Source organism: Solea solea, chromosome 19, assembly GCF_958295425.1.
Source record: "Solea solea chromosome 19, fSolSol10.1, whole genome shotgun sequence".
In the NCBI taxonomy this organism is placed as follows: Eukaryota; Metazoa; Chordata; class Actinopteri; order Pleuronectiformes; family Soleidae; genus Solea; species Solea solea.
The window spans coordinates 7,157,174-7,284,467 of NC_081152.1; the positions used below are offsets into that span (position 1 = coordinate 7,157,174).

The 127,294-nt window shown below is 40.2% G+C and overlaps 1 protein-coding gene across 1 annotated transcript; it reads left to right on the forward strand.

Annotated features, from left to right (window-relative positions):
- Window positions 1-365: 365 nt before the first annotated feature.
- lamc3 (laminin, gamma 3) lies at window positions 366-102,353 on the forward strand. Its single transcript, XM_058617410.1, has 28 exons — window positions 366-936; window positions 9,184-9,488; window positions 21,706-21,836; window positions 24,381-24,547; window positions 36,837-37,025; window positions 37,942-38,059; window positions 42,865-42,963; window positions 44,086-44,222; window positions 44,416-44,535; window positions 55,607-55,805; window positions 66,506-66,615; window positions 69,752-69,979; window positions 84,449-84,637; window positions 84,891-85,136; window positions 86,348-86,501; window positions 86,617-86,759; window positions 86,874-87,052; window positions 89,542-89,722; window positions 90,548-90,792; window positions 91,804-91,880; window positions 92,233-92,367; window positions 95,953-96,163; window positions 96,670-96,819; window positions 97,892-97,994; window positions 98,258-98,460; window positions 99,549-99,689; window positions 99,803-99,902; window positions 100,433-102,353. The coding sequence occupies exons 1-28, from the start codon at window positions 549-551 to the stop codon at window positions 100,693-100,695; spliced, it is 4,911 nt and encodes a 1,636-aa protein (XP_058473393.1). The 5' UTR covers window positions 366-548; the 3' UTR covers window positions 100,696-102,353.
- Window positions 102,354-127,294: the final 24,941 nt, after the last annotated feature.

Consider the following 127,294-nt stretch of genomic DNA (forward strand, 5'->3'; position numbering starts at 1 on the left):
CTGCCAAGTACATTCACCACCATATCATTGATATTCTATGTTATATAAGTGGTGAATGCAAGTGCTTTGGCACTCACCACCTGAAAGCCCAGAGGTGTAATAATCCCACTACTGCATTGTTTAAATAATGTTATTGGATGTATTTTCCTGGTCAAATTGGATTGTGGTGGCCAAATCATCTAAACACCCGGAGGGAATAGTTATGTGGTGCTCATGTTGACCAGCAGAGGGAGAAAGGATGGGTTTTTTTTGTTCCCCTGTTTGATCCTCAAACCCCCACTCCTCCCTGTCCCGCCTCTGTCTGCTGCATGCCCCTGGTGAAAGCAGTTCCTGCACAAACTTCATTCCACTCCACATAGGGAGAACACATGTTGGAGACTAAACAGAGGCAGAACTGAGAGAGAGAGCAAAGACACAAAGCTCTCATACTGGATTCCTGTCACTGGATTATTTGACTAAAATCTGGGTCTTTATGTGTTCACATCTCTGTATCAAAGTATTTGAGTGAGAGAGTATCTGTGTGATGTGTGAATGATATCGTTGTAGACATGGATACATCCTCTGCTGTGAGTGCTCCTCTCCTGGTCCTTCTAATCTCTCTTCATCTCCACTGCCAACCTCTTGTCTGGGCTGCAATGGACTCCTGCTATGATAAGGATGGTGTCCCAAACCGTTGCATGCCCAAGTTTGAAAACGTTGCCTTCAATCGCACTGTGGAGGTGTCCAACGTGTGTGGCTCTCCATCCGAGGAATACTGCATGCAGACCGGCTCAACGCGCTCATGCCACTACTGTGATGCATTAGACCCACAACTGAACCACAACTCCAGCCTCTTGACAGACTTCCACAGGAATGATGAGCTTACATGGTGGCAGAGCCAGTCCATGTTCTATGGCGTCCAGCATCCCAATTCTGTCAACCTCACCCTCCACCTTGGTAAGCAGCATAGCAGAACATCTCTGACCTACACAGTGACAATTTACAGATGCCGTTTGATGCTAAGGTAAATGCTCTTGGTCACATAAATGTGTGCTCAGGGTCCAGTTATGGCCCCTGTTCTTGTTATGCTACGTATTCTATTTCTTATATCATCTTAAAGTGCTCGGAATTGCTTTATATGAACTGTGTCCAGGAATAGATTATGGATATCAGTTTAGTGCTCATACTGAAGGCAAATGGTTTCCAGGGCAGTTTAACTCAAGTGCCATCGGTTTTTCACTTTTATTTTCTGTTTGTCCGACTGCTGTGTTTCATGTGCTGCAAGGCGACTGATGGGGAAACGCTAAATACAAAACAGATGTTCCTAACAACACGTGGTGTGCACTGTTTAGTCACAGCACTGAGCTGTCTTCATGAAAAAAGACAACAGACAAGGCTTATGTTTGAGCACATAGCCACAAGGGGATGTCTGAGAATTTGCATGTTTGTTTTTTTTTAAACAGGATATCAAAGTTATATCTATGTCCAAAAAGCAACTCAGTGATGCTTACTTTCATTTAGGCCACTGCTGGAGACAAACCTATTAAAACGTCTCTCCTTAACAATACAGTCACAAGTCAGACTGACTTAAGCCAGAAATAAAAACTTGACCACAACCAGAAATCAGTCAATAATCTTTTAGTGTGAATTCAACATTCAAATTAAAACAAATAAACTAATCAGCAGTCATTTGCAAAGCTCAATTCAATGTTCTTTTTCAGCAACTAATATGTTATTACACCATACACTGCACATCTGACTCAGACGGAAACAATAGCCACTAATAAATATTCCTGGTAAAAAGCTGCAGCAGACGTCCTTGATAAAAGTGAACTGAAGTTAGTTGTACATTTGCATAAAATGCATCTGGAATTCAAAAGATACAAATTCCATTCACCCCACTAGTTATTCTTGCATCTCAGGGAACTTGGTCAGACAATTTAGTGTCACCTAAAATTATGTTAATTCTCCATTCATTCCAATGAAAGTTTGCAAATGAATATTGAAGCCCATAACCTTTAAAGAAACTTCAACAAAAAGGAAATGTAGTCAACCACGTGGTGGGGGGGTGGTACAGCTATGTTTTGTAAAAGAAAAAAAAGAAATAGCACTTGTAAAGCTTGGCTCTTACACAGTATTACTCGAGAAGAATGTCTGAGTCAATTAGCTTATGGTAAAGACAAGGATGTGTTTAGGCTGTTGCTGTCACATAAGTTAAATGATATGAGTGTCTTGTTAAAATGAGAGAATTGCCGGCTTATTTACCTTCATTCACACGTGACTAAAAACAGAAAGTTCCAACCAGTTGCAAGCAAATCATTTGATTGCAAGAGAAACATTCCACAAGTGCTGATATTGAGGAGAACAACAATGGGTATTTCAACTGTAGTATCAATCCACTTCACAAGTGTCATAATAATAATTGTTAATTACACTCGCGCTCTCTCTCTGTCTTTCATCCATCCATCAAGTTTATCCTCCACATGAAGGTCGCGGGGGTGCTGAGCCAATCTCCCTATGCAGTGTCCAATTAACCTAATCCTCAATCTACATTCATTCTCATTCATTCATAGTGTACTGCTTTATCCTGCTGGTGCTAATCCCAGCTGACATGTGGGGTACACTGTGGACAGTTTGTCAGTCCATTGCAGGGCACTGCAATGGACTAAAGTCATAAACGTATTGGTGGTGGGGGGGGCGACACGAGAAGCAGTGTGATCCAGGCATTACAAAGAGAAGACATTTTTCCAGATATTACATTTGAAGTAAATTATGAATGGTTGTCAGGATAGGACAAGGAGAATGAACAGGATACTTCACTGTTGTAGCATAAAACAATGTTTGTACTTATTGTACTTTCTTGAGGCAGTGCTGTTGCAGTGAGTATCAGCACGGCTGTGATGTGGTCGTAGGGCATCACAGCCGTGCGGATACTCAGGACAACAGAACTCCCTCTTGTGTGATATTGCTTGATTGCATTTATGCATCACTTTAATCACACTCCCTCATTTCAGGCCTGAAGAGCAACCATAAGGATTTCCTCCTTCCTTCACCCACTCTTTTCCCTTGAAAAAATGCATTTGCCTCACTTTTTATGCATCGCATACATATTTGCATTTGCAGACATTCCTCATTTTACTAAATTTTATGAGACCAGCCTGAGCTATTAGCATCATTATCCCATTACCATGCTGTGTAAAAAATCCTGCCGAAATAAGTCACACATTTCTCACTTTAAATGAATTAAATTGTGGCGATTAATGTTACAAAGAAGTAAAACAAATCCCTCTGTGAAATTACCTTCCTCGCTTCCATTTATTTGCCGAACTGTGTTTTGGTGTGTGTGTTTGGTAACAGATGGTTTAATATAGACTAGAACGTTCACACCAATTTGTGGGCCCCCTGAAAAACTATTGCTCAGGCTGCTCCTTCATTATTGAACTATATTTAATATTTTTAGGAAAAGTACATTTAATAAATTGAGTTCATTCACAGTTTGTGTACAGAGGCTGAAAAACAGCAATATCGTTGCAGTTTGTTTTGTCTTTGTTTATGTCCACAGCGTTCCTCTCTGGCTGTGCGAGCAACAAATAGCATATTACATGAATAACAAGCACAGACTTTCCCGACTGAAAGCAGATTGCTCCTATACCAGCAAAATTACCAAAAAAATAATAATTATCCACCAAAAACGATAATACTTTAAGAAATAGGCTTATTGTTTATAGGCAATGTTCAAATATATAATATAATATAGATAGATAGATAGATAGATAGATAGACAGACAGACAGAAATATCTCAATGGGTCTTTAATCTGGTTAAATCATTTCCTCTTAAATATCACAGTGTAGTCATATGGTTAAGAGAGGGTTGTTCAAGAAAAAACTTAAATAGTGAAATAAAAGTGTACACAGCCATTAATCAACAACTCAACATACAGTATTCTAAGTAAGAACAGTACTGTGACTATTGACCTTATTCTGGAAAATATATTATTTTGACTATGATATTTGAGTATTCAAAGAATATTTCATTCATCTTACCATTTTTTTGTTCGATCATTCATTAATCACGTTTATGTACATTACATCTACTGCTCTAAAAACTCCAATATGATATGATACACTGACACTATTGACCTTGTGATGTATACATGGGTTACTAATGCTACTGCCAACATCTGTGTATCAGTAGTAGTGGCAGAGGGGGTTGTCTTCAACATCTGCCTACCAAAGATTTCCTGAACAAGACATTTCAGCCCAGTTTGCCCCTGGCAGTGTATAAATGGGTATAATACATGTGAATAGGTGAATGGGATAATTGTGTACAAAGAAAAGCACTATAATCCTATTTATATGTCACCGTGTCTAGTCTAATTATGAATGGAATCTGTATTAAGTCCACTGCTGCAAAAAACTCATGACAGGATGTTCAACTGATTTAACACGTATCAGGAAAATATCCCACATGTTTTAATATGAGTAAAGCTTGTCAAGAATACCACCATATTCTGGTTAAGTTAACCGCAGTTTGAGCATGATATATGGATTAATGTGGGTTGATAAATTAATCATCTTGTCAAGCTCTCTTCAGCAGTACACATAGGTCATAGTATTAGATGAAAAACTGGCATCCAATCTGCGACGGATCATTTGCGCAGCAGCCATTTTGACATGTTTAAGCAGAAACAACACAGGTGTTAGCAATCTCATTAACCATGTCTCAGTTCACTCCAGGTCAAGTCGGGACACTGTGTGACAGTGAGCATGCACCAGAAGCTAAGTGGAACTCATTTATTAATAATTTCATTATTTACACCTGGGATTTTCACACATTGACCCGTCGAAACGGCGGTTGTGCAAAAGGGTCCGTTTGTTGCAGAAAGATTTATCAAAAGTGCCGTTTCAACGTTTACCCTGCAGTACTCACTTTTGGCCACTTGGGGCGAGCGACAGCGGGAACGTTGAAAACACAACACCGGCATTGTTATCAGCCTAAATAAGTCAACGAGGTGAAGTAATTAGTAGCTTGTGTTTGTACCTACGTGACCCAGAAGACACAGATCAGCGGCAGTTTCCATTTGGAGTCAAAACCCTCGTCTGTCGACACCTGGCAGATGTAAGTCCCATCTCCTCCTCCTCCTAGTTCTGGTTTGTCTCCAAACAAATGCTAATGCTAACACATGCTAATGCTGCCAAATGCTAACGCAGTTAGTGAGTGCGTGAACACAGTGACACTGACCTCTCTGTTGCCGGGTTTGTCACTGTTATATATATTTGAGCTGTGGATAGATTCACATACTGTATATGCTAAATACAGCAAATAAACAAAGTGAGGCTGCATTCCAAATAGTTTTATTCCTCTTGTCATTGTGTTACTTTATTAATATATATATATATATATAATTAAAGAAAACTTGTGAAGTTTTGTGGCCTTGTAAGGTTTTGTCTTTCAGAATCTAGCACAATTTTGAAGTGAATCCATCACACTGAGATTGATCTATTTTAGCAATTACTAATGACCAGTGATTATAGCGATCTCTATATTGATCAGAATAATCACCATGTTGTGTTATCTTATTAAAACACAATATTTATCATCAAAATGACCATAACAGAATGACACAAAACTTTTTATTAGGCATATTTTACTGTATGTTAATCTTTTTCCAGAACAAATCATTTTTGTTTTGATTTTTTTGTTAAAAGAAAGGAATATATATCACAGACCCACCTGCGTATAAGGTCTCTGTGGGACCTGGCCATCTTTCTTCATGTCACTGGAGATAGTTATTTAATTTTCCTATTATATGCTTCTTTTTTTGTTTGTTTCTTCTCTAGTCTTTGCTCACAGTCACACATTTTTTAATTTTTTATTTGGAATATTATAAGGTCTTCCCCTTACTCTGCAAAGCACATTGTCCACACAAAATAGTTGGACATGATCATAGAGTTATTACAGATGCCAACTGCCATAAACATTACAGAATTTGGGAAATAAATCAGATGATTCCCTCATGGTATTGCAACCATCTCAACATCAGTCAAAGTTTTCCTCCGTACTCCTGTGTTGACTTCCAGCAGGGGATGTCAGCTCCTTCTCCAAACTATACATTTTCCTGACAGGTCAGATCTCCGTCTTTTGTATAGGTGAAGATGGGGCACTCCCCATCACAAAAGTCTGCTTCAAAAGAACAAGAGATGTGGACAAAATGATGACAGAAGTTGGAAATGTCAGGGCTTTGAACGGAAACTGATTGTTACATCACATGTTCTGGAAGCAGTAAGTGTCTCTGTCAAATGTAAAATATTGATTTAGCAAGCAGGTGTCCTACAGGGTTTTGGGCTTTTTTTATCTACTCTGGCTAGTTCTTCTACTGAAGAAAGGTGTAAGTTGTGCTGTGTTGTGCACTGTCTGGAAAGGTTGGTTTTCTTTAAAAATTCCAAACATCCAAAAGCCAGTCTCACTCAGTCTAAGTTGACCTTTGCCCCTCTCTGCACTCCACCAACACATGTGTTTCTCTATTCCTTTTAGATTATTCTACCAGCATTCTTTTATCACAAAAAAAGAAGCTTGTTTTTTCTTGAAACACAGTTGTATGTAACTGAATACCCTTTAAATCTTCTATATGTGGTGTTTTTCTTTGTCCACATGTGAAAGCTCTGTGATCCATCTGGATTGCTGGTGGGGGTGCCTTTGCCTCTCCAAACACAACAAGGTCTCAGAAGGGAAGACAGACAAATGCTGGGCTGATAAACACAGCACCAGGATGCAGAGGCACATATTGCAGCCAGGTCAGAGTTGGTCCGTGGATGAACGCAAAGAAGACGGGGCGTCGGGGCTTCTTCAAGGGGAGTAAACAAAACATAATGAGGAAGAAGGGGTGGAGAGGGGGGGAAAAAGAAAATGCTGGGTGGTTTGCTGGTGAGGAATTGGGGTCAGGGTTTTTCCCACAAAGACTTCAGTGAGACATACACACCACACACATAAACACACATTGATGCCTACAGCTGGTTCTCATTGAACTCAGTCAAAGAAAATCAACATCCTGTCTCAGATGTAAAACAGTGATTAAAGTCTGCCACAGTTGGTCTGACGCTCTCACAGCTAGAATATTGGCACATGTATGAGACGTGACATTTTATAAGAGGACAAAAATAAATTTGCCTAGTCCCATGTTGACATGTGATTAGATAAACCCACTTGTTGTTTGTGTGTGTTTTTACTGATGACAACAATCCCAGCTTGATGTAAACTGATAAATATTGAGTCTAGAGTATGCACTTGTGGTTAGTTTAGTCTACATCTGACCCAGAATGGGCAGACAAGAGGAGCTGGGTTAAGTTGAAAGGAAGAATCAGAGATGGTCACAAGCTGTACTTCTCCATCTCCCAGCCTCCTTACTCTTAAGTCTGTATCCAAACATTCTTTTTATTACCATGTCTGTGCACAGTGTGAACAGCTTTGGTTTGATTTGTGGAGGCACGACGTTCTGGCTCAGCCCTATGAAGCTGCACAAGGCTGTTTTACTGTGTTTTTCCAGACTTGTCTTTGATTCTCAGTGCTCAAAGATGTGTCACTTGTTGGACAAAAAGAGGCTTTTGCTACAAAGTGACATCCAAACTGTGGAGGTAATACACCATATGTAAATTAATGCTAAACCACATTTTGACTAGTTTTTATTTTTTGCTACTTTAGTTGTTTTTTTAACTAATGGCTTGAACCCCATTTGTGCTGTGTTGCCCACATCACTCCTGAAAGAGGATGAGTCATGAGTCAATAGGCATTATTGTATTGTATTATACCACTTTTATATATTGTTTGGAAGGATACAATTAGAGTTTTCTGCAGATACACGTGACAGTTGCCTGCCTCTGACTTGGAATATAAAGCAGTCGAGTGACTGAGACTTAGTTTCTCATGATGTAGAGAAAATTCCCCTGTGAGTGCAATGTAGACGCAACCTGTTGAAGAGCGCTTCCGCGTGTTACTGCTGACTCTGGTCTCAATATGGCTTCACTTTTGTGTCTGCTCAGTTAATCCCTTCTCAGGTTGCACAACATTTGGTACAATCCAAATGTGTGTTCATACTCAGGAAGTATAACTCTGCAAGTGCACAACACAAGATTATTGATTCTGCAGTGAGTAAACAATGAGAGGAAATGACATCAATCAGTCACACTATTCCATTAAAATGTTCTTTGCTGTTGGCAGTAAATAAATGGTGCAAGTTATTCGTTCATTAATTACGAACATACAGTGTGTTGCCTCTAAACATAATCCAGCCAAAATTATGTTTCCTACAAAGCATTTCTGTTGCCAGCTGTCGAGGAATATACTGTAATTCATTGGAGCCATGGTCGACCTGGGAGACCTTTTACTCATTATCTGCCTTGAAAATTACAGACATTCCTTCTGTTAAAGTGCAACACCAATTACAATACAAGTTAGTCTGATCTGTTAAATCCTTAAGCACCAACCTAAAAGAAAATCCATCTTCTATCTCTAGATCCTCCAAAAGCACCCGTTTTAAAACCAATTTTACCTTTTCACATATTGCAGTCAAATTACAGTCTTAGTAGAATACAAATCTATGAAAGGTCTCTCTGTGCTCCCTAATGGCCATTGTACTACTAAAATTTTAACTACAGCATATAATGTAGTCAGTGCTATACTAAGCCCCCTATGGTACTCAGTGTTGTGATGTGATTTCCTGTTGATCAGACTGTTTGCTCTCACATCACCCATCAAATATTCCACCAGACCTGTTTGCGTTGGCAGTTTGACACTTTTCCCTTTTGTCATATTGCACTCATCTCTCGTCTCTTCTTTGTTACAGTTCATATAAGACAAAAGATGTTTTTGCCTCTTTCACGTTGACCTATGTTTCACTTCTTAGGTCCATTATAGTATGGATAATAAGAAAATAATCCTGGATGTTGTGCAACTCCTGGAGGAATGACATTCATTTACCCTGCACAGAGGCATGGGAAATTAAGCCTGTCCCCCATTGTTTTCCTTCTCTCTCTAATGCAATTATGTCAGGGTTTTTTTATCTTTGCTCGAGGGTCTTAAACTATCGCCCTCACAGTATTTGTCTCTCACATACCCAGTCATGATCTACATGCAGACTACAATGGCTGTATTTCGAGCAGTTCTTCCGACTCCATTCAAAGCTAATCATTTGTATTTTGTCCCACAGGCAAGGCCTTTGATTTAACCTATGTGCGATTGAAATTCCACACCAGTCGGCCGGAGAGCTTCGCCATCTACAAGCGCACAGAGGAGGCTGGGCCCTGGTCGCCGTACCAATATTACAGTGCGTCCTGCAAAGAGACCTATGGGAAGGACACAAAGGGCTACATTCGACCAGGAGATGATGAGAGGACTGCTCTGTGTACAGACGAGTTCAGTGACATCTCCCCACTCAGCGGAGGAAACGTAGCTTTCTCCACCCTGGAGGGACGGCCCAGTGCGTACAAATTTGACCGAAGCATAGTGTTGCAGGTGAGACCACATTTTGTTGTGTATGTTTTTTTTGTGTGTGTGTGTGTGTGTGGGGGGACTAACTAAAACACTCAGATTTTGACTTGAGCAAATGGGGGAAAAAAACAATGAACAAAACGTCTTTAGAAGAGACAATTATAGATTAAACATGAAACACATTCAATTTTCATTTTTTAAGGGATGTTTGCCTTTTTTTTTTAACGTGCTGTACTTCAAACCCTTCATGATAATCCATTATGGATGATTAATCCTCATTCAACTCTGTTCAACTTTTTTAAGTTTTTCTCAGCATCTTTTATAAACCAAATTTGTCTCGGATTGACAGTGTCAACAACTTCAGAAAACAAAGACGGAGACAAAATTAGTGTTTACCTGCCTGGAGACATATTGTACAGTGTTGTGCTTTGTAACACTGCTGGATAACTTAAAGTTACTTTAACATATATTGATCCTTGCTGATGTTACTAGTGGGGCTCACTGGACCTATTCCACTGTCCACAACATAAACAAAAACAAACATACGGTTGCCATACAAATAGGCTTCAAGCCTTTTTTAAAGCAGCTGGATCTAAAGGGTTGTGCCAAATTAATGGCAGCCTCTTGAAGGTGAATCTGGGAGGGGATAGGCATTAAAAAGCATTTAATGCAACCACTCCCTCTTTTCATACTTGCATTTGTCCAGGCATGTGCTCTGTATTGCGACTGAAGTTAAAGATTCTCAAAGCTCTCTTAGTAATTACTGAGAATTGGTCTATACTGTGTCTGCCATAAGGGAAACGCCAGGTTGCTGACAGCATCTTGCAATGGACTAAATATACACTACATGGAATCTTGTCAGAACAAATTAAGTTAGTTAGGTTATTAGAGCAGAGACCACACTAAGTCATCATCTGATGGAAGCTATATCATGACCTTGAATTGATAAATAATAAAGCATATGTTAAATTCTCAGAAGATAAAATATGCGCGTATTTCCAAAGATGTCGACAGTTGTTGGGTATTATGCGATGATTATTCGTACAGGAAGATTTACCCTCTACCTACAAAGTCCAGAATCTTGACAGAATATGGTCTTATAATCTTTGACCCTAACTTAAATTTAATGCCTGTAAATAATGATTTCAGCAATAATTCAGCCTGTGTTTGCTCACTAACATAAAGAGCAATAATTCGACCCCAGCAGCAGTGACAAGCACTCTTTTTCTTAGTTGAAGTCACATCCACCCCCGTGATCTGGTCTACAGGATGTGGGCCAACATCTTTGCCTGCGACAACAAAATCTACCAATATTGTGGGTGTACATCTTAACAACTCCAAAGTTCAATCTGCAATGATCACTGCTCCACTCTTGCCTTGAAAAAAATGCTCCTTTTAAACAATGATAATGATAACGCAATCTTCTGTCTAACTTTTCCCCTTCAAATATAGTGGGGAAGTCAGCCTCGAAATGCAAGAGCAACACCTTTGTGAAGGAAGCTGTCCTCCTCCACATCATTAAATGAGAAGAGTAAGGGTGTCTTTTAGAGGATATGTGGAGGATATGCAAGGCAACCCCACAAAGCCATAACCAACTCCCTCCTCTATGACATAAGATCTTACGCAACTTAAAGGATGAGGGCTTTTTTTTTTTTTAGAGAGAGAATATGCAATACTCAACCTCCCTGTGCATTAGCCGTTTATTGAATGTGACTGCCAGATATAATTTTCAAGGCAATTTAAGCCCAAATATTCCTCCCCAACTATTTTGTTATGTTTTAAAACTCATATGAAACATTCCTGATACTACGTTCACTGAATAACTGCTGATGCCTCACGTAGACAGAGAAATGGCTTTTTGTTCACCAATGTTACCTTTCCATCCAAAATAACAATGTTGTATTCATCAACAGTATACAGTATAGAGTAATGTAGAGTCAAATTGCTGAAACCAAATACTTGGTATCTTTTTATGAAATATTGCACTATTTCAGTTTATCAATATTTGCATACACCCCTAGAATATAATAAAAGTAGTTTAAATCTTCCATATACCATATAATAAGCGAATTATGTTAATAGTTATAATCTGTTAATTATGAGGATTTATTGTAGCAGCATTGTTGTTTTATTTGCGGCCTTTGAAACGGTGAGATGCAGCTGACAAGCCCTGAGGGCTACATATGGTATCTGTCTGCACAAATGTCTTAACCCCACCCTCCTCCTTCCCCAACACACACATGCTTTGTGTAGAAAAGGTTGAGTTTGAGCAAGGCAGTCCCCCTTAAGGGCAATCTCATTTAGAACAGGGAAAGGAATGGAGGGAAGTCAGAGGTAGTGAAGCCACACTGGCTCTGAAGCATATGCCGAGCTGCACTGAGCAGCAGGATAAAGACATTTTTTTCCTTGTCTCTGCCCTGTGAGGTCCCCGTGCATCTCCAGCAAGTGAAAATAAAAATAAAGTGCACTACCGGATTAGCTTCAGTGTTGCTATATGGGCTGCTCACACTGTGTGGCAGGCGGCTGTCAGTAAGACGACATACAGCCGCATAATAAAAGCAATCCGCGCGCTGAACTGGATTTGCCACCCGAGCTTCAAGTCCAAAGATTCTGTTCTGTCTTGCAAGGACAACAAAGAGAAGTGGGGGGAGAATCAGATGAGAGCCACACATTGAAAAAGACATATCTGGAAGCACAAGGATCTTCTCTCTCCACCCAATTATTCCCTGATTCATCCCTTCTCTTCTTGCTAAGTGTGTATTACTTGGCCTCCTGTGCTGGTAGCTCCATATTTCTTTTGTGCTTGAGAGCAGTTTTTAAAGTACTTACATGAAAAGTTATAGCTGCAGCCCACTTTCCTAGTTTAGAGATTACTGAGCTGTTCTTCTCTGATTAATCCCTTCATACTCGCCCTCTGTGTTACTCCATCCTCTCTATATCTCTGTAATACAAAATGGATCTGACAGGCTGGGACAATAGCAAATTAGAGTGTAGTTTTGTAGGACATACGGGATCGAGCCTCGTCAGCTGAGATTTGTGAGAAATACATGCTCCATGCATGAACAGAGAGTGTTTTTGTCGAGATAAAAAAAAAAGTAATGAGATTAAGGATTGAAGGGTCAACACTCACATGAGAGCAAGACATGTATCGATTCCCCAATAGTGTGATGGGAACAAAGAGCATTGTGGTAGTTAACAGAGATTAAGTCAAGTGCCCACCACCCATGGAAAGTGGTGGCCACTTGACTTAATCTCTGTTGTTCCGGGTTCTGTTCCAAGTCATGAAAGGTAATGAAAAGAAAAAAAACAATAACCCGTCAGCAATTTTAGTTTAATTTTGCCACTTAACGCGACTTAAAACTCAAAACAAAACCACTTTTAACCAAAAATCTGCATATATTTATATAATATTATACAAAGCTTGATTGTCTGACCGATTTTATTCCTTTCAATTTGCGAATGTTCTAATATCTTCTAACCACCAAGGAACTGGATATTTAGATGTTTTAATTTTTCACAGTAAGGCCGTATAAAGGCGGGTAACTGGCCTTGGTTACATTAAAAGCTGACTACTAATAGTATTGCTGGCTGCATTTCACTATGCTTTGGATGACATCGACCCACTGATTATAAAGCTGCGGGGGATCAATATAAGCCAAGAATACATAGATTGGGTGGCAAATCTCTCAGTAGACCTGCCAAACCCCATCTTTCCTTCACTCCACTGCTCCCTCCTGGCCTTCCTCTTAAACAACAGGATGAGAAGACCCATAATTGACTGTGATCTGTTCTCCCATTAGAATAAAAATACGGATCAATTCCACCGTTTCTTTCTTTAAACCTTTCATTCCCGCCTCTATTTTAAGTGTGATGGCACAGAAGGTTGTCATGAATAGAAATAAAATCACACCACCCGTCCTCAAGATGCAAAAACAGTACAAAAGGACGGCACCCCCCCCCCCCCATTTTTGTGATTCCCCCCCTCACAAAAATAAAGTTGAGGCATACTACCCACTTGAGCTACAAAAACAACAAGAAGACAAAGAAAGTCAATACAATGGGGAGGGGGGGTGAGAATAGTCAAAAATGTAATCCGCACCAGCACTACCTATTGACTATAAGATGAATGGTGTTAAAGGCAGAAGAGGTAAAGAAGAGGTAGAGGAGTACATGGCAAGCAATTTAAAGTATATAAATGCATCTCCTTGCACAAAATACAAATAACACTTTCTCCATTTTCTGTAAATGGCGAAAGGTTCACTGTTATTTAATCATCTCAGTAGAGTCCTAGGTAGTATTACTTTTTAAAAACAAAGAATGAATAATAAGACACTGAAAACATGTCAAACAAATGTGTGTGTATTAAGTGTACTGGTGGTCATAGTTTACATTTGAAAACCACCTAGGCACGTTTGTTCTCTTTTAGCCTCTTTTACTCTTTCTCACAGAAAACACTTTTTGTGTTGTTGTGATCATTATGGACTGGTGGTGGAGTGCACCCGATCAGTTCTGCCGGAAGGACATTGTACGGTGATGATGATGATGATGATGATGATGCGAAGGACTTAACTCTTTACAAGTACCTTTTCCTCTGCTTATTGCATCCAAAACAACCACTAAAATGTTGATGACCACCGGCTTATATTGCCTCTACTGTCAGATCTTAAGTATTACATTACATTACATTACATGTCATTTAGCAGAAGCTTTTATCCAAAGCGACTTACAATAAGTGCATTTAAACATTTGGGTACAAAGTATGTAAACAATAGACTCGGGGATGTTGATCCCATGACAAACTGTCAAGGTCTTCACAGTGCTTTTAACATTTTGAAAATCCCAGTTTTTGAAGTTTAGATAAAGTTTATATATCTATATACTGTAACTTTTTTCCACATCCCCCATGAGCACTTCTGTTTTATTGTCTGTACTGCTGTAGCAGCATGCATATGAATTCTAACACGGCTGTGTTGGAAGGTCATTTAGTACACAGTACATAGGGATTTTTGTTGGCCATATTTGAGCTAATGGAAGTGCGCTACTCAAAAATATGTCACCATTTTTAGATATTTTTATGCAGAAATGTTACATAAATCTCTCAAGATTCAAATTCCTGTGTCTGAAATTAGTTTTTTGAGTAAGGCAACAATAAAAAAGACATAATACTAAAAATAATGCTTGTCATTCCTCCTCGATCACAATGCAGCTTTGAGTGTGATTTTATATTAGCCCTTTTATCAAGTGCACATCTGTTGTCATATATATATGTAGATGAGTGCGGCATTTTTGCTAAACAGCACTTTGGCAGCAATCGCATTCCCTGAAGGAGTCCATCATCACACACCTCCTTAATTAAGTCAAAGCTTGACTTTATGGATATGATTATATTGCAATATGCAGGTGATATTGGCAGACGGAGAGCTTTTGTTTGACTGATGGAAAAGGCTAATTAATGGAGAACGAGCGTCACATTTTGTAACACCTCGATGACTCTCCCCTACTTCCAATGCACCACATGCGTCACAATAGCCACATGCCACACGATCTCACGTTGTCATTGTTACGAGCTGACCTTTTCTGACGTCGAACTAAGGAAAAAGGACTGGAGAACACTAATACCCTGCAGGTAGTTGCCTCGGATTGACCTCTTTTATCCTTGAGATGGCACAACTTCAAGAGCTCTTACTCAAGTGCAGCAGAAGCAGGAAAAATGTCAGTGTTGTGTCTGTAATCAGGGATCGGCTTCTATGATAACATACTGTATCTATAAATAAGCCTTAGTCTCTGATTTTGTTAAATGCCGCTGTTCAGGCAAAACGCCTTTTCCATAAAGTAGATGTAATCAGAGTAAATGCCTCGAGCAGTTTTTATACACGTTTTTTTTTCTTTTTCCCAGAATTATTTCTTACAGTATTATGCAGTGATCCAGCAAACACTGTACAATCACGCCTGGAGGGGTATATAAGAGGCCATAGCCTACTATTTTTTTTTTGTCTGTTTCACTGTTAATGTTTTTATTTCATCAACACCAATGTACAGTATATTCCTGAACAACTCTTGATCTAGCTGCATAAACAGCACATAGTGAAAGAAAGAAAACACATGTTTCCAGAATCCTCCAGTGAAGGATAAAAGTGTGGACAGATCACTGAAGAACTTTTTATTCGGAGAATTCACATTCCGCTTGGCCTTTGCTGCCAGGAGGAAAAGATTGGGCATTTATGTCAGGGGTTAAAGCCCCACTCTTTACATACAGATTGTCAACAGAGCATACTCTGATCCCTGTTTCTTTTTGTGCCATTTCCTCTGCATATGGCTCATACAGAGCCATGCATATTGCATGAGGCTTAAAACAGGAATTGTATTTGGCCCGTTTTATTAGCATTTTAATCCTTTTGCAGATTTGCCACTTGAGCCTCAGTCGGAGGAGTGCATAGTTTCAATATAGAGCCTTTACGAGCGTCATCTGCTGCTTTTAAAATATATCTTCTTGTCATTCTGAGGAGTCAAAGTAAAATTGAATAAAAACAACAACTGGTGACACTTAAATCTGCAGGTGTTTCTGTCTCGTATGTATAAAGTCATAGCATGAATATACCTGTGTTGCACTAGTGATCTAATGCGTTGTGTTTTCCTTGCTGAGTAATTTGGTTTGGAATAAATAACAGTCACTCCGTAACGTGGCATTTAGATGTTTTCTCCAAAGTAATGGCTTCCTTCAAAGGGGGGTGGGCGGGGGGGATATGTTGTAAAGTTTGTAAAGCTCTCATTTTTCAATGATCAGGAAGAAGATGAAAGCTGCTGTATGAATTTAAATTTAATTTGTTCGCTCATCCATTAAAACAGTTTGTCTGTCTCCCCTGCCACCGGTCTGTCCTCTCACGCCGTCTCTCTCACACACTCTCTCTAGAAATCTGTGTGGCAAATTGGATTTCCTGCATTGAATGACAATGAGTAAAAGGGGAGAAAATATATATTGAGGGCACAGTGAACTTAAGCAATTATATTAAAAAGTTATTAACTTTGGAATGAGGCACATAGCTCTCTTTCCCGTCACTGCCTGCAGCCAGCGGCTTCCCAGTTCAGGAAAACACACTGAAAAAGAGAAGGTAGAAGGGAAGGAGCCAGACAACGGGAAGGAGACAAGATAGATTTTACATGTGAGGGTGAGGGTTTATAAGCCCCGGACCGGAGATGACCTCTAAAACACGTTTGATATTTCCAAAAAGGTATACCCACACGAGTGTGCGAACCTGGCCCATTTTTACCATTAGGTTATTTATGTCTGTGGGCAAAGAACTGGCTCATTGCCACTCCCAATGCTGCTGCCTATCCTAAGTCAGCATCATTGTAGCATTGTGAGCCCAAATTCCAAGGGAGTAAGAATCAAAGTTAATTAAGCTTTTGCTGTGGTTTGCACAATTGATAAGTAATGCGATGACTACTAATTAACCAAAAGAAAATGCTTCCTTTCACTTCAGTAAGTGATATTTGGAACTATGTCTGCTTTTCTTTACACAATTAGCACTGTTCTGCCAAGCATAACTAATAACTCTTCCATATGATAATGGTCTCGCACTCTTATGATAAATGGAAGAGAGTATTTGCCTTTATGGCGTGTAAGAATTTTGAAATGCGTACGATGAATTTCAAACATTTCATCATCTATTAATGTGTTAAAACTTGAGCGCTGAGATGTTGGAAACAATAGCAATGTCGTGCCAAGGTGTTGAATGTCTACTCATTAGCAGAGGTGTGAATCTCATGAATTTACACCGTAATGATCCCCTTTCATGTGCACATTTATTTAAATATTAAACAAAAGGCCAAGTTATGCCCTCATGCCATATTTTTGTTAGGAACATAGTTTTATATGAGATTTAATGACATTAAAAAAGCAAAACAATTGTGTCACCAGAGAATAGTAAGACAATTCTACTTTATTATGTTTTCCTTGTCAAAACAAGCAAGATACTATAACATAACACATTTAAAATTCAGTTGTTATAGGACCAATATAATTTAATGGACATACAGGAGCATTTACACTAAGTAATTATTGTATCAGTGTCTTGTCCTCATGTAATGCTATGTGAATAAGTTGGCCTCGCACATCTAGTCAGCGAGTCTAGATGCTATAGGGGCAAAGCTTAGCCATGATATAAAGTATATGACATTGGGTTCTCTCCACCAGAGTAAAGGTTGGGTGTAACATCAGTTTAGCTCACTGACCTCTGCCTCTCTGTGTTCCAGTAACATTGTTCTGTGTCAGGATGCTGTGTAATACTGTCTCTGAGTGAGCACCTCACCTTATTGTGGATGGGGAATGCACTGCAAGTCATGAGGCCAATGGACTCAGGACGGTAGACTCGGCGCCTAAGTCGCAGGAACTCCACTGATGCAACAGCAACTTGGATGTCACAGGGGTTAATGAAGGAAACATTAAGGCATGATGTCGTTAGACGACAAACTCTATCAGCATATGACTGAATTTATAAAAACGGACCATCCAACAAAAACTCCTCCATTTCTGTACCTCCATACAACTTGTTGGGTCATTAAGGGAGCAATTCATCTTATTGCACTGTATTTCTGGAGAGCTGAATAAGGCAACATTAGATTATGAAGTTGGTACAGCATGAATAATAAGGAACAAATGATATGTTTAAAAAAAAAAAATGAGGATAGATGTGACATTCAGTGAGCATGTAGCCCATGATGAGAGTCATTCCTTATCCACTGTGCCTCGTCTTCTCACAATTTTTCTACTGGAAAGGCAAAGCATTGTTTTAATATCCCTAACCTCACTGGCACAACTTTTACACAAAGTGCCCTAGCCCAATTTTCACAGCCTTTCTCATAAACCATGGTGGAAAATCATTTCATGTCCAGGTACTGAAACACAAAATGAAGAATGAGCATCTGTTTTCCCTGGCAACTGTAGAGCATCATGATTCTTCACCGTTGTCCAAACCCCATTAGCCAGTAGAGCCATGTCAAGCAGGGGCAAAGTCGATACGCAAGAGCTGGAACAATAGTGTTCCAGCCAACTGCACTCAATTCTGCAACACTGTAGTTACGGTTACCACAAAACAGCAGCTCTATAGCCTTCAAGGCACAGAACTGTCTGGAAATTCTGAAGTGCTCTCCAGCAAGAGGGTGAGAGCAGGCTATAGATATAACGCTGGCAAAGAAAGCAAGGGAAATAAATAAATATATTTATATATATATATATGTATGATAAAGTATATAAGGTAAAGCGAAAGAGCCATTTCAGGAAAGAAATCTAAAGGTGGGATGAGTTTCAGCTGCAGGAGTGTTAGATTTTTTGCTGAAAGCGAGTCGCTAGTTGGCAGATTTGAAATGAAAGAGCTCCTCTTTTTTTTTTTTTTTTACAAAAAACCTGTCATTTTATTTTTCCCACTAAAAACTGTTTTATCAATGTAGGTAAACTGCACCATAGTTTAGTATTCATGCTGGCGTCATCTGCATAAAGTTTGAACCAATTAAAATACACACGAGTAACATAATCACACCAGATGTTCCAATAAAGGACTATGAACTCTCGATGGCCCATGCAGCAGTGTGTCTCTTGAAACTGCAAACTCGGATCACACAGGTGGTCTGAATCCCTGAAGACCCTCTCCTTTGAAAAAAAAAAAAAAAGCCTGAAAGAAAGATCTTTTAAATATTTCCCAGTTCTAAACTTTTACTGCAGAGCTGCTCAGGCTATTGTAAGTTTAGAGAGATCATGTTAGGTATCTGTGAACAGATCCTCAGGGCGCTCACTCGTGTCATCTTCTCACAAGTAAGGCCTTTCTCCCTTACTTGCAAGATTGTTTTGTTTCACATTGGTTTCAATAATGTATAATTAAATTTAAGCAGCTCTCACTTGGCAGTTGATAAATTAAAAGACTATACTAGTTGTTTCTATTCTTTTTTGTCTATTAGCACCACATCCTGTAAATGGGACTGCTTTTAGATGAGTTTCATACCTTCACCTGTTCCTCTGTATAATAATACAGTTGACAGTAGAAACATGTACTTCTTCTGAGTTCTGTGACCTCACTGGAGAGCACAAACTGCAAAACAGTTTTTATTTTATTGTTTTTTATTTTTATTTTTAAATCCACCTTAGTCCTGGAGACCCTACTGGAGAAATGATTATGGATGAAACGTCCACAACAAAGGCAGAAGCAGCAGCAGTAGTAGTCTTTCTGTCCAGTGGTGGTGCCAGCGGCGGCAGCTGTGTGGCTTTAGGATGGCACTGTTCTTGCAATGCATGAGCAACCTGCAGGTTGTAAAGGCTCTTTGTCTGCTTTAAATAGATAAGACTGTCTCCCACCTCCTAGAAAATTCATAATTGACCTTTTTGCTGTGTCAATACCTCAGGTTTTTTTCAGGCTGTTCATAGCATCCCCATCAAACCATAGCAAAGTTTACATTTATTTTTATTCAGGAAATACAGACACTGTTGCATCGCATTGTTCTAGTGTGATATTTACACATAGTCAAGCAGTGTTTAAGTAACTCTGAGAGATTTCATTTAACTCCTTATGTTTAACTTTTAGTGTAATGAGAAGACTCAATGAGTTAAATTTAACACAAATCTCGATTGTGTCTTGTCCTAATCAGAATTTGTGTTAATTTTACACATTCAGTGCAACTTTCATACTGCAAAATGTACGGTGCAGAAAAAGGGCATGCAGTGAATCATCACATTATCTCTTTTGAGGTGTAACAGATGATGTTCCCAAATTTTGAATTTCACAATTGCGCTCTGTGATTAGTGTCCAATTACCATGGAAAACTCCGCTTCTGCTTCAACAGTGGGACAGGACTCGTGCAAGGTGGATTTGTTTTTCTGTGCCCCTCTGTATCCTTGGTTGGTTATTGCTTAGAAATTAAGCAGTTGCAACCTGGCTGCTAATGTTGGAATATCCCATAATGTTTTATTTATTTTTCGAAATGATCCCTGGATCTTTATATTGTCTTTATATTATGTAAAGCTAAGTGGCATTGGTCAATCCTATTTTATTAATTGAACAATGTATTACTTATTTATATACTTATGTAATGTGGCACATTTTTGTGCTTAGAAACTTTATAAATGCTGCCGAATGTATTTTTTCATCCAAAAATCTGACCTATTTCTTGCATTCATTATTTAGTCAAGTTTGGCATCATCATCGGTCAGAATGTCCAAAAAGACCATCATCTACAGCCACACCATTACAATGACCAAGACGGGGGGGTATTATATATGGTACAAGATTTTCATTACAAGATACTGTGACATGTACGATGCGGATAGCCAGTCGATAGGTTTATAAAAGACAAACTGCAGCGCCTGGGGGAAAAACATGAATGAATGAACTCATCACCCACGTTTTTAGTCTGAGGCCCCTCTGCTCCAATCTCTCCCATTGCCACACTTCAAAAAACACCTCTGGGGAGATTCTTCAAAATGTACAGCATTACAGGCTTTTCCTGGACTGCCACAGAGTCCCAAGCCAGCCAAGAAACTGACAGAAAGTTTCTCCCCAGCTATTTGTTTTAAAGTTGGTTCGCAGGTAAGAGATTCCTCATGTCATTTTCCTCCTGTACCTGGCCTCACTTTTATCTTCCACCCACTACTGCACTTCCCGTTTGCGTTTCCCCCCCGTTTGTATTATCCCTCTTTGCTTTCGTCTCCCTCTCTTCATCCTGTCTTTACCTTTGCAGTGGGCTCAAACAGAGGAGCTTAAATCATATCAGGGAAGTGAGCTTCGCCAAGTGCCATCCATTATACAGAGATGATGCTGCAGTGTTTCATATTTTGGCTTTTGTCTCCATTAATCCTCGTCATTCTTTACCCCTCTGGCTGACATTAACTCAATTTACTACACTTTAGTCATCCCACCATTACATCTGCTCCATCCCCTGCCGTTACACCTTTCCTTGATCCACAGACACCTTCCTTCTCTTTGCTCTGTCAATATTTGCAGTCTTACAAATCATTGCTTCTCTGCTCTCTCTTCTCTAAAGCCCAGCTTCTCTTCTTATTATTACTTGTTGCTGCTTTTTTGTGTTTCCAAGAGTGACAGCAGCCAACACACTCCCCCCCCCCCCCTCCTTTTGGTCTTCTTTCATTCTATTTTTTTTTTTTTTTTTTTAAGTGGACATCAAACAATGTTTTCTAACAACTCTCTCACTGGGTTGGTCCTCTTTTCTTCTGGTCCTTTCTTTTTTTCTCTTCCAGGAATGGGTGACGGCCACTGACCTGCTCATCACCTTGAACAGGATTAACACGTTTGGGGACGAGGTCTTCAAGGATGTTAACGTGTTGCGCTCCTACTTCTACGCCATCTCTGATTTCTCTGTAGGTGGGAGGTAAGAGATGACGAACAATGTGCCCTTTGTGGCAATGTCACAGCACACCATCAACAACCTTCCTCCCTTTCTGTGAAATGTTGAAATTGTCATTTTTAGATCTTAACCCTGAGACTTATTCAATGAAGACTTTGCTGAATAGATTTTTGAAAGAAACACAACTCCTGCCTGCTGGGAAATTATATGTTGTGTTTGGTTGTACAAACGTAGGTACTGCACCAGTGTCCAGCAACTTGCATGTTAGGCATACAAATGTAGCCAAATTAACCTACAATCTGAAGGTAAAGGTTAGGGATGGATCATTCCCTTAAAGTAAAAACTGTACAGGGAGCAGCGTGACCTATTTAGAATTTAAAATCAATATATTTGACTCAAGCAGCAAAACAACATAAGCTGACCTGACTGTGGCCTGCAGTTTTGTTTTTTTTCACTTCCTGTATATGTCTCAGAGAATTAAGTCAATCAGATTAGTGTAAGCCAATACATGACGTGTTTTAATACATGTACAAGGAAATTCTAAAGCCAGTGAAGAGCCAGCAAGTATAGATGTGAGATGTTGTTTTGCTTTATGAGAGAGCTTAAAAACTTCTGTACATATCACACCTGTGTAAATGTATAAAGTTTGAACATTTACAGAAACTAGAAATGTTCTTTTTACTCGGATCAAAGAGAAGGAAAAAACAACTTCACAATGTATCCGATAGTGTCTTTTGCAGGTAACATAATCTACCGACTGAAGGACAGGTGTTTGTGAAACTGATAAAAACAGCACCTCAGTGCCTGCCAGGTTTACATAAGATGGAGTAAACCACGATAGTCCTCTAACCTCTTGGTTTATTACTCAAAGTAATGAGAGAGGACGTGGCGCCAAGGACCAGGCTGCACCTTGGTGCTGCGGAAAGAAGTGAACGATTAAGTAGTCGAGATGAAGCCTTCAGAAAGAATATAAACCTGATCTGACACCTGTCATAAACACTCAGGATCACTGCAGCAGCATGACAAATTACCCATCAATGTCACAACACCTGGGGGAGAGACCCACATGACATGTTAGCTTTGTGCCAGTGCTTTCCTTGCAACTACATGTGCCTTTCACACCTTCGTGCCACATGCTGTCCAAACAAAACAGCCCTAGATTTATTCAGAATATCAACGCAATCGCAGCCCAAAATGGACTACTATAAAAAAAAAAATACATTCTGTGGTGATCCACATGTAAGGGAACATGCCGTTAACGCATCTTATCACAAGAGTGTAATATGAAGACTCTGCACATATGCTGCCTGTACCGTTAAGGTCACCCCCCCTGTCTCATAACCATAGTATTCAGTTAGAATTATCCCCGAGCGGCTCAAGTCTACTACAGCAGAGAGATAAGATTTATGGATTCAGAGGCACTAGGTTGTTGTCATCTCGGCGACCACAAAAATAACTGGGCCTGAGCCTCGGGCAGGCACTCGCCTGGATCCAGGACAGCTGGCTGAATTTGACAGAATCTGCCACTCAGCGTCTGTGTCCCCCATCACAACCACTTGACAGAGCCAGCAACACTGTTATGAAAAGGTACACGCACAGTGAGGTACAGCTGCCACAGTGCTTCATAAGAAATGCGGGCACAACACCCCGCGCAACCCTCATGTGGAGGATAAAAATGGTAGAAGACGGACGGACGGATGGATGGATAGCGGAAAGCAGAGAAATAGAACTTTGCGCTTATATACTTATCATTAACATTTTTTAACACTTATCATTATCCCTACCGCGGAACGACCTGATGACAACATTCACCAGTGTGTCACACGTTTGTGACGTCAGCTTTGTCCTAAACGTTTGAATAACTGCCAGATATTGAAAGTGAAAGTTATTTTGGACAACGGAGCAGAAAGGGGCAGAAGCACTCACTCATTGAACATTTTTTGACAACACAACAGCCATAAAATCAATATAAATCCAGACAGCCTCATTATCTAGATAATGTCTAGATAATGTAATAATGTAATCTATTTTTTCTATAATAGGAAACGGATGATTTCATATTTGTCTCCACTTTACCCATTTCTGCTATAAATTTCCGGACAAACCCCGAATGAAACAAAAGATTGATAAAGGAAATGTACAATACGACCAGTTAGCCACTGCGTTGTCGTTTTATAGGGATCACCACTACCCTACTATAAGATATGCACCCCATTAAAGTATATTTTTAGAATAAATGTTAATGCATTAATTATATACACATTATTTCTCAGAGATAGGCTACTGTACATGCATGTTGGGTTTTTTTCCAATAGTGCAGTTGTAAAAGACGAGTGAAAACGCCTCCTCATCTCAGGCCATTTTTCTTGCCCATTAAAGATAATGGGGAGTGACAAGTAGATTTAGTGGAAATACCTTCTTACTTTACCCTCTCCTCTGCCTCCTACTTCATTCCCTGTGTCCATAAGTGGGTCTACTGATAAATCAGCAAAGAGTGTGTGCATGTGTGTGAATAGGAACTGTTGTACTTACAGTCTTTACATAACTGTCCATCCACATTTCCCTTAGATGTAAGTGCAACGGTCACGCCAGCGAGTGCGTTGAGGGGGAACATGGTGCCCTGCTCTGTTCCTGCCAACATCACACCGTAGGAGATGACTGCCAGAGATGTCACCCGTTTTACCAGGACCGACCCTGGGCCAGGGCCACTGGGGACTCTGCCAACGAGTGTCTGAGTGAGTAGCACATTTCTGGGCCGCTGTCAGAAAACCCATCGGGTGCAGCCTTCTGCAAAATCCGTGGGGCTGTGTTAAATTCAAATGTCAAGCTCATGCTGTCCAGGGTTTCAAAAAGAATCAGTGAAACACCTACAATATAAATTTTGATTTCCTCATGTGAGGCTTTATTTGCTGCATGAGTAGATAGTACACTACATCACTTTGGTAAAAAAAGAAAAGAAAGAAAGATTACAGCCTGACAGTCAGTGCAGCAGTCAATTGTTTATAGAAGCAGTACTTTATAGTTTCTCGTTATTCTTTGCTATTTTATAATGTTGATGTCGGCTTCGCACGGCGTTTAACTATTTGTCTGCCTCCACATTTTTTAGTAATTGCCATTTAAACAAAAACAGGCAGCAGTGAAAATAGGTGTGTGGCTTCATAATGATTTCTTAATGCCTGTATGAATACGCTCACAAGTTGACTGGTAATAACCCTCCATCCCTGTATTTACAAAAATGAGCTTGAGCATTATCAGGTTCGGCTCGTCACACTTTGCACTTTTACTTAATGCTGTTGAGAGTGAATCGTAATTGGCTGTGGGATAAACACCTTAAAGGAGAGTGGCTCACAAATTGTTTTTTTTTTTTTTTTCCTTTCTGAACTCTAAGTAGCAGGCATGTTTTAATTACTCGTACTCTTGGTTCCGAGCAGATGGCGTTTTTAAACAGAGTTCTGCACCCAACTCAATTAATGTAGCATATTAATAAATAAACACACACACACACACACACACACTCACACACACATTATATAAAAGACTCACAGAATGTGGATGCATAAAAACAAAGGCACTGTTTAATTACCTGGCACAAAACACTTTCAGCCAAATAATCTTAACTTTTATATTCTGACATAGGCAACGGAATGAAGTAGTTTTGCATTTTAAAGTAAAATAAGATAATGGTGGGCCACGCAGTGGAGTACTTGGCTAGCACTGTTGCCTTACAGCAAAGAGGATGCTGGTTCGTGTCCCGGTCCGGACCTTTCTGTGTGGAGTTTGCATGTTCTCCCAGTGTGTGCGTGGTTTCCCTCCCAAATGTCCAAAAACTGTGTTTGAGTGAACGGTTGTTCGTCTCTATGTGTTGGCCCTGCTATGGACTGGTAACCTGTCCAGGGTGTACTCTGCCTTTTACCCAATGTCAGGTGGAATTGGCACCAGCAACCTTCACATGGAGGGTAAAGTGGTAGAAGATGAATGAATGAATGAATGAATGAATGAATGAATGAATGAATGAATAAGATAATGACCTACATCAGCGACGTGCGGTGAGGTTCATGACTGGGGAGGCACTCGTCGGATTTACACGCGTAAACATTTTTTATTATTATTTATATGTTTATTTCAGTCATGACATTTAAGATCACTCATCACACAACAGTGCAGTTCACACAATACACATAACCGAAAGGGAAAGCAGGAGAAGCAAAAGTTTATCTAGTCCCACCCCCATTATCATCATATATTTCATAGTTATTATTTATTTTATTTTTTTATGACATTTGACAAAGAAAATATGTTTCAGCATCAGGTAGCACTCAGAGATATAGTCTAGCTCTAGACAGTCAACTCAGACTCCATGTGTGTCTGTACATGTGTCCATGATATTCCGTCGCGAGTGACAGTCTCGACTTGTTGTCTGGCATATTCAACTTCCCAAAAGTCACAAAATAATCCAATCAATAGAGGTCAATGCATCTTTTTTTTTTTCTTTCCCTTTAGTCATCCATCTCATCCGTAGGAATCGCCTTGCTTTGCTTCTCCATTCTTTTCACGTACTCGAGGGTTGTGGAGACGTCGGAGCGCAGCCCAACCATTTAGTTGTTTTAAAAGCTTTTCATTATGTTTTAATCAATTCCATACTGTTCAAGAATACAATAGCAAGAAAAACAAAATATTATTTATTAATATAAGGTCAAATTATTTAATTTTTCTGGCTGATCTCTCTTTTTTTATTATAAAAATTGAAAATTGTGTATGGTCTTACCTTTATATGTATATATAGTAAGTCCATGCCCCGTCCTTAAAATTAAAATTCATCTTCACTCTGTTGTAAAAACCGCTTCTGTGTAGAAGAGCACACAGCTGTTACCCATTGCACCTATGGGGCTCAGCACTGCCCCCTATCAATGCGGCACAGTACTTTCTGCCTCACCCTGTGCATTTTCACTGCACATTAATGGCCGATCAGAAAGACTAAATAGGTCACACACATTCATTAAATATATTAGACAGACTGTGCAACGTCAGCATGTGTAGTTCATGTGTAATCAAACATACACATATACATCAAACACGTATATTGGTGATATAAAGAGAGGCAACAATGGCCATGTGCCAACGGCCTGCTTCAGTCAGGGTGTGCAGCACAGCTCTTTGCTGCCTCACCTCACTGTTCTCCCGCGTACTTGAACAGGAAATGTGTAAATTCAGCGATTTTAACTATAGATATGTTGAAATACATACAGAAAACTACCTTATCCAAACAGAAAGTCATTCATCCATCCATCATCTCATCTACACTACTCATCCTCTCAAGGGACAGCTGACATTTTTAGAAGGACAGGGTAGAGGACAGGTCCATCTCTAGGACACAACACAAACAACCACACAGGGACTCATAATGATTTTTAAAATAGTTGAACCTTTTAAAGCGCAACCCCTTTTTATATTATGATGTTAAAACTGATGACACAGTGTCATGGCAATAGAAGAATGACCCTATCCACATCCGACACCTCAAAACAAATCCACCTCACAGGACAAATGGTGACTTTAATTTCAGCACGACAAAACTGCTTTATTCCATATCCAAAACAGTAAATATTTTCAAGAAAATTCACCCTGTATTTATAGTGTTTTTCACACACAAGTTGTTATTGTGACACAGCCGGCTCTGAGTACTTATTTACTTACCAACCGTCTTGCTACTGCTGTGCTTTTACAACAGTAACACCTAACACTGGGAATATGAAAAGTCATATGGTGCCTCATTATTAACCATTATTTATTTAAAATAGGGAGAGTGCATACTGATAAACATCAATGTGTAAGCGTGCCAGAATTTAGCCAGTAGCTAAATGTTGTTCCTAGGCAGACACAGACGACAATAATACGCAATGTGTGATGCACATCTCCCCAGTTAAATTTAGCATATTGACTCTTTCATATCTTTTTTTTTTTTATCACTTTTAAAGTGTTTTGCTGTTTTGTCACTGCTGTTCAATTAAAAAAAAAATAAAAACTGTACAGAGCATAATACACTATAATTTTGTTGCTGCAGAAATGTGAAACAAGGTCAAGAGGATTCGGCCTCTCTACTCGCTAGTTATGGAGGAGATGTCTTCATGCTAATGAATACAGCCTGAGCTGTCAAAGTGTTGAAAGGTTTGTGGGCTTTAGGGGCCCGAGACATTAGTTGCACCAGAAATCAAAGTTGGAAAAGCAGCTGCGAAAACGCTCTCCACAGTCGGTGCGAGACTACTTTCATTCCATGAAATGTTTGACTCCACTGAAGTAACAAAAGGTGAATAAGGTACATTTTTTCGTAACTTATTAAATAGACTTATTGGAATAGAAAGAACAGAATCTCTGGCTTTTCTAGGAACAAACAGGAAATGTTTATGCTTAAGCAGTAAGCACGGTATCCGTAACTGCATGGATACCATGCACAGTAGTGTGTTATCAGAATGTTTTGTTATGATGAGGTTTTTTGGGGGTTTTTTTAACTGGAAAAGACCTTAAGCCAGAGACAACGTACAGGTCTATTGGTTTGCAACATTTTTATGTATTTAATTACACTGCTTTGTAGCCCAGGGGCTGTCGAAAATTACAGAGAGGTGCTCAATACTGCAGTTTTATTTTCTCCATGCATTTAAGGTGCAAAATAAATCAACACTGAAATTAACAATACACACCTTTCCTTGATTTCTTGTTCATTTCTTGTTTTATTCAGACGTACTGTTTAAGTCATTCACACAAGACGGGTTTCACTCTTTGGCTAAATTAGTTTTTCCAACTGTGCCTGTGTTCACTGTGGAACCTTCCAGCTGTCATGAGTAATATGCTTTTCTTTAGTCACACTGGCAGCAAGGTAATTCCTCCTCCTGTTGTTGTTTTTTTTTACATATACTCATCCCCCTTGTAATCACAAAGATCAAAAGGTGTGTGATTAGTTTTTTGGTAAAGTGTGGAGTTATTAAATATATTCATTCCTTCTCTTGTAGCATGGTTTGTCCATAAAGCTTTGTATAAACAAAAAAGACGTGTGGAACAGCAATATGATTAGTGAAACTTACCCTTCAAAAGATAAAAAACGTATGTGTGACTAGTGTGTATACTTTGGATATGGAAAAAAAAAGCAAGAAACCTATTCTGTTATTCGCAAAATATCTTTTTTTTTTATCTACTGCATTTGCTCTCTCCCATCTCCTTTTTGTTTGTTGTAGAGCTGTAAAAATCGAAGCAATCAACAAAAATCAAGCCGCACTGCCACTTGACTGCCATAGCGCTACCCTCCATTTCCATCAACCCGATTTCAGCTTCTTAAATGACTTTTTTGATTCATTTTCCACTCTGGGGTGGTAAACTGAATATTTTTAGTGCATGAACAAAACAAAACATGTGAGCGTGGAGTCCATGAACATTTTTCACCATCTTATAGACCAAACAAGTCATCGATTAATCAAGACAATAGTCGACTGATTCATCTATAATTCAAATCATTATTAGTTGTAGCTGTAAAAGATTGTGATGTAAGATATAATATTATATGCTTGTGCAGGAACTACAGATGTTATAGTTGTGTGCACTCAAACACAAATGAGAGACCTCACCTCATTCACAAACCCATGGCCCTCAAATATTGAAGCACAAAGGAGACATTTTGAGAGAGGATGTTAAAATAAACCATGTGCATTGCAATTATATTGTTTATTTATGATGACTGTTGTCACTGCTGAAGGAAGCCGGAAATTTACAGCAAATTTGGCAAAAAATGTCAAGTGTCTTTTTCAAGCAAATGAAGTATTTATTTAGCGGGGAGAATAAAGCCTCACAGACTCGTGACCTTTTGAGGGTTAGAACACCATGAAATCCAACAATAAGGAAATGATTCTGACAAAACCTGAGCTTTGCAAACTCAAAACAAAGTGACACATATTTAATTAACTACTCATGGGGGGGGGGGGGTGCAGCTGGCTCAGGGGGTAGAGCGGGTGATCCACTAATTGGAATGCCGGTTGTTCAATTCGCTGCTCCTTGGGTCCAAATTGCCCCTGATAAGGCACCATCTGTGTGAGCCTATGTGTGTTTGTTATTGTGAGCCCTTCACGGTGCTCATCTGGCACCGTTTTAAGTAAATGAATCTAAATGTTTTCAAGTTTCTCTGTAATCAACTTGTATCATATCACTTTTCGGTACTGTACATGTGGGGTCTTACAACATATGCATATATCTGTGGAACATTTTACACGTCAAGACAGGATAAAATAGTGCAGTATTAGGTGAACGACAACCTTCATCAAGCAGAGTGTCTGAAATTGCAGCGAGAAAAACAAAATAACCACGCTGAAGTTACTATTGATGGGTTATGTCAGTTAGGTTTTCTCTCCATCGCTGCAATAGTGGTCCTTTTCCACTATGGTCTCAGCTCGCCTCGACTCGCCTTGACGTGGCATGGCATGGCACGGTTTAGGTTGGTTTTCCAGTACAAAAAAGTACCTACTCTAACATGGGCGGAGTCATCACTCCACGGCTGCATGAAACTGCGGTGACTTCGTTTTCCACGCAACACGCCCAAACGAGTGACTTGCGGCTTGTAAAGCAGTTGTTTTCAGTGTAACTGAATCATTAGAATCAATGAATTAAAAATTTTAGTTCGTCTTGATTCTTGCGTCGGAGCTTACTATGCGTACTATGCTAGTGGAAATGCAACTTACCCGTGCCGTGCCGTGCCGAGGCAAGGTGAGTTGAGCCGGTGGAAACACGCCACAATACATTACCGACCCACCTTAGCTATACAGAGTAGTTCCAGCATACTCTTTTACTAACTGCTGTTTGACAGTCACACTTTTTCTACCATTAATGTAGAATGCAGTGGTTGCCTGGTTTCCCGGAAGTAAAAGAAAAAAAAAAGTCATTTAAAATTGATTTCACAGACAGAGTCGATTTTCACACTTTCTTATAGAAAACAATATGTAGCAAAGAAGTGATAACCATGTGTGATTGCTATAGTTATTTCATCTATTGGTATTGTGTGAATAACAGAAGCAGGTGCTAAATGGAAGCTTTGGGGGGGACGCTTTTATGACTTTTCATAAAAGTTTCGCTTTTTTGTAGTACCTTTACTCACAATCTATTAGTTACTGTTGTAAGTCATTTGCTTTTGCATGTGAGTGTCCTCTGCTGCCGTGTTGTGGCTGTCTATGTGTGTTTTATTAGATGTCATTCTTTCAAGACTGAAATCATTTTTATCCTAAGCAGGTTCCCCTCAGGTGTGTGTTTGGCATTGTCATCGGCTTAGCCCAAGGCTTTTCCTGTAAGCAGACACTTCACATCCTTTCTTGCCACTGATTTAAGATTGAAGGCTACAACTGGAAGACTGTAATAATTTCTTTTTTCCCCCCCAAATATCAGTAGTATGGTTTATAACACTGTCGATAAATCTGATGTCCATGATCTAAACTTCCTATCATCACTCCTACTGTGAAAATATGATAGATGTGGAGGTAGATTTAAGTCTGTATTGTGGTAAATCTTCTCCTGGATGCTTTATTACCTTTACAGAAGGCATCCAGTGTGGGTGCATTAGCATCTTCAACAGTCTTAAGTACGGAAATAAGCAAACCTGTCCAGGAACAGCGGCTGTATTGTCTAGCAACCATCTGTTTTGTTTTGTTTTTTTGTTTAAGAAAATCGAAAATATATAAAATACCATACTGTAGACAATACTGTATATTACTACAGACACTTTTCTTTGGCGGAGAGGAGCGATCATAAATAATAGAGTAGAGCGTTACAGTCTTGAACACTCCTATTGTGTTGTGATGGCTGATTTATGTGTGAGGAAGGTGGAGGTCTGATTTGTCTGTAACACTGCAGCAAAGGTTGTAAAGATGTTGCGTTCAGCGTGGTCCCTCATAGCATGGTTCTTATCGCTCCTGATGTTCTACTCGCTTAGCTGGCCTGACATCTCATTTGTCCAGCAAATTAGATGTAAAAATGAGAAATGATTGTGCCTGCAGGGGTTGTGGTCCCTGTTTGCAAAGTGTTCTGCAACAGCCCTGAAAAAGAATATTCATACAAAGGGCAAAAGACATTAAGATGTTGGATTCCTTCACCTCCACCGGGCAGAGAAAGAGAGCTAATGCCATGCCGAGGTCCTCCTGCCAGCTGAGATTTGCGAGGCCCTTGTGGAAACGCACACAGCTAAAAGAGAATCTACAGATCCTGTGTCAAGTTCTTGCTGCCAAGGATGGTAAAAACTTAATGGATTTTTTTTTTTGATGGTCCACCAGCTCACTGATGCAGCAAGGTTTCTCCCAGTGCTCCCAATCGTCAGTCCGCCTATGACAAATGAGACCATTGTCAGTGCTTTTTGTAAAGAAAGTGAAAGAGTGAGTGAGAAAAAGGGAAATAGAGGATCAAACAGTGGGTGTGTTTATGCAACGTTTCACAATACCGTCACTGAGCGTCATCATTATCAAATGGATGACACCACAGTCCTTTCTGCGGCTTTTAAACTTCATTCTGTGTGCTTTTCAAAGTACTAGTGATAAGAAAAGTATAGTTTTCACAGACCTGTTCTGTTCACACATCTTGAGCAATCTGATCACAAGTGGACAGCTCTGAGAACAAAATTTGTGAAAGCACTAGAGAATGAATGGGGGATGAATTTAAAGTCTGATCACTGAGGCTAGATTTCAGGGCGTTCGGGGGATGCACATCCTTTTGGCTTTGTGATTGCAAAAATGTGTCCTCAGCCATGTTTAGGGACCTCCTACTCGGCCTGCTGACATCCACTGGTAGCTTCATAATGGACCAAAACTATTTTTACACTTCTCAGTGTTTCCCACATTGATTTATTTGTGTCGGCCCTGCTGCAATATCACCATAGAGCGCCACATATTGATTTTCTTACCCCCAGCCCAAGTGGGTAAAATCTTATTTCACTGTAGAGCTGTGCACAGCACATTGTTTGTTCATTGTATCTCTCTCCCTGTCTCCCTCTGTCTCTCCCACACACAAACACATTGACAATGGACTCGCTTGTCATTGTCGCACTGGCTAAACACGACACATTTGGCCTCTGCAAACACACAGTGATGTATGTATTTATTTAAATGTAGATCGGGGCAGATGAAATTACAAGTGGTCACCATAGATGCATGTGGAGGGACATATATATTGCCTCTTGTGATTGTATCACCCAAGATCCATATTAAAGGTATAAACATCCATTAAAGGAATAGCTTTGTATTACTAGAATAGGGGTAGCATTTTTGAAAAATTGGGCTTCCCAACCTCAGTTTTCCCTGAGTAGAGAAATATCTAAGAGAAATATACACTGTATAATATACAGTGTTGGCGGACACTGTTTACATTCTGGATATGAGGTCCCGCCTCCCTACGAGTGGGTCTAAAAAGTGCAGAATTTGTGTTGCCGTTTTGTGTCACTGGTGGGCACGTAACAAAAAGTGAATATATGAATATATTTCTCGACTCAGGAGAAACTGAGGTTGGGAAGCATCATTTTTCAAAAATACTACCCTTATTCTAGTAATACAAAACTGAATGCAAATTGGTGAAGTACTCCTTTCAGTCAAAGCTGGACATGACAATCAAATTAAATGTAATTTAAAACACCCTCAACAAGAGTCCTTGGCCTTTCGAGAGACGTTCATGCCACCGGCTGATAGTGCCTCCCTGTTTCTGCAGGACGTTTTGCATACAACATACCTGAATCTTTAGTTTGACCTATTGTCACCAAATAAAACACAAGACTATTTGTCTGTGACTGACTGGTTGTCATGTTTAACTCTAACCTAGGAATTACATTAATGATATCACTAATTTGGTTTGCTCAGTGCTGAAAGTTGCAACAATTACCTTTTTTGTGATTTTTACCTTTGTTGGTGTTATTATTCTACCTGTTTTTATTCTTTAGTGAACAGAAACAATGTCATGCTAATTATAAGCTGCATCCTACATCTGAAAATGGGCTCTGTTGAAAAAGAAGGAAAAGAAGCACTTATGTCATTAAACTGCTAAATGACCAAAGTTTTTTTAAGCAGGAGAATTCACTTCTGAAACTTTTGTGGGCTCTCCTCTGTATTTTTATTCATATTCCAACCTGTTTGCAGCTATCGCTGTCTGTCTTGACAATAAAGAAATCACTTCCAGCAATTTAATGTTGCTGAGAAACTGAAAATGAGCTGACATCAAAATTGTTTGAATCTGCAGGCTTCTTTTATATTAAATGTTAAATATCACAGTTTTATCCACTACTCAGTACCATTCTGACTTCGTTATTGCAGTCCGGTCTGTTGCCATAAGCAATTCTCCACCTGTGCTATTATACCAACCGGGAAAGAAACTGTGGGTTAAACAGTTATAGTAAAGTTGGAAGTGCTGGGTTTTTCAGTGGGAGCTGGGGGGGTCACGAACTAAGGGTTTAAATGGGTTCAGCGGCTTCTTCCTACTCTACAGTCAACCTTTGAGTCTGAAGCAAAGTCTGCCTCCTTACGAGTGTGGAGCTTCGTCAGTGGCAGTGTTGCACATGTGGTGTGGTCCCCAGGATAGGATTGATGGAAGCAGCATGTGGAAGTGGTGGTTGTGTGTGTGGGCAGACCCTTAAATGTGGTCAAGATGGGCAAACAGTGACTATACAAGGTCATGCAACTGTGTAGCTGTGGAGTGGTCTTTGTGTGCAGCCTATTGAAAAATGTGATTTGTTCGGTCTGGCTTCCCTTTACACTGTGCATGCACTGTTTGGTTATCCCACCTTTAAACTTTTGCCTCAGCTGAAAACAAGCTGCAGCACTGTCTTTTAATGTCTGAAGTAAGGAGGTGGACACAGCCAATGTGGGATTTTAAATGTACAGTACATTTAAATGAATAGTGTCAGAGGGAAAGTGGATCTGTGAGGAGACCCTGGGGCAGACCCAGGACCCGCTGGAGAGATTACATCTCTCGGCTGGCTTGGGAACACCTCGGATCCCCCCAATAGAGCTGGTAGAAGTGGCCGGGGAGAGGAGTGTCTGGGCTTCTCTGCTTAGACTGCTGCCTCCCCAACCTGGACCCTAGGAGCTTTATAAATCTAAGTTATTATTATTATTATTATTATTGTTATTAGGTCAGATATCCGGCAGGAGATGATGACGATGAAGAGGGAAAGTGTTTGCCCACCTCTCTCTCCCTTATCAGACAATGAACTTGGAAGAATAATTTTATTATTGGGACATTTTGGTGCTCACCCTTCAAATGGGTTCCTTAGTTTTTCCTATTTGCACAGTAGAGATAAAAAAAATATTATTGTTAGCTTCTATTATACATATTCCATAGAATGACCACATACATCGTGGACTGTATCACTCTTTATGAAGTCTTTTCAGAGTCGACATGAATTTGTGCCACTGAAGAAAATCTTGTAGCGAATCAGGCAACTGTTGACAGTGCAGTACTACCTGGCTAACAGCTTAGCCTGACCTCCAGTGGCAGCACAACTAGCTGGGATGATGGAGATATGAGTGGATGGGGGCTGAAAAGTAGAGTTGCTGAGATGTGTTTGTGCACTAGTTGTCTGCCAGTGCCAATCAGGCCTAAATCATGCCGTCTCACATTTCAGCATTAGATCATTATGTTGTCTCATGGGCAGAAGGACCGCAGATGTAATAACAAGGGACTCAACATGTTGTCAAATAATGCATGTTGTGATCAAAATACTATTTTAAGCAGTGCACATGCAGGTCTGATGAATAAACCGAGATGACACTGGAATGCACAGTGTCATCTCGGTTTATTCATCAGACCTGCATAAATAATGAAATCTGCATCAGTTAATATTTCTGTCTTCACAGTGGCTCAAATGACCATGTGTAATGGTAAAGAGTCACTCATTGTGAAAAATCCTCTCCTTAGATCATGTAAGCTGCATCTTTCTGCTCATTACTTTAGTTTTAGGGCTCAAAACCTCTCTGTTGTCAGTACAGATGATATAGTGAAAACCAAAGAGTAGAAGGTTAACAAGTTAATTAGAAAAAAAATACTTTAAAAGTTACCCAGCAGGCAAAACAAATGTATTGCTCAAATTATTATTATTTCTTTAACTTAAGTGTTTTATTTACTTATGTAAACTTTTATTTTTTTTATTTTTTATTTAAAAACTCAGCAATCACTTTTTTTAATGATGCCAAATATGAAAAAAGACATCAAGCAAACATCCAACATCATAAAAAGCAACAAAAACAACAGAGTGAGACAAGAGTCAGTGTACATCCTCATGCCGCATGTGTAAATAGGCATCGTTCGCTAACATATTTTGGGAGTCCAATTACAAAATACACAAGCTTTGCAAACCTTATTTACTTCATTTCATTTCAGCATAATTAGTTTAAGCCACATACAACAAAGAACTGTGTGTTACAGTAGGTTGCGTTTACCTCTCCCTCTCCCCCTCCCACACACTAATTCCAAGTTTCTACATTTGGGTTCAAAGCAACTTGAACATTTTTCTCTCTTTCAAATAAAATGAACCTTATTAACAAGAAGCAATAAACATATACTTATTACCAGCACAACAGACATCTTGATTCATAATAAAATGGGCAATTTTACCTAAATCCCTCCTCAGGGTAACCGGTAAACTATGGAGGGATTTGATGTGAGGGGTATGAGAGCTGTGATGGTGTGTTATCAGCTGAGTAATTTGCTCTTGTATAAACATGAATTACTGTTATCTAAGTGCCCCCTGACAGCCGATTGGCTCCTCATTAGGCCTGTGTGAAATGAGATTAGCAACGAGCCTCTAAATTATGATTCAATCCCAGAACACATAATCTCTCTCACACATCCACCCTCCCTCTGCCTCTCCTCTTTGTCTATTTCTGTCTTCCTCCTTCTAATTCTTTTTTTTTTTACCTCGTTGCCTCCTCTGCCGGCTTCTTCCCCTGTGGCTGCTCTTTCCTCGTTCTTCAAGTCTACGCTCACTTGACCTCTTGCTCTCTCTCTTCTTTTCCTCGCATGCAGAGTGTAATTGCAGTGGGAGATCAGAGGAGTGTGTGTTTGACACGGAGCAGTACCGCAGCACGGGCAGTGGGGGGCGCTGTGTCAGCTGCCGAGACAACACCGACGGGCCCCATTGCGAGCGCTGCAGAGAGAATCACCACAGGGAATCGTCACAAGAGCCCTGCCTTCCCTGCAACTGCGATATCAATGGTAAGATGCAGATACATTTTGATAATAATGCAAGAGCCATAATCCCTTCCTATGCTATTAATCACTACACTTCTTTTTTCCCTGGTATGAGCAAATTTAATTATGTTTCAAATGGAATGCTGTATTGGCACAATAACACCATAAGCAAGATTTAGCTACAGGCAAAAACGACTGAAAGGATTAATTGATGCAACTTTTATAGCTAAAGTTTATAAATCATTAACAGCATTCCTTTAATATTTAGTCCAACCCGTACACTGTACTCCTGTCAAACCTCGCCTCAGAGCAGAATCTCTCCTAATCCATAATTTATAAACTCTTGTTCCTCTCATGTCTCGCACATCTCATCAGATTAATCACCTTGGCTTCCCCAATGACTGTTAAAGAAATCAATGACTTTACTAAGCCCTGCTGCTGTAAATTGATCTTGTTGACTCCCTGAATGTTATCAGTGAAGAGACTCGGTGCTCATTAAACACTGAGTCTAATTTTAGGTGACTGGACATGCAATGTTTGGGACATAATGACACACTATCCTGTGTGTAAAGAGAGAAAAACCAGAGGGAGAAATGAGTAGTGCATTAGCTATCTTTTCCTCCGTTTCCTAAATAGTGTCAGGTGATTGCACAGAGCTGCTGGAGTGCATTATATTGATCAAAGGTTAAAGCACACTCCATCAGGCTTCCTTTTCTTTCATGTTCACAATGCCCCAATGGAGCTTTTTCCTCCATTAACTAACTATTCAGTATGTCAGCTACTGTGTTTGCAAGGTTATCTTGAGTTTTTCCAGCATGAGCACGTACTGGAACAGACTATTAATTAGTATTGACTTATTTCATGTCATTTGAATTTTCTTTCTTTCTTGAAAATGTTCTCCTTCCCCCTTCTTACACCGTCCATCTCCTGTCCCTTTCAGGCTCAGTGAGTCTGCAGTGTGATGACGAAGGAAGGTGCGTGTGCCGCGTCGGCGTAGCAGGGGAGAAGTGTGACAAGTGTCAGGCCGGCTTTCACTCGCTGGGTCCTGGTGGCTGCAGGTGAGAAACACTCATAGCCAGACATGCCCATGAACATATCATGTCACACAAAAACAAAGGTGAATGGAGATGGAAGTGAACCAGAGATGTGGCAGAGGACCAGGTTTTTAAAAGAGAGGACAAAAAGATAAGGGATCTAACAAGACCAACGAAGCAGAGGGACTTTCTTTAAATAAATCTCCCCTGGTTGGCAGTAATCATCAACTTCTCCAACCCTAAATATATCAAAGTACAAAGCAGCTGTACACGGGAGGAATTCTCATGAATTATCAACCTGCCAAATACAGTATCAGACTCTAATGAATCTTTTCCACTGTACACTTGTGGCACGGCACGGCACAGCGCGGCTTGACTCTACGCAGTTTGAGTCTTTTTCCGTTACTATAGTACCACCTCAACATGGGTGGAGCCATCATACCACGGCTACACGATAATGCCGTGACGTCATTTTATACACGATACAAACTTATTTTTTGTCGGTGGACTGAATCATTAGAAGTTCATTAAAAAGATTACTATTCTAACTGCCCACACCTAACCTAATTTGTTTTACATAATATTTACATTTCAATGTGATCATAAAGACTTAAGCAAACATGTAAGTGGAACTCAGAATACGGTGTTTGTTTTCTGCTGCGCCGTCTCTAAATTCAGCTACATGTTTTTCTCTTTTCATCTCTTCACTTCATTTTGTTTTTTATTTTATTCATCTCATCTGACGAGGTTCTTTGGTTGATGTTCATTCCTACTTTACTTTCAGTCACTGCGCAACCGTTCTTTCAGTTCTTTTTGTCTGCATTTTACGAGGCAAATTAGTAAATCTCCCGCCCTTGATCCCAAGAACAAAAGAAGTCCTCAGTGATGTTCTAGTTCACTGATGCTAAAGTAAAAAAAAAAAACAAAAACAAAAAAAAACACGGGACATATATTTTTTTGTTTCAGATCCCACTAATCTACTGACGTGTCTGATTCTTGGGAGCGAGACTGAGGTCAATGACTGAGGCCTTCCTCTGTGTCACGCCATTTTCATCAAGGCTCACCATCTATGGGGGCGCACATTGACAAACTAAATATCTATAAACCATTTCACATATAATTAAAGTAAAATAAGATGCTTTCTTGCATTACTTCAAGGGAAATCCATAAGTTGACCATAGTATTTAGTTCGATATGTGAAATCCAAACAAACTATGAAGTTAAATGTGAATCTCATCATATCTTAATGGTTACAACCCGCTGAGAATTATCATCTGACTCAGCAGTCGCCCTCAACCAGACAGAGTTTCTCCGTGTCTTTCATCAGTTTGTGTTTTTATCACCACAGCTTTATTGTTTTGGTTCAGTCTTGCAGCTCTCATTACACCCTGCAGGCATCAAGACACAATGATGAAGTTCGCCGCAAGCTGGCGAACATCGTGGAGCATTAAGTGAATAAAGAGCAAAGCTATTTGCCTCAGGAGTTGTTAGATAACAAAATCGAGCTAAATGAAGAGTAAATGTTGCATTTGCATGTGCTAGATTCAACGCTCTGTACAATAACACAATATGGATTCCATAAACTACAGTAGGTTAATTTGCTCTGGACAATGCTTTTAATACTTTATATATTTATATAGTATTATAAAATTGGCTTTATAATTTTATGCCCCATGCAAAACAAAATGGTCATTAGTTAAAATAAATATGGTCCAGTGTGGTGTAGCATGCATGACAAACCCATATTATAGATCCTGCAGTATCTAACAATAATTATACTCCCTTCACTCTTTGCTGATGACACTAACCTTGCTGTCTGAAATAGAGATTTAGTCACTATCTTTCCAATTAATCACAATGTGTTCAAACAAACAAAAAGGTCATCAAATGTCTTTTTGATTAAATTTAGATTTGTCGTACACAATAAACGTTTTTCAACGTTATAATGTGAATTGAATGTACTGCAGTATCATATGAACAAGTGCTTTCTAAGTTTGCACCTTTTATTCCAAAAGCTCTTCAATCCAGTACATCTCTCTTTTCATAATTAGTTTCATAAAAGTTTCTTTTTTCAAATCTGTTTGTTTGTGTTTTGAGTGGGTTATGAGGGTTCAGATTTTCCCTCATAGTTTTAGACATTCCGCATTAAATCACATTTCCTCCATTTTGTAAAACATACAGACGTCAGTTTTGAATCAAATATTGTGGATCGGTCAGAAGTATTGATCGCCACTTATGCCAACTATGAATCGTATTTCAAACACAGAAATTACTCCTGCTTTAATACATTTTACACTCCCTGCACATCATCTATCGTATATTGTTCTACCATTCTAAAGGATAAGAGTTGGTGTTTTCACCCATTGTATCTTTTTCTATGTGTGGTGTTCGTATAATTCCCTCCACATCCTTACTCATACATTTATTTCTTCATGTTATTTCTTCTTGTGTATGAAAAAAAATAAAAATAAAAATAAAAAGAGTCATCTGAAACCTGGCTCCAAAAGAAATGAATACTTATACATTACATGCAATGACAGCTACTGCTGTAAATCGTGCTCTGCTGCACGTGGTCAGTGATTGCACTGGTCACCCTGCCATCCTCACCAACAGGAGAGGAAGATCTGGCATTTGAAGAACCGACCATGAGGCCTCCTCCATCTGTTGCCATGGTGACTGTATCCAGCCTCACTGCCTTCAGAAACTTAGGGGAAACAGCTTTACCTTCTGCCAACACCAGTAGAAACCTCAAAATGGCACTTTCCCCCATGTTAATACAGTGTATATATGTATTTTTTTATATATATATATATATATATATATATATATATATATATATATATATATATATATTGTGACCAAAACCACACTCCTCTTTTGGTCATTAATATTCATGAGAAATTGATTCTTTCTCATGAATAGTTTGACTTGCATAACACATGCTAATGCTAGTTCTTCAGTTCATTATTGCCACTGCATTGTTTACTTAAATCAACGCGGGTTAAAAAGTGGGAAATGAATGCACTCGTGAAAAACATTTACGGGTCTTCAGAGAGTCGCTTGCAATGGTGATCATCGAATCTGGCACAAAAAGGAAAAAATATATACATAAATATAAGTGACGAAAAAAGGACAGAGATGTGTGCAAAGACACTGATGTCACAAATGATTGTCTCTAAATGAAGTGTCTTTGCAGCTTAAATAAAGACAACATTCTGCATCTGTTGGAATGATTTCAAACTTGCAAAGTTGCTTCATTCCTAAGATATGAGAGTACTTTGTTGAATGCGCTGACCTGCTGCATACATTTTGATCATGAAAACCAAATTCCGACTTTCTCTGACCTGAGAGCTCTCTCGCCGTGTATGTGTGTGTGCATATCGGCCTACATTTAAATGCATATTAGTGTGTTTGTGTGTGTGTGGTGCAAGTGCGTGAGAAGTATGATGAGCTATTTGTATTCATATACCATCCCAGCTCTCCCTGACCCCCCTCTACCTGCTGAGGGAATGCTAAGTTGTGATGGGGCTGAATTGCATATCAATGACTGTTTGGTGTTAATATTATTTCCACCATCACCTATAAATTTGGATGCCGTGACAACAGGTGGTGGACTGACTGTTAAACAGAGAGACAGACGTTCAGTTTTAACTTTAAAAAACAAGTTAGATAAAAGGGTTTGATATTAATTTGTGTGTCTTCAAATCAGCTCTCATTATGAATGTAATGACTACCTGTGATGTGAACAGTACTAGGCTATTACATATCCATGATCCATAAGTCTTGTAAATGACTTACACAGCACATAATAACAAGTAATTGTTCCTTTACCATATGATCATTTTAATTTAAGTTTCAATTTAATTTTAGTTTAATATTCAACAACAGATATGTTCCAAAGGAGTTAGTGGAGACCGAGTTTGACTCCATAAACATGACTTAAATTAGCAAATTAGTCATATATCTGATGAATGTGAAGGAATGTAGGTTCACCATATCAGCTTAGGAGGTGACATAAACTCAGTGTCGTGTCGGGGGTCCAACATCACGAATAATGGTTTAAGATGAGGCTCAAGGTGAAGGCAGCTTTGGTGAAAATCAGTACTGAATAACTCATTCCGGTGTTCTTATTTCACAAGTTTGGGCAATAAATATCTAAATAAAAGTACATGCATTTATGCATGCATGCCAACACACACACACACACACACGCGTACATCTTTCTTTCATTCATGCAGCAGAATCGGGCTGTTGAGTCGAGGTGTGAATTACTCAGACCACTGGAGCAGAAACGAGCAGAGACAGCTTGCCTTGGGATAATTGAATTATTTGTAATAGCACCTCATTAAATATAGATTCTGTGTTACATTTCCAAACAAAAGTAATCAATCAGTGCAGGTGATCAAACACATTTTGACATCATGCGAGACACTGCTGACCTATACACTACTCACTTTTTATCAAGGTTGTTTGTACAGCCTTTAAATTTCGCATGATGGATTGTGTGACGGCAAGCATCAAATCACGCTGATTATTTGCTACCAAACACTTGAGTGTAGTCATGATGGAAATATGTTGGCATGGAAGGGGTAGGTATCAGGACAAGTATATAAGATTGTTGACGTGTCCTGGGGTGACTTTTGTGAAGCTGATCATCTGTAAACTGATAGCGGTGGGAAGCAAAATGGAGAATAGGTTCATGGAAACTGCCCCTGTCTTCACCAATCTTGGTTCCACTTCGGTCACACACACACACATGCACACACATACTCCTCCGTGCTCTATTTAAATATCTGAATTTCCCTCCCCCTATCACATTTTGTCCGTAGGCCATGTGAGTGTAATCCCAGTGGGACTGTGGGCGATTGTTCGACTCTGGACGGACGTTGTCACTGCAAGGCAAACGTGGAGGGACAAGGATGTGACAGGTGTGTTTTTAAACTTGGTGCTTAGATCACATGCATGGGTTTATGTCTTTATTAGCGTGTTTTGGATTATACCTGAGGTTTTAATTTAGCGTTTAAGAATAGAAATTAACTATTTAAGTGAGGACTGGTTGTAAAAAAAAATAAATAAATAAAGAGTCATCCAATCATGAAGTCACACAAAAGTACCTGAACTCCCATTTTGAAGAGAGTAACAGTTTAGCCCGAGCCATGTTGGAGGTTTTCTAACGGAAGTTCAGCTGAAAGATACCAACTGTCATTCACATCGGTGTCCACTCATATATGCCATGTTATTGTCTGTTCTCCTCCCGATGGGAACATAATTTCACAAAATTGACGCCATCCTCTATTGACAAAGACCAGATCCGAGTGATCGAGACCATTAACTCCTCAGGAAAATGTATTGACGCTGTAAATTCTGGGAAAAGTGGGCTCCCAGATGGACCCCTTTTTTTTGCCACCCGTGGAGTTGCCTCCTGGTTGCTATTCAACATATGCTTGCTTCCATGTTGGCGTCCTCCGGCAAACTGGAAAAGTAATTTTTTTTTTTTTATATGTAATCTATGGCTCAAATATACTCTCCATGTGTTCAAAACAGAAAAACCAGGGGAAACTCTAGTATAAACAATATTGTACAGTGTGTTTATAGAGTCTGTCAATTTCACTCCTTCGAATTTGATATGTATACGTCGGTAACCAAGCCTCTGCTTCACCGTATGTGTGATTCTTCTGGGATGCAGGATAAACTCACAGGGACATTAACAATGCATGCAGCTTCAGGTCTGCAACTATTGAATAATTCTGTGCTGCCTGTTTGTGGACTTTTTTTGTTTTGGTTGCTGATTTCATGGCTTGTTGAGCAGACCCCTCTCCTGTGTAATGTGACCAGTGTAAGTAGGCGTGTTCCTCATCCACCCGTATGGCACCCTTGTGTCTGTAGGTCACAGGTCAGGGTCTTTGCATCCAAGATCCATTTTGGTCCTTTTCTTCCTCAGATATTAGTGAGGATAAGACTACAGCGAGGGTGTGATGAACAGCTGTTCTGAGAGTTGTGGAAAGCATCATTTTTAATGCATGAAGGTGTGTATTTCTCTGTACCTACAGATGCAAACCGGGCTTTTTCAACCTCCAACATGGAAACCCAGAGGGCTGCCAACCTTGTTTCTGCTTTGGCCATTCGCTGGCCTGCACCTCGTCCGGTCACTATGCCGCCGTCAACATCACCTCTGACTTTAATGAAGGTATTTTCCTCAAGCTCAGCATCGTTCAGTTTAAATTAACCAGGCCAGTAATCTTTATACCTTCTTAATTTTCCAGCGCTATGATATATGTTGCCATTATTTATATAACCACATAAATTAGAGACACACATCTCCTTTCAAGAACGTTTAGAACACTGTCCCTTCAGTGATGAAACGCTCCTTTCACCTCCAGATCAGGACGGCTGGGTGGGAGAGTTCTTTGGCGGACAGGAATACCCCCTGCTGTGGAAGGAAGGCGAAGTCTACCTGCTGCCTCTTAGTGAGGAAGACATTGGATTCTACAAAGCTCCCGGTGAGTCAGAAAGGAAAATATTTGAGATTCGAGTCCATTCTTGTGGACAGAGAGTGTTACCACAGGTTGGGTGAATTGGCAGGAGGTGTTTTCCAGGGCTCGGTTATCATAAATCCTCCTGTTCTTCTGGCAAATATGAGACTGTTATTAGTGTTGGTTCGAGCATCTGTAATACTCCATAGCTTGTTCCTGTTGTTCCTTGGTGAGATTAATCGGGGTCTTTGGCAGTGGGGCTTGTGGCAGATTTCTGACACTATTGCTTATCATAGGGGGAAGATAAGGGAATAAGCTGGCCCAGTTTCAGGACTTAGGGCCCATTTCCATCAGCTGCCCCAGCCCTAGACGGCCGCGTGGAATTGGATGTCTTGGCCATACTGGAGAAGCAACAAAGTAAAAATTGGCTTGGTTTATTTCTTGTTTCTGCTAAGTCAGTTCTCAACATCAGCTCCAGCCCCTCCAGCGACCAAGTGGTCCGAAGCTGGAGGCAAAAGAGGGAGCAATCCCATTAACTCTGCATCCTCAAGGTTTAATGCCCAAAACACGCAATCACAGACTCACAGCTCCCTCTGATTGCCATCCCTTTTTTTAGAATGATGAAACGCTCACAGCTAAAAGATGTGACAAAGCCTGGTGGTCAGACATAATTTATAGGAACTCATTTTAAATCCGCTAATAAGTCATTTGGTTCCGTTCAAGTGTGACAGGGTTTTTTTTTTTGTGTACGTGTTCCCATGACATAAGTATGGCTCCATAATGAGTGCCTGCATCCTCGACCGCATGTATGTACTTTTCATAATACTAAGTGTGCATAGTTAATGGTATTTTTTTTACAGCTGCTTCCTTCTTCACACAGTTTACAGCGATGTCTCTGAAGGCCACACAGATTAGTGGCCCAACTGGCCAAGAGTGGCTTTGTGGCAGGCGGCTTATCTACTTTGCCCAGTTCTTGTTTATGTTGTTTCTCCATGTAATAAAAGCACAAATCTATTGCCTTGCCATCCCTATTAATGATCTCATTTCCTCTCGCCTTTTTTTTTTTTTTTTTCATAGCTGTGCATGTGTGCATAGTTACTTTAAAGATTACAGAGGCAGAGGCGTTGGAAGTATAGCTCGAGAATTCTCTGTCACTCTGCAACTGCCTCTGCTCCTTTTTCATTTTAATTTAATCCCCTGCACTGTTCTCCAACAAAGTGAGAGGAATAAATTGAGTGACAACTCAATGTCAGGCATCGTACAACCTGCACATTCTGTGATTCCCATGAATGTACAGTATTTGCCAGCATGTTTTGTCTTGGGCTTCACCTGCCACGTAGGAGACAGGACTCAATCATCTTCTTCATTTGTCTTTATTGAACTGATAAAGTGAGAGGGAATAGTGTTTGGGGCCCGAGTTGCTCACCTGGTTTAAAGAAATATGAGTCGATGCTTGGACATCACAAAGTCTGTTTTAATTGTTTGACAAGGAGCCAGACATAGAGAGGGCCAGATGGTATGGAAATAAGAGGGAGTGACAGAATTCCCCTGACGTCCTGGTGAAAACCGTGCCAGAATTACATTTACATCAGTCAGGATTAAGACTGGATATTGATTTAATATTGTCTACATGATATCAATATCTGGACAAGATTACTGAATGATTTTATGAAAAATCGGTTTTAACAAAAAAGTCCATTACATATTACCATAAAATGACCACTCTCACATTTTCTATGGACTATCAAGTGTTTACTTACAGTACCTTATTTGTGTCACTTTAGATTTTTATCACAAAATGTTACAGTAGTTACAAAGGCTGCGCATGGGATAGGTAAAGAAGCTTAAAGCCTGAACTATATGCAACACTAGTCTGGGATTATTAGTCCACTCCACTGCACTGAAGATGGCAGGTCCTCTGATGCACCAGCTGTCAATAGTCTGCAGTTTACCATAATAAAACGCAACCTTCACTAACGCTCGTACGTCGATCATTCCTCTTTTTTTTTCTTTTTTTTTTTTGCACACAAACTACAGTTTTAAATTATGTCTTGTCATAGCTCATCAGCACCTTTATCATCAATTTGCAACTTTGGTCTGATATACTTTATGAAGGTGATGTTTAATGTAACCTGGGGGTGGAACAGGTAATGTGAGGAAATTAACCTGCCGTGACCGCACCACACTCTGCCGCAACAGTTACATAATTCAAGGTCATGTAACTTAAAAGGGTCTTGCTTGCAAGCTTGTGTACTGTGAGGAACATTACTTTAATAATATACACTCATAAAAAGACACCGGGGAGAGGAGGAAGACAGGCCTAACTGGGTATCATATCATTTTTAGAATTAGAAATGTCACAGTTATGGTTCGCCGCACTGAAACGTGTGTTGCTTTAATGATCGACCGTGGGTGGGTCTGATGCTTGGTAGCTATACTGCAAGCTGGCAGAGCAGAGTCTGTCAAGACTAACTAAGTAGTAAGAGTTGTGTATCTCGTTTCAGTGACGGTGATGTGATTTGGCCATGTCCGCTATCGTTGGATGCAATTTGTCCAACAAAAACATCAGAAATGGGGGAGAAACCGGTAAAACAACCTTGTCCAAAAGCCGCGTTTGGGTTGTGCAGCGTTCAACAAAACTCATAAATGTGATTTGATTGGATATAGTGTTTATGTTGGAATATTTGCATAGCGTGATTTGATCTGGAACGTTCCAGTTGATGGCACTTGTGAATGTAGCAGAAGGTGGCCTGCAGTTGTGGGAGCAGATTGGGTTAGAGTCATATATTAAGACGTGTTATGTGATGCAGGTTGGTTCTCATAACACGTTGGATGGGCGCGACTAATTAAAAATCTAGAGCTGGTTATCAGCAGCGTGTGTGAAAGGTTACATGTGTGTGTATGCTCTCGGGAACACTCGTCCTCTGAAACATTTGTGTTGTCACTTGTCCTCTCCCGGATCTCGGACATCTGTTTGGTAGTTGACATAGCGTTCAAGTCCCTGTGGTGATTCAACAGACTGAACACTTGAGCACAGCTGCCAGGAACTATCACACACACACAAACATGAAGTACCTCCCTAAACAAGTTGCTTTGACCTGCCTCCAATAACTGTGGTCACCACTTGAATCGGCTGGACAGTAACTGTGGCTCTCTTGGCTGAACGGGGCTTCATGCTGAAGGGGAAATCATCTAACAAAAGTCCTTACAGCCATCTGCTGAGGAGCCTGCAAAGTCGATCCTTTTCATATCTGCAGCACAGGCCAACCCGCCTGGCCTTGAGCAGCAGGGAAGCTGAAATAAAAGAGAAGAATAGAGAAAAGGAAGGAAAGAAAGACAGAATTTTAATGAAATAGCCCTTTAGTAGAAAGCAGTAGAACAGCATATGGCTGCTCTTGTGTTCAGGTGGAAAGGAGAAAAGAAGAGCAAAGATCTGTGAGAGCGGCTCCAGGCTACCCGTCACTCTGATTCAAGCAGCAATTGCAGCTTCACACAGCCTGAGAGCTACCTGCACCAGGGTCTGCATGTAATCTCGTCTGGAGGCTTTGTCATCTGGAAGACTAAGCAAAACTGAAAAGAGCTGCAGCAAAGCGATATCACAAAAGTGAGTGGAGACAGGAATAGGGGGGGAGAAAGAAACAACAACAAATATGTCATAGGCTACATAGAAAAAAAAAAAACGGCGTAAACTCTCCAGACGTGTTATAATTATTGTTAATCAAATAAACAAGCGGTATTCAGTGTAATATATATATATATATATATATATATATACATATATATATATATATAATTAGGCTTGACGCTGTGACGTTCAGCCGCATTTTGAGATAGAACGACCACAATCAGTGATCTGGTGAAAACTCTGCCATTATATTCCCCCGACTGGCTGCATCCCACCGCCTCCCCAGTCGTTATCTAAGAGCGCGCTGTCTTTTGCATTCGCGGTTGTCTTGGGCACAATAAATCATTCAGGCCGTATCTTCCCATAATTCTCATTCATGGGCTAGCACAAGCGAGTTTGAGAAAGAAAATTCAAACTGTGACTACTTTCTCACCTCCACTCGCCTGACCCCCCCCCCGTCGCTGTGTAGCTCTGATGCTCGCATTGTCTGTTTTGGAAAAGTCAAATTGTCGGACACATTCAGGGGAGGAAAAAAAAAGGTGGGATGCTGTTGAATAATCACATTAGCACTTTGATTAAAGCTGCTGAGGCTGTAAAAGCTGTTCAGACTCACAAATGGCATTCTCAATCATTTCACTGCACAACGCTGGCACAATGGAGACACTGTTGTACCCCGACCAACAAAGCAATTGTGTCAAATGCAGTCCTCTTTATTTCGTAGGCCGGTATCAGAGTGGATGTGTGGGCAGCGGGTGACAGCAGCAGTGGCGGCGGCGGCAGGGGCACTGCTGCTGCTGTGTCTCGCTCGCGTCTGTCGTTCACACCAGGTGCGTGTCTCCTGCTCACCTGCCACAGTGCTGCTGTGCAGTTTCTGCCTTTTGAAAATCCTGAATTATAGTTTTTAAATACGCTACATACTCCCCTGTACTTAACTAAAATGCAGTACTCTTCAGGATGAAGCGGCACAGCTCTCGTCGCTTTTGCTTTGTGATGAAAACAGGATTTTGCTGTGTTTGTGACATACGCGACAGCTGTAGACGCTGAAAGTGTAAACATAGATTATTTTCATGGTGAGACGTGCATGGGGATACGTTTTCTATGGTTCTCACATCCCTCGCTTGCAAGGAAACTACAGTTTTTGCCTGTAAGATCGATCATTTTGAAACGATGTGATGATATCAAAGCATTTGCTGGTGATACAGCAGAATCGACAATACTGTTACATCCCTAGCAAGCTCCTACACGACCAAGAAAAAGGTTTTCTCTGCTTACATTCAACCCAAGGTTTCACTATTGCTCTAGCAGTTCCCTTGAGTACAGAAAAAAATATATCTTTTATGTTATTGGGTAATGTGTCATGTTCTTTATATGGCCACTGCAGGCAGTGCAGTTTAATATTGGACTCTGTGTCCTGACGGTACCAGACCTGTTTAAAAGTTTGGTTTGTCCACCGACCCTTTGCCTCCAGACTGTCTGCATGGTGGTCGATGTTAGAGCCTCAGTGGGACTTGTGCAAGGCGGCAGTGATTTAATTGCAACTGAGTTGATTTAATTTGTTTGGAGCAGAGTCTAAACGCGCTGATTGATCGCGAGCTCTTCCACCGTTCCCCAAAAAGTTATACGGACATCTATCACGTGTTGATGTTGATGTGATGGTGGCTTTATGTTTTCCTGGCAGAGCGTCAGCAGCAGCAGAAGCACAGTCGGTGGACTCCAGATCATTCTGACAGACTCATAGAAACAAAATTGAAACAGTGGCACGGGCTGAAGCTTTGGTTTATTCCCATTCTATTTCAAAATGTTGACTGTAATATATGCGTCATTTATTTTGAGCACTGCAGTGGTTGCTTACGTTAATTTCATCATGAGATAATTTGATGGTAATTTGTCACCTGCCAGAATGCAATGAGACATCTTAGAGCAGCTTGTTGTATCTCATTATCACAAAGATATTATTGTGCTATTATACAAAGAAAAGCTTAGATAGGTATACGATAAGTACAACTATTAAAGCTCTGTAAATAGATTAAAAAAGGTCATATTGTGTTGGATTAAGCCGTGTGAAACTGGCCTATTACCTCCATAAATCCTCAACAGCTTGAAAGGTTCTTGTTGTCATTTTTTCAGTGTCTATAGTCCTCACACTACTGTTATAAACATGACCAATCTTTACAGTCAAACTGCACAGAATGATCGGCCCGGCATACTTGTCTGTTGTCTGCACAGCCTGCGTACCTGTGTGCACCAAGCCCATGTTTTCACAGCACAACCAGATGTTTGTGAGTGAATCACGGGGGGAAATAAAATGGGAGATAGAAAAGTGCTGCTGCCAAAATCCCTAGTTCCATTACAGACGACTTCCAGTGCTTTTGGCTAACGTCTTGACATAAGGGATGATGAGAGGGGGGGGGGTAGTTAGATTTCAAAGTGGAGCACTGCTATTGCTTGCTTTTCAAGACTCCCAGACCCCGTGGAGCATGGAGACACCGCAGCCAGTGATCGGTGATGTAACTGCAAAGTGATACAGACACTTGTGCAAGTGGAAGTGTTCACATTTGGCCACTTTCTGCAGTGATCCCACTCCAGCCCCTGACGCTTTGCAAAAAAAAAAAAAAAATCATTGTAATTTTTAGTGAAATAATGTGATTAGTCTTTTCTGTTTATTGACTGATCACTTACAGTACCAGTGTAAAGAGATACAGTACACTGTGGTGTTCAGAGCTGGCTCCTCTCCTATTTGTCATGTGCGATAAATGAATGAATATAAATTCAGGGCAATACATACTTACACATAAATAATCCTTTCATTGTTCTTTGTCATGCATTACTTTGGAGAGGGACACTGCGGCCGTTCTCTGATGGTCTATTAGGGTTTTGAGTAATTATTGCTCTGGTGCCTCTATAATCAGAGAGAGAGAGAGAGACACCCACCCAGGAAGCCGCATTGACCCCCAGCACAGTAGCGTTCAGCCTGCTATACCTGAAACATAAACAGCAACAACCCATAAGTGAGCACTGTGAGGGAGAATATTAGCTTAGTCACACAACAGCATTAGCGGCCTCATTACCCACTATTATGCAGGGAGTGTATTTATGATTAATCATTTCCGAAGTGGTATCTCTTGACTTTTATTTCCTGCAAGCATGATTTCTTACCATTCCACCAAATATAGGTAATTGCCTCTTTTCTGTTCAAACAAAATATTGTTTCTCGGCGGATACTGGTCTCATAAATACAACTTAATGCTACAGTGATCATCTCCTGGCAGATACTGTGTGTGTGTGTGTGTGTGACTGGCTGGAGAGTCCAAATGTTATAAAATGGCAAATGAACAGCAGCAGAGGGACATGAGTTTAGAGAGGATGTCTATGTTTAAGAATATTTAGCACACAGGGTTCAGGAACTGACAAACAGCAATTGTCAGATGAGTCAGATTATAACCAATAAAATCTAAGTGGAAAGAAAAACTATAAAGCCGTGTATCTTTGCTGTATATCAAGCTCCATATGTATATTCAATACATAAAAAACTATTTTTAAACTATGTATAAATCTTCACTCCCACACTTGAGGGTTTAGTTTGGAATGTCTCCTATTTATTTAGGTTATGATGCACATTTTGGAACATTAACAAGATGTTAAGCTTGTTTCCTCAAAACAAGTGACAACAACTGGACTCCTGTATCTGGTTGACATGCTATCCGTGCATGATACACTACTGGTTGAAAGATTGAAACAGCCAGTCTACAATTATTTCCTTTTTTTCATTACAGTTTAATTGTAAAAAGTGATTAAGGGAAAGTCATTTGCATTGTCAAACAGTCATGAAATGCACACAATCACCTCATGTTATGGATTATTTATGTGTTTGGATCTAAATTAGCCTTAGTATGAGTGGTGCCTTGTCAGAATAAACAGTATTTATTGATCCGTGATCCGTGAACTGTCACCCTCTCCATATTGGTTGTTTTTGCACTCCTAAATGTGTTGAGCGTTTGAGAGCGTTCACTGAAAGCATTCTAGTTAAAGTGGATTTAATCTCTGCCTCTCTTCCTTCTGGACTGACTGATTTGTTTTTTCATTCCTTGTCATCAATATTTATTGATTCTGAAACTATACTGAGATCTGTGACAGCTCATTTCACTTGAGAAAGTGTTTTGTCTTCACCGGTGATGATTGGTGGCTGTTAAACGGCTTCCCCTGCTTCTGATTGGCTGTAATTATCTATTTCTATTGATTCTGGAGTCACATTGACATGAACGATGTCTTATTGGACTACAAACAGAAAGTGGTATTGATTGGCTGTGTAATTGAAGCATTTCCCCCTTTGAGCACTGGTTGCTTTTCATTTCCTGCTAATACTGGCCTCACATCTGAATGACAAATAACTCTCTCTTCAACCTGATATTGTTTTAAAGCTAAAAACTAAAAGTGACAGCAAATTGACTTCTAAATTTAGCTGGGCTTGGAACTTATTACAAAGGAAATGGACATGGTCACATCACATAAAAAATCTATTTAACTTAAGTATCACTGTAGCTGGAAACATCGCTGAAAAATACTGTTGGGATACTAATAGATCAATATAACATATAAAAGCCACATTAAGGGGTCAGCGGTATACACTGCTTTTCACTTTAAAAAGAAATAACTTTTCCCTTTAAAAGTGTAGTGGATAACTTTTAAATACAAACTAAAGTTGTATTCCATTGTCAAATGAGTTCACACAATATTGGTGAAGCCTATGAGCTCCACATGTGGCACTGTGACATTCCCGTACTGCACACAGGAAGTTATTTGTTTCAACCGTTGTATACACACAAATGCTCCCTCAGTCAGATCTGATAGTATAAACAACCACCACAAACATCCCAGTTTTCATTCATGTATTAACAATTGAAATAATTGTTACTTTATTAACAGTGGTGCTAGCATTAGAGTATTCATAATATGCATCGCTCAGTACGAGTACGATGGAATAAGCACTCCCTTAATACCCAATCACTGACAGCAGGAGGAAGCTCTAACAGCTCTACAGACTAAAATGTTATAATGTTGATTATATGTTAAAACCGCAGGTCAAGGCAAAAAAAAGCCCAACTTAATATTGGATATTATTTGCCAGAAACACAAGGTTGGCAACCTTATCAGAATCATGTGCGGCTCTCTTTTTATTAACATTATTACCCACAGATGAAAACATGCGCTCAGAGCCCACAGATGTCCCTGGCACACACAGATCTTTATGAGCCAATACAAAGAGTATTAGGGTCAGGTTCCAATTCAATCCAATCCAGCTTTATTTATGTAGCACTTTTTCAAGTTGAAAGAAAGTGTTGTACAGAAAAATGAAATAATTGGGGTTGAGGTTAGTAAATTACTGTATTCTAGTATATTCAAATAAGGTAAAATGACTAGAAAGAAAAGCAAACAAGATACATTTTAAATTTAATAGAAACAATAAAACAACCATTGCTTTGGTTGTCGCTAGTTTCCATGTGGTTACTGGGGACAATTAAGAGCTGCAGGCCAGGAAATATGATAAGATATATCGGATTTTATCTTGCATAAAAGATATGACCTCAGAATGTATCGGTGTATCTACTTTCAAAGAGTCCAGTTTAAAACCAAGGTTAGTAACTTTAGGGACTTTAGGGCTACAGAGGGCCCAGGTCCAAAACCGGGGCAGCACAGGTCCCAATGGGTTGGAACAACATGACAGTTTTGGTGCAAATTTAAAAAGTTTTAGACCATCCGGGGTTTGTTTTTTTTCTTAAAAATTGACCCCAGAGGAAGAAGATTGAGAGAGAGAAAAGGATGGGACCAAGAATTGAACCTTGGGGGACTCCACAAGGGAGAGGGGTTATTAGCCAGTATACAGTGCACATTGTGTCTCTCCCTCAAAGAATGGGGTGCTATCGGCGGAGAGAGTTGTCTCCCTCATGTAGTGTATACTTGCCTCTCCAAGATGTGTTGCTGCTGCACCTGCAGCTGATATTGTCATATGACATGGTTGGAAAACTTATGTGCACCCTGCTGCTGGATTTTAAATGGCACTACTGGAAAAGAAAAAGGTGCTCATGAGGTGGCAGCCTGTGTTTTGAGCACATAATTACAGTTCAAACGTGAACTTTACATCCCACGGTAGAAAGCATATCGAATTGTGAATGAAAAGTGACAGCCCTAGTTTCTATTCATGAGGACAAAACAGATGTGGAATAATAGCATCAACAACAATAACAAAACAGCCAAAGTTACCATATTTTTCTTTCGCACATCACTGGGTAATGCATTACCAGCAGCAATCACTAACCTCAACTCAGAGTTTCATGAAGTGGGTCCTTTAAAAAAAAAGGCTCCGCAGGTCAAATAAAAGCAGCCGCGATCACAGGGGGCTGTTGGTTGAGCAGATATTAGATTATCAGACAGCCGAATTGCTGCCGAATGACGCAAGATGCCTCTCGAAAGCAAAATCACCCTCTTAACCCGCCAAAGAGGCCAGGATGAACTTCACACACGATTACACTCCAAAACAAGGTGGCAGCCAAGCATAAACCCTGTCAGTTCTACACACTCACTCACCCAGAACTGGCAGCGTGGCTGTTATTGTTGTAATTTGTTCAGTTTTAGAGCAGAACTGATGCTTTCACCAACAGCGTTGTCTCATATTTTGATACGAGGAGGGGAAACCGATTTAATGAGTCTTCTTTTTTTGTTTCTTTTTTTTTTTCAAAGTACAACTTGTGTGTTTTTTACTTTTTCGTTGGGGTTCGGAGCAGCACGCGTGGAGGGCAAGATCTTTGAAGTCCTGTTAATGTGCTCTAATGAGCCAGAGATGAGTGTGGGTAATTACACTTAGACTCCTGCAGTGCACTGTGTGGATTCAAAACACATGCACATACAGAAAGAAAGAATATTCCCAAATTCTGATTTTTGGTTTCATGTGTTGGCCTTTGCATACGTGTTTGTCATTATGCAATTGCACAGTGTACAATTTAGCATCTTTTTAAAATATTTTTAGATGGTAAGCATGTTTCTTAAAAACATGATGCCTTTGTATCGCTCCTGATGTGGTAATGAAAAACAACCATTCATACATTCTGGTGATTTTACACTCAAAATTTCACTGAATTTCAGTCTAATTATTTTACATTCAATTTCTGATGAATGGAAATCACCATCATCACCTAAAACGTGCTCACTGGATGTTATTGTTGCCTTTGGTTATGGTTATGCGTGTAAATCCCACTAGATTACCAGTTCCTGAAATACTCAGACCAGCCTGCCTGGCGCCTACAACCACACCACTTCCAAAGTGGCTTAAATCACGTCTCTTTTCTATTCTGACGTTGCTGAGTGATTGTGATTAGTTAATTGTATATGATGAAATTTAGCAGGTGTACCTAATAATACTGACTCCATTCACCACTCAAACATCCAACCTGTGACCCCACCCCTCTCCTCCCTCTTCAGAGAAATTCCTGGGTCACCATGCCCACAGCTACGGTCAGCTCCTCTCCATCACCTTCACCTCTGAGACCCCTGAGCTGCTCCCTGACAACGTCACCATCATCCTCCAAGGCTCTGGAATCACTCTCTCTGCTGACCTTTCACCGCAACGACTGCTTCAACATGACCCCGGTCTCACTCCACAGCATGCCTTCATTGTCAGGTACAGCGATACAGTTTGTCAGTTTGTGAGATTGTGCACATGTTTTTCTTTCTTCCCTTTTGTCACTGTTAAACCCGAGTCTCTGAGGAAAAAAATACCAAAGCATTTTTCCTGAATGTGGGCACAAGAACGGATGTCGTGATGTTTATTTTCCCCACCCCTGCATCTGAATCTCCCCCCCCGTTGCCAGACTTGTTCCTCCCCACAGTATAAATATAGAGGCTGCAGTCCAAAACAATCCTGGACAGCCATGTACTGACTGCAGCTCACCCACACTGACTGCGCTGTCACGGTCCCGGCAGAATGTCAGGACGTGAATGCAGTGATGAGCCAGCTCCCCCATGTGCTGGCTGTCGTGTAGGTCTGGCAGGTACACAGCAGCAGCATTACATTTCCATTGTATACATTTATCACATGGTGTCAAGCGGACTGACATGAAATGTGTGTGTGCTGCAGTTTGAAGTCACAGAAGGTGCAGCAAAGTGACACTTAAAGTGCAGTCACCATCCGATTTATATCCCGCTGACAACGTGAATGTGGAACTGAACTGATCATGGCAAACAGCTGGAAAATAAATTGGTCCACAATTATAATAAAGACTAGAAGAAGTTATGAGGAGAGAGATGAGGCTATTAGTTACTTTTTTAACACACAGAGCTCATAAAAGTATGATATAATGACTGAAGTGGGCAGGATATTACGCTTCATTATGCTGCCGTTTTAGTTTTTATTTATTTTTTTGTGCTGTGCAGATTTTGTTGGAAGCAGAACATAAACACGCAGTATGTATGTGTGCCGCATAAATGAGAGAATTCACAAAAGCTGTTTAAACAGTGTCCACCTCTTTTTGAAGCAGCATTTTATTAGCGGCATCACTTAAAGTCATTTGTTGTGATGCTGTTATTACTTTTGCTTTATTTGCCTTTTTAGAAAATCTTTATTTGGTTCATTATACAAAGCCCTCTTTATCACTGGTTTATAAAAGTGCTCCATGAACACATTTTGTCGTTATTCCTCAAGTATTTAATAGTATTTAATCACTGCTAGAAAAATCTGCTCAGTGATTTTCTTTCCTGGATAAAAATTGTGTTATTTTTCTTTTAAACGAAAAAGAACAAAAGAGTTGAAACATCTTTGACTGAACACTTTACTGTCAAGAGCTGGAGTGGGTATAATAGATTCTATAGCTTCCCACGCCTCCATGTACTATATCGTTTAAGCACACTTCTACACATTCACACAACTCCAGTAGCACAATAGATACAGATAAACATCAACTCATAGAGCAATTCCATATAAATGTGCTGGACATCTTTAAGATGTTCGCCAATACTTTGTGATGAGGCTTAACAACTGTTAATATTCTTCCAACTATGCGGGCAGGTGTAGTTCTTAGTTGGAGTCAAGGACAACGGCACCTCTCTGAATACTGCAACAGTCAGACTGCGACACAGAGACACAGATTTGTTTTCTCCGTGTCTTCTGTTAGATTAAATGAAGTTATACATCTATGACATTTCTGCAGAGAAAAACCTTTCAGTGATTCATTGATTGATGATGTTCGAGTGTATTTGTCTCACTGTGTGTTTACATGCATGTCAAAAGTCCGACCTGGATAATGCGATTCATGGTCCGATTACTCCTGCAGTCAGACCGGAGTCGGACTTGCCATTCTGCGCGTGCACCAGAATTTTCTCCCTGGTCTTTGACCCAGAAAACATGTACATTTAAATGAAAACGTTCAGTATAATTCTTCCTCTGTCTCTACTCCAGAAGTAAATGCTCAGTTCTCATACCCTGATAACTCATTTTAAATTCATTGTTGGTAATTGTATATAATTATTGGTTAACCTGTCAACGATCTCATGCACTAACTAACTAAAGCCCCTTCCACTTGTCAGAACACCCACTGACCTCTGGCTTGTGTCTGCAGTGGAAATACGACACGATAGGCTTTCACTCCTGGGTCAAATGACTCCGCAGTAGACACTGGTTTTTAATTGGCTTCGATCTGTAATTATGGAAACATCACACCCAGCTGAACAAGCTAATTCCTACTTCTACCACTTTATTTTAGCAGTCTATGCACTGACTTTGCATCTTTACCGGTGCAAGGTTCTGATGCAAAGTGTTTAAGCAGCAATCTAAAAATTGTTCAGTTGCTATTAAGTTGGACTGAAACGATTGAAAGGAAGTGTAACTGTTCTCCGTGGGGCTTTCTTCTGTTTTATGTTGCGTTTAGCCAAACTCTTCATTGTGGAATTGCAGAATATGTCCTGCCCCTCTCCATAACTCCATATGAGTTGCTTATCTGAAGACTTCTTGCGATCATTTTGTGTCCACTTCCTTGTTGCTATAGATTGTCAGCTATTTAAGGGATTGTGCCACCACCACTTTCTCTGTTGGAAATCCTCCACAAGATCTTTCATCTCACATTAAACTTCCAGTACTTCCTCCGGCACCACTCGGCTCTCTGTCGAGTCTCCTGCAGGCTTTCTCTCCTCTTGACCTTCAGAATAAAGTGGTCATTCTGGAGATATGAGTGACTGAAGGAGGCAGATTGAGTCTGTGGAGGTTGTCCGCTGTTGTGGCACACTGTGGGGAAGCAGTCGTGTAATCAGTGTCATTCAGGGGGGAGAGAGATCTCAAACTGAGGGAGTGGGTGCAGCTGGCCTGAGGCCTCATTTCAGAAACGTACGGCACTTTCTGTGCAAAGCCTGAGATTCATAAAAAAACACGGAAACTCCATGTGCACGCACATAAACAGGAGAGAGGAGAAAATAACGCTGATGACAGAACAATCGCAAATTGTTTAAAATGATTCCACTGTGTAAAATAAATTGAATTATTACTGCTCACGACAAGATTTAATTTGTACAAATCGTCAAGATGTATTTTTAAATGAATAAATGAATACCTGCTTGACTGCTACACCCTAATATATCTGCCGTTGCGAGATAAAATTTGAAATAGATGCTATAATTATTAAATACTTATGTCGTAAAACTGGTACATAGATTCCGTCTGGCGCTGATACAGATTCTTGTGCTTCAGCTGAGGAGATGAGTGTGGATTTTCCATAAATAATTATAATGGGTGTCTAATGACTTTCGAGTTTCATGAGTTTCATTTCATACCCACGTTATAAGAGTTTTTTTCATTGTGCAGAATGCTGCAACAGTGTTTAGATAATGCATGCTACAAATCCAGTATATTAATGAATCTTAATAGTTATTATTTTTGGCTTATTTGGATGAGGCAAATGGAAGATTTGGAGGGAGAGAATCTTCAGCGACCGGTAAGATCTGCTGGCCAGTGATGATTGTGAGCCGGTTCTGACTTCCACGCACTGTCCTACTGGATCCTATTGGAACTGTGCAGAGAAATGAGGTTTCCATAGCAATTACTGTACGAACAAATCCAAGTTGACTAACAACCCCCTTATAGTCTCTAAACCCCTCTAACTATTCACTAAACTTGCAGGAGACTGTTGATATCCACATAAACGGTCGCTACTCCCTCTTTTTTTCAATTCAATTAGATTTGATGTATATAGCGCTGATTCATAGCATAGATTTTACAACATATATAGCGTGTGCTGCTGTGGAGCAGCATTTGCCTTCTGCATTCACAGCATCTGTCACGTCTGGTCACTCTGATGCCTGTGTCCACCAAATAAAACATTTTTGATATGTGCACATTCCACTTTAGCGAAAAAGTGCCTCAATTTCCCATGGTTTGAACTTCCTCTTCTTTCATTTTCCCTCTGCGTATGTCGTAATTTTCCTGTCACTCTTTGACATTCATGGACGTGACCTGAAATTTTCAGAAGCTGCGCTGAATAACGAGTCGATTGTGAAAGGGAAACATGTATGCACGTGGTTTTATAAATCAGAATATTATAATATATGTACGTGTGGAAGCACTGTCTGTGTTTCTCACGTACACCAACTTTCCAGGCGTATCCACGCACAGTTTTATAAATGAGGCCCCTGGTCTCCACATTGAACCCGTTATAAAAAAAAAAAGGCTTAAGTCATTCAATCTATTTTTGTTTTCCTCTCCTGCTTGGCCTGGAATCTTGTTGCCGCTAATCCTCCTCATCCCACTCAGCACCTCCTTCACACTGTTTTGTTGCAATTTGTCGTCAGTGCTGTCCCTGTGTTTCCATCTTTAATTCTCCTTTTCAGCACCTGCAGACCAATTTAACTTCCTCCCCAAAGCGCGGTACTGGAAGCTTTCTTCTTCCCCAAGAGAGGATTTGATTTTCTTTGTTTTCCAGGGCTTGTTTAGAGTGAACCAAAGGTTATAGCAAAAATGTCCACGTGGAAATTGACATGTTATGCAGCAGGAAGCTTTGCATTGTCCCCACTATGTGCTCCACTGAGTATGTTCCAGTCCATTAGCCAAAGACAATTCTATAGAGCCTGCACGTGAACTTCTGGGATCACATGCTCCTGGTTTGAAGACAATGTGCAGCTGGATGTTGTTCTGCTGCTGAGTGGTATCTGTGAAAGCATGCAGTGAAATGTTAACTCCTGGAGACAATTAAAGACATGTTTACGCATTGTAAGTATGTCGTAGTAACTGTAGTATTGTCGTAATTAACCATTGTAGTAACTGTAATTACGCCGGGAGACAATTTAAGCGTTCACAAAGATCGAGCCAGAGTCCTAGTGAGGAAATGTCTGACTTGATGGAAGCAGTAAAGAGGAAACCTGTGATTGCCCTGAAGGCTCCACCTCACAGCCAATTGCCTAGAATCATTCTAGGGAGTTTGTGCAGCAGTTGAGATGCTGGAAAACTGAATTAGACAAAGGGACAGTTCAGTTTTGTGATTTTGGTTCGAAGCAGAGTTCCACTTTATGGTAAGGAACAAGTATTAAGAGGGTTTCTTAAGTGCCAGCTGTTGGCCAGTCTATATCACACATCTGTATTTTAATTACTGTACCTTATCTACTGTCCACTGAGCTAATTTACTTGACCAACCACACAGGTTTCACATAATTGAGACCATGCCCCTGACTCCATTGTTGGATTGTAGTTCACCATGATTGTTCATTAGACTAGTGGCTGTGTAATTATGATCACCATTCACCCCAACACTTATTCACATTTAGCGACTTCTACAATAGTTACACCTGTTTAAGTGCTTGTTAACGTAAGTCAATCACATGGCAGTACAGTATTGAATGTAGGCATTTAGACATGGTAAAATGACCAAAGCATGTATCAGAATGGGCAAGAAAGGATTTAAGTGACTTTGAATGTGGCATAGTAGACAGGCTGGTTGGTAGAATTAGAGAAACACACGATTCTGCTGCGGTTTTCTCTCACAACCATCAAAAAAAGCATTCGCTAAACTAAGGTTGACTGAAGATAAACATTTCTAAATGCAAACCTCATTGAACCCCTGAAGCAGATGTGCCACATTAGGGTGTCATGTGTGCCTAATAAAGTGACCAGTGAGTGTTGCCCATTAGGGCCAACTGAAGAAAACACAACATCCGTGAAAAATGAAAAGTGCAGGATTTCTCTATTTATTCACAACATGGAGAACAAAGTACATAAAGTCTATGCATTGAAAGTGGATGGGGCATCTCTTACCGTAGCTTTATCTGGAGGAATGTCGATATACAGTATCACCAAATCGATATTTTGACCCTTGCCAATTGTCCATGAGCTGATAAATGAAACATTACAATTCATATCTATGACACGTAACTATTGTTGAAGCATTTTTGTACCATCATTTAACTTATTCGGTCAGTTTTGTTGCCCTCGTTTCTCGCTGTCTTTTTTCATGTGTAAGCTAATTCTGACTCTGATTTACCACAGTATTTTTTTATTCTTTATTTCATGATGTCACCTTCATTAATGATGCTATATTTTGTAGCGTGGACCATAAGTCGTATTCTCTTTGTCAGCCTCTTCTTGAATAAGCCTTGTTTTTGAGTCCATAAGAAGATGTCTTCTTTACTCACTTCAGTGGAGGATCCAGCCCCTGAAGTGGGACAGAAAGTGGGACACCGCTTGTCTCTTCCTGTCCCCTTATGCCATGCTCTGGTGTCTTGACTCCAGTAATGAGTTATCCCTCAGCACCGAGAGCTCAGGCTAAAAAGGTGCTCTGTGCTTCCCTCACTGAGATGCGGTGGGACAGAAACTATCATTAACTCTTTCTCTCTGGAGGAGTTCTCCACAGATCTCATTATACTTCTCAGGTACATGCACAGATGCACCTCAGTACATGCTCATGTCTTTTCCTCACACTCCCTCTGTCTCTTTTTGCTTGTCTTTATCTCACACACACACACAGCACTCACATTCTAGCATGTGAGGAAATTGTTTTTGGGTTGTTGTTGTTTTATTTTAAGTTTGAGCCCACAACACAGACACATTAATTCACGTGGCCATCTGGCAGTGTGACTTCCAGCATCCATGTGCCATGATGTGCATCAAAAATAATCGTGTTTAGAAAAAGAGAATAAATGTTTTATTAAAGATATTTCACAGCATGAATAAACATGAGCACACACACACACATATAATGTCGCTCTTGAATGGCATTCATCGCTGATTCATGTGGTAACCTGTGAAGCAGCTGTGTGCTCCCACCTGGTGCAGCGATCATTTCAAAATCAGATGAAGAATCGTATGATAGTGTGGGGATTTAGGCAGAATGCGTTGATGAAAGCAGGAGATGAATGGCTTATAGAAGGTGGTATCCATTCTCTGATGTCTCCGCTGTTTATTATCTTTTCCCCTGAAACCAGTAGGCGGGGAGCTTTTATTGCCCTGCTTGTTGCTGTATACAACTACGGCATGGAGGTGTAATTTTGCTGCTGCTGCTGCAAAGACGCCCCATCAGATGCTCAGCCACGTTGTACATTTGTCTGAAATAAGTGTGATGATCAGCTTTCATCCTTTCAAATGGCCAAAAGAAGTGTGTAGGGAAACTGCTCATATGAATGCCTTTAAGCATGTAAGAGGAACGAGCACCAGCACTAGTGCAGGCATGTGGTCCATCCGGCACTGTGCTCATTTCTGTCATGTTTTGAAAATAAACTGACTTTGATCATAGATCAGGGCCGACTAAATATATTGAACAGAAACAACAACAACACCTTTACCAAACAAAGCAAATTATAGGTTTCATATGATTTATCTGTGGTTCATTTATGTTTTAGTTACCCTAACATTTCCATCATTGTGCTGCTAGCGTCGACTGTCCCCGCCTCACCATGACCACAGCTGTTAAAATAAATATTTGATTTGAAAAACAGCCTCACAGATTTATGGATTATATGCAGAACTGTATGGATACACATATCACCGAAAAACAACTGTTGTTACAAAACTAATTCAAATGTCTCATGTCTTTCGGGTAACTGGCAGTAAATGGGGCTCAACAACAGCCTCACTCCAAAGATACACAGCTTGTGACTTCAAGCTGCAGTATGTAACCTTTAGTGATTGTTGTTGTCCGTGACGATGTTATTATTCTGCCTCCGTCTGGTTTTTGTGATGAGAAGTTATGTCACATTTTACAGTATGTCACAAATGATGTGTCCGTCATTCGAAAACAGTCAGCAGCACCGGTGGGAAGGAGGGGTGAAAGACATGTGTCCATGTGTGGTGTGTGGAATTCACTTCTGAAACTGTGTTTTCAGCCATGCTCCAACATGAAACAAATCACTTCCTGTGTGCGGGTAACACGAGATCTGAACGCCACTGCACTGAGAAACACGGAGAGAGTTGTGTGGAGCTGATAGGCTTAATCAGCATTGTGTGACAATGGTTTAGTTGTAACAGATAGTTGTTCCAAAAAAAACATGATATGGAAGGAAGGCAGGCTTGGGGCTTTTGTTATGTTGGCCCAATGTAAAATGACTTGTTCAACAATTGACAATGTGTATCAATATTAATAGAGAATTTCATTACAATATGTTTCTTTCTAAAGCAATGACACAATTACATTATTTTAATTGCATGGCCCCATATTTTAAATCACCACTTATATGCTCACCATCCCAGTGCCTCATCATGTCCTCTCTCCTCATCACACACTGTTTATGTCTTGCTTATTGACTCATTTGATATCGTTATCTCTGTTTTTTTGCTGAGGGTATACACACACACACAGGTTTGAACAGCTATTCTCCTTAGGACAGTAGACTGACTTCCATTCATCTGCACAGCTTGTACAAAGCATTATATTTAACCTTAACCATTACCAGTTAATGCCTAACCCGAACATTAACCTAACCACAATTCTAATCTTAGTTGCTCAGAAATGAGGTTTTCCATCATGAGGGAATTGATTTTGGTCTTCTTGTGGACTTCTGGTCCTGACAAGGTCGTTTATGCCAGAAAAAATATGTCCTAAAGAGGTAGCAAATACAAATAAACACACACACACACACGTCTGTCCCGTATTCTTTCAGGCTTTTCTCTCATGATAATCTCCACTCATCCTCCAAGGAGCAGGCTTAATTACACCGCGGCTCCCTGTGCTCTGCTTAGTGCTGATTAAAAGGGACATTGATGCTCCATGGGGAAAGCATGACATGGAGTTTGTTCACATTCATGCACACTCTGCTTATCGCTGTCTGACCAGCTCCATTACCATGGCTTTCAGGCCCAGTTTGTAATTGCTTCTCTTTAGTACCGTGCCTACATGTTAGGCCAGGGAACAAGGACCCGTTGCATCAATGGGAGAGTCTGTGTGGCCAAAGCCAGGAACACACACACACACACACACACACACACACAGGCGCAGGCAGTGAATCTAAAACATGTGGAGAAATACAGCTGTATGAAAAACAAGTTAGTGATGCGCTGAGAACAATTGACATATAATAAAGAGCACTAAGGTCCGGGAAACAATGCCCTAACTGTCAGCTGTCAGGAAATCGAGGACCGTCTAGTCCATAGCACTCGTCGGGTAGCGTATTGCAACACTTCCAGTTTCTCTTTTTCAGTGACAAATCCAGACTAACTGCACCTGCTGCAGAACTTGCGTGTTGGTTTCTTGTCGGCTGTAGTCATTGTGCAAGTGTATCATGTTCTTAGCATCCGTATAGGGTTGTTATCTATAATTGTGAGGTTCATGTGGCTTAGCGGGAGACTCATTCCCAAGGGACCATGAATGTGGGATGCAACGATTAAAGATTTCACAGTGTGATTATTGTCTGACGAAAAAACGTGGTTTCATGGTTTTACGATTTTTAATGCATTGTTATCTTTCAACACTACACTATCTTGAATTATAGTTGTTTGGGTTTTTCTTTTTGCATTGTCCCCGAGTGGATAGCATGTCATTTTTATATTTCATATACATATGTATGTATATATATATATAGAGAGAGAGAGAGAGAGAGAGAGAGAGAGAGAGAGAGAGAGAGAGAGAGAGAGAGAGAGAGAGAGAGAGAGAGAGAGAGAGAGATAGAGAGAGAGATAGAGAGAGAGAGAGAGAGAGAGAGAGAGAGAGAGAGAGAGAGAGAGAGAGAGAGAATTACCCTCAGATGACCATCAAGGTGTTGGACCCTTGGGTCACTTTTTGTTTTAAGTTTTGCAGATTGGATAGCCGTCTTGTTGAACAGCTAATCATTCTTTAAGTATATTAACCCTTAGAACACAGAGTGTTTAGGCTGATTTTTTCCCATTACAATGTTAAAATGTATATACAGAGGCTATAAGAATGTGCAATATAACGTCTAATATCCCTTTTTTTCAGCACAACCTATAGGCAAGCTGATGATTTATAAACGCACCTGAGCAAAAAGTACTCACATTTTTTAAATATTTAAATATATAAAATATTTTGCAATGCGTCATAGTTCAAAGGTCGCTGGGCTCGTTTTTGGGAACAAAAATAAAAATAAAAATGGTCTATTTTGTGACTTCTGCCCAATTATCGCTTTTTGTTTTAAAAAATAACGTGTTATAAAATGAATCCTAATTTTGACTCACCAATGTATAAGCAGAAAATACACATTTTGTAAAGCCTGAAGATTTTACCTATAAACACACGCCCCCAGGATGTCATTGTGTATTATTCCTATGGCAATTTACCAAGGGTGCACCTCCCGCACTGATCCGTGCACTAAGGCTCCTATACTTTAAACTTGATACTTTTTGGGGTGTAAACAAAGCAGAGTTCTCAGCCCCACAACCAGGGGCTGAGCAGGGGCAATGACCAATGCAGGTGGACCAGTGCAGCTATGTCCATGGACCTGAGGTGTGGTGATGAAAAGTAGATCACTATTTCCAACTGACCTTTTAACAATTTTAACCCTCTGGATTATGTCCACAGAGGACCTGGTCCAAAATCTATTTAATAACAGCTGCAAACCTGATGTTTCAGTGGGAAATTCATAGGAAACATAATAACAGTTTCCCAGCATCATTTTCCTATTTGCAAGTGTTATCTTTAAGTGTGTTTCCTACAGTATCTATTTATATGGAAAAAAAAAATCTTCATGCTGTTGCTCCTCGCCCTTGAGACCTTCAAACAATAGTGGAGGAGAAAACATAGCATGAGCCGTGTGGAGCTGACACAGCACTGCATGACACCTGGAGTAAAACAGACAGATGTCAGCTGCACAGCCTGACTTTGTTCAACATCCTTCAGCAGATGGCAGAGCTCAGTGATCAAGACCCAGAATATATGTTGATGTTACTCTCTTCTTGTTTCACAGGCTCCACGAAAATGAGAGAAGCTTCAAACCTTCACTGTCTGCCTTTGAGTTCCAGCATCTCCTTTACCACCTGACCGCTGTCAGAATCAGTAACGCTGGCGGTCACAACTGTAAGTGTGCACAAAGTGTTGATATCAAAGTATACCTTTTTCTTTTCGTTTGTTTTTCTTTTGGTCTTTTTAACCTGACTAGCCCATCATTTATGTGTTGTACGGCAGTCAAAACGTGGTTGTGTATACTTAAATAATATCTTGCACTTGGATGTAAATACGACGTGACTTTATTGCGTATAGCATGGCTATTATAAATAATAAATATAAAGGTGCCACAGACAATTCTAAACCCTTATGTTTCCATCAATAAAAATAATGCATTTTCATCTCACAGTAGCACAAATTGGTAACTTTAACATATTTCCTAACACAACATGAGTGTTTGTGTAGAGGGAATAATTCAAGTGTTCCAAATCTGGCTCAGCAAAAATAAAAAAAACAGGACATTTATTCCCAGATGTTGGTGACAACTCCTTGAAATCCTCCTCTAATTTTTATCATCGGTGGATAAAAATAAATTCTATTGTGATTGTCAGCAGTGAAAAGCACAGACGTGATCTGAGGGTGTTATTGCCGCTTAAAGCACAAAGAAGCAACAACAGCTGGCCAAACGTGGCCAGCCTCTCAACCTTACTTGCACCCATTTTAATTAGTTGTGAGCAATACAGGTAATGTAACACACAATGTTGTGTCGCCCCATGTGCACATGCAAAAAGACTGAGTGAGCTCTGTAGAGGCAAAGCCATGCTATTAAACTATTTTTTCAGAAAGCACCCACCCAAAAGTTACAGCACCATTAGTGCTGCATCTATTGCACATCATGGGATGCCTAATGATTTTTACAAGGTCTTCAACTCATTTCTAGTTGGGGTTAGAATTGCGTTATCACTGCAGGCTGCATGGAACATTTTTGACATATAAATCCCTTAAAATGTGTCCTCTTATTTTTCTCCCAGTCCCTCTCTCATCCCCCTGTGCACCTCAACTCTATCTCTGCACTGCAGAGATCCTCTCTACAGAAGTATGTTTGTGTGTGTTTTTTTTTAAATGACAGTATTGTTCTTAGTCTATAAACGCAGCTTTCACAGCACTTACACTCAAGGCCCTTGATTTTCTATTCCACAAACATTAGGTCTAGAACAGAAAGCGTGGCAAAATTGGACATTTAAGAGAAATAATTGGCTTAATGAGTTAAAGGTACATAAAGAGACCTTAATTGTTATACGTAGTGGGGCTGCTGTGAGTAATTCCACAAAATTGAAACTCAAACTGGGCTGACAAGGATTCTTAGAGGAAGGATTGATGGGGGGAACTTGCATAGTGTGACTTAAAGAGAGGAGTTTTTTAATTAACTGAAAGTGCACATTTTCCCTCACTAAATGGGCTAATAGAATTCAGGGGGTAAAGGAGAATGACAGGTAGAGGACAAGGCAAGTCTGGAAGAGGGAAGAGGACAGGCTATCCCACTCATTATCCATCAGATGGACCAAATGGTGAACGAATGGCTGGATCAGGACTTGTTAGTAGTCAAGTCCATCCCCTCCTCCACTGTCTCAATCCTCGCTGTTTCTCCTACTCTGGTTTCCATGCTTATGCAGCTGCTCATTCACACACATACTGTACAGATATACAACCTGTCTGTCCGTCTGTCTTGTCTGTCTGTCTTGCCTGTCTCATGGGCCAGGGATAAATATAATCTTGTGTTCAGTGGTTGTGATTTAGTGAGCGCAGGGTGAAAGGGATTCAGTTCAGGATGTCCTGCCTCCATCACTATTCATGAGAGAAGAGTGGGATCTCGAAAACCCCGCAGGAGCTGCGAGTCTGACATACCTCCAACGTATCGCCTCGGTCTCCTTTTTCTAGTCTTGCTCTCCTGCAGTGGTTTATTTATTTGCTATGCCAAAGATTTCCTGGGTGACACGTGTGTGTGTGTGTGTGTGCGTGCGTGCGTGCGTGGGCACCTGTACACACACGAGCATGTGCAAGTGAGCATTAAGTGTGGCATTTATAAGCATGTGGGTGGATAAACCAATTTGTCTGTTTACTCTGGCGCGTGTGTGTATATAAAATGTAAACACAGGCCAGAACCCATAATGAGTCGGGGAGAGAGGGACAGCACCGCAACAAATGCTAATAACACACTCTTTAATGAGATACAGAAACCCACACACAAGCACAGGCACTCGTACACAAACACACACACACACACACACAGATGCACACGCTTAAGCCGTGTCTCTATTCAGGGGCTGGATCCCGTGAAGTGTGCAGCTGAGGGAGAAGGCGGAAGTCATGCGCTGTTGAAATGAGACAGTCCAGCCCACACTTCTTCTTTGCCTATTAAATTCCATCAGGCTGTACACCGAGAGGTTAAACACTGCCCTCTAAAGTTCAAAGTCCTGATGCACAGTTATCCCGCCCCGCAAACTCTGACTGCTGATTTAAGCTCTAATCAGCCAAAACATCCCAACAATCTGGTATTATTTACACACATCTAATGTCAAATAAACACATTTAACAGTTGTAGAACTCATCGTAGTAGAATTTAGTGATTTTTTTTGTTTGTTTTGTACCAGTTTATTAGTTTTGATTTGTTGTTTTAACAAAGTTTTACAAAAAAAACAAGGATTTCTGGGATAGCCTCAGCTGTGAATAACGGGCAAATATTGTTACTGCATGAGTAGGAGTCGACGTTTAGTGTGGCAATTGGAGCGGCCCACGGCGCGGTGCCACGACGCATTTTGACAACATCCAAACGAAGAATCCACACTTCTAGACCCTCTAGACCAGTGGTCACCAACGAGGTGCCCGCGGGCACCTAGTAGCCCGCGAGCAGCCAACGAGGTGCCCGCGGGCTCATTTCACTTCACCTCACTTGTATGTATCCATATGATCACTGAGTAAAATGTCCTTGATATTGTTTATAAAAACTGTGATAATCATTAGGAGTAAGCACTGGAATTAATGTGTATGCAATTGAATGCATAATATTTATCATTTAAATGGTAAACTGCATAAAATGTTAATATGGTAGCCCTCCATATTATTCTCTAACCTTCAGGTAGCTCTCGGTCTCAAAAAGGTTGGTGACCCCTGCTCTAGACCCTCAGTTGGGACACGGTTATGGACACCAGTTTACTGCTGTCTTGTGTTACAATCTTTGACAAGGCACTCTCCCTTCCTTCCTCTCTAGACACATCCCAGCTCGCTGAAGTATCCCTGACCTCGGCTTTAATCTCCTCTGGTCTCGCAAACCCTCCAGCTCCATGGGTGGAGTCTTGTTCCTGTCCTCATGGATTTACAGGTCAATTTTGTGAGCGCTGTGCTCCAGGATTTACGTGGGAAGTCCCAGGCAAGGGGCCTCTGTCCACATGTGTGCCGTGCAACTGTCACCAGCATGGGACCTGCCACCCAGAGACAGGTAATGAGCATGACATTTTAAGTATGTTTCCCTTGTGCAAATCTGTGTTTAAATAGTGAAACTGGTAAATGATAGTAGACATGACACATGTGGTGTCACCACCATGACAACTAATGTTTCTGTCTCTGACTGCTGCTAAAGTAAAAAAACAAAAAAAAACTGACAAAGTGAAGCGATATATCAAGCACAGAATAATAAGTAGTCATGGGAATCATTCCACAGCCAGTGAAAGCAGCCATGTAATGTCTGCTATGGCTTGATCGCAGAGTAACTCGGCTGAAACCTGAGCCTACAAAGACATAATGGAGAGTAAAGTTTGATAGGTGTTTGCGTTCTTCTCTCACAGAGGTGCAAAGTTGTGTTCATGTCACAGAGGACCGTAAACACTAAACTGACATCGACATTTATGTCACAAGTGAGGTATCATCAGCCGTGTTGTTGGACTTATCGGCTAATAATGTGTATCTAGTAACCAAACAAACAACATGGATTTCCCATGTTGGCTAAAGTAAAGGTAAAACTGAAAACTGAAATAAAGCTGTGAAAGCAGCGCCAGAAAAACAGTAGATCGTTGAATCCATTAAACACTTAACGTTTTGGAGACAAGGCTCTCTGTTCATATGTTACATATGTGACAGATAACCTCTGTCTTTTTTTGGTTTGCAGCAGAGCCAGTTGTTGAAATGCTGAAATAGCAACTCGAGGTATTATGCTGAAGGTCATTCTAAGATTATTGATCAGTAACGTCAAAAATACATGTTGTACATGTGAAAAGAATAACTTAACCATTTCACAGAGAAACTCTGCTGGTGAGTTTTTCCAGTTGCATGTGAGTCATAGCGATGGGACGCAGTACCTTTCTGCTTACAGTCTCCCTGAGGGTGAATGGGTTTTCCCCGTTTCCTCTCACGGTCCAAAAACATGCAGATTTTGAGATTAAGCAAATTGGAGAGTGGTGTGTGAGAGTGGATGGTTGTTTGTCTCGATGTGCCCCCCCCCCCATCTCCCCCTCGACCCTCATGTGGAGGATAAAGCAGTAAAAGATGGATGGAATGCAGTATAAATATAAATAATGACCAAGATGGCAATATGAAAAGTATAGGATGCAGCATTTATGGATTTTGACCCATACTGTGTAACAGAAGTCAGGATAGGACAGCATCTCCTGCATTAATTTGTCCATTTCGCTATGCATCTCTTGAAGTACAGTACTTCAGTTCTGGAGGAATCTTTTTAAAAATTAACATCAACTATTCCCATGTGACTCAAGTTGTAAAATAATAAAAAGAAAATGTGACTCTTGACACACTTGGAGCTTGAGTATGTTAGAAGGATATTTCAGGATTTGTATTTTATCGTATTTTTTGGAGATATTGATACATTATTAACACGGACCTGGCACGCTCCGTCATTTCCATAAACCGTGCCTGGGAGCCAAATACTTGCTCTTACTGGTAGCACGGCTGCCAAGAGGGACAGAAGGGGAAAAAAAACAACTAATAAAAATAGGCCTGCTTACTGTAAGTCTACCACAACTTAAGAATATGTTTGCCCCTTTTTTTTCTCACTGAGAAACAGCCTTTTCTTTGGGAAAAATGTATAAACGACTTACTCCCACACCAAAGTTCATAGAGGAAATTGACAACGTTACATACGGCACGCTCGAGTTGTTCCATCACTGACTTCAGTTACGTTCTCCTGTGTCTTCAGTGTTTGGATTTACTGAGGTAATACAAACTCACCAAATGTGGCAGCAGTTGACCGGCAGCCCCTGTGTCCCCCGCAAGCTAGAAACAATGGTTTTCTGTAAGGACTTCTTTGTGCAGGATCATGAGCAGTTTTCAGACTTAGTTCTCATTCATGAAAGGTTATCTCATGGCAAGAGAATTTGGTAATCATATCCTAAATGGGTTTTTTTTATACTTAAGCAGGCATATATTTTATTAAGTCTCTAAAAATGTGTTGTTTTTTTCCTTTTGTCACTGCTGGCAGCCATGTTATGAGTAGTGTAGGGAGTGTAGTGGGAGCAATCGTCTGGCTACCAGGTGAGAGACAGTGGGAGCAGCAGAGTCCTCGTGTACTGCCGTGTCAAGACGCACTATCCCTTTAGGAGAGTTTTCACAAAGTGATTTAAAATTCCCTATCGCTCAAAACATGCTTTTCTTTGTGTTAACTGAAAGGGTTTAGCGCTGCGGTATTATAACAGTATAAATCTGGTCCAAGTTGCTATAAAGCCATTCTCATGAAGCATTCAGCATGAGATGAGGGATCATCAGAGGGTGTTTAGACCATCTTTTCTGTCTCTGTGCCTCCGAGAGAGCAGAGGGAACAGAAAGAGATGCAGGCTGTTTCGACTGAAGCATTCTTTCTGTCTTTCCGCAACTGACATCCAGTCATCATTGCATCAAGAGGAACATCCCTCAGGGCTCTCTGGCTTGCTATCACTCAAAGTGAGAGCTGGATGGCTGTACTTAATACAGCAATATCCTCATCTCACGCGGCTAATCTTTGCAATAACAGCTAAACTTGATTGAGCATAATTAATGCACCTGACATTTTCCGCGGGATATAACAACAGCAGTCGCGGTACTCTTTCACCTTCATATCTCAGACACCGCATCAAGTAAATGACGGAAGTAAAACAACAGCTGTTGGGTGTGTAAACAAGTCAACCTCAGTGTGGTTCTTTTTATGTACTATACACATTCTTGTTAGGGTGTTTTTGTTTTTTTTTATCCGCACTATCTCCCTGCAACAGCATTTAACAACTCTCTCCATCTCACCAAGTGCAGACAACTATCCCCTCCAAGGTCTTGCTCTCCATCTTTTATCTTTCCTCAATCTCTCTCTTCCTCTCTTCCTCCCTCTCCTTCCCTCTGACTTAAAGTCTCAGAGATCTGACCTAGTTAGGAGACGCCTGAAGCTTTGGCTTAGAGTGTGTGTTGTATTTGGGGTGCTGAGTGAGTGTCTGTGTGTGTGTGAGAGAGCGTCTGAGATCCGGAAGCAAGTCTGGTATCACCGCCTGCCTGCCTGCCTGCCTCCCTCCTAATTAGACTTGTTAACCACCTCTTGGCTAATGATGTCTAATTTGCTTGCAGATTTCCCATGTCTCTTATGTCTCTTCTCAATCTGGTGTCTCTCCCTCTTACTCTCACATTTCTGTCAGACTCCTCTTGTTCACCAGACACTCCAGTCAGCAGTCAGCTTTTTGCCGTTTTCTTCTCCCCCCCCCTTCCTCATCTATGATTGCGTCTGCTCCTTCAAATTCACCTTGATGTTGTTGTTTTTAGAATCCTTGACCCATCTAAAGTTTCCACTTCCTAGATTTCATCCTTACTTTCCCTACATGTTTATATTAGGGGTGGGAATGGCACACTGACTTCCAATAAATACTTCATTTACGTCAAATACTGCAGGACAACCATATGATACATCACAACAAAATGTCCCTTAAAAGGTAAATTGTGGGTTTTTGGAGAAGTTAAATTGTCTTTACTGCTATCCACCATTTTCCTGCTATCACCACCTTTTTCAAATACTTAACATCCATTTTCGGGCCGTCAGATATCTCCGCCGCTGGAGCTGGTGCCCTGTAGGGCAGAGGGCTATTTGCAGTAACCCATGGTGTTTTGCCGCTCGTCTCTCTTTCCTCCTTTCATGCTTCACTGTCCTGTCAAATGAAGGCAAAAAGCCAGAAAAAAACACATCCATTCACATTTCTCTGATACCTGTAATAAGCACAACCATGAGGAGTCATGAAGTATCGATTCTGGTGAGTCAAATCGGGGACGAAATGTGTCTAATTTGTCTTACATCTTAATTATAATGTCAGTATTTGGCTTTATTTTATCAATGTCCAAATATCATGCTACAGGACAACGTTATAGTGCTGTATTATTATTATTCCCAGCCCAATTTCAGGTAGCATTTTAACAGCCACACAGTTGGATCTATGCCCTTTTTAAGCAGTTCTTAATTTATATGTGTTAGAACTTGAGGACGCGAGTGAAAGAGCCGACCAAAAATCAGTTTCAAAGTGTCAGAATATAGAATCTATAGTTTCTTGTTGGTGTTTATTAATGAACTAGTTGAGCTGTCGCACATCAAAGTAGCTGTTGTGTGCATTGAGCAGCGTTTAGAATCTTAACAGAGTTCATATTTGACAAGTCCCCTCGGGCTGATGATTCATTTTTAGAATCACAGCCACGCTTTTCAGGACGCTTTATAGATATTTACGGCGTCATGCAAAAGATGAATGAGTATTAATTACAAAAAAAACGCCATGTGTCCTCTGAGTCACGGATCAAAAATCCCTCTTGTGCTGTGTCCTTTGGCACAAATCTCATGGGCTGAATAGCATGAGCTGATTATCAGCAGGAGGGAGCGAGTGAGTTAAAATTATCCTCTCTTTTTTTTTTAAATGGTGCGATGGCATGTCATCTTCTGAAGACCCGCTGTCTTGTCTTTCCGTGAAAACAGAAGCAAACAAACTCTTCATTAATCTGTAAGTTCAGGTCAAGGGGAACCATCAAAGTAAGTCGAAGAGAGACACCTTGAATTGTAATCAGGAGGGTGAACCAACCTGCTGTTTCTTCTATCAGAATCTTAATTGCTGTATAATGACGAAGCGACTTGTATCATCATGCAGGGTGTGCGCCCCACAGACTGAAACTGGGATGTGGTTTATTCACTGGCTGCTGTGGGAAGCTGCAGCCAGTGGTGTTTCATAATCATGATTTATTAACATTCTCTGGGTCGTGTCGGTTCTATTTGCTGTACAGCAACACAACAGATTGGAGACGTTAATATTTGCGGCGGAACATGCAAATCGCGATTTCTGCCGAGCTCAAACGCGTGTCCTTTACATACACGAAAAGAGTAATGTCTGCGTAGCGCCACTGTGACTTGCCTGGATATGTGCGTCTAACATAATGTGTGTATGAGTGTTTACTGCGCGCACACCATCCATAAAATTGGGCACAAGGTATAATTTATAAGCTCAGGAGAAGCCGCTGAGGACAGTCTGAGGTGATTGTAATGTATAGATAAAATGGAGACAGTCAATTTTCTCTGCAGCTCATAATGTGCGCGAGGGCTCATTAATCACAGAAACAAATGAAACGCATGACGCCCTCAACTCTGTTTTCTCTGCTGGACATGAAGCATCAGGGTGCTGTATCAGAGCTCTGTGCATCCTAATAGACCCCAGTTAGTCCTTCATGGTGTCCAATACCATTGTTTGTCTATTCCACCGGATACAGGTTAAATGTACGCATCTCAAAAACAGCTGTTTAATGTTTTGTGTGGATGTAAGAGTTGAAATTATTGTTGATATACTCTTGTATATTATCTGAAATTGTATTTTGCGTTTTTGCTTTGACTGAAAAACTGGTCTTGTCTGTGGGTGCAGTGTGAGTCTAACCAGAATTAAAACAAATCATAAAATAGCCACCGGGGGCAATATTGCTGGTTTCAAAAGAATCCCTTAATTTGAATGGAAGTTGATGGGAGAATGGGTTTATTTCTCCCTTGATTTACAACGTCTATTAACATGTTCCCGTGGAGTTCATGATCTCAATTGCTAGTTTCAGCTCTTCTTCAAAAGCACATGATTTTGTAAATTGATGTTTCCCATTTAGAGGCAGAAAGATGATAAAGAACAGTACATATGAGTTGTACGCCTGTGTGGCTAACAGCTAGTATTCTTCAGTAGGTTTTAGTAGTTTTAAAAACATGGCACCAGTCAAATGATTTTCCACAGATGGAAAACTTAATTGTGTTGATTTCTAAATGCTTTGTATTTTATTGGCTACACACTGTAAAGTTCATTTTCATTTATCTTGGCAGTGCCGGCTTGGTTGCCTGAGCATGCTAAGGGAGGCTGAAACCTTTTTTTTTTTTTTTAAATTGGCAGTCTCAGACAGTGTGTGCACACTGTCTAATATCTATATTTATTTGTTTGTTAAATGCATGCTCTGGCTGTAAGGAGATAAGTAAAGTGTCGTGAATATGATCAGCAGGAGAAAGTACATGGTGACTGCATTTGTCTTTTTTTACACCCATGTCACTTCCTCTTCCTCTTCCAGTGGTGGTTTCCTCGTACACCACCACTACAGGCCTGAGCCTGCAATAAATGCAACCCACCAGGGAGATTAGAGGATTGAATAAACCAGCACTACAGCCAGTTCCACTCCTCATCAGTTTGTCTGCCTCAACTTTTCTCATAGATTTTTATAACTAATGACCTTAGAGGGCTGAAGATGACATTTAAGCAGGCATGTGGGAAATGCAAGACCTGGTTTCCCCTTTTTCATTGTAAAGCAGCCCTTTGTTGGTAAACACTGACTCAGTATCCTCCATTTTTATCCTTGCAGTATAATGAATATTGTAATGAGCAGCACGTCTGGTCATTTCTTCATCTGTGGCCTAATTGATACAATGAGACAGGTACTCTGGGTGATGGCCTTTATTAGGCTGACTTCACTGTATTTTGCTGCAGGAGCCCCTGGAACTCTGTTCCCCTCCACCGACCAAAGAACAAAAGCAGCTTCAGTTTCTCAGCGTCCTCCTCCGGACTGCAGTGGGTGTGACATTTAACTATGCAAAGCCATTGTGCATTATCCAAAGAAATTTGGCCCCACACAAATGTCAAAGAGAGAGAAACAAGCATGTGCTGTTATGAAACAGAACACCGGACACAAAGACCTTATAGTGCAGATGCATCCAGGTGCATGTTGGTCAGCAGAATCCGACCATAGCCACATGATTACTGAGAGGTCCAAAGTATAGTGGTGACAACCTGAGGTTTAGCGCAAAGTCTGTGTTATTGATCCTCATGAATCTGTGTCATCACGTCACGAGTCTGCGTAACCGGCTCTGGCGTCAGATATCAAAAGGAAAATCTAGGATTAGTGCATCGTAGTGTTTTAAACCCAAATGATTCTCTTTAATAATGTGTCACTGATTGAAAGTGTGTGGGGGGGGGAATTAAATCTAATGATTCTGCCCGTTTGGTTCACTGAAACCAGCGTTGCCTTTGATTGTCGGGCTTTTGAAACAAACACTAAATTATAGTTTATAGTTTTTGCGGGGGAAATTATGCCCTATTGTATTCTGTCGCAGTGCTTGTTACAAAGACAATGAGGAAAGTCGTTGAGATAGAGGTCCTCTCTTTAATAATTCATGAAAATGCTGGATTTAGATTTTTATGTCCACTCTCAAATTTACTGTTACAAATGTATGCCTACAGTTGTGAGGCCGTCCGTGCCTTGATCTGAATGCTAACACACCCACTGTGACAATGTAAACATGTTAATGTTTAGCAGGTGTAATATTAAAATGTTGTAATCTTAGTTTAACATGTTAGCATGGTTATAGCATGAGCGAATTTCACAGACAAGCTTTTACGGATACTGGGTGTCACAATGTAAATTGATTTTTGATCGAACCATCATCAACAGATTTAACCACACCCCCAGTGTGACTTCCTGCATGTGTGCCAGACAGAAAGGTTGTAGCCAACTCCTCCCACCAACCCCGAAGCTGCTGCCAAATAATAGTAACCGTGGCAACTGCTGATTTGAGCAGCACATTGACCGAACCCCCTCCCACTCCCAAAATATTTTGTGTTCCCCGCAATAAAACAAAGTGTTGTCAACAAGAAAATCACAGTGTGTAAACTATGTAACTACGAAAACAACTCAACAATTCAAAATTCAACTCTCGCTTAAGTGATAACTGTTTGTAGACAGATCAGACATGTGGTGAAGAACCCTGGATTTAACCATTTACTGCTTTTTATTACATTCATGTTGTCAATAAGTGATTCAAATTTGCCAATAAGGCCATAGTGCGGTGCATTGCAAACATTATATCACATATGACACCATGTAGACAATCGAAATGGGAATTAAAAACTGAATCATGACATAAAACCAATGATCCTAGACTAAACTAGACTAAAGTCTAAAAATGGCAGACCCATCTGCGCTAAACGAGAGAAAAAAGGTAGAGAACTGAATTGAATCAAGGATTTGGAGAATCGTGACACCCCTAATCATTATAAAACAGACAGTTGGAGACAGTTTTTATTCTGACCTGATGATGCTAAATGGAAAATCAATCTATAAAAGTACCAAATTCCACTTGGAACACATCCACCAGTTGTCAAAACAGTTCACTCAACCCCGCCTCATGGCAACACTATGGGAAAGTGAGGGTGGCAGACTATTTTAAAAGTGGATGTTCCAGTTGCAAAATGAACTTCAGTTGTGAAGCAACTACTGATTGATATTTATTAGTAACTCCTCAGGAAAATGTTTGCTGACGTTAAAAATCAAGCAAGAGGTTGGTCATTTTCCCACAGACTTCTCTTCAAATGTTTTTTGTTTTTTTTGCACTCAGTGCAATTTTGACTGCTACTTCTATCCTACCTCCAACAATTCACTTTTCATACCAAATGAATATTACACACCAGTAGTGAACATACACAAGCTGGGTATAGGAGCAGTCGGCAGCACTTATCTATGCCTGGAAAGCAATGGGGGATTGGGTGCCTTCCTCAGGAGCAATTCCCTTCCTCTTGGCCATTGGCTGCCCAATTGTCTATGGTGAGCAAGGTGAATTTTATGACAACGCAACATCCATCCATCCATTTTCTACACATGTCCACAAGGGGGCACATGTCAGCTGACATAGGGCAATAGGCGTTGTGCACCCTGGACAATTTGTCAGTCCATCGCATGGCCACATAGAGACAAAACCATTCACTCTCACATTCCCACCTATGGTCAATTTAGAGTGTCCTGTTTACCTAATCCCCATATTGCATGTTTTTGGACTGTGGGGGGAAACCGGAAAACCCGGAGAAAACCCACGCACACAAGGGGAGAACATGCAAACTCCATGCAGAAAGGCCCTTGTTCCGACAGGGTCTCAAACCCGGGTCTTCTTGCTGCAAAGGCGAGAGTGCTCACCACTACACCAACCGCGTGCAACAATGTTGTAAAATGTTTATTTCTGATAGTGAGTGCAATGACATTTAATCAGAGTACAATTCACAGTAAATAGTTTACACAGCCCCTATAGACGAGGTGACCCAGAACTTTGGCGAGAGCTACATGAGCCGCAGCCACTGTTGTTCGTGTTCCCATCCCTGATGCCAGAGGGCGACAGCCTCTATGCACAAAAAAAGAATTGGGGCATTTATTTTCCACAGTCACAGTTTGACAAAAACATATTACCCCCCCCCCCCCCCCCATCGGCATTGTGCACATTATGCATGAGCGTGGACGGGATATATACGACCCCTCCTCTTTTCTTTCAACATCCTCCTTCTCTCAGCTCAAGCGCTCCACTCGTTCAGGCCCCACTGACAAGCCACATCTGCAGCTGTCGGCGCTGAGCAAGCGGCATAATCTGTGTTAAATTAGAGAGTAACATCATCTTCAAACAGTCCTGCAGCAGACGTAGCCCCACTTTTACCCTGGAGGCCTAGGAGCAGCAGACAAAATTCTCTCTCTTTCTCTCTCTGTCATTCTGTCTTGTTTCCTTCTCTCCTTCGTTAAAACAGGGTGTTCACATGCATTAGTAAATAGATTTCCTTGGCCCAGAGCTTTTTTAATGTTCCAGTGGGCTAAGGAGACTATAGCTCTCCCCAAAAAATGGAGGCTCGTGTTTTTGACATCATCGTTATTGTTGTTTTGCTTATGTAATGCCTGAGGCTTAGTCTAGATTTGTTTTTTTTGTTGTTGTTGTTTTTTTTTATTACTTGCAGGAAAAAAAATACCACAAACAATGAAATAAGTGATGCAGCCATGTGTTTTGAACTCGCATGACTCAATTCTACACGCGTCTCTGGGCTTGCAGACCCCCGCATGTTGTCCTCGTCCCTCAGAAAAACCTTCCAGGGTGGTGCCGAACGAAATGCAATTGTTTTTTTAGAAAATCAATTTGTTCAGTAAATAAATCAAGAGAGTTCGAGAGCAACGATGCAACAGCAAGGCTCTGATTATCACCTAAACAAAAACACACTTATTTAAAATTGAATTTCCATTCTCGCGTTTGCTGTCCCCCCTCCAGTGTCCAAGTTTTTACAGGCAAACATCCACAGCCACTATCTTTGGCAAAGGTACTCAAGGAGCACTGAATAATGGAGTATTACCACACGGAGTAAGAAAGAAAAGGGGAATGTGTGCGCCACTCTTTCGTTCATTCTGTAGTGCCTCTCCATGTCTCTTAGGTTAACATAGAGATGTGTCCTGTATATTCTTATCTTCCAAAAGTGGCCGGCTTAATGTAGTGCATTAGTGTGAAACATGCGTATTTCTGTAGAGGAGCACAGTGCATGAATGGAGAGAGAGAGAGAAAAAAAAACCCAGACTGCTTGTTTACCATTCTGAAATATTGCTCTGGCGTCACAGAGTACACAAACAGGGTTCAGAGAGCTGTGAGCCGAGCCGATCCTGAAAGAGAGAGTACAAGAGGGTGAGAACAGTATTATGTGTTTATTTTTTTCAAAGTGTGCAACTCTAAAACAGAAGCCCGCCCAGAAATCCCTCATTAATTCATTTATGACAAAAAAAAGAATGATCCCACATGGGTGTTATTCCTGTGACGACGAGGGATCTCGTGTGAAGTGGCAGTTTGCGATGTGTGTCGTTAGCTTTTCCGAAGGGCCGGTGGGATGATAATAGTGTCAAGGAGGCCCACAGTGTGGCTCTACCGCTTCATATCACGCTCAGTCATCTTCACACTCCGTAAAGTCAGCACATTTCCGCTGCCATTAAATTTACTATGGCTCATTGGGGATTGACACTGAACACCATCAGTGTCATTCTAAAGCCTTGTGAAATTCAAGATTCACTTCTTTATGCTTGGAACAACCATTATTACCAAATACTAATACTCTCTTTAATAGTCTTGTGTTATTCACTTCACCTCGCTGAAGAGCTAATGATTTTTACCCAGAAGCCTATACTTCATCGGGCAATAGGATAATTATTCCCCTTAATTGCTGTGTGATCAATTTATCTTTGCAGTTGTTATTCTGTCTTATTCAGGTTTATAGTTAACAGGCTTTTAGTTATTGGAGACACTGATTGCAGACATCTCATAACCACGGCGCCACAGACATGACATGGGGGGAGGGACTCTAAATCTTATGAAATAAGTATAAGGTGCGCAAATAATATTAATTTGTGTGCATAAAATACTAATTTGTGGGTTTAGTATCATTTTCATCAACAACTTGGACAGCTGGGTAAGCGCACCCTCGCATGAAACTGTTAGGCTAAAGCAAATTTATACACATAGTGATGTAGACAACAGGCTACAACTGTGTTTTCATCAAAAAGAGCTGGAGGAACTACATTGATCTCTACTCTCCACCCGAAAAAATTGTTGTCAATAAACTCACATCACATGTTTTATATGCTTTTATATCATTTTTGTGACTAATTATTGTTGATAATTGTCAATAACTTCACTATAATACGGTGTAGTGTCGTTAAACTACTGCACATGATATGACGCCATATCTTTTTAACTTGACTTAACATCAGTAATAATAATTCAATGCCAGGCTTTTTGAGAATATCTTTATAACTCATCCTCAACCTAAAATAAAACTAAAATAAAATAAAAGGTCTGGAAAATAAATAAAACTCCTCTTGCTGCCCTTTTTTGCATATGCAGCTCTCAAGGTAATTCATGGGAATGATATTAATATTATTAATTAGTATTGCATGCACACATTATACCTATTCCTATTTTTTTGAGTTTTTCCCCCCATGTCATGTCTGGGGCTATGTACATAACTAAATGCATGCATAAATTTGTATAAATGCATGGTTTTTTTTTTATGCAGTGACATTTGCTGGTTCAGAAATGCTTAGTGAAGAGCTTCTCAGTGAATAACAGCACAGGCTATAAAGGAAAATAGTGTTGTAGAGCTCACATGCCTTCAGATAATATGCTAACCATCGAGATCTCTTTTGGTTTTTGCACATTTGTTGCAATCAAAGTCATTTAATAAAAAAAAAACACGCTAATGTATGCTCTCTGAAATACAGACAGTCAGTGAATACAAACAAATGTATGCAGCGCAGAAGGAATTTTGCTTGTTACATAATGGAGCACAGAGGCGGCGATTGTTTTGTTACCGATTAAAATGCATAAATGGTGATTAAAATGTAATGAATATCTGCTCGCTGTGATCTTACAGTGAATTCAATTTTGAAAGCATCCGAGCGGTTACTTTTCTCTGTGGTTTTCCATGAACATTTTTACACTTATTACTTTGCGGCGTTAGCTCCAGTCTTGCAGGTATAAGAAATTAGAGTGCCACATTATATCACGTCAGGTGGTCTCGGTTTCCTTTCAGAGGGATGCTTAAGCAGGTGTCAGGGGGGGTATGAGGGTCCTGTCGTCTAAGACTGTGACATTAGTGCCAAAAGCAGGTCACTGAGCTGCAGCAGGAGGCAGGGTTGTTTTACTCTGAATTTGGTTGCTTGTCATGCTGCCTCTTCACACACTTCACTGCTGTGGGTATTTTTTATTTTTTGTATTCTAACCCTAACCCTGTCGCTCAGCACTGCCTGTAGCTTACTGAATTTGAAATACCGGCATACTTAGTACTGCTCAGTAAAGTGAAGCAGAATTCATCGGAGGTTTGGTTTTTTTTTAATACATGCTCTGTATATCAAACATTTACACCCCCAATTTAAATCAAGATATTCGCCTGTGTAACCAGAATATATTGTTTTTTTTGACATCGTCTGTGTATATAAATGGATGTGGTTTTGCGAAAAACAAATTCACCGGCCTTTTATGTACTTGAGGCTACCCAGTTTGCGGCGCCATGTTTCTATAGCAGCTAAAACACACAAACTAGTTTGAGCAAGCATGTCACATTTTCAAGAATTACTATGCAAACAAAGAAGATCAGGATGTTTTCAGGTATGCAAAGCCCGCCGTAGTCTCCTCATGCTCTTGGGACAGGGAGGGGTGCTGTGTGTAGAGATGTGCTGCCATGTTTGTTTCCAAAAGGTATTCAGTTGGCTGCAGTTTCACCCCTACATGCCACTAATGGCGCTTTTCTATTATACAGTTATACTCGACTCTACTCTGTTTTTGTGATAGTACCAGGTGGTGTGACGTCGACAGACTGCCGGCCACTGGAAGAGTCATTAGTGTGTTATCTAACTCAGGAATCAAACAGAAAAGTGCCGAAGTGTAGGTCAGTTTAAAAGACTTAACAATCATGACAACAGGTGTTAATCTCCAACAATTTCAAAAATCTGAATATTTAACAGAGAAGTCTGGTGTATTTAGCGACAGCACTGCCAAAAGCTGCCAAAAACTAATCTTTTGAATGAACTGATTCTAATGATTCAGTACACCGTCAAGAGGTTTGTGTGTCATATAAAACGTCACGGCAGTTTCGTGCCGCCGTGTTATGACAACCCCGCTCACGTAGGTAGGTACTGTGGAGTAATGGAAAAACGACGTGCCTGATACCCACACCGTGTAGAGTCCAAGCCAAGCCGAGTAGTGCTAGAACTGTTTAGTGGAAAAGTGCCATAGATCTTACACATAGGTCCATTGAAATGTTGATTTTTGTGGTTTCTTTTCTCCTCCGCTACAGTGAACTGGTTTGCAGCCAAAACAGACCCCTTTAAGATTTCAAACAACTAATAGATTCATGGAGAAAATAATCAACAGATGAGTAATAATTGTTAGTTGCTGCATTATAGTCAGGTCAAAAGTTCATCTTATGTAAAAGTTTTATACTTCTGTCATTGCAGAGCGCCATCAATAAAATGCATGCATAATATAACTCAAGGCGAACCAGTGCGATATGCTCTTTGTCCTCCGAGTTCAAATTTGAACATGTATTATTCCTTTATTGCTCGTTGGCATTGTGTAGTGTACGGCAGCAAAGTATTCCAAGGGCAGAGGTTTGTGTTTGATGAGCAGAGTCAGAGCTGCAGGCAAGCGATTGAGGCTTGGTTTACAAATGAAAACTCGATTATTGTCTATACGTAATTTTGAGGAACGGAGATTAGTTTTCAGGGCTTTAATCAATGCCACCGGAGTAACTTTAAAGTTGTTTGAAACTCTGAATTGTTTTTCCTTAATCATTGGAAACAACAGATTCTTTTTAGGGCATCATAGAATTGGTAATCTCTCGTGCTTGGTGGGGGAATTGCTTTACTTCTTGAAGGTCTCTCGGACTGCATTTGGCTCTTATATTTCCCCAAAGCAATTATAGCCAGGGTGAATTTAGTTGTCTTCTGCACTCCGAGGTGGGCTGTGGAGTGGGGTTCTCGTATGCAGGAGCTGTGGTTATTGTCAGAGACACTGCACACTCCGCTGGAGATGGTGAAAACAATGATGGACAATGATGTGGACAGGTGTGCATCGGAGTAGGAGGAGAGGATAATTGTTGCACTCCTCTCTCTGTTTCAGGTGTGTGTGATTGCTCAGACTTCACCGCCGGGATGACCTGTGAACGCTGCCTGGATGGTTACTATGGCAACGCCTTGATTGGCACGCCTGGTGATTGTCAGCCATGTCCTTGCCCGGGCCATAGCAGCTGTGCTCAAATTGCAGTGACAGGACAGGTGGTGTGTACCAACTGCCCCCCAGGACAGACAGGTGAGATGAAATCAATTTTTTACACGGTAAATAATGAGCTTGGGCTCAAAAAACTAATTGATATCAACATTTCCACATGAGCTCTTGATGCTGTGGATTGAATGGATCCTCATTTGCAGGGACTGTCATCACACAGCGCCACCTGAGATTCAGACAGAGACTCAGCGGTGATGGAGACTGACCTCCAGCTGTGTTTCTAGCTCAGTCATCCATCTAATTCCTGCCCGTCTCATTCACCTTTCCCCTTGTGTAGGGATGCGCTGTCAGATGTGCGAAGATGGTTACTATGGCGATCCGCTGGGACAATCTGGGGCAATTCGACCGTGTGTGAGATGCAACTGCAATGGTAATGTGGACTTCAACGCTCTGGGAGTATGCGACCATGTCACTGGCCAGTGTTTGAAATGCCTGGGACACACAGAGGGTGACCACTGCGAACGCTGCCAGCGGGGTTTCTATGGTGATGCCCTGAGCCAGACTGCAGGCCAGAAGTGCAAGTGTGAGTAATTGAGGGATTTGAATGAAACATTTATCAATTTATGGACTAGTATGTTTATGTTTTACAGGGAAAATGTAGAAAAGAAGAATTTCTGTAAGACCGTTTTAAAGCTCCAGTGTGAAACCTCTGTCACCCTCATGAGGAATCTTGAGTATTTATTAAAACACTGCCAGCATTAATTACTGTGTGCAGCACAGAAATGTTGTGGGGCAACACGAAAACACAACACTCGACAATACTGAAAAACACAGCGAGGTGAATGTAACAGAAATTCATTTACATTTAAAAACTACACACACTTACAGCTTTAAAGTCTGCTTCCACCCAAAAATTTCCTTTTTGGTATTCTTGAGTGTTTGACCTTCACTGTGCAGAATATTTACTTTGACTCCAAGGTTCACATTAATCTGCTGAACAAAACATTTTGTAATTATGAGCATGATTTGGTCACTAGTTTGGAAGCTAATCAGTGGCCTGTATCAAACTTGCGAGTATATTACAATGTAAAATCACTATTGTAGATATTCAGAGATTCTGGGGTTCACAGTGAGGGAGAACTGGCATTTTAGCTTTTTATGAAAGAAAGTAATTGGCACAAATTATCCAAAATAAAGGGGTTTTTTTTATACAGTGTATTTGGATCTTTTAGAAAGATTGAATACTTAGTCAGCAGAATGACACACTGTCAAGGCTCAAATTGCTGTGTTGACCACAGAATAGGTCAAATCAAGTGAAGAATATTCGGAACAAATTGCATTGATGCCCACGGCCCTGGGTTTATCTGTTAGAGAAAGGAGTACATGCAACACATGCTAATGGCCTCAAAGAATCAATTCAGGAGTTTAGATTCAACAGGTGTAGCACTCTGGAGTCATTAGTGGAAAAAGCTTAAAATGGAGCGAGCAAATGGCTGTGAGTCAGAAAGATACTGACAAAGAGAGAAACCAAGTCATTGGATTGGGAGAATAAAAGAATGAATAAAACCTAAATAATGTTAGAAAAGGCAGACAGAACCAAAGAGTAAAAGTATTTTCATTTCATGGTCATTTAAATGCCCTTTTCTCTATAACCCCAGGTTGTCCATGAGTCACCCTGGTACTGTCTATCATTTCTTCCTATTTTGCCTCAGGCTTAAATCAATTAAAATGCCCTAAACAAATTTAAGATGTATACAATTTAATGTGTTTTAATTATGTTTTATTTTGTTTTAGCCTGCAGTTGCAACCCTGCCGGAACCACGGGGCGTGTAAACGAATGCCACCCTCAGAGCGGGGATTGCCAGTGCCTCGGTCATGTGACCGGCCGGGATTGCAGTCATTGTGAAGTTGGCTTCTTCAACCTCCAACCAGGCATAGGATGTGAAAGGTAAACGGATTTGTGGTGCAATTCAAGGTGGATCTGTATGATAACTATGAATATAACGGCGCTCACAAGCTGTTATCTGTATTTTTTACGAAATCATTCTCCTGCCCCACCGTAGGTGCAGATGCAATCCAATTGGGTCATCGTCCGTCCTGTGTCACCAAATCTCAGGGCAGTGCCTGTGTCGTACAGGAGTCGAGGGAACGCTGTGTGATTTTTGCCGCATGGGCTTCTTTGGCTTCTCCTCTCAAGGTTGCAGAGGTACAGACCTTTACCTGACGCAACACGGCTGCAATATAAAGCACTTGGAGACATTTTTTAACTTATCAAATGTCCATGTTTATGTTATCTTTGGTGTCTTTTGTCCTCTCCCAGCCTGTAACTGTGACCCCATGGGCTCCGTTTCCATGCAGTGTCACAATAACGGTACGTGCCCCTGTCGCCAGGGCTTTGTGGGCTACAAATGTGACCAGTGTGAGTTGAACTACTTCCACAACCGAGACACACATCAGTGCGAGGAATGCCCGGTGTGCTATGGCCTTGTCAAGAAACAGGTGAGTTTGTGTCAAATATTTGTGGGAAACAAAGGTTAAAAAATAGAAGGTTTCCAAAAATGGAGAAGGTGATATCAGTGACTGGAAGTTGTTGTCAGTGAAATATTATATTTAGTGATATTTTAGTTTCAAGTTTCAAGTTTCACACATTTTATCCAGTCAAATACTCCACGAAGAGGCGGTCCTCTTCATGGTAGGCTGTCTGTCAGTCAGTGTGTTTACAGGCATGTTAAAAGTGCCACTTCAGTCGGACTAATTTGGTTTTCTTAATGTCATGTAAACTAAAATCGAGCTGGTCTTAGTTGGACTAACATGCCTGGATAATTAGTCGGACTTAGTATTCTGTGCACGCACCAAAATGTCCTCTCTGGCCTTTTGACCCAGAAGTAGAGCTGCAGTGCTGTAAGGAAAAGAACAAACAACACTATGGCGTCGGCTAGAGCGAAAGCTACGGAGAAGACCCACTTTTGGACTGACAAAGAGACGAGATACACAGTCGGCACGAAACAAACACAACCATAGCAAGATCCATCTCCCTGCCCATCTCGCCATTTGCTGTTTGTTTTTTTCTGGGACGTAAAGGTCAACAGGAAGCTGATACAATGCACACTAGATCATAGAGATACATCGCCACCTACAGAGGTGGAGTTAGACGTACCTGGCCAATATATCGATTTTCTCCATTAAAGCACCATTAAACTGTGCATGTAGAAGTACTGAGTGAATACAGCGATGTTGAAATTGTTCACATCTGATTCAAATCTGATTTGATGTCTTGCATCTGAACAGGAATGCCCTCTCAGCACACATATATCATTTTTTGTGCATCATCAGCAGTAACAGAAAGGTTCATATTTCATGTCACATGACTACATATTGGATATGTCTATCTGATCTAGGACTACGTACCTAGATTTGGAAATCAGAATTGCCCTGAAATGAGTCTGAGTCTGAAATGTTCTATGTATTTCAGTACTATAGTATTTGTACTTGTTTCATCTTTATATAAGGCATAAGAAACCACAGCAGTCTGATAAATGTTCTTATACAAAGTATCTGTGTAAAAATTGTGCATGTGCTAAAGTCTCAGCTTTGATTCTTGGTTCTTTTCTTCTTTTGCTGTATTTCTTTACGTTTCTCCCCAGGTTGCTTCACCTGTTTAAGCCACAAACGCTGTGGCGAGTCTTTTCATCAATGTTATGTTAACCTACATCAAGTGTAGATTGTGCCTTGACTCTGGCTTTTATGAGGTGCAATGTGCCCTTTATAAACAACACATTTCCCCCCCCAGGAACATCCTGTCTTTGTAGACCCTCATCCCAGCCATAAGGCCCCTCTGTATTTATAGATTCCAAGTTAACAGTTGATGTGCAGTGAAACAGAAAGAGACTTTTGCTTTAATGATCTCCTGTGCAGCTTCTTTCTGTCCCTTTAGATTTGTTCCAACCCACGTCCCCTTTTCTGAGGTGCTGCTTCCCTGGATTTGCCTTCTGAGGCCAGTCCAATATCTCCAACATGTTCTGTCTTTTTCTCTGTACATATTCTTGTTCAAGGCAAAGTGGCTGCGTGTTCTCTCTGGACAGGCTTGTACCTGTGTGAATGCATGCTGTGATTTCCACAGTGTTAGCAATTCAGGGAACATCTCAAGCCTTGTCTGCTCTGAACACCTGCAATTACTCTCCCTGTCCTTGGTCTCCCCCCAGCTTTCCCTCTCTGCCTCTAACGCTCTCTATCTTTCTGCTCACATTTTCCTAACAAGCACAAAAAGATGACTGTGGAACAACAGGGAGATGTTTGATCAATGGTCAAGAAGGATATCTTGAAAGAAAGAATCTGGAAAACAGCAAAAATAATAAGAATAGGGGGAAAAAAACATGAAAAAAGATCCATGGTACTAGTTCAAAGGCAAAAATAAATCACTGCAGAGAAGCATGATATTGTATTGATAATAAATCATGTGTTTTACCTGAAGTTAAGAGGGCACAACTTGGGATGTGAGCTCAGGAGTTCTGTGAAGATAACGAGGTACGATCACAGCGAGATTACTCTTTTTATAGGTCTGGATCATTTAAGTCCCAGGGTCAGGAAATTGGTGCCAATCACAGCGTCTTCATTCTATTTTGAGACACGCACTTCCATTCTCGCAGGAGTGTAATCTAGTTATCTTCTGAAATGCCTCTATCAACCACATACTGGGCAGAGAACAGTGTGACATGAAAAGAGTATTCTGTCCTCATCCTGTTCTTGATATTCATTTATTCATTGCTTTTGTTGAAATACTAAATTTTGATGTTAAGGGGTACAAAGAACCCAAGTCCTGTCTCAATCCGTGTGTCTAAATAAATACTATACAGATCTGGATTGATAGATTCTTTTTATGGAATGTGTTGTAGCAGCATTGTGGGGGCTTCTTGTTTTTTCGTCTCTCGTTTTTTTTTGTGTTTTTTTTCTTATTCTTATTGACACCATAAATCTTTGTGCTATTACAGGCAGAGAGGCTGAGAAGTCGCCTGCAGGATTTGGAGAAGCTCCTGGCTCACTTTGATTGCCGGGGTAGATTTGGGAAGCAGCGCCACATGCTCAAGTATCACATAGCCAAGCTTTACGGGCATGAGCACCAGGGGGAGGATACTCTACCCAATGCTCTGGAGGATTTTCTGGCCTTCCAAGGTAACGTCAGCCAGGAGCCAAGATAATTCCACTTGGCCTGTCACTCCATTTAACGTTTCCTATATTGTCATGTCATGTGATGAGACACTTACGTAGCAACCTTCTTTTTGGTCAACACTGGTTTACCATCGGGGTCACATGTTGGCTCTGAGATGATACCATGCAAGACCAGCAGGCATGGCGAAGGAATATGACATGAAACCGCCCACGGCATCCCAGCAAATGGGCTATTGCTCTGTCTGTGTCTCCTCAGTGTGAAGCTGTTACAGATACGGCACAACAAAGCAATTAAATCAGGAAGCGGGCAACAATACAAACCTCTCCCAATTACTTGAACACAATGCTGATATATCGTCATTATCTTTGGAGGGGAAAAGGGCTTACAGGCTCAGCTGCACAGGCCAAATGGAGACAAATCATAACAATATAGAACAAGGCGCCATGTGACCAACTTAATCCCTATTTATATGACAGGCAGCACATCTCTAATCCCTGGTTTATTATGATTATAGTTGCAATCACAATAACAGTTTTCTAAGTATATGCTTCCCGGCACCCACATTCTTACACACACACATCCAACCAAGCAACAAGAATCCAGACATAGTGTAGTAATTGCAGCTATTTCAAACAGTTCAGAATACAATGTGAGACTGTGACAAAGGACAAATAACAGCAGATAGGTGGTAAGGACAATAGTATGAATTCACATATTAACCCAGAGAGATGTTAAGGTGGGACTTTAAAGACGAAGCCCAATAGTCATGGTCAACCATGGTCTGTATACGTTTTTTTTTGTCTGATTTGTGCTCTCTGTACTTCCAGAAGCACGAGAGGCCTTCATAAAGCAATTTTCCGTGATGGAAGGTTCCACAGGCAGACTCGTAGCCCAGCTGCATGGCATTACATCTGCTTTGAACTGCAGCATCAGCATGACAGAGGAAGAGGAGCAGGAGAGGAGGAAAGATGAAGGGAGCAGGAGTGTGTGTCAAACCTTCACAGACACTGCGCTCATGATGAGAGCGTCTCAGAAACGGCTAAAGCAGGCCACCGCAGACCTGGACAACGTGGTACGTGAAGCAAACAGACGGCTATGATGTTATTGTTCCGCCCATTCCGAAAGCATGTTGATGTTTAATGCGACGCCGTTCATTTCTCGTCCTTATTATGTTTACTATTTTTGGTGGAGGTGCTTTGTGGAGCTCCACAAAGAGCAACCAAAGCAAAACAATATTTATTTTCCTCTCTCGCACAACCACCGTCTTCCTCCTTGTGAGTGGCAAACTCAAACCAGTGTTTGACGGATGCTAAAATTAACAAATTATTTCTCACCCACAGTGAGACGCCTCACTTGTCTCTTCTCGACACTCGCTGGAATCAATTATGGATTGTGCTGCCATGTTATTTAGCATCACGGAAGATGAGAGACCTTGTTTTTCCAGTATACTTTAACACTCTCTATTTCCGTTCAAGTGTCAGTGTCTGAGCGCAGAGTTACCTCTGGAGCCCTTATCAGTCGTGTAAGCCTGAAGCAGCTGCAATTTCATTCCATATTGTTAAGCAGCGCAGCCTTCATTGAAATGAAAGAAAAATGTCAATTATTGATTTTGCTTTCCATTTTTATTAGCATTTTCTAAATGTCACTCAGGGAACTGTATATGCACATTACATTTACCAGGACAAATATTCAGGGGGGGGATTTATTTCCAGGGAGGTTTTTCCATATGCCCTCGCTCTGAACATTTCTGATTACATTCATTCCAAGCGCAGAGATTCATTAGTTGAGTTTGTATTGTGCTGCAGCAAGAAAACCCCGCGCTGACATCCTGACACAGACCTCTGCCTCATCTCTGAGCAGCTTTCACATGGATGCAAAGATGATCTGAGTGAACAGAGTGAGGGAAAACAAAAGTCTCCAGTCAGCCAGAGTGTGAAAATAAAATCCCTTAATTATGAGATGGAGATAGAATAAAAAATCTATTCAAGACCAGGCCTTGGTGTTTGTTTTCTCTGTAGGTTTTTCATTTCGGAGATCAGCTCAATATGTCATCTTCACTTCACCTCTCTCACCTTCTTCACAGATCATTCCCGTTGAGTTGGAATCAGGACCAAACAAATGGAATATAATGGTCAATGACTCCCAGGTCCTAATGAAAAGGTAAGTTCAGTGAATGGGTCTTTGAGTGGTCCACTTGTGAGCAGAGACCTCTGCAGTAATCTGTGTATCTTCACCTCTCCTGGCTTCCTTCCTTCCTTCCTTCCTTCCTTTAAGCTTGTCACTTACATTGTGGTTTGGCCTCTGTGAATCGATACCTTCCGATGCTCCTCGTGTGCGGCACTATTATGTGGTAGTTACAGGAATCTGAACTGGAAAACCAGTGAGGGGAAGTCATTGATGTTGAAATCTGTTTCATCTCTCCTCAGGCAGTTGTAAGGGTCTCTTGTTTTTATGTTCATCACACTTTCTCCCTCTCGCCCTCTCTCTCCTCCTCCTCCTCCTCTTTTCTCAGACACAGAGAAACAGCTGACCACATTGAGGCTATAGCCAGCAGCGCAGTGAGAGCCTCAAAACAGAGCTTTGCTCTCCTGATGGATCTACTGCAGGACAACTCCACTGAAGAGTACATCAGGAACCTAACAGAGCAGTGAGCACAAAAACAACACACACACACACACACACACACAGCCAGTAGATCCATCCATACACTCGCTGTGTTCTCATGAAGAACACTTTATTTCAAACTCCCAACAAGCCGCACGACTCCCTGGATTATTGTATATTTTGAACAAAGTGCACCTATCTCTGAATTACAGCTCGAGGTCGTCATCGCAGCAGCCTTTTTTTTTTTTAAAGCACATTGGCGTTTAGGAGTAAGACATTTAGCCACAGGGGAATGGTTTCTCTCCACTGTAAGCCTATTGCTTTCTTGGATTTGCCGCTCACTCGCTGCATCTCCTAGCGTGTGATTGCTGTGAGGATTATCCCGAACGCCAGACAGAATGATGCAAAAAGCCCTCCGGTGGCCATGATGAGAGCAAGAAGCGAGGAACTCAAAATTGATTACCCCCTTCTAACAGTAGTCAGCCTGGTTCGGGACAGTTCTGTTAATCTATGGAGCACTGCCATATGACAATGCATGTGTGTGAGTGTGTGTGTGTGTGTTTGTGTCACTTCTTAGGACGCGAATTGAGCACTTAACGCACTGATAGACGGCATAAAATTACATTCCTCACGCATATACACCCATGCGACACATCCAATGGGCTTTGTGGACAGGAGGGATATCCATTTAGAACATTGACAACAGTATTCAAGAAGTCACTAACAATAGGACTGTAGCACAATGTCCACTATAGCTGATATACTGTGCACATCACGGTGGAAATGATCATTTATTGGACTAAATGATGTCAAATATAACTGTCACATGGTTCTTCTCTGGGCCGTGACGCAGTTCCCCTGCTAATACTTTGACATTGTTCTTTTTAACAACATGCGCACACTCATTCTCATCCACACAAATTCTTAGATACTGTTAATGAAAATGCACAGTATTTGAAATAAAAGACCTGGAGTGCCGTGCTTCTGTAAAAATAAAACAGAATGTACTTAATTTACACCTTTGAAGGCGACAAACACAACACTTTAACATGTACTTTCCCGCAACGCTCGGAAGTTCACAAAGGGTTTTATCTCATTGTTGCCTTCCCTTTACTGTCATTTACTTATTTATAACAAGCTGTTTTGTCATGTACCCAAGTTAGGTGGGATGCGCTACATGTGAAATAATGTGTGGGGCTCTCGAGTGTCAGGTACGGTGTCTCTTTCTCTTCATGAACAAATATTCAAATGAATAAAGGGCACTCTGGTGTAGATATAAGCAGTATTTCTATTTTCAAAAAGTGGCTGTTACATTCTATTCTTTTCCACTCTCATATTTATATTTACGTATGTGAATAAACGACAAAAAGGTGTGATCACTGTTGATGCGACCTCACTCTTTACATTAAGGGCCATATAGGCATGATTTAAAGCACAATTTAGCTTCTTATGTCATCTCAGCACAAAGGGCTTTTATTATTCTTGCTATTTAAATGGAGAAGTTCACTTTTCTCTGGTTTAAGAAACTTTGAAGAAATGTGGAAAAGGCAGTTTTGGACTGGAGGACAAGCGTCGCAATGATGTGCAGCTGTGATTCCAGTGTTTTACATTTGATGACAGAGAGCATCTGCACTAATGTGTGAGACACTTTCCTTTGTTTGTTTATTTGATTCTCAGCTGAATCGGCAGTATGATACTTTACTCATGGAGATAAGGAAGAGACAGACGTACAGTAGCTAATGAGTACATGGTCCTGGACTGTAGGACCCTCTGCTTCCACCGTCCACTCATCCTTTGTCCCATCAACAACTCCATAAGACAGAAATCGGTGAAATTTCTGTCAAATTGGTGAAATCGCTGGGATCAGCGTCTATCTGTGATGGACTGATGCTCAATCATTTTACTTGATAAAGAAAAAAAAAAAGGAGAAAAGACCTCGATTGGTCCAGGAGCTTAAATCTTTCCACTTCACCACTGCAGGACAGATTTAAGTATGACTGTGAGGTTTTGATAGTTTACAGTCCCAGCTTTTTTTAATTCCTCACATCATCACCGGCACACATTCTGACTGATTAGTCGTTTCCCAGTCAGAAGTGAAACATTTGAAATGAAGCATTGCTCAGTGGCATGTTGCAGCTGATGCGGAAGCTCACACTGACTTGATACAGGTTTGAAAAAGCATCATTAATGTGTGAATAAATCGCATGGAGAAAAAAAAAAAGAGAAGCCGTGCGCTGTGCAAAGAGCCTTCAGATTGCTTTAATGTGCTCTGTACTGCAAGACCCGCGAAAAGAGGACATATTACACAAGTATTTGCATCACTTCACTGGCTTCATGAAATGATGATACAATTTTCAAAGCTTTTACTTGGCCTGGCACGTTCTTATCTCTCAGATATTCTATGTCGGGGTGTGTTCCAAACGGGTTTTTCCTTACTCAGTCTTGGCTCACTAAGTGTGTCGCATGCACAGCTGCCAGAAGAAAGTCATGTAGCTATTTCCACTTAAGCACTGAGGATTTGAAACGTTCTTCTACCACATCATAGAACGGAAGCCTCTGTTGATACGTTTGAAAAAACAGTGACGAACTGTAGATCACTTAAAACTACTTAACAATCCTAAAAACGTGGGTTAATCTCCAACAATTACCAGGGTAAACTCTATATTTAACAGAGGAGTCTTGTGTATTTAGGGACAACGCCGGCAATCGCGAGCGGCATCACATATATATACTATAAAGATATATATATACATGTATACAAATACATACCATTTACATATTAATCTAGATGTAATAAAGTCAGAATACTTGTATAATAAATCCTGTTATACGGTTATTTCAAATGTAACCTGGTGGTGTTAATGCACTATTTTAACATGCAGTAAATTGTAAATAACTGCCAGATACTGAAAGGTATTCTGGAAATATTGGCAAAAGCACAGGACATTTTCTTGCCCTTTTATGGTTAAAATAAGCAAAAAAAAAAGTCCAGACGTACATTTTGAGGCTTAGGTGTTACATGAATACATTGTACATAATTGTGTGAATGTCAATTACGTACAGAATTTCTTATTTTATTCTTCTATTGTATTGGGGTTTTGTTTTTTCTTTGCTTATTTGAACCATAAAAGGGCCCTAAAATGTCCTGTGACTAAGTGCTTTTGCCCATTTTTCAAGAATGACTTTCAATATCTGGCATATTTACACTTTACTGCATGTGAAAATAGTGCATTAACAATTTAAACTGAAGAAAAATTAAAAGTTTTCTTTAAAAACAAAACAAACCACTGCAGTTATACACAAACAGCAGATTTTGCATGTTAAATTTTATATTTGAACAGTATAAAACATATTTTAAAAAAACATGTAACAAACATTAAATGGAGCATTTGAATGTCAATTATGTACAGAAGTGACAAATATAACATGGCTTTCTTTATCCATATTCTTTGTGGAAAATGTAAAAACAAGTGTTTTACTATTATTTTATTCTTCTGTTGCACTTAATTGTCTTAATATGTTCGGCTTTTTTTGAGCTGCATTTTATATAAAGGACAATATAAATAAACTGTATTATTATTCTTATTACAATAACTGTATTTTCTCTACTTTCCCTCTTTCGTCTCAGAATAACACACATGCAGCAGCAGAAGGACAATCTGACGGTGCAGGTGAACGACACCGTAGCCAAACATGAGGCCCTGGAGGAGGAGGCCGCTGCGTTAACGCTCGCCCTGGCTAACGTCATGTCATCCCTACATCAGCTGGCTCTGACGGACGCCAGCTCATCACCACACGCTCAGCTCGACCAAACTCAACCACCCAACCGTACAGCCGAGGTCAGTCTGAACGGCACCTCCAGGGCGCAAATGGAATATAAGTCGTCATCATGTTACATTATAGACCAATGAGTGACTCATTTAGTCTAATTAGAGATGGCGCATGTTTTATTTATATAAGAATCCACTTCACGTTATTCAGCAAGGCTCGTATAGAGATAAAAGCATCTCTCGGTTATGAAGAGTGGGCAGTTAATGCTGCTCCTTTTTTTTTTTCTGTGATCTAACATTTGGAAAACATGCATTCAGTTTTTTTTGGGGGGGAGGACTGAGTGGGCATATGAGAGAAGTTTCTGGCAGCATGTGGAGCTCATGGGGGCACATGTTGTTCCAGACGAGGGCGATTAACCAGTGCATCATTTCTGAGCAGACACTGCACCGCTGCTTAATTGTCTGTTGTAAATGTCAATGAAAATGTTGTTTGTTTGTTTTTTTTCCCCAAAATTGATAGAAAAAGTCAAATGAGGACAGAGCTTTGAGTCCCTGTATTTCTGCTTCCTGTTCAGTGGGGAGGCGAGGAGCTGCTGAAACAGACCAAAGAGCTGGACCAGCAACTTCAGACCCAAGATGATCTGATCAGTAAAATCAGGAGTGAGGTGGAGCCTCTAAGACAGACTGTGAATAAGAAGCTGGAGATGGCGGGTGGCATCAGTGAGGTGAGTGTTTTTGCCGCGATGCCACAAAGCCTTTGCACATCAACAGCGATGTGAAAGAACAACACAAAAATGTGAATATTAGGAGTTGAATTTTCGATGCACTTTCTACCTTTTCTACCGAATAAATAGAAAAGAGCAAAGGAATGCCTGGGTCAAGCCAACACTGAAAAAGACAAAGACAGCTTAGTTCAGGAGCTGTCAACTTTAAGGATGTCTGTGAGACAGTTTGAAGAGTTGAGGAAGGTGCACTTTGTGTGTAAACAGCCACAGCTCCGCTTGTTTGAATATGTTTAATGTCACATCATCAACGACACACATTCAGCAAAACCTTAAAAAAAAAGGTTGATGGTTGTAAAATTAGGTTAAAATCTACAAGTTTTATCATGATGTCGCTGAAATCGTGCCAAAATGTCTTGAGCTTCGTCCATGACCAGGTGCGATGCAGAAACAACCCTTTGACAACTCAGGTTTGTATTTATGCATCGTCTCTGCGGTGTAATATAGAGTCGGTGAAAAGATCTGCCCTTGATCTGAAAAAGAATAGAAGCCATAACATTACTCTGTGAAAGCTCACAGTGACTGAAAACAAGACCTTTTCATAGTATCAGCAGAGTTTTTAAATCCTCATTGCCTAAGTGGGAAAAAGTGACATCACTTTCTTTTGGCAGTCTGCAGGAGACTCACTTAGCGAGACCTTAAAGATGTTACGTTTTTGTGTTGCTGGATGAATTGCTAAACGCTCACGGTGTACCGACGTTGGAGATCTGACAGTGGTCTTTTTATATATATATATACTGTACATGTTTTTCTGCCACTTGTTACAGACATGCATTTTCCCCTCAGAATGTATAGTAAAAACTTTGCCTCGTCAGTCACAGTTTCTGTGCTACTTATCAAATATTTACAGTCCAGTAAGTAAAATCATGACCATCATAGCCTACCTATCTGTTAAATCTGTTAGTCTGCTTACATTAGCGCAGAAGCGCCACTATGAGTGGATTATTTCCGCTGACCGTTTTGCTTTCTACAGCACATTAAAACGTGTGTTTCATTCTCTGTGTTTCTAATAAAGCTTCGAGCTCAGACTCAAGAGACAAAAGCCCTGGCTCTGGCGTCTGTAGTGTCAGGGAAGGAGGTGGAATCAGAAGCCATTTCACTTCACAGAGAATTTGAAAGTGAGTCTTGTTATTTGTTTTTCACTCTCTTTGTCTGTGTATATACTATTTTTTCAACTAAAAGATTCCACTGAAAGATAAATGTCAAGCCCTGACACTGAAAAAGAAACCAAACAGGACCACAGACACAAGTATTACTGCAATTAATAAGCCATGATGACTGCTGTGATGTTTTGACCTACTTGTCTTTTTACGGGATACAACTGTAGCTCGCAATGCAACACAACCTTGAATTTGTCATTTTCTTCCCCACCTCGACTCAGACATGGCGAGGGAGTGGCCCCGTCGACAGGCCCAGACGAAGGCCGCGATGAAGAAGGTGAAACCTCTGGAGGAAAAAGTCCTGGCCGACGTCAGGAAACGAGTCTCGCACATCAAGGAAATTCTAGATCCTGCTCTGGAGAACTGCAGCCTGTCCAGCAGCACCACAAAGGAGGCGGAACGAAAAGCGCACGCAGCAGTAAAGGCATGAGTGTTTGGATTTTCACAGTCACGATATGTGTCGTTTTTTTGTGGTTACCACAGGATGGCGCCGTCGTGGCTTTCCTTTCCGAAGATGAGATCTCATCCTGCTCTTTTAATAGGATCTGGTTTCTCGTCAAATTTGCATTGACGCCATGAAATAATAAAATGCCACGGATTCCCATGTCACCGGGTTATTCATGTGCCCTCAAGATGACCCGCTGAAGATGAAATTTGTTAATTACTTAAGGTTTCATCCGACACCATCATCAGGTCAAGTTTAATGAGATCCTCCACTGGCTGTTACTTTGCGTTTGGTGCTAATTAACACGCTGCTGTATTACCAAACTAGGAAGATTAACATGATACCATCAGCATGATGGAACTGTAATTGTAAGCATCTTAGCAGCATTTACTTTGACATCAGCATGTTTCTATAAATTAGGCTTATAGTGTTTAAATGTGTCAAACGACAGAAAAAAAACAGTTTTTCCTCTCCTGTCGTGCACCTGTAAAAAAAAAAAAAAAAAAAAGTTTCATGGACTGCGTCATATTTTGTCGTTTACTCTATTTAGATGTTCTCAGTTTCTTGGGCCTCCGTCGTCCTCACAGTATACGTAGATTTATTATCCTCTTCCTCCTTAATTATATCAAGAACCTCCTATTTTTTGAATTAGCAGAAAAAACAACTGAAAAAGTTCACAAAAATGTATATAAGTGTATATACAATGTATAAAATATAATGATTTAAAAAAACAACAACACCATTTTGACGAATAATGATAAAGAAAATAGAGACACTACAGTTGGGAACGCTGAGTCACCATCCCATCAAGTAAACAAGTATACGGAATGATAACCAGATTAGGATGATACAAGAACTGTCCGAAAGATACTGTGTTGTTGGTTTCCATGGAGACGACCGACATCTTCCACCAAAGCATGAATTTAAAACACTGTGCAACTCGTTAAGCTCTGTCGAGTTGCCGTTATAAGCATAAACCAGGCTTTTAGTCTTGTTAAAAATGCTTTGTCATCGATCTGTGCACCCTCAGCTGTCACTTCATTTTTCATTATTTCTTTTGGTTCCAGGAATCCAAAGCCACCTTGAGCCTGGCCAAGCACACCAGGACGGCCTCTGCTCAACTCAGCTCCCACGTTGACTCTGCCTTACAACAGCTCGCTGAGCACGAGCTACTAACTGACAAAGCAAAGTCCCAAATCACCTCAGAGGTACTTAACACGGACACATTCACGTTTGTAAGGCATAATCTATGAGTATCGATCGGTGCTTCCTGTGCGCAGCTAAAAACAACACTTCCTAGACTATGTCTTCTTATTCCCAGCCTGAGGTGTCCCTGACCGGCGTAAAGGAAGACATGGAGGCAGCCAAGCTCCAGTTAGAGGCCTATTCTGCCACTCTAACAGACCTAATCAGTAAGATCGGTAAGTCATTCTCTCAAAGATGATTTCCTCTGTGGCCACTTTTTAGTCCACTGTGTCTATAAACCCATACATCTTCATTATACCTTAAATGTCAGATTACTAAAGAGCTCTGTGCTTTTTAATGCCTCATTTAACATGGAAATATTTCCCTGATTGGTATCCTGATGGTAAAGCAAGAATAATTGCTGTTCCCAGCAGCATTTCCTCGTGGGTAAATTTCAATGTAATAAAACAATTCAGCTGTGTATTTCTGCCCCATTATTATCTGACCTATTCAGTCTTACACATTTCATGTATAGTGAACGCCACTGTAAGAATTAACTCGAAAAAAGGGTGGTTCTGACTCGCGGTCAATACGTGGACATCGGGCCTCATGAATAAAGACAAATCGCTGCGATCGGGTCGATGTGTCGGCTGATTTTCAATTTGCATCAGTGATGTAAGCCATCAAGAGCTGCATAGTAAACATCAGAAAGAAAGTCTTTAAGCCCTTGTCTTCCCTCTCTTTCTCAAACCCATGTATGGCACAGATGACAGTGTGCCGCTGCAGCGCTTCGACCAGATCCTCAACGAGACAGCGCGGCGCCTGAGCATGCTCCGCGGGAGCGTGGAGAGCCCGACACTGAGCTCCAAGATCCAGAGGCTGCAGTCGGCTGCTAAGGAGCAACAGAGCCGTCTGTCCCTCATTGAACAGGACTTACAGGAGATCAGGGAAGAGAGAGACAGTCTCAGGGATATTACTTTAAACTTGCCTCAGTCCTGCCCCAAGGCCACAGAAACAGGCCAGGCATAGACATTGTAGATGACAGGGATTTTAGTTATTGATAAGACAGTTGAACATCAGAAGCGTCTTGGAGGATTTAATAAATACAAGGGCCTGTGGCCATTTTTTTATTCAGCTTCAACAAAAAAAAAAGGTAGAGTTAATGATATTTTTGTATGTTCCTCTCTTTTTTCCACCTTTTGCCCAAAGGATTAATTTACAAGCACTGCTTAGAAAAAGATACACACACATTTTTGTTCCTCAGTGAAGACCCTCACAGATATATTGCACACCATAGCCCATTACCTTAACCTTAAGTATCACAACCAAATGACCCTTAACCTAAAACTTGCCTCATGCCAGGTATTATAATGTGCTGTATATTTGGAACTGTGATGAAGTTTTCCAAAAGGACGTCCAAAGGTGTCACCTGCAGCCCGTCTCCTGTTGGACAACATCAGCTGTCAAAACACTGGTGTCCACTCATACAGTTTGTGGCATATTCAGAGGTGGAAAGAGTACTGCAATATTCTACTCAAGTAAAAGTAAAAAAAAAGTAGCTTGTTTTTAACAAGGTTGGAGTTCTTTCTTGTTAAAGGGGACACAAATCTCTCATGAATTGTTTTTAATTAAAGGCAAAGCTTTACAAATTAAAGTGCTGACACAATAAAATATGTCAACACATAATGTATCAGTCAACATGGGTCAAAGGTCACACATGCTTTAACTTTCTCACTCACTCAGGGACCTTAATTAACACCAATTCACCTGTCCTTGCCATTCACCTGTTTGTGTTGTTTTTTACTCACTAACGGATGTGATTTAAAACGTAGCAAAGTACATTACTTCCAAAAAAACAAGAAAAGTTAAATAGCAAATTTATTAAACAATAAATTGATGCATGTAAATGTAATTCATTACTTTCCACCTCTGGGCATATTAATTGTACCATTTACTCCTCAGGAATATGTTTACTGACATTATAAATCAAGAGAGAAGTAGACTTCTTGGGAGAAACCGGAAAACTGTGTCCAATTTTACCGTCTAAAACCACAAAAAGGGTCTTCACAAAGATATAAATACAGTACGAGTACACACAACACCATCAACACCATCTCCCATGATTTAAAACCCTGGTCTTACTTCTTTTCTTCCCCCCTCCTTTTTTTCCATCCCCACAGTCTTTGTTCTGAAAACAACATTCAAACTTTAATTTCACCGTCAATAACAAGCAGGCGTTCTGAGCTGCTGGAGTGCACTGTCAAGTTTAGAATAATGCCGATTTTTCCTCTGTGTGGGTAAAAGGTGTATCCGAGTGCTCCTCCAGACTGACACCCTCATTTACACTCCAGCTCCTTTTCATCAACCTGGCGTAATTAACAATTAGTCCTCTTAGCCTCTGCGGGGTTCAGGTCGGGCATCAACAGCACACAACCAGTGTTCAGGACTCTTAGTTACCGATGAAGACTACCTCTCTGTGTTTGTCCTCTCTCCATATTTTCTGTCTCGGGAAGTGGTCACATGCACACCGCTAATATGTAAAGGGTTTATGTATGTAACGTTATTTTTCCCTCTTCTTATATAAATCTGAATAACTGGTTAGAGATCAGAATACAGCCTTATCGATTGCACGTCTGCATCCAGCTAGGATCATATTTCAATACAATAAACAATACATGAGAGGCTCATTTTGTTGGAAACTATACTGTTTTAAGGGCAAAGCTTCTCACAACTGATATAAATGGATGGAAATCTAGGGGGAATTTTCAAAATTGAATTCAACAGTGTTTCAATCTTGGGTTTTTTTTCCTCTTAGAAATCGTCTTGTGTCCTTTTTCTTTTAGTTCAATTTGCTCCAAGGTTTAAATAATCAGCCTTTGTAGTTTGTAGAGTTAGAATTTCCTAAAGGGTGAATGAACATTTTTGTGAGAGTTTTATTCGGGAGGGCAGTGAATGAAAAGCTCGAGCTAAGAAACTCTCAGCAATCAAGGTGGAAAATGCAAACAATTTTGTGTTTAACAATACAGTACATATCAAATAAACCCCCACAGAGCAGTTAAAAAAACTGTGAAGTCAATGTGACCTTTGTCGGAGGTGCTGTGTTTGCTATCAAGTGCTATATTACACAAATCTAATACTTCTTTTTACTTTTGCAATGAAACATGCGCATTACATTTTTTTTATATACGCAGATACCAGGTGTTGAACAAGAGCAAAGAAAACAGACAAAAAACAAGCTTATCCTCTGACAAATGTAGATTGATATTCCCAATTTGATGGAATAGAAGAGAGCACTCGCGGAAATTGATCACATGGATAAATGCAGGTTGAGTTTGTGGGATTTTGAAGTCATTTTTCACTGAGTTGAGATGAGTTTCATTAGCATATGAAAATGAAATCAAAAATCGTGACTGTTTAGAGGTCGGGCGTAAGAGAGCAACACCGAGCTTTTTGAAGCCATTACAATACAATATTCATGCTTTGCACTGGAGTGAATATTGCGACATCATTTCTGAGCCAAAAAAATGGCTATAATAATGGCTGTCCTAAGGTGAATTGTATAATTTATAAATCAGTATTAAACAATCAGGAACACATAGTAAATGGAATAATTTAGTGGCTGATATCAGATGTTATATAACCCTCGTGGCCTCAAAAGCGGCTCCACAACAGGAGTAATAATCATGTCATCATCGGCTTTCATCCTCATTAAAAGCAGCGGGGGAGGCCTCATTAGCATGTTGTCTGCATGGAGTGATGTGCACCGGCGGGTTTTATGATGGCCAACAGTGGTTATTTAGTGAGGATGGGTGGCCTTTCACAGTCCTGCACTTTAGCCAACGTCGACTTGACGCGTTACTTGCTCATCGGCCGCTGATTTTCACACCGGGTCAGTAACAGTATCACCAAATGTGACTGTGCTCCCAGACCTCGTCTTGTGTGTCTGTGCACTTCTCTCCAACACATCAGAATAATTGGGTGATGTATATTTACTTTGGGGAGGGGGGGGAAGAGTTTTTTGTTGTTGTTTTTACTGGAGAGTAAAATGTGTTTGCACTTCCTGCACTAGATCTGCTCTTTGCAGTTCACACGAAATGAGTCGTAAAGGGGACGAAAAACAACCAAACAAACTCCCGCAAACAAATATTTGTCACTGATGGTTTCACCAGAGACTTGAAGCATTTAAGAACAAAGGCGGGAGCATGAGAGGAACGCTCACTTCCTTTTCAAATGACTGAAGACGGGTTGGGCTCCCCCGCCCCGTCTCTCAGCTCCCTGCCAGTTTCAAACGTCATCGCTCGCCTTTCTTCTTAATGAGCACCGTTTTATTGTAAACAGCAGCAGCTTTATTGTAGCGTCAGTGCTGAAGACGAGGTATTTTTCTGCAAAGGTAAGTGGTAAAGTGCACAAGGTGAGATTCAGGTCACCAACAAAAGGGGGGAAAACGGCATAATATTAAAGTGCTTTTGGGGGGGATTAAAGGAATGCTTCACCCATTTGCATTTAGCTTTGTATTACTAGAATAGTAATAATGGTGCTTTCCCCTGAGTTGAGAAATATCTTTAATTATTTTTTTATGTCACGTGCCCACCAGTGATACTTGGTCCGAGGCTTAAACTGCAACGCTAATTCCTCACTTTTTAGACCCACTCGTAGGGGGGGCGGGGCCTCATTCCCAGAATGTAAACAGTGTCCACCATCTTTGCTAACTGTTACGCTAACAGGACCAAGTGTCACTGGTGGGCACGTAAAAAAAGGAAAGACTCAGGGGAAACTGAGGTTGGGAAGCACAATTTTTCAAAAATACTAGCCCTATTCTTGTAATACAAAGCTAAATGCTAATGGGTGGAAGTATTCCTTTATGTTAAATGGGAAGAGGTAAAAAGCAGAGGAGGAGCACACCTGGGATTCCTGATGTCACTGATGAGCTCTCAGTGAAAACATCAAACCACCTGCTGACTTCAGTGAAGTGACGACCACCTCCACAACCACTCAAGAAATAAAGTGAGTGTGGATTATTTCATTATTAAGGAATATTTTTAACCGTAAGCATAACAAATGATTCCCTTATTTTACTGTGTCATTGCTACATAAAAGACGTTGAATCAGGACCAACTGGACGAGACCTCTTATCTAAGACTCTTATTTAGTTCTGTTTGTTGCTGAAAATCCCGATTTCACTGACCTTTGGAGAACTATGATCTGGATAAATGAGAATCTACACAAACATATTGTGTCAGTGCCAAGATGGGGATTTTCTTTTCTTTCTTTCTTTCTTTCTTTTATTTTTTAAGCTATTTTTCTCTGACATGATTTCAGGTGGGGACATTTTCTGTCTTTCCTCGAATGTCAATGTGACAAAACAACAAATCTATAATGTTAAAAAAAAAAGGGAAAAGAAGTCAAGTTTTAGAGTTTGTAGCTCCTTGCAAAATGATTTTTTTATATCTATATTTGGAGGGCATTCTTCCATCACATTTAACATTTAAGTTGGTTAAAAATGAACCCTTATGGATCAGTGCCACAGGTGCACCCATGGTAAATTGCTGTGGGAATAATAAACAACTCCTTACTGCTTTTTGTCTTATGTGTTGTTGAGTTTTTAGTAGTGATATTAAGTAGCAATAATTGTGCAGAAGTCACAAAATGGAGTGTTTTTATTTTATTTTTGTTCATAAAAATGAGCCAAGTCAACTTTGAACTGTGACCTATTTCCAAATTTCACCAATTCAATCCAATTTTAAACATTTTAAGTACTTTTTGCTCAGGTGTGTTTATATTCATCTTCATTAGATTGTCTAGGTTGTGCTGGAAAAAAGGATAAAACACCGTATATTGCACAGTCTTATAGCCTCTGTACATTTTAACATAGTAATGTAAAAAAGCAGCTGAAATGCTCTCTAATGGTTAAATACTACTATATAATCAATCCGTTTATTTCACTACAACTATTCAAAGATAGTTTCCAGTTCCTGAGGCGATGCTGGCCACATGAGATGAAATCCCTCGAGCAAGGTCAAAGTCCAGCCTGAGGTCTTTTCCCTGTCAGCTTGTCCAGAAAACCTCTAATAGAATCGGCTCCTGGGGGCGGAATCCTGATCAGACGCTCAAACCACCTCAACTGACAACACACAGGTAAATATTTTCCACATAATATGCTACCCGGTCTGAACATGAGTTTGCATATTCTCCCTGTGTGTGTGTGTGTGTGTATGTGCGTGGGTTTTCCCCGGGTACTCCTTTTTCCTCCCACAGTCCAAAAAACATGCAGTGGTTAACCTGAACCACCCTCTGCATAAAGATTTTGATCTGCCCCCCTCAGGCTGTAGATATAGAGCCCCACCACTGAGGATGAAAAAAAACTCCTTTGTTCCCTGTGAAATAGCTTTTTTTTTAAATAAGCACATGTGATTTTTTTTGTAAGTATAGGTGTTTTTGAGTCAATTTGAGTGTTTTATTGCATTTTGTTGCAGTACCACATAGTCATGTGTTAAACACTTTTGTTTTATTGTAATGTCTCTTTAAGCCTGTGTGTAAACCAAGTTTCCCATCAGGGGACAATAAAATGACTGAACAAATTGGACACTATAGTAGGTGTGAATGTGTGAGTGAATGGTTGTTTGTGTTGGCCCTGCGATGGCCCCATGACCCTGATGTGGAGGATAAAGCAACAGACAATGAATGAATGAATATCTTACTTACATTTTGTGTTTTGTTTTATTGTCTTGAAAGAGTAAAACAGATATCACCAAGTGTCTTCTGGCTTGTGTTGCTCCAACCATCTGTTTTACTTGTTTTGGATGTGTGATTCATGCAGTTCATAATGATAAATGGAAAACAAGTTAAGCCAAAACACAGGTCATCTTTGAAATGATGATCCTTGCAAGAAAAACTCATATTTCAGGTTTGGCTTGCCAGCAAGTGAACTCACACTTGTGTCTGATACAAATCTTTTGAATGGCTCTTCAGTGCAATGACAGGAAACAGTTGTACTTGGGAGTCGGGTTCTTCCTGTTGTTGCTCCTAAATCTCACTGTCTGTCCTTAGATTTATCCAAACACAAGGACAGCAAGTCATTCTTTTGAATTTAAAACCAAAACAGATTTGGTTTTAAATTAAATTTGAATCGCCCTGTTGTAAGGGCAATTCGCCCTTACAGCACAGAGCATTTCGGGTGTTTTTTTCCGAAAAAGTGGTCTATTTTGTGACTTCTGCATAATTATTGCTACTTTATATCACTACTAAAAATATAAATATACAGTATAAAATTAATCATAACTTTGACTCAACAACACACAAGAAGACGGAAAAATAAACACATTTTTTAAAGCCTGAATATGTGACCTATAAACACACCCCCTCAGGACGTCCATATAAGGAGTTGTGTATTATTCCCACGGCATATTACCATGGGTGCACCTGCGGCACAGATCCGTGCCGTGTGAGCACTAAAAGGTTGCATAAGTTCCATTTCCCATCACCACAGCTAAGTCTATAACTCATAAATAATAAATCTTAACATGCATTTCATCGCTATATACATGACATCAAGCTAAATGATGCAACCATTTTGTGTCCCACACACACACAGTCCATACATTCACTCGCATCAGGCTTACTGTACATACTAAACAGCCAGTTTGTAGTTAATTTTTCAGTATGCTTCACATAAATTAAAAGACTTTTAGAATGAAGAGTAACTCTTGGTCTTTGAAACAGGGGAAGCTCATTTCAGGCCCAGTTATTAATAATTCTTACATCATTTCTGCAAACGAACACCTAGAACAAGGAAACGCGATCATTATTTAAAACTGAAATGCTACACTAGTGTTTTTATTTACAGTGTATATGTACAAACTGTTTGAAGAAACGGTTTAAAGAAATTTAACTTTCTATCCGAAAATCAGAACTTTAACTCCAGAATACAGGAACCTTCTACATTTTTTGGTATTCTTGCGAGTAGAACTCTCCAAGTGCTATTGTTGACTAGTTGCTATCGTCGACCGGATAAACAGAGTTGTTTGCCTGAATCTGGATCTAATCTTCTTGAAGAAGTTCTTTGGAGGGAAACCACAAGAAGTCCCCTCCACTCTACAAACAGCTAAAGCTCTCAAAACGAAAATTGGCTCTATCGCCGAGCAAATAACACACAACGACCAGCTATTTGTCGACAGACTTCCATTGCTAAATCCACACAGAGAGGACTGAGGCAGAAAAGGCTCCGCTGTCATGTATGTTTCTGCAACGCTGTCGATCAAAAACTGTTTGACCTTTCCTCCAATCATCATGCAGAAGCCTGGCACCTGCCCACTGCTCAATTAACTCCTAGAGAAGCTGAGCTTCCCTTGAAGTGCCATTTTTGCTGCATTTGTCCAAAAAAAACCCTAGAAACCAAAAACCCTAAAAAGGTTACGGGAATATGAAAATCACGTAAGATGATCCGTCATACGTGATAAACAGCTGATTCTGAACGAAGTAGTGACATGTTTTCATCGCGTTCTAGCGCACGTTCAGTATTAAAATGTAAATACTTGGCGGCATTTTAGAGGAAGCTGAGCTTCCCTTGCTTCCCATGAGAGTGTTTGCTTTCTGCACGTCTCATGATCCTTGGGCAAAAGAAGAAGGTCAAGCAGGTCTCTGTCCGCTCTGAAATAAGTTCTGAACCTCCATCATACATTTGAATCAGTTGTTAAAGGAGAGGATGACTCAGACTCAGTCTTCTTTTTCTTCTCCATAAACGTTTTGAATAGCAAAGCTGGGGAGATGAAAAAGCAGCACTGTTTATCGATTGTCTGTGTTTTGATTTTCGTGTTGACTGCATTAATTGTTTCAATAAAAACTGCAAGATGCAGTAAAGACAGAAACAACAGAGACACCGCTGGCTTCTTCTAAAATAATGTTTGGAGGATGCATTCAGAATGGCCATCTATTTGCCCTCTGACCTCAGGAATGACTAGATTTATGCCATTCACACCAAGACACATGCTGGTCATGTGACAGTTGTGTCACTCTTTAGTAATTATTTTTTTAAAAATCCAATTATCCACACACAAAAAAGTAAATCTACATAAATGTGGCATACAGTGCAGATAAGTGATTCAGTCTGAGCAGACAACAGTAGTGCAAATCCTGAACATCAAAGATAGTCGCTGACATACCCCCGACTGTGGCTCTCATCCCACTTCACAGCAAGTCATCAAATAAGTTCAGGAGAGGAATCCCAGCAGTCCCAGCCTCCCTCGGAAAAAAAAACATCCTCACTTTTTCACCTCAAACCCTGCTTTGCCCCGTGTGTGTGCTGTCATTGCCGTCTTCCTCCTTCTGTACATTTGCTCTGGTATCAAGCTATTACACAGACACCGGGAATGTGAGCCTGTTAATACGGTGTCTATAGAATAAAGGGGCTCGTGACAGCGGGGGGGAAAATAAATGTCAGAAGACTCATATATATGTCTGTCAAAGACCACAGGTTAAAAAAATAATAATAATTACACAGGCAGTAGTGCTGTATCTGGGCTGGTGACATCAAATAAGCATATGTAAATGTATGCTTCTCAGTCACTGTCACAATCACAGCATATATACTGTTATATAGATATGTATAGTATAGAGGGATTGTTGTATCCACCTGAAACTTCATATGTGAGACCAGAGACCTGTCCTGAACATGTCTGTAAAAGATGACCTCCCTACAGGAAGTGGAACACCCAAAACAGGAAGTGAACTGTAACTTTCTTAACAATTTCCTAAGTAACTTTTACAGGGACTGTCGTATCCCACTCAAAATTGGTGACATCACTCAAAACACATGGGAGATGATGCTTGTTGAATATCATGATGTATAGTTACACCGTGTTGCTATGGCAACGACGTAAGTCAGATTTTTTAGTTTAGGTTTTGAATGATTTCAGTGAATCTGTGTTGTGGATGTTTGGAGGCAGAGAGTTCCAGAGTTCTGGGGCAGCAGTGGCGTGTACGCTCGATATCCCATGGAGCGCTGTTTGGATTTGGTGATGGGAGTCAGAAGGTTGCTGATTATTTCAAGATTGAGGATTCATTTCGAACAGTAAACACAGCAAATTATCCCCTTATTATTCCTTCGTCATTGCTACATAAAAGTCATTGAATCAGGACCAACTGTATTAAACACTTTACCTATTATGACTATTTTTCCTGGCATATCTTTTCAGGTGGTGACATTTTCGGTTTTTTCCTTGAATGTCAATTTGACAAAAACGAGACAACACATCTGTGATGTTAAAAAACAAAGAAAAACGGAGGCAGATAAACGGAGGCGGCAAGTTGGGGAGTGATGTTGGAGGACATTATGTTGATGTATCGAGGCTGTTGAGGGCGGTTTGTAGGTGGTGAGAAGAACCTTGAATTTGATCCAAAACTGTATTGGAAGCCAGTGTAGTTTCTGTAGGATAGATGTGAAGTGGTTTCTGGAGCAGGAGTGAGTGAGTGAGTGAGCAGCCTGGCAGCTGAATTTTGAACATACTGAAGTTTGTTGAAGGTCAGTGGAGGGAAGGCCGTAAAGGAAGCTGTTGCAGCAATCGAGTCTGGAGGTTATGAAGACGTGGAAAAATATGGAAATCACTTTTAAAGACCCACCTCTTCTCCTTGGCCCTCAGGATAAAAATAGTCAACCTGGACACTTCTGTGTAGTTTTTTACCATTTAAATATACTATTATGTCACTATTTTACTGTTTTACTTCTACGTTTATTGATTTTTTGTTTCATACCTTTGCTGTGCCTTTAAATCTGTAAAGCACTTTGGTCAACCTTGGTTGTTTTTTAAAATGTGCTCGAGAAATACTCACAACTTGACTGTAGCACGAATGTACTGGTACTATAAAGCTTGTTATCGTTGGTGGTACAGTAGACCGTGGTTGTCAAAGTAGTAGTTCTTGCACTTTGGAGCATGACTCACATCAGATATGATCTACTGTGATATAAAGTATAGCGTTTGTTGCATGCAATTGACCATTTATCTTGTTATTTTATCAATTAGGCAAGTGAAGTTTCTTCAGAATAATTCGGGTCTTACACGCCGTTCTGTCATCATATCACTTATCTTTGGCAGCATTTGATACAACAGTTTAGAATACTTAACAATCTTTTATTTCTAGATCACGGCACGTTCAATGTGTCACATGAAAGCAGCATGTAAAATATGTCTGCTTTCGGCGTTGCAACAAGTGTAATCATGAAAGTTGAAACTATAAAGAAAAGGGTGTTTGCATGATGAAATGAGTGTAACCTCATTTACAACCGCACCTCATGCCTCGTGTCATCTTGCGTTTCCCAGTGCAGAAGAATCAACGGAGGGGCTCCCTGGGAATAGTTCGGCTTTATAACGAAATCCAAATTAATTATGAAATTTTAATCTTGTTAAAAGCTGAAGTGAGACTTCAGTGGAGTGAACATGTTAAAAGAAAAATAACTGGCAGGTAGAATCAAATCTGAATATTAAAGACAAACACATTCTCTAGTGGTTCTGCATGGTGACAAGTTGACTCCACATGAAAGTCAGTGTTAAAGTTTTTTGATGGAAATGGTGACTATTAAGTTGATTTATATTCAGCCTGTGTTAAAGGCCGACGTTTTAGGGGACCGCGTCTCTGCCTTGCGTTTCCACGTAGAAAGAGAATGCGCTACCTTAGGAAAACGATGACTTCATAATCCCAGCTCTCTTTCTTGCGCTGTCATTCATTATCTTGTGTTTGGAGATTGTTTGGCAGATTAACAAACTACTGCCAATGAAAAGTAGCTAAAGTCAGTCTGAAAAAACACTAGATATCACTAGAACACGTCCTGTCTAGAGATTTCACAAAAAAAAAGTGTTGAATCGTAATAATAAAGAGAGGAGAGAACAAAACCTATTTTTACTTGAATAAACAAAACAGATCAGTGCTTATTCCACACACTGTCTGCTGCACTGAACATCCACAGCGACAGAACTTTTTTTAGGTTTATGACAGGAAGTCGGTAGATTTGTTGCTTTTTTTTGGGCCTTTTCTTTTATTATATCTGTAACGTATACAACAGCTTCTTCTCTGTTTTTTGGTGTAACGTTACAGTGCCACTTACAGTCCTGGCAAATGTACTTCACCGTTTGGAAAGCGGCAAAGAAAAATACAACCGAAATTGCACAACAAAAATACAAGGTCAGATGGAGGGTTGATCAGAGCCACTGAAACTGAGCAGACCAACCTGACTGAATGCATCTAACATTCATATTTGGGGTTTTTTTGGATGGTGGGAAGAAAACCTGAGAGCAGTAACAGGGAGAACATGCAAACTCTACACAGAAAGGTCCCAGACTGAGAGTCAAACTCAGCTCTTTCTGGCTGTGAGGCAACAGTGATAACCACTAAGCCACCGTGACGCTTAACGTGATAGTCCAATGTACACTTTCAGTTTTATATCTGGCTGTTGAAGTTTTTTGTATAGCACCTTTATGTACTTAGCGCAATTCAAAGTCATTTATAGAAGACTAACAAGGCAGTTATAGGTCTGAACCAATGTGGGCAGTATTGATTATTTCACATAAGAGAAGATTAGATATTTAAAAGTGGTTGTTAAGTGTTATTACTTTAAGTTTGTCTGTGTGGTTGAAGTATTTTGTGGGTGAAAACTGCAGGCAGTTACATATTAAAAAAAGAAATTCTGAGATTACTGTCATTTTATTTACATTTTGTATGAAAATATAAGTTGTTTAAGTCTAGCTATAGAGATTTAAAAAGGATAGTTCAGGGGGTTTTTTTATACTGAGACATTGTCAGGACTACATTTACTGTGTGCGTTGTTGATCCACTGCTGCAAAAAGTTCAAAATGTTTTATTTTGTGACTCTGGTTCAGCTTTTAACAAACTTTACCACGCAAGGCAGCAGCAGTAGACCAGCTGTTCCCATGTCCCCCACAAGCTAAAAAGTAATGATTTTCTCTGTGGAATTTAGTGCAAGAACGTGAGCAGTTTACAAACTTCAGTTTCCAACTAGCAAAAACTGTCTATTATGGAGGAAAACAAATATCATGGCAACTTAAACTTACACCTTAAGCAGGTTTTCTTTGTCCCTGCTGGCAACCAGGGCCGGCCCAAGCCTTTATGGGGCTGAATTTGATTTGGGGGGGGGACCATCTCAGAGTAGCCAGTGTTTGACTATGATTGATAATGTAACACATTAAATTGCATTAATTATGGCCTGGTAGGAGTCACAGTAATGAGAAGTACGCATGACAGGATGGTAACAGAAGGGTTAATGACGTTCGTTTTTAAAACTTAGAACAAATGTGCATTAATTCTTCAACTCCGTAATAAAACCAAATAACTTAATGTTTAATTTTTTTCCCTCTACACACTCCACCCACCAGGGGGCCCCAAGTAGCCGCTTAGTTCGCTTATGGCTTGGGCTGGCTCTGCTGGCAACCAAGTTCTCTGAGATGGGTTAGGTGTTTAAGATAAACTAAGGAAGACTGAGCAACATAATGTTTTATAGGAAATACACATATATAATATTATACTCAGAAGCTATTGGAACATGTTTTTTTTCCACTTACCTTCAAAATTATTATAATTTTATATGGAAAAAAAGATGTAGCCTTCAAAACATAAAAGTGTGGATTATTATGTTCTTACAAGTTAATAACATGAACTTTTCTCCACCTGCTCGAGCATGACATCATTTGAGGTCTGTCAGGTTGTCAAGTCAATTGGATTCTGACGTGGTTTTGTATTGTTCTTGGATAAGAGACATTTTTGGATTAAATGAAAGCTAAAAGCTGACCTGGTGTGTAATAATTACCTCCTTATACGCAGAACAAATGTCTATTAAATGTTCTTTTCAGTTTCAGCAGGGTTACTTTTGTAATTGAAAGACATGCCACGGCCATGACTAAGAGGATAATGGGTTGTCATAAAAGGAGTCATGTGAACATATTTGTACTCGTTGACTTGCTTCATCTTAGCTTCAGTAACCACCTGCTTTTGGATATGCAATATTAGGGCCACATGTAAAACAGAATACTGAGAAACTTCTGAGAATTCTGTTAAAAAAGTCATTCAATCTCAGAATTCTGAGATTAAATTCTGACCTTTTTTTTCAAATTCCGAGAATGAACTGACGTTAATCTTGATTTTATTTTCTTCAATCTCAAACTTTTTCCTCAGAATTCTGACTTTAATTTCAGAATTCATGCTGTTTTATGTTTTTTTTCTTTTTTTCAATTGTTTTTTTTGGTTCTTACATTTTTTGCCCAAATACTCTTGCGTAGTTGGAGTCTCTGTGCTCTAAAATACATTTAAAATGTGCCCTCGAAACACAAGCGCCCGCCGGGGGAAGATGATTCATGGCCGTAGGCTAATTACAATATTCATCATATGTAATGTTTATGGATATGTTTATGCCGTAAGTGATGCACTTTTCTGGTATCTAATGAGAATGAAGCTGCTGTGAGCTGATTCCTCACCACTGTTGCCGTGGCGATGTAATGTAATGTTTGTTTTAGTAATAAAGGTGCAGTGAGTGAATTTATCAAGTTAAACAAACAAACAACAGTGCATTCTACATCACAAAACTGGCGAGAAACAATGCAATTGTACTGTTACCTGCATCTGCTGAAGTCAGCAAGTCAGCGGCTGCACAGATGAGAAGATGTGACTCTGACGCTTTGGGCTCCAAAGGTTTTCCCAGCAATGTCTTTTGATATCCAGCCATGCAGATTGTGGCTCTAATAATGAAAGACTGGATTTGTTTTTCCAGTAAAAGAAACGGTGTGATATTTTTTTTCTTCTTACCTTTAAAGTTAATAATATTTTTGTCTTTCTCTGGGTCATAAAGTTCCCACTAACTTTAGACACGGCTCAGCAAAGCTTCCCTAGGACAGGTGTGTAATGCAAAACGTGATGGATCAGCATTCAGTTTTGAGCCCCTCCCCCAAAATAATTTCTCCATTATCCCTCACACAGTGGCAATGACACAGTCGGGTCATAAATATAATTTCTGGGGTTTCTGTCGAAACAGGGAGAAACCTGTGAGAGAAAGACGGAAGCAAAGAAAACTGAAGTCTGGTTGTTTGTCTCCTCGACAGGTTAAGTGCAGTTTACATTATCTAGTGCCTATTGCTATCAGGGGAACTTGGATAGCTTCAATAAGTCGACTGCAGCCCTGTGCAGAGCTGTGCGGCCCCCGGGCTCCAAGAAGACAAAAGCTCAGCTTGTTGTTTGTTTGTTTTTTACACAGAGATACTGTACGTTTGTAGCAGTGTTTTATTGTGATTGAAGACATTTTGCAGGCAGCCATCTTTATTTAGTCTGTAAACACTCTCTTATCCATCATCATACATAAAGGAGACAGAAATAATCCATCATCACCTGTCATTTATGTTATTCATTCCAATTTAGCATCCATTTATATAAATTATCAGTTGGCGTGTGATTTAGATGCTTAATCTGCCTCCTAACACCTTTCTATGCTGCACGCTGTCTGACACGGTGGATGAATGTGTGTTTAAATTTACATAGTCTCCTAAAAAAATAATTAGCTTTTCTGTCTTTTCTGCAAATGAAGGGGAAATAATTAATTTGCTTTCTGTACAGAGACAAAAAAATCCAACTTTTGCAAAAACTATTTCTTACGTGTCTTATCAACACTGATTTTTTTACAGCATATGAGGCAACATTCTGATCAGGAGGTGGAGGTGTTGGTAGTGGTGGTGGTGGTGAGTAAGGCTCTAACTATGTTACATGCTGAAATAGGTGTGAATGTATTGAAGGTGTCTGTTTTACTTATGATCTTTTCCCAGCAATAACTAAGTGCCTTACTCTATAGCCACATTCACAACCAAGAAGAAGGCTACATTCAGATTACTAGCCACATTGTTCAAATCCTGTTGACAACACTAACCCTAAAGGCCCTGGTATACTTCCGCTATATGTAGGCTAACACAAAATGATGAAATAAAATTAAATAACGGAAGCTATCGGAGCAAATTTGAGGGTGAGATTTGGCTCTAGAGGAAGACAATTATGCATTTAGGCAAAAAGCCACATGGATTCTCACATGATCATTCTTATTTATGTCTCATAGCCACATATTGGATATACATCTGATCGAGGACCACATATTGACGTGTCACAAATCTGATTTAAAAATTGGAATTGATGACTGCTTCTCTCTACATGTCTTTGTTACATCCTGTCTGGACAAAGGCAATATTCTTCTCCTTGATACATCCTCACACAACTTAAACAAACTCCAGTGTTTAAAATTCCCCTACACTTCAACAACTTCACAGACTTCCCTTTTAAATACGGCAAAGTTCTTCTCCTGGTTTTCCAATCACTTCACATTCTGGCTCCACTGTACTTCTCAAATCTTCTCCACCCCCACATACCATCTTGCTCATTCTGCTCCAATGACACCTACCGCCTCGCCTCTCCTCCCTGAGTGACAGGGCCTTGAGTGATGTTGGTCCTCGTGAACTCCCTTCCATTAAGCCTGTGACAAGATTCTAACAGCTTTTAAATCACAACTCAAAAGACACCTTTTTATGTTACATTTATTTATATCAGATTTCTCTGCACGGCCCTAAAACAAAAATGTGATCTGAGTCCCATCAACCAAAGAAAATAGGATTTCAGTCACTTCAGCCTGATCATCTGAACACAGGCATATCGTTTCCTTATCACACAGATATGCTCATCTGTAAATATGTCATCTTAGTTCAGAAAGAGACACCTGATATACATAAAGCAATAAAGACAGTGGGGCATAGCAGCTAAAGAGCCAGAGTTGCAGAAACTTATAAAGTGTGAGAAGATATTGGACTGGATGCAAGTCTCCAAAATGGATGCTTATATTTACTCGACTGAAACCACGATAATAAACTGATTCAGTGTCCCATTGACGGCTTCTTGGCAGCCTCTCTCCGGTGCTGCCAATAAATACAGGTTTGAAATGAAATCATTCAACGCCAGATAGGAGCAAATTGATAGAGTTACTCTCCAAGTGAATACAGTCATCCACAAGGTCTGCAATTGTACTCTATATGCAAACCTCCCCATCCTGCTGTGTCCTGACATGCCTTTTTCTGTTGTTGCTCAGAGACGGCACGGCAGACGAATAAAGAAAAGAAATACATACAGTGAGATGCACCAATGGTGTACACTCGACTTCAACACTACACTCGCTAATCCCTATGTGCTCTCAACCTTCACAGAGCGAAGCCCATACACAGCTGACTCCTGGACGCAGGTAAAGGAGGAGGCGAGACCCTGCGTCTGTCTGTGTGTTATTGCACAGCACTTTGTTTCTTTTCTACAGGCACAAGTGCTCTCCAAAATCCCGCCATCTTCTGTCACCTGGCCTTTTAAAAATGTGCATCAAATGATCCAAAGTTGCTCACACGTTTAGTTCTATTTGGATGCTCAATGACGTGTGTGACAAATTGGTCCCTTTCCCCTGTCCAGTGAGATGCTGTTAAATGCGTTTTTTTGGCCTTGCACAAATCTGTGAACGGAGCGTTATGCATTCATATATCTTATCTACACTGTTTACACTCGCGGGAGAAGTTGCTAATTGTATTGCTGTGCATCATGTAAATAAACGGATACAGACACAAATGGCTATGGGCAGCAGTGGTGGAGGAGAAATGAAATGTGTGTGTAGATCTAACACTAAGCCATATTAAATATTAATCTGGGCTGTGTGTGTTTAAAGCGGGGGACCACATACGCACTCGATGTCTGGTTGAGATTTGCTTCCCAAAGCTGTGGCTGCACGAACACCCCTCGATGAATGCCTGGAGAGGGATTAATGGACAGGAGAACAAATCTTTTCATTCGTGCTGGACACAACCAGGGAATCCGAGTGTCTTTACTGTCACTGCACACTCACTCTGTACAACGAAATTGGGCGCAAAACCTTAAAAGTGTCCTCAAAAAACCTAGGATGTACCTAGGATGGGACCGATACCGGTCAAAATTGCGAGATTACTTTTAGCTGAGTCATGCTTGGGCTGTTTATTTCTCCGTTTTTGAAAAACAATATTACTTACTCAGTTGGAGAAGTATGTCTTTGAAATGTGTTGTTACCAGCTTCATCGTCACATACAGCACAATTAGATCTCAAATGGGCCAGAGCAGTAAAATAACAGCATAATAATCTATAAAAAAGAAGTGCTCATTTTCCCTTTGTTTTACAAAACATATTATGAACAACCTGATGTTTCTTGAGAAAAATTAATGCAATTTCAACAATATTATGCCTACATTTACCATTTACACATGTTCATTACAACTCACAGATCACAGTGGATTTAGGCACACAACATTTAGTCACACATATCTGGAACTGAAAAACAATAGTATTGTATGTATTGTATATAGTACAAATTCAAATTTATCCTGCGGGACGGATTGGACTCTCTTTTGGTAGATATTTGAGTCTGTGATATCGGTATCGGACACAGAAAAGTGTTATGGCCCCATCCCTAGGCATTTTGACTCTCTATCATGTGCCACACGGTGGGTGTAGTGGTTAGCACTGTTGCCTTTGCTGCAAGAAGACCTGGGTTTGCGACCTTGTCGGAGCAAGGGCCTTTCTGCATGGAGTTTGCCTGGGTTTTCTCCGGGTTCTCCAGTTTCCAAAAACATGCAATATGGGGTAAATTATATAAATTGGACACTAAATTGACCATAGGTGTGAGAGTGGTTGGTTGTTGGTCTCCATATGTGGCCCTGTGATGGTCTGGCGATCTGTCCAGGGTGTACCCCGCCTTTTGCCCTATGTCAACTGAGATTGGCCCCCGCGGCCCTCATGTGAAGGATAAAGCGGTAGCAGATGGATGGATGGACTCTATCATGAGTTCAAGCTGTTGCTTGATATAGGCATTTCTAATGAATGGGGATGTTTGGTGTATTAGATGAATGTCTCAAAGGATAAAGACTACATTTTTTTTAACTATCCAGTTGATTCTACCCCAACTGTGTTTTTACAAAGATACATAGTAGCAGATTTCACATTCAAAGCAATTTTTGAACAGCACATACGTAATTTGAAACGAGCAGTGACTCCCAATTTTGCCAACATTGAGCTTGACAGATTGATTAAAAACACAGTCTCCAGCAGACTTCTTTTTTTTTCTTTTTTTTAAATTGTTGCAGTCAAGTGTTTTTAAATAAGAATCTTGTTTTAAAAAAATGGTCCATAAATATGAACTTAATACATGATACAATGCTAAAAGTACACAGGCATATTACGTTAGCTCTGGTAAACCATATAGAAAGTGGAAGTAGTATTCAGGTTACCAGGATGAGGACAACACAGCACAGAAGTAAAAATATTTTGAATAGCCATTTGCAAAAAGCAATCTATTTGAATAGAAGACAGTAAAGAGTTAATGGTTTTAATCATTAGATTTAGTTCTTCTTTAATAAAAACACAATGACAGTTTTGTAAATGATTCCCATTTAGCGGAAAACAGAACATGAAAGCACGGCACAAATGAGTGGACACCAGGGTAATTGACGGCTCAACATTTCCACAGTCAAATCACAAGTGTTTGGCAAACAGAACCTCATCTCAGATGATGTTTGGCAAGTGTTGTTGAGCTGTTTTCTTCACCAAATCTGAGCAGTGCTGCTGCTGCCCTTTACTAAGTGTTTTTTTTAAGTAAACTCTTCCCCCACGGAATAATCTTGTTTAAATTTTAATGTGTTTGTTTCCTTGGAAGTAATATTCAGTTACTTCTGTGGATAATTACACAGAAAGGCTAACATGCTGATATTTGCACTTTTGCTCTCGTGAATTGATTCTGGTAATGTTTCAGACGTTTTTATACGAGTATTACTCATGCATTCTTTAAGAGCAACAAACAAATGGCATATGCTTTTTGGAGACTTTGTCCCAGTGGCTCTAAAAGACCTGTGTGTGTGTGTGTGTGTGTGCGCCAGGCCTCTGGTTTGCTAATGATTTGTTTCTTTAGATATTTGGTCTAACAGGATGACGAAACTTTATAAAGATACTGGGGCAGGAAAAAAACAATTGAAATAACTGAAACCCAGACTTTTCATAACCAGACTGGGGTGACCAACAATTCAAAGTACAGAAAGAGCAGAAGCAGTATTGTGTGTGATAACACTTTACATATATTAGAGTAACCATATGTTAAAAGTGTGGTTAAAAACAAAAAGAAAAATATTATTTTTTATAATAATGTACAGTCAAACATGTTACTGTGCATTATTCTCATTTCAGCAGTACACGCAGCACAACGTGAGGCGAAACAGTATGTCGATGGGACCTAGATGGAATAGAATAGAATTTTATTCAAATAGGGACAATACAGTTAACATAGTTCCAATACAAATAATACAACTGATGTGCTGCACATAGAGTGTATAGCTATTGCTAGTTTGCAACTCTTGTCCCTAGTTGGGCTTTTACATGAACACTTTAATAACATGAATATGATCAAACACAGTAAAACTACACTAAAACACAGAACTGCATGCTAAAGTATAAGCTAAACTATATTACACACAATAACAGTTGTCAAATGATAAATATAACACAATCAGTACAATAAAGTATGATAAAACTTGCTAAAACCTTGATAGTCCACTAAAACACAACCTACAAGTCAAATAGACCTAATATACCTTAAGCAATGAATAGGTATAGCTCTGTTTTCCTTTTAACCTTTGTTATAAACAGTTTTATGTCTGATAATGATTTGATTTTGGTTGTCAATGCGTTCCAGAGTCTGACAGCCCTTGATGGAGAATGTGGATTGTCCAAATGTGGTCTTACGATTATGGTATTTTATCGTTATGGTATTATGGTATTTTATCGTTGGTATTTTATCGTCGTGTTTTTGGATAGATTTGGAAAGAGGCTCTGCGGTGTGTAGACATTTGAAATTTAGTTTGAGAAAATGAAGATGAGTGAAGCTCTCAAAGTTAAGTAAGTTGTACTTATTCAGTAATTGGCAGTGGGCTATACTTCAAAAGGGCAACATAAGGTGCAGGCACTTACATAGTAGCACTAGTCAGTATTATATAATACTGACAATAATATGTAATAATGATAACAGATCCATATTTGGCTGGATACACAGAGTACAAAAGCCGTGGAATAATGTGATACAGTGTGTAATTACACCAAATAACCAGCATTAAAATCATATTTTACAGTCATCATAACATTTCATGTTTTAATGTATTCAGTCATTTATTATGTGCTTTACACAACTAACCTTCTGCAGAGAATTGATGAACTAACTCACGCAAACACACAAACATTAGCTCGGCTGTTGTACTCGTGTATATTATGCCGGCCCACACTGCACAGTGTAATTGTACGAGTGTATAATCAAGGTCACAAAGTGGATAAAGACTTTGATCTGAGCATGAATCATAATTAGGATAAAAGGTAGAGCAGAAAAATGACTTCAGGGATGAACAGAGTTGGCCCCTCCACTAGAGGTATATGTCTGGTCAAACTGCAGGGGGTCACTAGCCTCAGTAAAAACACCATTTCTCATCCTGACTCCAAAAATGGGTGTTTATTCTAGGCACAGTTCTCTTTCCTAACCCCTCATCTGATACCAGTGTCCCTAAGAGGATCTAACTGTTCCTGAAAACATTGTTCCCATGCAGGGTCAGCATGGCACAAACGCCCCTGCTCCACCACAATGAGGATGCAATTCAGGCAGCCACTGAATAAAAACGTGGTTTATTCTCAAGTGGTAGCGAGAACACTAGACTAACCTCAGTAAAAAGGCACTGGGTACACTTTGAGTGGGACCACAGACGGCTAAGGCATGATGTCAAAGCCTCAGTCTGCAGGTATAATCTCCCAAACCCCAACCTTTCAGAAATGACCAAAAGATTGTGCAGGCAGGCAGATAAAAGGAGATTCCTCCAGGACGTGGTTTATTTCACTCTGCTGAATAGCTCCAGTCATACAATAAGACAGTGGGTCCAGCTGCTGCTCCATCACACTGGCCCTCGTTTGTCAATATGCTCATAAAAGTGTCTAAATATGTAACAATTTCCTTGTAATGATCAGAAGTTTGGGCGACGTGTCCATTAAGTGTGTGCAGAACAGCAACAAAGACATTTCCCATATGGGAAATCCTGTCAGAGAGGCGGATAGATGAGATCTCGGTGACAAAATATGGGGACACAATAGATGATGTGGAGCCAGAATAAACAATTATTATGTAGTCGCTGACATATTGAGGTTTTCAGGGCTGTCCTGCTTCTGCTGTCATTGCTCTTGTACCTGGACACACATGGAGAAAGATGGATGGATGGACAGACAGCTTTGTCAGCTCAGTTTAAGAAGTGGCGTAAGAGATTTTGATGTTTTGATGATGCAGAGAGGATTATGTGATCGTGATTTATGTTAATATTGTTAATACTAACCACGTTCTTAGGCAAGTGCATCAGTCATGATGTCAAAGATGATCATAATCTCATTAAAAAAAAGAAGCAAGGACAATATTTTTAATGCCCTGAAATATTTTGTAATGTTAAATTATTTAATGAACATTGTGATTGCACTTATGTGATAATAAGTCAATTATTCTCATTATGTGCTTTGTATAATCCATCAGGCAATCAGCCCGGTCACTTTTGATTGTGTTGGATAATTTGTGATTGGTGCATAATGATCAATAACAGCAAGTTTAGTCGTTAAAAGTGGTACTTTTAATTTAAACATATGAGTCTAGTATCCATGTCTTACTTTATCACTCAACTCTGTCCTCAGCAGTTTGGGCAGATTATCACAGAGACGCTTAAAGTTCAGTTGGTGATTTTAATCTTTTAAACAAATAGTTTCAGTGGGGGAAGGATCTTATTGGGGTTTTCTGTGCAGTCTTTTCATTGTGTCACAGACTTGAGGTGGATTTTTTTTCTTCAGGTGTGACTGAGGCGAGAGTTTCGCTGTTTCACCTGACATTCATCTTCATAAGCTCAGCAGCTCAGGAGTGAAACTTTCGTAAAGTACAGTACGGCGAGCTGACTCCTGCAGATTTCTGCTGGCCTCCATGCTCTTTATGAATAACTTGTGATGATAATTTCACTCTCTTAGAGCATTTACCTCCTTGGTGTTTGGCATCCAGCATATATTGCTACACATTAATCTACTAGGCTGCCATTATAGACTCCTGTGATGAAGCTCAAGTGATTTTTATATGAGTCAGTTTGTTTTTTCATTGAAATAGGTTTAAATTGCTGATCTTTATTTGTGATCAAGTCTATCTATCTATCTATCTATCTATCTATCTATCTATCTATCTCAAGGTGCTGCTTTCACACTGATAACAGCAGTGTGAGTCACTGCTGCCCTCATGTGGTGAAAAGGAGAAAAACAAGCAGTGGCTCAGTGTAAAATTGCTTCCATCTGACACATGGTCGGGTTATTTTGTTCATTGTCAAATAAAATGACACATCAAAATAAGCAACAAGTAATGACCCTTGTATTTAAAAGCAAGAGTTTTGTGTTGAATGTGTGATGATTGAATCTGTGCCTGAACAACATTACCCAGAGTCCTTTGTTCTTGTGCCCCTGCACTTCTTCTTTAATGATGTGCTGTGCAGCATCCACTGTCCTGTACTGTCCTCATTCTCCCCTTTCTGCTGCCCTGCTTTTGCCTCACCTTCTCATAACTCAGCGAAACACACTTACTACCCTCCTCCTCCTCCAGTCAACCATCATTTCCTCCACCAAATTCTGATAAAAAACCCTTCCTCACCTCAGCTCCCTGCAGCCATTCATCCCTCTTCTCTGTCCGCTGAGGAATGTGTCGACGTTTGACACCCTCCAAGGATGCAATTACCCTTTAACCCTTGACCCAATTCAATCACTCCTTCCTTTTTTCCAGGCACTAACTCTGATTTTATATTAGAGTGTACAGTTGCCTCAAAGCTCATTTCCATCATTATGCCTGGTGCTTGCTCTTCCCACTTTCTATTATCCACCTGCTCTGATCATCGAGTCTAAAAATCTGACTTTTTTCTTCTTCTTTTCACCACAGAACAACTTTCTCATTACCCCTCACACACATGCCTGTCAAGCCCAGTTCGACTGTTCCACTAAAACGGCAGTCTCTGCAGTCTCTTCACACTGCTGGAGCTCTTTTATTCTCCATGGCTCTCACCCTGCGTTACCTTTGACTCCACAAACCACCAGATGTTCTTTGTTGACCCATGAAGCTCAGGGGAGTTTCAATAAACAGTAACGGGACGCGTGGGAAAATCACTAAATGCTGGACCAGGTCTCACTCTGCTGAGCTTTATTCTGTGTTTTTTCTTATATCAACAAATCTCATGCACAAACCAAAGTATAAATCTATCTCTAAGTTCTGTGCATTGTCTGTGACGCCCACTCAGCTGTGCTGAAAATGTAATGCTTAAAATAAGCATTTGACCTGCGGGTCACATGTGACCCCCAATCATGTTCATGCAGAACAAGAACAAACAATAAAACACAATAAAACAATAAAATACTGTAGAAAGTATGAAAACAAGTGGACAGTGAAGGTGAAGTGGAATATCTATCACATCAATAAATGTATAACATATTCAGTGTTTTAGTTACAGTTATCGTTTCTGTCTGTTTGTGTTATTTAAAGATTAATTTTGCACCATAAATATAAAGTTTTTTATTGCGGACTATACAGATTCATAACAAAAGAAAGACTTTTACTTTGAAATACTGTGAAAAGATCATCATGAATAACCTTTTTCACTGGCCCCCTCTTGACCAGGTCAAATCGGGATTCAAACTGGTGACCTTATTGCTGTGCGACAAATGTATCCAGCCACCCCTCCACCGTGTGCCCCCTGTGAAGAAAATATTGTTAAAGTTAAATTGACATCCCTAACTTCACAAATCCACAATTATTTTTAGATTTACTATACTTTCGTTTCCGAGGGCCTCTCTGTCACGACAACAACGGCAAATTGTTCCAAATGTCTCCAGCTGCTCCAGCGCCTTCTTTGTTTCCCCTGTGAATTGAATTGTGAAAGAATATTGTCACACTCGAAAATAGGTCACATGTTGTTTTTTCCCCTGCCGTTTGATTTTGGGTTTACTTTTATTTGTCACATTTTCAGTCGCATAAAAAAAAACCTGATTGGAATAGTATTTACATGTGGGACACAGCAACAGTGGAGGTCTGCGGCACCACAGAGTAAAACTGTGTGACATTAGAGACTAATAACTGACATGGTTACCTGAGCTAGTCACTACTGGAAACATTTGTCAGTGTTTCATTATTATTGTATGATAATATGATAATGTTTGTCTGACATACACTGCAAAGCACACTGGGGCTCAAACTCAAATGACCTGGGAGCCACTGAGCCAAAGACATCAAAATAATAACATGTATGATGATACATAATAATGTATCATAATAATTTCAAAATAAAAGTGTTTGTTTTGATATGGAATGATAAATATGAACATATTTTTGATGCAAAATCAATCTATCACTAAAAAACTATAACATAAATAAAAACTTTTGACTTGATATTTAGTGGAAGGCCACATGAAATTGATTGGGGGGGCCGCATGTGGTCCACAGGCCACAAGTTTGAGACCTCTGGCATACCAGATTTAAAAGAAACTTACTATTATATTGTCTGTTTTGATTTATTTGTTTACATGTATAGCTGTCATAGTCACATCAAAATACCATAAAACTGTATGCTGTGTAGATTGATTATTAATTAATAAACATTTCACCTCCTTGTGTTTTATTTTAAGAGCTAGACTTAAAATAATACGTTTGAATTAATATTGTCCCGTTTTCATTATGCATTGACCCACTTACAAATGATGTGGAACTTCTTGTGTTTTCTTTGATATGTTGATGTAATTTCCGATTGGATATTTTAAAAAGGAAAAGCAGAAATTATGCAGCACATTAATTCCATATTTGCACATCATACGTATATATGTTTAACAGCCCTGTTACCTCATGACTGCTTTTATTTTCCCGATTTTACTGTAAAAAAAAACAGGCTTAAATACATGAAATATTGTTTAATTTTTCATGTTTCTCATCTGAGCGATGGGACGTCTCATAACCTTCTATAAAAGAAAGATTTTTAGTCAAACTTAATGCTTTTAAATCGTCAGATTTCCCATGTCTCCTTGTGGCACAAGTTCACTTATAATATAACCACTTATTAACAGTCACATTTCCAAACAACTCATAGGTAGTGTTTTGTTAATGTTGTTGTGTTTCCTTAAATGTTGCAGTGTTTGGCACTCCAGGGCTACTGTGCTTTATAAATCACATGTAGTGTAAAAAGGTAAAGTCAGAGCTACCGTGTGTGAGAGGAGCCAAAACACGTGTCACTTGAAAAATGTAGCCGCAAAAATGGATGTGAAATGGAAAAGGGAGTGAGAAATTATCAAGTGGTTTGATTACAGCACTCGTGATTTGAAAACAGAGCCATGTGTCATCATTTCCCCCTCTTCTACATCCATTGCTCATTATTCCCAAAACAAAACTGCCATTTATCATCTCAGTAAAGTGGCCGTCGGAGCGACAGAAAATAATTGAAACAATTGACAAGAAGAAAATGCTTACAAATGAATAATGTGCATGATGAAATGTGTGCGAATGGAAAAGTCAAGTGATGATTTGTCAATTAATTTGATAAAATCGGCTGGCGTTTTATTTGCTCTGATCACCTGGGCTGTGACATTTTCCACTTTGTGGGTTTTACCATTTATCACAAACAGTCAATACCCAACTGACATTTACCATTTACATCCATCATGAGCTGAGCTGTTTCTATTATGTCAGAAGCTCCTGATCCTCTGTACTCATCAACATGACAACACGACTTTCAGACAGGAAATGATGTCGTACCCAACATCCACCGCAGTTGTCACAGACCAAGATAGAGGGTGAAGGTTATTATCGTTAACGAAAGCTTATGAAAAAACGACAACTGGCATAAGGCTATATGCAAGTTAAACATAACATTTGTTATGTATTTAATTAGGTTGAATTGGTTCATCTAAACTCTAGTCTAGGGGTTCATTGTTTTCTTTTAAATTTGCCCATGTTTTTCCTCAGATTTCTTTATTATTATCATTACAGAGTGAAGTATGGTTTTTGGTGGCTCTGTGTGTCTGCGCATGTCGCACTTGCTGCATCTGCCAACATGACCAACAGAGGCTTGTTGCATGAATGTTGTGAAGTCTGCCATTCATGATTGCCTTGTTTATTTATGTTATGTTCACGTATGTATTTATTTGGTGTATTGATCAGCACTATGACGCGCATTTTGTACTTCAGTCTACTTTATATTTGTTATAATTATTTCAGGGATGGTTGTTCATCTGTCCTAATCAGTGAAATTTTGGTGTGAAAATCTTATAACACAATCCAGAAATACCACATATTACTCTCATACCTATACAGCAAAAACACAGTAGCAAGTGAGAGAGGGAACCACAGCACCTTTGACACAAAATTGCAGCAAGACCTGTGCAGTGCCCACCCTTGCGCATGCATGCAGGCGCAGGGTTACAGTATCTCGGCTGTGCCCCACTGAGTGGAAACAGAGGAGGCGCAGCATCAGGCAC

Bases quoted from the DNA above. Each gene is read 5' to 3' on its own strand.
- lamc3 (XM_058617410.1), top strand. From the start codon at position 549: ATGGATACATCCTCTGCTGTGAGTGCTCCTCTCCTGGTCCTTCTAATC. The intron at 86,760-86,873 runs GTACAGACCTTT...GTCCTCTCCCAG, and splicing joins CTCCTCTCAAGGTTGCAGAG to CCTGTAACTGTGACCCCATG. The intron at 91,881-92,232 runs GTAAGTTCAGTG...CTCTTTTCTCAG, and splicing joins TCCCAGGTCCTAATGAAAAG to ACACAGAGAAACAGCTGACC.